This window comes from Glycine soja, chromosome 4 (assembly GCF_004193775.1).
Source record: "Glycine soja cultivar W05 chromosome 4, ASM419377v2, whole genome shotgun sequence".
NCBI classification, from domain to species: domain Eukaryota; kingdom Viridiplantae; phylum Streptophyta; class Magnoliopsida; order Fabales; family Fabaceae; genus Glycine; species Glycine soja.
In genome coordinates, this window is record NC_041005.1 from 47,599,637 (window position 1) to 47,704,639 (window position 105,003).

The following is a 105,003-nucleotide window of genomic DNA, read 5'->3' on the forward strand; positions in this document are numbered from 1 at the left end:
TCAGACAACTTAACCTCAAAATCATCAAGCGAAAGAGCCTCCTGCTCTTTAAATTCAGATATGAAGGAGGGGTCATCAACAATGGAATGTGCATTGTTCTCAAGATGCCATGCACATAGCCGGGGTCACGATTGTGGCAACACATGCTTTATAGCTTTACTCAGAGCTTTATGACCATCAGTCACAACAGATTTGGGCATGCAGGGTACATGAAGCAATGTTTGAAAAAACCACGAGTATGCATCAACAGTCTCATCATGAAGTAAAGCACATTCAAATACATGTTTGATGATGATGATTGAGGCCAGCCAATATGACAAAGTGCATCTTATATGAATTCATCGTACAAACTGCCATCGTATCTCCAAAGCATGCATAATCCAACTGAGCTGTAGAGTCTGCTACGAAAAGAGATGCTAAACGACCCTCAACAATTTTTGTTTCATAGAATAAGTTAGGGTCTGAATCCTTCTGAGTACATAAATAAGCAAGGGCAGTTTCCATCTCACTAACTGTAATCTTAGCACTACAATGGACAGCACCAGAAGTTTGCACAACATGTGAAAACACATTGCTATTGTCCTGATTGTTGTTTCGGATGAAGCTGCTGTCACTACAAGTATTTCCGTATATTTTTCTCTCTTTGATCATATTTGCTGTTATAATTAAGACTGCAAGAAAAGAGAGTCACAAAACTAAGGAATGTTGAGTGGATGTTTGATAATCTTTTCTATTTTCAATTAGTATATATAACGGCACATTCTATTTTGGGAATGGAACAGTGAAAACAAAAACAAAAATCTAGTTTTGTTTCTCATTCACTCCCCCACCCTCATCTTAGCCATCCTACAGATTGAATATCTTGTTTCTAAACTAGGTATGTGGACAGTGGAGACACTTTCAGATATTATACCCTCTCTCTCTCAAAAATAAAAAACAAAAACAAAAAATTAGAATTTTTTTTTAAAAAAAACTACGAGAGTAGTGGGTAGTTATTAGGGGAGAAGTAATAAAAATTGATAAAGGATAAAATAGTTTAATGAAATGTGTACTGAGGGTATTCCCTTTATTATTAGGATATATTACTTATCATACTTACACTTCTCTCTTTTCCTTTTTCTAAACAATGCACATTCTATTTTGGGAAGAAAACGATGAAAAAAAAAATCAACTTTTGTTTTCCTTTCACTCCTTCACCCGGCAAGTAGAGTATGATTCCTTGCAAAATGAACATTTCACAGTGGAAGAGAAGAACATGGAAGAAACCATCCACCCCCTCTCCCTCCTCCTTGATCAAGTTCGCATCTTTATGAGTTTTGGAGGGACCCAAATACAAATAAAGCACGTGTCTTGTAACCCCCCACCCAAAAAAGAGAAAGTCATGACTATCTGCTTGATTTTACTTTTCTTTTTTAATTTACTTTTCGCGCAAGAAAATTATAGAACGGAGCACATTCACATGTATTGTTCCAAAGTACAATAAACAAGAATGTTTTTTCATTAAGTGAAAACCGTTACATAAATCAACGACGATGTTATAAATCATTTTTAGGGAGAAATTTCCAAAGACATGAACAATGAAAAGCAGTATGCAATGCAACAAAAAGCAAGAAGAAGGTACATTAGAGGGTTACCTCAGTGATAATGCAGTAACCCCAACCGTCTTTATCTTCTTTCCTTTTCAATGTTTTTCTTCTTTGCCTTTTGTTTTCCTGCTTTCAGGATTTTATTCTCTGTCATGATTTTCAGGTTCTTGATTTTCACTTTTCTGCAGCGTGCCTGAATACTGAATTTGAAATTTCTCGTGGAAAAGTGAAAAAAAAATAATACTAGTAATTAAAAGTTGGGGATCCTGGTGATATATGATTTCAATTCAATAAGTTGAAAAAATGGATCAATTTTTTTAGGTGAAGTAAAAAAAATCTAAAATAAAAAAATTACATAAATTAAAATTCCAAAAAACTGAAAATAAAAAATCTTTATTAAATTGGATTAGATTTATTTCTAATTTGATTTTTAAAAACCAATCTAACCCTTCCAAATCAAACTTTTAAATATAGATAGAGGGTAGTATGATACGAGTATAACCTTTTTATGGAAGAAAAAGAATCTCTAATCTCGCAGTGAAAAGAAAAGAATGTTTAATCTCTAAATTAAAATGAAAAATTAAAATTAAAATTCACAAAATTTAAATTAAGACTTTATGTACATCACTCTCTAAAATATTTATTAAACAAAAATATTAATTTGGGGTATCATAAAATAAAATAAAAGAGCAATACTTAATCACGAGAAGAAGAATATGTAAAGACTATTTATTTTCAAGAAATAAGTTCTCAAATTAATAGTATAAAATAGTTTTTAAAAGAAATAAGTTTACTTTTTTATAATAAAGATTATAAAGTGTTTGTAAAGCAAGTTCCATAACAACTCAGAATGATCATCTCTTTTTTAATTTCTCTTTCTTTAGTAAGTAATTCTTATTCATTTGTGTCGAATTTGTCTTTAATTTATTAAAATAATGTAAATTTTAAAATAATTTATAAAAAATATAAATGAATAACAATTTATCAGTTCGACAAGTCAATCAACATCAGGTAGCCTAACAAATAAAAAAAAAAAGTTTGTTTCACTGAATCTTCTTATATTCTTAGACATAAAAATATCATTCTCATGTTTGGTTACATTTCAATTTTAATATTCTTGAGAATAATTTTTGTTATTGTTGTTGTTCATTAAATTCTAAAACTGATAATAGAACCACAATATCTGGACGCAAAAGTCGTAAGTGATGAAAGTTATTGATAAATATATTATATATGGAATTACAAGTAACTTAATTGAGAAGAACATGGTGACACTTCAGTTTTGCATGCCACGACTATATCTTTGGTTCTAATTACATCAGTGACCCAAAAAGAAAAAGATAATCAAAAACAGGTGATTAGAGAAACTCCACATCATCCACCTATTTTTGGAATTCATAGTGTAAGATTATAGCATGTTTTGTTTTCAAGGTGGTAAACATATTACTGTCTAGAGCGCTTTAAGTACACCAATACACTAATGCTCGTTAGAACAACAACACCTGCAAAAATACCAGAACGGAGAGACAATGTACTGGTTTTCTGTATAGTGGCTGTACCAGGTTGCAGTTTTGTTGGTTTGGTTGAATTGGGAAACTCCAAATCCAACTTTAAAGCCTGAAATACAAAGACACTTAGTTCAGTGCATGCATCAAAGACATAAGAACAAATCCATGAAGGCCATGTCGTCAAATGAAAAGACTAATAAAAGAGGACAACTTCACCTTCAGTCCTGCAGACCTAGCATAACTGACGGCAGCCACAAGATCGTTATCAGTCGCAATAATAATTTTATCGCCATCATCGTCCTTATACTAGAAGAGAAGTAAAAAGCCAGTATCTTAATATATCATATAGTAGGACCAAAAGGTAGACAAAACTAAAGTAGAATAAAACATACCAGCATTGTAGGGTGTTCTCCATCATTAACATCACCAATTCTTTGCATGACAGCAGATAGAAGTTCTTCTTGATGTTCAGCACCTACAAAAAAGACATCAGAAAATACTTGCAAGTTCTTCTAAAACTAATTAATCCAGGTTTATATATAGGATGTCCACGGCAACAGAAATATGTAGATCAGTAGATTTAAATTCTTGCAAAGCTTTCCCCAAGATGACACTCACCACAGTAGAATCGATGAACATGGCCATTGTGATCGTCAAATTTAAAAGCAAATGAATTTCCAAAACCTACAGATTGATATGTAGACTTTGTGGTATCTGCCCCATCCAAAGTCAGCTGTCCAGAGGCTTCACTGCAATCAGACATACAAGCTTATTTATCGAACAAAACAACATATATCGAAAACAGAATAGAAATCACCAAGGTACCTATGGGTGTCAAAATCTTCAGGCGGCTCTAGAGCAAAAGCCGAGTCCCAAAATTTTTGCATAACTGTGTTTGCCGCATCATTGGATGCTCCAGGACTACTTTCAACCTACAAAGTAGACAAATTAGTAACAGGACACTAGTATCCGTATAATAGTACCAAATGTTAATTCTTAATTCATAATATTCAAGATTATACTTTCATTTACCAGAGAAATTGCAGCATGAGTTATCTGCAAAACATCCAAACAAGCAGTAACATTTCCATCTGCAAGTGCAAAACAAATATATTCAGCATAAATATGTAAAGTACATAGGCAGGCAATTAGGTAAGAAAGCAAAGCTAACCTCTGTCCACCACAGGAAGATGTAAGAACTTCCCATTATGCATCATATGCAGTGCATCAAGAATTGTTGTCTCTAGAGATGCACATTGTGGGTTTGGAGTCATCACCTAACAAAAAATAAGTGAAGGGAAGAATAAAGAAGAAAGTCAAATTAATTCTGAATACCTAGAAAAAATAAGCACAAGCCGGAAGGAGAAAAGACATCACAGAATAAACCAATTTCCTGTATGGTTACTTCACAAAATAAAATCATAACCACCTTTTCCAGAAGAGCCGACTCTGGGGAAAGATTTTGAGCCACCACGCGCATAAGGATGTCCTTTGAACTGCATAACATATTCACAGGACAATATATTGTGCATAAAATTAAAATTGTCCAATGTCCATTTCATATATATCATTCCAGAAGATTGCTTATCTGAAAAACATTGTTATTTGCTATCACATATTTCTAAGGCAAGAGAATACAGCCGCAGGAAAAGGATTTTACGTAAGTATCCCCTGAATCTTGTTTTCCATCACAATCACAGCTGAATTTACATGCAACTCCCGCATCTTTTTTGCAGCCACGTAGACAGGATCTGATGCTAATGCAATAGCAACCCTAGAAACACATAAAGCTATAAAATATTGTAAAACTATTATATCTGATTATAAAACAGTCACTTGGCAACACATAAAAACACAAGAAAATATAATGTGAAATTACTTTGTATTTTCATCGACTATAGTTGACAGGGAAGGTTTGAACACGCGCTCTCTCAATGTTTCAATGAAAGTATTTGGAGCTGACAAAAATATTGACAATTGAAACAGAAAATTAGCAATCATTACAATATAAAGAGAAAATATGGCAATATTCAACACATCCAAATATTATTGTGGGAAGCCAGAGATTTTAGGCAGCAGAACTTGCATCTGGTCCTCCATTTACCTACGCTCCTTAAACTTCACAGAGAAGACCTTACAAATTAACCTCTAAAGTATGTCCTTGAAGTATATATGCATAAACAAATCCTAGACTTGGTCCATAAAACTATATGAAAAATTTTAAATACAGTAGAGGAATTTGTGGAAAAAATAGTTTGTTAGGTGAAAATTATATTATACTTTCATTCTAGTAACAAATAACCACACAAGTAGTTAATAGATTATTCACATTGACCACTCTTTGAACATTTTTAAAAAACAAAATCTAATTTATTGTAAAAAGGGAGAGTAAAGTCAGGAGGGGATGAAGGAGAGTAATATAACCTAATAAAAAGAAAACAGCAAGGCAAAGCAATCGTTTGATAATTTTTGGAAACTTTTTTGTATCGCCAATTCCTTTGTGCATTATTTTCTGCCACAAAGATAATAAAGCTTTAAATATTGTTTATCAGCCAAGTCAGTTTAAGAGTAAGCCAAAAGGATTGATTCCATATTTAAAAAAATACGTCCACCCCATTTTGGAGCGGATTGTGGTGGAGGGAGGAGAGAAAAAGAAAAAGTAGAGAGCGAAAATGATAGGTATGATATATGATGTGATGAAAAAGATATTGAGAGAGAGATAGGGAGAAAAATAGGGTGGAAGTGAGTTGTAAGAGATTGGGATGTGAGTATCATTACTCAATAAAATTTATGAATTTAACCGTGGCAGTCATAAATATTAAACAGATGTACGACATGCATGTAGAAACAATTCGTGAGTTCATGTACAAGCAGGAAGCATCATTAAAAAAAATGTATGGAAAAAGAAAACCGTTAACCATTACTAGTTTGCTGAAGTTCCACTCCCTCAACCGCTGCAGCAACGGCACTCCCCTGTTGAGTAGCGCTCTCCATCCTAGATATGGCATCATAAAGGCATTTGGTAATATCCAGCATGGCAATGACTTCACCATTTTCCACGACAGGGAGGTGTCTGAATTTACCTATCAGTTAAAAAGTCAAATTATATCTCTCACTTAATGAATTAGTTTCCAGTCCGACTATGACTCTATTAAACAAGATGTATAAACAGAGAATCTAATAAAATCATTTACCCAGTTCTACATATTCAACTAGTTAAAGAGGAAGAAAACATGAAGTGCAAAAAACAAAAACGAAAAAAGAAACGAAAACATAGACAAGAGAGAACCTTATAATAGACCAGAAACAAACGGTGGCTACCATGATAATAGGACCCAGAAAACCCCCAAAAAAGAGAAATAATAATAAAATTGTGCCTGTAAGTACTAGATCAGGTGACAGGTAAAGGTTTTGTCCCCAACCACACATCATTTTTTTTTTGGTTCAGATGAATTGCTGTAGGAAGGTAACAGAGGAGAAAGCAGATTACAGTTAAAAATGAAAAAAATCTCATGTTTTTCAAGATGGTGCATCTAGTAAAGTCAACAACCACAACACACAGTGAGAGGAAGGATATATTAACAGAAAACAAACAATTAATCACTTTCTAAATCCACATAGCAAAATAGTCGTTAGTACAAGGCAACACGGTTATGACCCAACTCTAAGGCTTGAAGACACACCACTGTGATGCATTATAGTGTGTATTTTTTAATTACTATTTTTATATATTTGAAAAATGCTTTCCTCCAAACAGAAATAACTTAGAATGCACTATACATGATTTTTTAGACACAGGGCCCCACAAGATGCGAGAATGTAACATAATAAACACACTAAAAATGGACGTGCATCGTAAAATTTATGTGCAAAATGCATCAAATTATTTAATATTTATCTATTCAGTTAGAAATATGGGATTGGCAAAGAAGATTACGAAGCTAACCCTGAATCATCTTCTGAAGCGCATCGATGGCGAGCGTATCCGACGTGACAAAGATGGGATTCCGCGTCATTACTTTCGACACCGTCGTCTCCTCCGGCTTCAGCCCCTCTGTGACGACTCTAGTAGCCACATCCTGAAAAAAAAAACGACACAGAAAACCGTAAACGACACGAAACATTTCATGCAAAAAAAAAAAACAAAAAACACAAAAACGCACGAACACGCTTTATATCGTAACCTTGTCAGTGAGAATTCCGGCAAGCAGAGCGTTGGAATCAGTTAGCAAAACGGCGTCGATGCGGCGAGCAGCCATGCGCCTGCAGGCCTCGGAGACGGTGGTTCCGTCGGGGATGGTGAGCGCCTTAGACAACCGAAGCTTCTTAACGGTTCTTTCTCCGCCATCATCCCTAACGGAAGAAAAAAGGTTGGATTTAAAAAGAAAAAGGAAAAATAGAGGGAAAGAGGAAGGTGGTTTACATACGGAGGGTTGATTCCGTTACGGGCGGGGAGGGAGAGGGACTTCTTTTGATGGCGTTTGGTCTTTTTGTTGATGGAGGAAGCTTCAGTGCTGCTCATTCTTCTTCTTCTCTCTGTGTTTCGATGAATGAATGTTAATCAGATTTCGCGCTTAATTTTTTTCTGTGTGAATGTGCCAAATTTTTATGATCCTCTTTCTCTCTCTCTCTTCTTCATGTCAAATCACGACACAGAGGAGGTTAGGGTTCTGCGGGGCCCTCTCTCTTCCGTCAGCTAGAAATTAAGATATATATATATATATATATATATATATATATATATATATATATATATATATATTTTATTTTTTTTATTTTCCTTTCTTTTGTTTTTTCCTACCACTGAGAGGTTCATATTGTTTTCGGTTACTAGATAGACAAGAATTATTTAATCGATCAATAAATGCTGTGGTCGCTTTATTTATTTTAATAAAAATCAATTTAATCAACTGTTTGTCCTTAATATTTTAGAGTTTGATATCTATATATTGTGGGTCACAAATCACTTTTTTTAAATTTTCAAAATAATTATTTTAAAAATTGGTAAATTTATCATATCTATAATAAATTATAAATGAATAATCGTATCTTTTTTTAATATTTTTTATAAAAAAATTAATAATTAAAAATTTAAGTAAATTAGATCCCAAAACTTATCAAGAATAAAACAAACATTAAAACTCAAAAAAATACTTATAAATTACCTACAAATAACGTATAAATAACAAAAAGCAAATTCACTTCTTTTAAGGTATAAATTGGTTCTTTACCGACTCGAGGTTGATTCTCATCTTTTTATACTTGTTTATACTTTGTATTTGTAGTTTAGTTTATATATCTAAAAGTATTACGTTTTATGCTTTGTTTGGAAGAAAGAAAACAATAAAAAAAATTGTTTTAATGACATTAGGGAATTAATTCTAAATTCTCTAAAATTGTCACAGAATTTGTATAAAATTGCTAAAAGTATAAAATTTAGCAGTTTTGCACTATCAATTTTAATTTTGCTGCAGTTTTTATTAATCTAAGATTAATAAAATTACTTGGCAATTAATGGTAATAACTATAAAAAAAATAATTGATTATATAGAAATTAAGACATAATTTTTTTAAACATAGAGATTAAAACTAATCCGTGAACAAAATCAAATGATTAATTAAATCTTTTTTTTTATCAAAATTTCTTTCATATTTATATGAGACAGATTTATTCTCCGCTTCTAAAAAAATATGATTAAAGCACAAAAGACCCCTCTTAGCTATATTTTTTTACCTAAAAAAACTACTACACGTACGTTAATATACAAAAACTAGTTAATTTAATTAATAATAATAAATTTATTCTAAAATTACATTTTTTCTAAAAATGTCATTGTAATTAATGTTTAGTTTCTTTTCTAAATTTCTAAATGTATGTTAATATAATATTTTTCTTATTTAATTAAAAACATTTTTAGTTTAAAAATAATTAATACATAAAATAATATGAACTAATTTTATACAAACAAACAGGTTTAAAAAGTTAGATGTTATAAGTAGCAACAAATATTTTTTTTTCTACCGGGTTTGGTATAGCATGAGGAATTTGAATTAAACGGTTCAGATGAGAGGATGACCATATACGATGCCGTTAAAAATGCCAAAATTATTTCAGAAATACTAGTAACACATTTTTTATATTTCTTTCTGACATTATACAAAAAATATATATTTCTTTCTGACACAGCCATCCTCTATATCTCATGTCTCTTTGTATTTCTATCATTTATTTCATCTTTTTTCTGTTATCCATCCTCTCATTTTTACTTCTTTTTTTTCCACTATAGAGTCAAAAAGAATAGGAGATAATTAAAATTAAATTATTCTTTATTAAATAAAGTTTATGTAAACTTTATTAAATATATAGACTTGATTCACAAATTAATAAAATCCGCATAAATTAAATAAGAGTATGTTAATAACACCCCTCAATTGCTTTTAATTAATAAAACTTAAATTGGTCTCGTTAGTGTGTTTTATATTCATAGTATTCAATATCTTTATTTAAAATTAAGATTGCGTAGTGTGGGATGTACTTTCTTTTCCACACACACATATATATATATATATATATATATATATATATATATATATATATATATATATATATATATATATATATATATATATATATATAAACGTTGTTGGTTAAAATAATAATTCATACTAAAAAATATAAAATCTTAAAATTATACTAATATCAATGTACTCATTCACACGCAAAGCCACTACTCACTAGTTAATTAACATATATATTTTCTCTCCATCAGTATCCTACCGTTCAAAAATCAACTTCCCTAAAGATGTAAAATTAAAGAATTAATAATAACTCAATTTTAAACTGAATATTAAAAATACACACATACACCTTTATCTAAATATTAAGAGACCCAGTATATACAACTAATGCATGTCATCATTTAGGGAGATAGAAAAAAAAAAGTGAAAGTTAACTTCAATTTCTCCAATTTGCCAATTTTTTAAATGAGAAAGCTACACACACCTCTTCATTTCTACACGAGGAATAACATAGTCTGATTCTTGATAGTCTGATTCCTACTTCAGGAATAACAAAGTTCACGTGCAGAGAAATTCAGTGTCGTGGCGAAGATAAAAAAAAATGTATCGAGAACATAACACTGGTGTGATTTAACCATAATAGTTATATTATTGAAGTTGCAAAATATCTCTTTCACAAATTACACCATGAAGTTTAAAAAAAACTTGTTTTACTTATTTGTTGAAGTAATAAATTTGTGCTTTTTGTTATTCTTTTTTCCTTTACTAATTATGTCAAAAGATTTTTTTTTTCTCTCAATTCTTGAACTAGCAACCTACTAATATCAAGAAAAAATCATTTATGTGTATAATTATAAGAGAATCAATTGTCTATCCTTATACAAAAAATGTAATTTAAAGTTTGTTTAACGGATGTTTCTTTATCTATTATTTAATTTCTATTATTTTTTAATTATAATTATCTTTAATCAATTTAATATATTATTATACTAATATTTTTTTCAAAATAACAACCTAATATTTAAAAAAAAACAATCTATGTTTTCTTTTGCTAAAAGATATATTTAGATATTTTTATCTAAATACTTATTGAATTATTTGTGAGTGTAATTTTATACAATAATTTAAAAAATTTAATGTACTGGTATTGTAAAATATTTTATTTTATCATCTACTCACAAGTCATTGTTAGTAAGATTTTTAAATAATTGTGATAAAAATCAATAATTTTATTAGTATATAATTATTTATTTATAATTATATCACAGTGCAAAATTATTTTACAATATATTAGTGCAAAACTTATTTCTCTCCAATTTTAAATGTGTGTACCATCACCATTGCAACAAGACACCTCTTTTAATGAAAATAAATGTCTATTACATGCTCTTTGAAATTACATGGAGGCGTTTGAGATAGAAGCTTCTTTTGCCTTGAAGGAAGAGGCAGGAAAACATATATAATTTCTTACACAATTCAGTCAACCATATTTTAGGAGTATGAAATATTAAGTGCGTGTATTAATTTCTAAATTGTACTGTGCCACTGTATGGATATATAGATATTAACATCACACAACAATAAAAAAATATTAAAATCTATTAAATTCTAAATTAAAGAATAAATATTTCATTACATATAGATGAAAACTCTATGAGAAAGAACATCAATATTAAAATTATAAGGATAGTTATTTGTATTATTGAAAAATTGCATAAAAATATATTAATATTTATACTAAATATTAGAAGTAAATGTTTGTATTCATATAAAAATAATTAAAATTAATATATTGTTAGTTTAAATGATACTAAATTTAAATGTGTTAAGTATGATTTTATGATAGAAGTTAATCATTAACAAAATCGATAAATACTTTACTATAATAACATAACATGATAATCGGTGATGAAATTAGAAATGGAGACAAAAATTTAACAAATGCTAGTGATACTAAAAAAATTACTAATTTTTACTATTAACACGGTAAGTTTCATGGGTACTAAATTACATGTCTCACAATAAAAATATATATGACACAAATATATAGGTTATTCTTTAGTGTTAGATTTTGATTCGTGTTCTTTCGAGTTTCTATTATTGTGTACTAAATTACATGATTGTTAATTAATGAATAATGATATATTGTTAAAAAATTTGTTATGCGGATCAAATAAAACATGATTTGCTCAAATTAATGAAGAATGATATATTGTACTAAATATAGAAACACACGTCTCAACATTTTGAAGCAACACGTCTCAATAACATGTTTCACACTAAAAATGAAAACAACCTATGACACTCGTCGAAGTTGCAAGGTCTTAGAAATTAGAAATTACAGGAACATCTCATAACATGCATGTCTTGCAATATAAATAAAAACAACCTATGATAATGACACCAAAATATTTCAGGACATTCTCTCTTTCCCCTTGCTCTGGTCACCTCCTTGAGCAGTACTAAAGGAGCGACACAATATAGGTTGGAACTTCAGAATCTCAGGGTATCGACCAAAAAGGTACAAGAGATTCTTGTGATTGTTGTGATCACTACCGACTGAAATCGGTAAAAAAAAAACTTTCATGACTAGAGAAGGGTCATCACAATGAAAAGATAATTAAATTTAGAAAAATATAAACATCACATAACTAATTACTTTGTTAGAAGAAGAATAAAAATAAAAAATGCTAATTATGCCCTAAGAGGTTCTCTAGGGCCTCTTCTAATATGAAAACCAAGATTGTTAACATAGGTGCCCAGGAGTGTGGTAAAATCACATAATTGGCGGACAAAATAGTAAACATTAAGGCTCCTAACTTTTAAGGTGGAGATCAACAAGGGAAAGTATAGATAAAAGAACCTTAAGCTTGTTAAGGTTCGACAAAGCTTCCGAGGAGTCTCATATGTAATTTCCCTACGTAGCAACTGGCTAATGTAACTAGCAAAATATTCTAAAGCAGAAAAAAAAGTGTGTTGGGGAACAAATATGGGCAAGCACAGGCCCCAGATGTATATCACAGTGGCTGGGCAGAGATAAAGAAGGAATTAAAGTACGTAGAACTATAAGTTATCTTCAGTAAAGGAATTAATTGATGTCAATAAGACCGCCCCACGCACTGACCACTGACGTTTAATAATTCGGTGATAACCTTAGGAAGTCAGCGTCATCATCAAATACATAAGCAGCTTTGTGCGATGTGAGTGAGTCAAAGTGGTGCATGGTAGTGGTAGCTGCCTCTCCCATATTCTATATTTGAGCACTATAGCTAGCACGAAATAAATTTGCACAATTAATACACAAATTGAAATTGTGGATTTGGCCCTAATCAAAGGTTTCCCCTGTATTTGTGGACATACATAGTTACTCTCTAGTCTCTTCTCTTATTCCAAAAAGATCATGCACCACACATCACAAGACATTCCTCCCTCCTTCCCAAAATAAAGGTTATCCTAGGTTGTTTTAAATAAATCAAGAAAATTAATAAATAGATATAAAATAATAGTATTAATAATAGGGTCTTGTTAACTAGTGTTCTTAGGACATTGGTTAAAAAAATTAAAAATATTTATTATAAAGATTATAAGAGAAAAAAAAATCATCAGTAATATAATTTTATATTTCAATAAAAATATTTCCTTTTTTAGTTTCTTAATTAATGACCTAAGAATATTGGTTAGCATTTGTCTTAATATTAAATTTAAAAACTAAAGTAAAATTAAAATTTATTAGGGATATCGGTAAAAAAGAACTATTAATATTACCTTAAAAAGTCAAATATGATATTTTGGTACAACTTTTTCCTCTAAATCCAATACTTTATTTGGGACCGTGTGAGTATTTTTTTTAATATATTTTTATATATCATATTTTGAAAGTCGTATCACTACAAGTGCAAGCTAAAAAGAATTCCTTCTTTAATAACTTCTTACAATAGTAAAATCGATTTCAAATGTTAATATTACTTTTAACTAATATTTATTTTGTCTAAAATTTAAAATTACAAATCTAATTTATCTGTTCACACAAATAGGATATTGTTCTCTTAGCTTTTGCGGATGATGTTATTCTCTTTGCGAAGGCTACTCTTGACCAGGTCCATTTGGTTAAGAATATTTTAGATTTGTTTTGCAGGAGTTCGGGGCAGACAATAAATCTCCAATAATATTGGAAGACACTTGCGACAACAACTTAGTGATGAGAAGGAGATACCGTGGGAAGCTAAATCTCTATTTTTGCAGGAAGAGTGACTCCGACTAAATCGGTCCTCAAAGCATTGCCAACGTATGTCATGCAAACTACACTCCTACCCAAATCCATTCGTGATGATGTTGATAAAGTCTACAGGAATTTCATTTGGGGTCATAGCTCAATGGACAAAAGATGCATCTAGTGTCATGAGACAATGAGATATGATGAGAGCCAATTGGAGATTCTCCTGTTTGGGGTCCTTTTATCAGGAGCAAGTATCGTTGTGGCTCTAGTATTCTGCCAATGGTCAATAAGCAAAGACAAAGAAGCAACTTTTGGGGGTATTTGTTCTATTTGGGACACATTCTGTCAGAATATCATTCGGAGGGTGGGTGATGGTAACTTGATAAAATTTTGGAACGATGCTTGGATTCCAAGCTGTGGCAGATTGGTGGAGGTAGCTGCTAGTAACACTCCCCATTATGAGCTTCAAAAATCTGTGGCTGAGTATATTGATGCGAATGGTTGTTGGCAAATTGATACAATTAAGGATTATCTTTCCCCTAATGTTGTGAAGATGGTAACAGATATGGAAGGTAGTTACAATACTGACCGAGCAGATAGTATAGCATGGAGAGAAAGTCTAGTGATGGAGTGTGCTTTATGAAATCTGTGTATGAGGTGAATGGTGTAGCAACTCAGAAGACAACTCAGAAGAATCATGCTCTCTTCATGGAGGTGAGCAAGTGGAAGGGTCCTGAATATGTAAAGGGCTTTCTTTGAAAGATCAGCCAAGAATGCATTCTCACTAATTTTATAGGAGAATGCTTTTTGGTTTAAGCCCTTCAAATTTGTGTCCTATTTGTGATGATTATGAGGAATCATTCAGAGAAAAAATATATCAAAAGAAAAAAAATTATTTTATTATGAATTCAACTTAAGATAAAACAAAAATTTATTATGAAATAAAAGAAAAATTAAATATTTATTAAAAATAAGATTAAATTATTCATTTGTCTTTATAGTTTCACGATTCATATATTTTAGTTCATATAATTTGAAATTGATTTTTTTAGTCCTATAGTTTACATTTTAATTTTCTTTTAATCCTTATAGTTTAAAAACGATTTTTTTAATCTCTATAATATATATTTTAATTATCTTTTATCCTTTCTACAAATAAATATATAAAAATAAACTAAAAAAATTAAAATATAAAATATAATGACTAAAAAGACAATTTTATTATAAGAACTAAAAAACCAATTTCAAAATACAGAAACTAAAAAAAATTAAAATATAAATTATAGAGATTAAAAAAGTATTAAAATATAAATTATATAAACTAAAAAAATCACTATACAAACTAAAAAAATACCATCATAAAAATATAAGAATCAAATAAATAATTAAGCCTAAAAATAAAAATATATTGAAGTCTTTGAACTGCAGTATTATTCCCGTTATTCTGGAGCAACAGAACTTCATCCAAGTTTTTTTCCATTGAATTCTGCGTGCGAATGGGGGCCGATACAACAGGAAGTAAGACAGGGCACGGTAGCTACAAGCCGCAATTTGCATTGCAATAAAGGACAAAGGCAGGATCAAGCAGCGCAGTAACAACAGTGAGCAGAAATAATAACACGAAGAACAAGACGAAAACAAAGGACAAAGAATAACAATTTTTAACGGCTGTAGTGAATCGCAGGAGCAATAAGCGGGAAACAAGGCAGTGTTTGTTTGACTAGAACCCCGACAAAGTTACCTTACCTTAACTTCACATATGATCTAGAGATTAGATGGAGATATTTTAAAGCGATTATATACTTTTTTAAGTTTAAATAAACTACAGCACTAGCAGTGGACCTTTTGAGACCCCGTTCACACTTCACAGAAACGCTCTTATCCTGTTTTTCTGTCTGTCACAACCCTCTTCAACTTCTCTGTCACTTTTTTCCAATATCTCTTTCTCTTCCCACATCACAAACAACTAACTCATTGAATAATCTTCACTCTTTGGATTCAGCACATGAATTGAATTGCATTGACACAGTAGATAGACATAGACGATAGACCCTTCTCGTGGCGTGAAATTGGGGAGTCATGGTAGGTGCCTAACCCTCAGACTCTTGAGTTGTGTGTGTAAAGGAATAGCATAATAGATAGCCATAGGATATGCTTTATAAAATAGTACTTTTTTTTCTTTTTTTGTTTCCCATATTTTCTATCTTTTACCAGTGATCCTTTTTCTATGTGTAAATGTTAAAATCGAGGTAGATGGTGGTGGAAAGTGAATTCTAAGCAAAGCTCTCTGTAACTACTTATCTGTCTTTCTTTGCAAGTTACTTCTTAAGATTAAACACCTGGCTCTCAAATTCTTCATTTTTATTTCTGGGTTTTGCTTAAAGAACAATTTGCCACCCCTCCCTTCTTCCTCTTATTCATTCCACAGATAGCCCCAGATCCAGTTCTATTTAGACTAAAGGGTTTTGGGCAGTAGTAGTGTTCATGTTGTTGTGTGAAGAAGTAAGGAGGTGTTGCTTTGCCTAAATTGTGGATGGACATGGACAGGAGGAGTTGGCTATGGCGCAGGAAGTCGTCTGAGAAAAACCCGGGTGAAATTGAGAGTTCAGGCTCAATGTCGTCTCATTCTGAAAGATTTTCCGATGATCTGGTGCCATCTTTTTAGCTGCATACATTGTTAATTTCAGTTTTGCATGCTATCATGGTTTAATTATATTTGTTTCCATTATTTTGCATTACTGAACAAGGGGGAGTGGGGGAGAGAATACCCTAGAACTTAGATAGCTCTGTGTATTTGTGGTTTGGGTGAGTTTTTAAGGTAGTAGCTATTTTTGAAGTGACTGTTGTAATCTTTATTGAAGTTGGTAAAGAAGATAGATAAGTTAAAATGACATGGCTTTAACACTACAAAATTGAGAAATTCTGAACCAAGAATGTGGCCTTATCCATTCCAAGCTATAACTATAAGTGATAGGGAGGGAAAATAAGAAGAGAAAACCTGTTGAGTCAAGAATACAATAGACTAGAATGCTGCTTGCTTCCTAGTGGGAGAGGACTGTTGTTGTTTTACTAGTCTATTGCTTGAGATGATTTGAAGTTTCTAGGAAGGTTGAAGACATTGTTTATTGTTTGGTCTGCTATTTTACTTGAATATAAGTTCCTAAAGCTTTTAGACCATTGATTCTGTCCTCCTTTTAGTTTGAGATCTCTGATTGTTCAAATTAATGTAAATTGGGGGGAATTTGATGAATGATGTTTTTTTACCATGATTTAAAGGTATATCCCACCCAAACTACTCCGTCTCCAGAAGGCACGTGTGAGGCTGCACCAAATGATGAAGTTAATGATGTGAAGACTCTGACAGAAAGATTATCTGCTGCTCTTTTAAACTCTAGTGCCAAAGAAGATTTGGCAAAGCAGCATGCTAAAGTTGCGGAAGAAGCTGTCTCAGGTATCTGTTGTTTGGCTGGCCATCTTGCATCTCAATAACTTCACCTTGATTTGACAAACAAGTTTATCTAAATGAGAAATCTGTTGAGGCATTGAGCAGTTGCAATTGAGTGTTTTTTTGGTCTGATAGTTGTGTTTGTTCAAGTGTTGATCTTGCTATGGTTTATGAAAAACGAATATCTAAAATTATCCAAACATGCTCTAGGGGTTATACTAAAATGTGCTTCATCTGCTTGTCCATGATTCATTTCTCCTGCCTAGGGTAGCCATGACTATATCATAAACTTTTGCTCTAGGGGGATTATTAGGAAGTTTAATCCAAATTCTTTGAAAGGCATTTGTATTGTTTTGTTTTCTTTTTTCGGGTTAAAAGACTTACATTAACTAATGAACTGAAGACCTTTATATGGCTTTGATTAGGCTGGGAGAAGGCTGAAAATGAATTATTGATTCTTAAACAACAACTCGACACTGCAAAACAGAAAAACTCAGTTCTTGAAGACCAAGTTAGTCATCTTAATGAGGCACTCAAGGAGTGTATGAGGGATCTTCAACAAGCTAAAGAAGAACAAGAGCAAAAGATTCATGAGGCTCTAACAAATAACTCTTACGGCTTGGAATCCAAAAAACCCGATCATGAGTGGAAAGTTGTTGATGCTGCTAAAGCAGATGATGCTGCTTCATCAGTTCATTTGGAACTTCAGCAGAGGCTTGGGGATAAGGAGAAAGAGAATTCAAGTCTTAAAATAGAGCTACAGTCTCAACTTGAGGAATTAAAGTTCAGGACCATAGAAAGGGATTTGAGTACTCAGGCTGCTGAAGCAGCAAGCAAGCAACATTTGGAGAGTATAAAGAAGGTGGCTAAGCTAGAAGCTGAGTGCCGTAGACTGAAAGCTATGGCTCGCAAAACATTATCTGCTAATGATCACAGGTCTGTAGCTGCCTCTTCAGTTTATGTAGAGTCTTTTACTGACAGCATGTCAGATATTGGAGAGAGGCAATTGGTAGTTGAAAGTGATATGCAAAAATTAGGAGGTTGGGATGTGAGTGAAGGTGAGCCAAACCACCATGATTCATGGCCATCAGCTTTAATCAAGGAACTTGATCAATTTAACAATGAAAACACCGCTGGAAAAAATAGTATGGTCTTTTCAACCGAGATCAATCTGATGGATGATTTCCTTGAGATGGAAAGGCTTGTTGCACTGCCAGATACTGAAAGTGTAAGCAGTTTTCCTGTGGAACGTACTGCATCTGACCAACTCAATGTTGGCTGTGGAACAAAGAATGCTGAAGTGGAAGCTATCGTTCAAAAGAATGCTGCACTGGAGAAGAAACTAGAGAAAATGGAGGCAGAGAAACTTGAGCTAGAGATGGATCTAACCGAGTGCCAAAAGCAGCTTGAAGCATCACTGAGTAGGATAAAGGAAGTGGAGCTGGAGGTAGTAGAGCTCCAAACTAAGTTGGCTCTTGCAAACAAATCAAACGAAGAAGCATACGAGAAACTAAAAGCAACTCAAGAAAAGAAAGAGATAGATGAGTCAAAACTCAGAGTTGCTCACACTGAAGCAGAAGAATTGGTTTCAAAAATTTGTTCATTAGAGGAAGAGATTGAGAAAGAGCGAGCTTTGTCCACTGAGAATTTGGCCAAGTGTGGAAAGTTGGAGGATGAGCTCTTGAGGATAAAGAATGAAGCTCAACTCCAAAAGGACACTGAGATTCTTTATGGAGAAGGTGCTAATAGTGAGTTAAAGCAGGTCAGTTTGGTAACACACAATGGGAACTCCACAATTTAAGCCTTCTTTAATGTATATTATATATTTGTTTAAACAGACTGGCTAATAATCTCTATCGTTTTCAATGTGAATATTGCCAAGTGCATGATGCTTAAAGGCTTAAAGCTAAGTTTTAGTTCAAATATTAACTCGTGATGCTAGTCTCAAATTACAAAAGATTTGTTGGAATTGCATTTGATTACTAAGTAGATAAATACAAGTGATGACTGTTGTCCAACTCTAAATATTTTGCATTAACAATATTTCACATAAGTATTTTCATATAAAGAGCTTAGCATCTTTCAATGCAGGAGAAGGAACTAGCATTGGCTACAAGTAAATTTGCTGAATGCCGAAAAACCATCGAATCTCTTGGACTGCAGTTGAAGTCCCTTGCAACATTGGAAGACTTTTTACTTGATTCAGAGAGCCCTATGGAGTTAGCTTGTGAAGTTACACCAGGTTCCCAAAATGGTGGTGAGCAGTTGAAGAAGTTACATAAAGGTGATTTGAGTTTGTCCAAAAGAGATTCTGAGCCATTAGTTTCACTAAACCCATCTATTACTCATGAAAAAACCCGTTATAGTTTTGGTAGGTTCAACCAAAGAAGCAAGAGTGTAAGCAAAACAAGAAGTCACTGAAAAATAAGGTGAAGAAAAAAATGAAGTTGTAAATACGATCTATAATTATTCAACGTGTCTAAATCCAAAGTTACTTGTTTATATATATAAATTGCACCTCTTGCAGAACAAAAAATTTTCACACATAAATTAGAATTACATAGTGGGCTGTGTTCATCGATGTCATATTGTTAATACATAAATTGCACCTCTTGTAAAGCAAAGGTGTATCTTCACGATTGAACGAGGTGGCGATTTAAATTGAAGAAATTATTAATACATAAATTCCAATATATATAAGGTGAAGAAAAGGGTTTTCATACGTTTCTTTGCTACCTTTTTATTCCTCTGTACCAAAAAAATACGTTTCTTTAGTTGTTTACCTGTGCTTCTTTACTCGGTTCATTCAACAATAAGATTATTGTTATCTTGTATTATTAAGTAGCTAATGTTTTAAAGTACTAATTAAGAAAGGGTCTTGCACTAGATAAAAAATTAAAAAAATAAAGTATTCATTATGAAAATTATAGAAGTGCATTAAAAAAATTATGAATAATGTAATTTTATGTATTCTAATAAAAATATTTTTCTTATTAATTTCTTAGGACTGGTTAACATTTGTGATTAAGAAATTAAACTTTTATTAGAAAAATATTATTAGTGCACTTGATCGTAATTTTTAATAAATGTCTAACGTGATTTTAATCAAAAAAAGTTTTAATATTAATTTCTTAACTAATGCCTTATTAAAAATACTGGTTAATAAAATAATAAAAAGTACCGGTTAATAAGAACCTATTATTACTAGGAAAATCATTACCGATCAATTTTCATCATAAGTTAGAATTGAGGTGTCAAAAACTTTAAGAAATTGCTAGTGTCCGGACATCATATTGTGTATTCAATTAAATCCAAATTGAACCGGAGAGGAATATATAAAATGACAAATAATTAAACAACGTACTTTTATATATAATTGTAAAAATACTTTACAATAATGTTATGTTGAAAAACCAGTTTACAACTAAATAGAATTACTTTTGATAACAGCCATGCAGCCAACACGTTTGACAATTATAGAGCAAAATTAATTCTGCGTCAAAATCATAAGTTTGTTGCTCAATCAAACAAACAATTTGCAGTGGATAAAAGAAAAAACTCTATTGAATGCTTATTGACAGAAATATTTCCACAATTGATTTCAATAATATTTGTACATCCTTATTAATAATTTTGACTATTTTTTTTATCAATCGATATCAAAACATTTATTAAAATTATTTTGCAGACACAAACTTTGGAAAATGAATAACTATTAATAAAATTACTTTTGTAAGTAATTTTTTTTAGAATTGGCATATAGGGAAAAAGGAAAAAGGAAAACTGAAAGATACATTTGTTAGCAAATATTAGGCAGTAAAAACTTATCTCAAAGCTGATGGGATTGAATAATAAAGGCACAAACTGAAACTTGCCATCAAACAAATGCATAAAAAGTTTAATAGTAATAATAATACAAATCCACAAACAGAAATGAAAAGAAAAAGAAACCTAATTGGTGAGACAAGACTATTTAGCGTCAAACGACATGCCATTGCTACTATTCTTCCTTCTCAGCAGATCATAGTAAAGCTCGGGCTTTCTGTACTCTGACATGCAGATAGCCTGATATCAAAACAATACCACATTTTTTAATCAGATACAATAGTTATAAACTTTGAAAATTTACTAATTATATTGCAATTTTTCTTAGGCTCTCCCGAAATAACCTTTATAAAATTTAATCAATTTATATTTGATATTACATTAGTTAGGATTGATTTATTCAATAAAAAAACCCAAACTATCATTATCATCACAAGCTAAACCCATTGGCATGAAAAGAACCCAAAACACACATGTTGATGCTTTAGAGATGACTTAAACCAAGGCATTTCCTCATTTTCTTCTTCTTTCTCAATACTTTTTTCCACCCACACACATCTATATTTATAGTCTCTGTTTCGTTTGATTTTATTTTTTTCATTTTTTTTTTCGTTTTTACTTTAATTAAAAAAAGAGTTTAATGGTCATATACTATTTTGATTGTCTTCCAATTATAATTCGTCGTTAATATGACTTTTAAAGTAATTATCATAAAAGCAAGTAAACTTATCATATATGATGGATTGTGATTGAATGAGTGTAAAACTTTCTGTACTACCATTTTATAATTTTTTTCTCTTAAAAAATACTATCTTGTTTTTATTTTGTTTCTTATTTTCAAAAATTTATATGGGGAACACGGAAAAATAAAATTTTATTTTTTCAGTTTTACTGTTTCCTATACACAATTTTAAAAATAGAAAAAAATATAAAAGCAAAGTAATAATTTTTTGATTAAATATAATATAAAATAGAAAAATATTCTTTACAGAAAGGAATTTTACCTGCATTGCAAATGCCAAATGGATTAGTGTGGCCTCAGACCAAGGCCTTCCAATAAACTGAAGCCCAATAGGCAAACCCAATCTATCGAATCCAACCTGAGAGGTGCCAAACACACATTAGCATACAATTGTAGCATCTAAAAGTCTCATAAAATAACATAACATATGATGTAACAAAGCAAAGAGAATATAAGCCTACCGGAACAGTGACAGCAGGAAGTCCAAGAAAGTTTCCTGCTATGGAATAACGAACAAGTGCAGCTGAAAATGGTGGCAGAACAATCAGATTTTACTAGCCACTTTGGTGCTTGTTATTATTAATGCTACCAACTATTTCAAAATAACATGCAGAGCTTAATGCCATTAATCATATGAATTTCATCTATACTATACCTCCATTCACGTAGTCAAGTTCACCGGTCTGAAGGGCATCATCTTGAATTTGATATGCAGTCACACTGTTACAAATAAATGTGTTACCAAAGTGCAAAACTGCTTTTCATCAATAGAAGCCATTTTGTGAAAGTTTGAGAAACAAGACAAACCCCGTTGTTGGTGAGACAATGACATCTGCCTCAGCAAATATTTTCTTGTGAAATTGCAATTGGCGATTCCTGTTCATATTTTTAACAAGCCTCCATTAAAAAAATACCATAGGAAAGAAAAATCCAAAAATTCCTGATATGACCAAATTCAGTTCTATGGACTTTTTTAAAGCAACACACTCACTGTTGGTTACATTTTATTGGAAACTACAAAATCATGAGGGAAGCTCATTAAATAAGAAGTGAGACTCACAAAATTTTGTGATTTCTAATTTTCAATTTTTTCAGTCAATAATAGTGTGTTCAAAAGAATGTATATGTTGCAAGCATTTCTCTTTTTTCAATTAGTAAATTTTCTCAGAACTCTCTCCTAGATGCCACCCCAAGTGACCAAGTAGTAGTAGAAGTAGTGTCAACTGTGTGAATTCATGATGCACATGCTAAAGATAAAATTTCGATTGCATAATCAACATCGAATGCAGAGAGGAATGCATTCTACAATTAAAAAGATGTCGTGTTTGCAGTGTATATTGTGGCTATAGTTCATTAAGTTAACTTTTATTACCATAATTTATTGGCTTCATTTTTTCATATCTTACCTCATTTTCTGAGCTTTAAGATACTCCAAGCCGCTGAAAGCACCATAAATGCTTTGTGCTACCCTTACATCCCATCCTAATTCTGCAAAATTCCTTTGGTAGTAATTTGGTGATGTCAGCAACCATACTCCTCAATCTAGAGGGCAATAAGGAGGGGAAATCAAAGAGTTTATAAGATGGCATACTTTTCTTTAAAAGAATCAAGTGCAGTGGAACACTCAGATCCGATTGTAATATAATGTGCCAGGCGCATTGCTTCTATCTCTGGTATGGTCACATCTATGATCTTGTACGTTTGAAAAAAAAAAAAGTTAGCAGGTTAGCAAGTAATGGCTGTGTTGTGCTGTTTTTCAATGATGGTTTCAGTTAATTGTATTAGAAGTGCTTTGGGAATTTTTTGTTTTTAAAAGATGGCTTCTTCCAAATTCACATCAAATAGTCAAATCACACAAGATTTGTTGTAGTAGGGAAAGTAGCAACCATGATAATCTAGTAAGTAGTCACCATTTGTTAGCATTTTTATATTTTGAAGTACCTTCCAACTGTAATGATCCTGAAGCATGTGCAAAGTTTTGGTGCAGCATATTCTGACATCATCACTGCAATCATCAAACCACTAATTGATGGAAGCAGTGGTTAAACAACATGATGATGTTAGAACAATGTATTTTTCAATATTGAGTTTTATATTGTATATATTTATAGCCGGCAACAGGTATCTAACCTTCCCGTATTTTGCTAACTTGATGTCAGATATGGACTTTGTCAAGCTCAGCCGTGGAAGATTTATCTTGGTCTGAAGTATTACACAACGAGTTTGGAAGTTCACAGATATTAGAAAAAGATTAAATTTAGACTCAGTCTGTTGAACTTCAGAGTGTAAATTTGATCAGAATCACATGTGATATTTGAAACATAGGAAGTCTAAGCAATTATCAGAATCATTAATTTGAAAATCAGGGTCTTACCGATACACTGAAGGTTTTATGATATGGAATCTCACCACTGATAGCTGCATAACTATAAACAGTGAAACAATAGATGCTGTAAAATCAATCTTAAAATTTCTGTGAAGAAAAAATATCATAGAAAGGAGTACTAACACAATCAATGCGTCCTCAACAGTGCCTGCTAGTATTCCAACCATCCCAACAGTCCAGTTTAGGGGAAGAACTCTGAATGTAGCAGGAGATCCTTCTCCCAAGTCATTAAACCCTCCAAATATTTAAACATGATGAAACAAAAAATGAATACCTACCCTTCATTAGGTATACGTTCAAAAGTTGGTTTTAGACCAACAACACCACAAAGAGCAGCTGGCATCCTTACAGATCCTGAACAGACGAGAAAACATCATAGTGATTCACAACTTTTCTATTATATGTATTCTTAATATTCATGAACTACTGAAATAGATTTACCTAGAAAATTCATATATATGTTCAATGCTACTAAGCAAAAATGAATGCTGATTTCTCTGGTCTTTCATGTACAGATATAAATCAAATACCTCCCCCATCAACACCAAGGGCAACAGGACACAGTCCAGCAGACACGAGAGAAGCAGATCCACTAGAAGAACCTCCTGCAATCTTATTGGTATCATATGGGTTTCTAGCAGGCCTACAAAGTAAATAAACAGACATACTCTCATCACCAAATAGTTCAATGTACATTCCTTGATACTTAGTTTAGAAGACAAGTCCACCAAAGGTCATGTAACATAATGTGAATATGAGTATGACACAAGGTGCTCTCACCCATAATGTGGATTTATCCCACTGGTTCCAGACCCTAGTTCATGCATATTGGTTTTCCCAACAAGTATGGCGCCACATAATCTTAGACGCTTAACGCAGCAGGCATCATCGCTACAAGGCCTTTCTTTGTGCAGCCATGTCGTACCTCCTTGAGGACACCATTTTTAGAGGATTAAGTGAATCATGAAATCAGCAGCATAATCATTTGAACAGAGGTCACCCTAAAGAAAACAATAAACACATTACACTACCTGTTGTGGGATATGGCAAACAATCTATCTCATCCTTGATAGCAACAGGAACTCCGTCTAGCAGGGAGATAGGTTCCCCTGCACAAATAGTATTGCTTCAAATGAGTATCTGATCATTCTTGAGTACACATAGTATATGAACATAAATGAGGATAAAGCCTGAAGAAGAACAGGCAATCAGTGCCGCAGTTATTACTTTTAAAGTATTAATAGTCTGCAAATGATGACACATAAGTCATGACTCTGTAATTTCTGTACTATTTCAGTTGTTAAATTATTATTTTCTAGCCTTCAATATTAGAATGTGATATAAGTGCCAGCAACACATTCTCTAACACACTTTTTATTATTGACTGAAATTTATTAGAAATCGCAAAATTTTATGGGTCCTACTTATTTAATGAGCTCCACTCCTGGTTTCATAATTTTCAATAAATTTTAACTTAGAAGAAGTGTGTTAGAGAATGGATTATTATAGCACTCCTTTTATAATATAATATTCATGAGACTTGTACCATTAGCATAGATCACGTGTTAGTAGAAAGTGGGGTAGGGGAAAGGTAAGTAGCATACATCTTACTTCTAGATGCAGAAAACACATGTATTCATAATTGTGAGTTTTAATACAACAACCCTTTCAGATGGGATCATTTAAAGGTTGACAAAAGTCTTCTTATTTTGAATTGATACTTGAGTTGCTGTGAAGTACTACCTCTCTGATATCGAAGAGTTGATTCAGTTGCTTGTTTTAATATATCATCAGCACTATAGTGAATAAAGAACCCCATTTGGAGTGGGGGTTTTGTGGATTCATCAATAGCAGCAATAAATCGTTCTGCAACCTGCAAAAATGAAAGTAGAAAGAAATAGTACATCAAAATTCTGAAGTCAGAACCAGTAGAAATGTGAAGGATTTGTGGATGTAATCATCACAGAGATACCATATATTAAATGACCTTGTAGTTTTTTATGTGTAAAGCAATACAACTTCATGCATGCTTAAGTGTGTTGATTGAGTGAACACAGTAATGACATGATGACAACATGTCAAAAGAAAAATTAAAAGATGAAAATACCAAGCTTGGTGTTATGTCCCCAGAGCGGTAAGCTTTGGCATAATCCATTATTGTCCAGCGACAGAATGAAGAATTTGTTCCATCTAGTGTTTTTTCTGAAGATTTAGGCAAGCAATCTAGAGCAAGTTGAACTTTCTCTGGTGGAGATAAAGAAGAATCTAAGCATTTGACTTCTTTTTCTTTTAAGCCTGCAAGAATAAACAGAAACCATGATCAACTTTCTCTTAAAGCAACCTAAGGTCAAAATTTCACAATCAAATATGCTCATGACCATATTCTTTCTCAAACCTTCAAAATCATGTAGGGGAACAAAGAGAGGCGATTCTTTGAACTCTGCATTTGTGATGAGCTGTGGAAATAAAATAAAAACACTTGCTTACAGATTTTCTATAGAATATATATATATATATATATATATATATATATATTAATCAGACTGAAGTTTAAAAAGAGGGTACTGAATTCAATCATTACTTGAACAGAACTTCAAGAAATGAAATACAACTATACAAGTGGTCATGGAGACATGGAACAGGAGCATACCCGGTGAATAAGATTGTTTCCTTTCAGTATGAACAGTAGCAAGGTTCCAAGTATTGGACACTCCAACAAATGAGTGAAAATCTTGACCAAAAGTCCAGTCATGCGGGGAGCTGTCATGTAAAAGATCATTAGAATTTTCACTATTTTGTGGGTGTGCATGACTATCATCCATCAATGATCAAGACTTTTCAAGCTAACATTCTGATCCAAATATCGAATTCTCAACTTAAGTAACCAATGATATTAAAAGCAACTATAATTTCTCGAAACTGGAACATTTATCGTTGTTAAAACTTAAAACACAGCACATGCAGACCCTTCCATAAACCTGATACAGTGATACATACTCCTCTGCTCCAAACAAGAGCCAAGAGTAGTAAATGTTATAATTCAGAAGGCGAATCATTAAGAAGTTTTCAATGGAAAACCATACCAGAAGAACAAGAATTCAAGGTGCCAAGATGGTGGAAAAGAAAGAATGAGAAAGAAAGAAAGAAAAAAAACATTGCATGGTGAACCTTTGACATTGGCTTGGAGGTAGAACTCGGTGCTATAGGGGCCTAAGTCCACATCCTTCACGGGCGTGTAAACCACACCCTTACCATTCAAGAATTCCATTAGCCAAGAAAGAGTGTTGAAGGAAGATTTTCAGAAGGGTAGATAAAGATAACTAATTATAGCAAGATTTGGCGGAGATCGCTAGAGGAATGAGGTAGAAGTCCGATGTGCTTTTAACCATGCATTCTTAACTGACACATGTTGATGGATAGAATCTGGTATGAAAACTAGTAACCAAAGTGGTTTGCGTGAAAAGGGTAGAATTTACACTGATAAATATAGTAAAACAAAACCTCAAAGACAATTTTGGCATCTCTTTGTGAATTGGTGGGAAAAAACTCAACTACTTTTGCACGAACAACACACTTCAGAAATTTTCAACCCGAATTATAAGGGAATACCGGTCTAACCCGTTTTTCTTATCCCCACCTTACAAATTCAGACTGACTTTCACTGCCTGAATTTTTATGGCAATTAATGTTTTTACGTTTTGTCTATATATTTTTCTTGTCGAATTTGATTGTCTTACTATTTGAATTGTATAAGTTTAGTGCATCTCTTAACTTAAAGCTCAATATTTAATAAAAATATTGATATGGCACTATAATAAAGTTATTACATCAATATAGTAGAGTGACATGTTAGTCATCATCAACAAACAAATTCGTGAATATAAAAATTCAAAAGTAAAGTCAAAAAATACAATTAAGTCATTTTTTTATTGTTATTATCATTCGATGGTGCTAAGGTAAAATATTATAAATATGATTTACTACAGGAATTAATGAGGTACTACTTCCTCTTGTTTTTACTAATTTAAAGCATGGTACTACTTCATCTTGTTTTTACTAATTTAAAACAGTATATTATAACCAACAAGTTCATTTGAGGAATTTTGATCTCTGATAGTTTTAAATTTGAATATTGTAGATGAAATATAAGTGATTGAAAGAAAAATCTTATTAAAGATGTTGTTCAGATCCTCAACAAAAATTAATTATCATTCAAAGTGATGAATACTCCCACCAATATTTACCTCTAGGAAACAGATTCTCTCATGTCATAATTTTGGTTACCATATAGTAGTATTTTTCTTCTAGGGGCTCGGTGGAGTGTGCAGGTTGAAAATGTTGCTAATTCGGTGAGGCCTGCTTCTGGCACTCCATTCTGTATGACTACGAGGTTCCTTCTGTTACTACACTTTTTATTTTATTATTTTTTGTCGTAACACGCACCACCAAAGTTAATGCCAATTTACTATCTGAGTTGTTTCAACATTTATAGTGGTCCACCGCATAAAGTTGCCTCACATGAGCTTGTTATTTTTTTTCTTCTTCTTATTACTGCAAAGAGGCTGGAAAAGGAAAGGAAGCTTTGATTTGATTCGGTAGATAAGTTACTTGCATGAGAAACCCGGTAAGTTTTGAAGGACATGAAAAAATAAAAATCAATATAAGAGCACATGACTTTAAAACAACTTTCATGATTGTGACATGTCAAGTTTCCGTGCGGGTGAGTAGTTGTTATAACTTAAAACTATATTCTTATTTTTATATAAAAAAAAAGTTTAGATGAATTAGATCATAAAAATATATTAAGATCAAGTTATATCTATATATTAATTAAGATCAAGTTATATTGTAAGATTTACTGAACACTCTTAGAAATACTTACTAATTGTTTACCAATAAAGTTCTAATATGGATAGTAGGATTCGATTTCATATATATACTTGTAGGATATAAGTATGATTTTTATTAACTATTTTAATTTTTTTTAAAAACTTAAAGTATATTATGATCTATTAAGCATTGATACGGACACTGGACACGATACGAATACGGACACGTGGACATTTGTAATGTCTAAAATATAGAATATAATACGAGTGTCGTATTGGTGTCAGACACTAATACGGACGCGTGTTGGACATCAGATTTAACAAGAGACTGGGGTGCTCTTACTTCATAGATGATGATAGAACTACTACTAGCTGGTAGCTAATAATATACGTGTATAAGACAAGAAAAACAATATGGGTTGGGTTGTTAATGGAAGTGTCTTGTGGCGTACAGGCCGCAGAGTGATAGAAATACTAGGGCCATGTACATGTGCGGCGTCTCCATAAAAATACTTCAATGTTCGAGTGGGTACAAGTGGTAGAGGTAGGTTGAGATAAGTGAGTTTCAAGCATATTACTGGGATAAAACTTTAATATAGTTTCGTAGGTGATTTTAGTACTATTATTCTTTTATGATTGAAGTTTTATCTTGATAAATTTACTTTAATCTTTGATGTAAATCATTACTATAAAAGATTATTGAATCAACATGATGCAACATAACTCATTGATTATTAGGTTTTTTAAACATATTCATAAAAGTTTATTTCGTGATTGTACGTATATGAAAAAAAAAACTTTATTATTAGAGAAGAACCTCAAATTCAATTTATATCACTGTGATGTGACATGACCGTTAAAAATTGGGTTTTTTAATTAGAGAAATATTTATGTGATATTATAATATTGCAATTTATTATATGTCTTTTACTAGGCTATTTTTTTTACTATTATTGTTACAAAATATTTATTGATGATGAATATATATGAGATCAATGATAAAATTTATTTCTTGTAATAACATTTTTTTTATCTATAAAACTCAAATAGAATTATTAAAGAAGATCAAGTTCAGTGTAACTTATTTATCGGTGTCTTAAGATATTGAATAACGAATTAAATGAGTTAGTATTTGTTTAAAAAAGTTAATTTTTTTCTATTACAAATTAGTTTAATTTTTAATCTATTCAGTTTTCGGTTTTTTTATTATAATAGATAGGTTTATGAATCCTCTACTTTTTATATATAATTAAAAATGTTAAATAGCAATATTTTGTATTGATTCAATAACTGCAACATGTGAAAGCTAAGGTGTACAAAAGAAAGATGTAATAAAAGTGGATGAAATGATGAGAGTTCTTTCCACTTAAATTGTCATGCGTTAAAAGTAGTTAGAATATAATTGCACATAATTATATATACAGCTAAAATTGCCTGGAGGACCGGGCATATATAATTATAGTGTGTACAACTAGAATTGTCTAGTCAACAAGGCATGTCTGATTATAGTTATAGAGTACACATGGAATAGATTGATCACGTTAAAGGTTTTTTTTTGTTAAGTTAAATATATTAAAAAACTTAAAAATATCGAGGAAAGCAAATTAATTAACATCAATAAAGATCCACCTTTATAACATTATAAATAAAAAAGATTAAATATAGTTTTGATCTTTTTAATATTGATTTTAATAGTCTTCTAAAAAGTTTCATTCTATTTAGTTTTTGAATTTTTTAAAATTTTCTTTTATGTCTTTTATTTAATTTAGTTTTTTTTTTTTTCTGTTGAATAATGTAAGCTATCTTCATCTATTATAGATAATGATCATAGATAACGTACGTAGTTGAGTTCGACTCAAACTGTGCGTTGCACTCAATGCACCTAATGATGTTTTCCTAAAATTAGGTTCCCTTAATAATAAAGGTAGTATATAAGTTTAATAACAGAGCTATTTGTCAAAAACAAAATAGAGTTATTTGGAAATAATAGACGTTGTACATACTTTTTTTCTGGAATAATGGAATTGTAATGTGATTTATTATTATAATTATTATTAGGCACACTAAATGTCAATGCTGAAAATTAAAAAGGTTGATGTTGGAATAACTATTGTTATAAACTTTTAATATAAAATAAAATTAGGAGCCAGTATTTGGTAGATTAATACCAATTATGACGGACCAAAATCATATTTAATCTTAAATAAAATTAGGAATTTAATAAATAAATAAAAACATGATACTTATGAACAAGATATCTTTCCCATCCTAGAAGTTTTCTCACCCTTGAAGCAGTCTTCTTTCTATTCCTTGCCTCTTGACTTTGAATACCCATACTCTTTTGTACACTAACGTTTGCTAGGACAAAGTATATATAATCCTTAATGGTTTTGATTTATAAAAAAAAAAGCTTAAATGTTGGTCTATTAAATTTGATAGTTATATTTTTTTGGTAAGCTAAATTTTAAATGTTTCATCATGATATTTTAAGTTTTTAAAGTGTGGGATCATTTTTTTCAATTTTCTATGGAAACATTAGGATTCTGTTAACTTAAAAATTTTGAATAGTGAATTTAAAAGAATGCTAACGTTTCTAATAAAATGAAAGAAATGATCATAATGAAACACTTTAAAAACTTATAAGTATCTAAATGAAATTTTTAAAATTTAATATACCAAAAATGAAATAATTGAAACCATTGAACTAAAATGGGCATTAAGCTTAAAAAAAGTTTTTAAAACCAAAGATAAGACGAAAGTATTTTTAGTATGAAAGAGTGAAAGACTAAAGTAATTGTCTTAATTAGACGATAGGCTTAACTTAATGTTTCATTGATGTACAGTATAATCTTAACGAATAGTCCGAACAAGAGATCTTCTCTTTTCTTCCACCACCACTTTATTAAAATTTTCTCTCCCATCGTTTAAATTAAATATAGTACAATAAAGTTGTCATCTTATGTTCCAACAATTTCTGCCAATAAATTAAAAGCTAGAGTAGGATTTAAAGTACTTTGCCAAAGTAGAAAATAATTATTTGAAAAGTCCCATTGTAATTACTCTCACATATCACCTAATAATTTTGGTACGAATTGAATATAATATTTGTTAGTATGATTAATAGTTTTTTTAAAAGATAATTAAAAAAAATTAACGTAGATTAAAATAGTATAAGAAGCGGGTAAATTTTATTTTATGTACAAAAGTTACTCTACATCCTAAATCAAGTAAAGTGCAGGTAAAACAATTAAATCATTGATAGCTTCATTGGAATACGTCAATTTCAAGTCAGAGGCGGAAAGAAAATTGTTTTTTACGTTAACTTGTAACTATGCAACTTTTTAAACATGTTCGAAGTTTATTTTATGGTGAATAAAATGAGTTTTAACAAGCCTACTAGGATTGATTTAGTGGTGAGGGATTTAGGTCACATGCATGAGGTTGTATGTTCTAACCTTGTAGTGTGACTATTATACACAAAAAAAGAAATTTTAACAGAAGTTTAAATTTTGAAGTTGATATTAATTTGTTTTTGGATGTTGAGCTCACAATATATATATATAAAAAATTTCTTAGTTTACTTTTTTTCACCAATTTAAGGGGACGAATTAATATTCATTGTGTGTGAAAAGAATATCGACAAGAATTTTTATGAAGTTCTCCTAGTCTTGTTTAGGTATATATGATCTCTTGTGTAAGAAATCTAACCCTAAAGTTAGTATAAGAAGCAGTCTTAAGAGGTAAATATAGAATTAGAATGAAATGCGTATCGTGCTCCCCTTTTAATATATTGTTGATTTGTTGGTGTGAGAGTAGTGTCATTGTGCATGGCTAATGCCTTCTACCTGTTCATGTGAGTGATTTCGAGTGTTTGTTCGAATATTTGCCAATAGGTTGCTGTAATCGGCCTAGAACATATTTCAAACATTACTTTTAACCAAATCGATTTTTTAATATCTGTTTTTTAAAACAAATAAACGTGATCCTAATTAAAATCTTGTACGTGCGGACATACCATGAATTAGTTTGACTAGTCCTTGTAGGGGGCCGTGAGTATTAGCAATTTTGATTCTTGTGGAGTTGTGGTGTGTAATGGCTTTGTCCCGGGTCACAGTTGCTTATGTAGAGTACATGCCTTTAACTTGTCTTGCGGATTATTTATTATTGTTTCTTCTCTCAAAGTCTCCTCATATTTAGTTTTTGTTCATTATTTTAGGTTTGGCTCATGTCCACTTAATTTAACAGAAAGATGTCGTTGTTAATTTAGGGTTTAGCATTTCCTTATTACTTAATATGCTATAGATTGCAATTTTAGGGTGTGTTTTTCACATTGAACTGAAAAATTTTGTAACTATAAAGTTTCGTTGAACCTGTATTGAAAAGTAAAAATGTTTTAAAAACAAACGCTTAATTATTATCTTTTTTGGTGTTAACCATTAGGCTGAAAATCAAAAATTAATTTCTGAGGTACTGAAATTTATTTAATAAATTAATATTTTTCTAATATATATTTTTTCATACACCCAGGATCAATTTTATGATTTATATACTTAAGTAATAAGATTATACATCAATTATATTAGATCATATTAGTAAATGATAAGAATATTTTACCAAGGCAAGACTCCTGGTTAGGGAAGAATTTACTCCAGCTCAAGATTGATTTGATTAAGTTTTTGCCTCCTTTCTTGGAGTAGCTAGGTGCATCAAACCGGTCATTAGGAACGAACATGTATTAGGTCAATTGCATGTAAGAGATGATTAATTGACGCCAATATTGTTAAGTAAATTATACTAATTAATTTTTGTGTAAATTCTACTATTTGGAGTTTTGGACGTGAAAATTTGTTGATAAATGTGTTGCAATTTGCAATCAGACACGCACTTCATAGAGGGATTTTTCTTTCATGTCTCTTAAGCTGATGGCACGCAGACGCAGTACTGCCAGGCCTACAGGGGCGGATCTATGTATATGAGTGTGGCAGCAATTGTTCTCTTAAGATTTTATTTTTTGTTTATGTAAAGTAATAAAAGAAAAAAATTTCTCAAAAAAATAATTATTGTTCTCGTAAGATATTTTTTCTTAAAATGAATACAAAATAAATATAAGAAATAAAAAAGAATAAATTATTGCTAATTTTACTATTTAGTATTTTTTATTTATCTTTTCTTTTTGGTATTTGGATTTTTTTTATCATAATATTATGTATTTTTTAAAAATATGTAATATTTTTATTTTGTGAAAATATCATATATATGATCATTTTAGTCTCTAAATATATAAAATAATAATAATTTAATCTCTTAAAAGAAAAAAAAAGTTTGATTTATTTTATAAATAAGTAAAATGATGATAAATATATTTTATTTTAATGTTAAATTAATCATCAAAAAATATAATTTAATATCAAGATAGTGTTTGAACATTATATTTTAACGATAAAATGATTTCACAAAATTTAACGACGAGATATAGTTATCACACTTTTTTACATTTAAGAACTATATTAAAATTTTTAATTTTTAGGATTAAATTATTATCGATTTATTAACCCATAAAAAAATTATTATCAATTTATATATTTAAGGACCACAATAATAATTTATCAAAAAAAATGTTACAAATTATGTCTTACCCAGTTAAGAAAATTTTCGGGATCCACCATAGAGTCTACTGCATCATGAGCGAGGAATAGTGGTCCACAGGTAATTGAACAATTTGGTTAACCTAATTTGAGAAGACTTCTCTAATTTGATCAAAGCGAGGTTTTCATTTTTAATTTCTGGGTTAGCTTGCTACTTTGCCATTTCAAGTTCTGGTTTGCATTGGTTGGAGAAACCTTAGAACATCCAACATGAGCCAACATATTTCATGAGCCTTTTTATTGATTTATCGAATGTCAAGGATGTATAAGGTTAAAGGAGAGGGCATTTCAGGAAACAAAATTTATTAACAGTCATGTGACCCTTCTGCTAAAACATTTAACGGAGTTAATTGATGAGAGAATTCCACTGTAACTTTTGGGGGGATCTGTGTACGTGTTAAAAAGGAAGAGGAGGTTTTGGTAATTTCATGAAATCTAATTTACTTTAGATATTAAGGTTGTTGATAATGATAACAGCAGGTGCTACCTTGTCATAATGATGAGTGACACACCGACACTGCGTATTAGTTTCCCAAGTTAGAAAATAAATCCAACAAAACTTATGGGTCTCTATTGTAAACCTTTTTGTTTCGGTTTAAAAAATTACAAAAATTCTAATTAAATATTATTCAAATAGAAAATGGCATTGGAAATAATAACAAGCAAGGTATCGGTTTCCTTGTAATTTTCTTTCTTTAATGTCCATATTTTGTTTTAAGAAGTCAAATATATTATTATGTATATTCTTTTCTAATTACTTTTATAACACTTTCTGAGTTATGTTTAGTTTAGAAAAGAGAAATAGATTAAAGAAATAGAAGAGAGATAATTTAAAAAGGAAAAATAAAGTAAAAATGAAGTGATATAATTTTTTGTCTAATTTAAGAGAAGTAGAGTAAAAATAATATTTTTTCCCAAAGAAAACCGATTTTTTATGACTAAAATTCTTATATATTTATACTTAGTATATAATAATTCTAGTGATTAGAGCTATATATATATAATTTCTTCTACCTATAGAATCGATTTTGTTGCCTAAAAATCAATTTGACTGCAATTGAGAAGACAGAAATTTTAACTCTTGACCTACAATAGTTTGTTAATTCTCTTATAATTAACTGAATAGACTTTGCAACCGAATACAGCCCTAGTACAGAAAGTTTCCACGTGAAGTAGTTTTATGTAGAGACCCACTTTTTTTTTCTTTTTTTTTTCTGTGGATGCTACGACTTTACCTTAGGGGCACCACTTCATAATACTATATATCTTTTCCCGCAATTATTGCCTTCTTTTGGCTTACTATGTTGGCATCTTTGTTCCCAAATCTTAGTTAGAGGAACTCTATTATTTTATGTTTGTCATTTAGCATCCCATTTACCATACGAAGGAACAAAATTGCAGTTTCTGGCCTGTTTCCTATGTTGGCAGCTGGAATTCAATTTATGTTTTGTTTTAGTACCATACATTGTTTTATAATGATTTATCATTCTTTGAATTGTTTTATATGGAAGTAGACAAAACAGATAAATAAAACAACAAAAGTTTATTTATTACTTGAAATGCCTTGAAAATAATAATAAAAAAGAAATAGAAATTTGGACTATAGAAGCAAGTTGAAACAACTTTTCCTTCACTCCTTCCTTGTGCTAACCTGACAGTCAGGTTGCGTGACAAAATGAATGAGTTCAGTTTGCTCCGTGTATTCACAATATTAAGAATACAATTCATGGTCATTTAACCACAAATACAATGATAATTATGTTAACTTTTATAATTTATAATAAAAGTTAAGGGATAAATAGTAGTTTTTGACCCCGATAAATAGTGGTTTTTGATTTTGGTATCTAAAATTTTTTTGGTACTGACAAATTTTTATTTTTTGAAATAATTACATGTCGTGAAATCTCGGTTAACGGATGCATTTCAATTAATAAACAAACTTTTGTTGTTTTATTTATCTGATTCCATATAAAAAATAAAAATTGTTGACAAATAAAAATATATGATAATCATGTCAGCTTTTATAATTTAATAGACTTAAATGACGTTACCCTATCATAAAATAAGAGTGTTTTGATTTTTTTATTTAATTTTTTATCTGAAATTTTTTATTTTTTTGGAATAGTTATTTGTTGTTAATGAATCTCCATTAACTAATGATATGGCTAATGACATGCATTTATTTTAAAAATAATAATTTGTCAGGTATCAAAATAATATAAAAAAATAAAGCTTAAGGTAACAAAATCAAAATACCTCCATTTTGTTGGTACTAGAAAGTTATTTAAGTTTGATAAAAAAAAAAAAAGAAGTTATTTAAGCCTTTATAATGACTTTTAATGCATACCTATTAAACTTTTGGTTTATTGGGTAAGCCGTATTCCAAAGTTTCCTAAATGTCCCTAAATTAATGTTTTTCAATCTATATATCTTCGAATCTTCTGCACTTATTTTTTCAACAACATTCTCATCTACATTGTAGGACTTCTTTATTGGAGTAAAGTCAAGAGAAACCAAGTCAAGTTAAGAATGTCTAAAAAATTCCCTATTAAATTCTACCCACCAACAAAAATGAAGCAAATAAATAAAGGAAAAACATCAATTCAATTCAAGAATGATAACATTATATAATAGACAAACAAATGAATTATTTGAACAATAACATCGTCTTGAACAATTCATTCAAGGATTAATCGTAACCACAATCATCACCCTAGTCAAAGAATTTCAAAGTATAGATATATTTTTTGTATGCTTCAGAAAAAGTATAGATAATATGACATCAAAGAAGCTAATAGTTACATGAATAGTGTTGCGTTATATACAGAGTTAACATAATCATCATTTAATTAACATTTATAATTTAGATGTAACTTTTGAAGGAGACTACTCTTAAGGTTTTTGAACAATATGTGGATTAAAGCACACTTTCTTAGCATGATATGATTGATCTAATCTGGAGTTAAGTGTGTTATTTACTTAAGTTCATCTGAGATTAGAAAAAAAAAATCAACTAAATGTGAAAATCACTTTTTGAATAAAGAATGATTTGGAGATTTATGGTTCTTAAAAAAGTTGTTTAAAAAGAGATATATGTCAATAAATAAATGATAAAATTACTAAAAAAACAATACAAAGATCAATTCACGTTGAGACTCAATTAGAGAAATTACAAAGAGATAGCAAGACTCTCAACCCCCCAAGGCATTACTAGGATGTTTGGGGCACCGTTGAAAATTTTCAACCTACATTTTGCCACAACAAGACCTTTATAACTTCTCTGTTCAAATGCATTGAAATTCATGCTACCAATGTTTAAACGACAAAGCAAACATACATGTATAACTCAAGTCACCTAGTTTGCAAAACTCAAGTTTGTGAAGGATATTAATTAAAGAATTTTTGAAACTCAAGTCACCTACTTTGCAAATCAACATATACAATTAAGGAGAGTTATCATTTTTTCTTTGAACATTGAACAGTGAACTATACTTTTTATGCAAAAGTTGAAGGTTTAATTTCATGGAATGAAAGATATATACTCATATAAGTTTTCTCTTAAAATAATCTTGAATTATAATATTATGTATAGATAAATGTATGAGGCAAATGGAACATTAGCTTATAGTAGCCACCACCATTTATTTTTATCTTTCTCTATTCTATCCAATAAAAAGTAAAATATTGAGTAAATTTCTCTTATAAAAATTATGAATAATTATCTTTTACTTCTTTTATACATATTATTAATTATTAATGCAGGCTAATTTTCAACAATTGCATTATAAGATTATTATTAGAGCTTACTTAACACTAGTTTTTACTTTTTATTGAATTCTTAAGCACAAAAACAAATTGTTATTTTTATGTTCACCTTTGGAGGATATTAAATTTAAAGTGATGGTGAAAGAATAATTCTTAATTTCTTATATGAGAATCAATTCTTAGAATAATTTTTCTTAGCACAAAGTATAAAGATATAGGATATTATGTTTTTTATTACTAGACCATAATTATATTTCATATGAAAAAAATTTGATCGAGTGAGATAAAAAAATATTATGACGTAAAAGTTTTCAACAAATTTTTAGTAATTATATATTGAGATCAAAATGGAAATCCCTTTTTTTTGGTTTGATAACATAAGTGTTTTTTAATTCACTAATTAGATGTTTTTTTTAGTGTAAAAATATCATTAATCTAAAAGAATTTTGTACATAAAAAAATCAAATAATAATTTTTTTAAAATAGATCGTTATCCAAATCAGAAAAATCTTACACTGATCCTACCATGTGGATTTGAAACTACTAGTTTAATTATAATAATGTTGTGCTATTTTTATTCTAGGAAGTTGTGCTAATTGATGCTAAATGTGAGAAACATTTTCAATTCTTGTGAAATTCTTAAAACACAACATAACAATAATAATAATAATTAAAAAAAAATCGAAAAAAGTACTTTACTTGCGCCGCACTTTGACTTATTAAAAAGTCGCGTCCAAACAGGCCCTTAAGGTTGAAGTGAGGTGGTGATTGAAACGAAACGCACAGGGCCATCGGCGATGGGAGACGACAGTGGCAGCAACCGGTCAAAGCCGGAGTGGCTGCAGCAGTATGATCTAATAGGGAAGATTGGAGAAGGCACCTACGGTCTCGTCTTCCTCGCTCGCATCAAGTCTTCCACCAATCGCGGAAAATCCATCGCCATAAAAAAATTCAAGCAATCCAAGGATGGCGATGGTGTCTCTCCCACCGCCATACGTGAAATCATGGTATTCCTTTCTCTGCTTGCTTAATTACACCTAGGGAAGTTGTAATTTCTGAAATTCGGAAGCGAATTCGCTTAGATTGTTTTTAATTTCGAGTTTCTGAAGAAATTGCCATTTTTTTTCATTTATCTATTTTCCTTTTCTTTTGTTAGTTCTCTGTAGTTTCTAGTATTTGGAAACCTTGAAGAGGCTTGAGCCAGAGGAGGCTTTTTTTTTTAAAAAAAAAAAATTATTTAATGGTTTGGCGGTTTGGATTGGTTTTGAGTGAATTTCATTTGATGCTGCAGTTACTCAGGGAGATAACGCACGAGAATGTTGTGAAGCTTGTGAATGTTCACATTAATCATATGGACATGTCTCTCTATCTGGCTTTTGATTATGCAGAACACGACCTTTTTGTGAGTATATATAATCGTGAAACTGTTGACATGGCACTCTACTTAGGCACTAGAGTTCAAGTTGAAATTAAAGTTGTTTGCTTTCGTAGTTCATCAAAATGTTTCCCGAGATAATGTGTACTTTCTGATATCTGAATTTCCAAGGTGTTTTTAGTTTAATGTTGCCTTTTGACATTCCTAGCTAGTGAGATAAGGCTTGGTTGTTGCATCTTGTATTAGACACATTATGGTCTTTGCAATGGACTTTATGCTATTGTATAAGTTTTGCTTCCGTGTCTTATAAAATGTTGGTGAATTTTCTCTAGGAAGAGATATACGTAGGTAGCAAGGAATTGCTTGTTCTGATTAATTGAGTGTAAAGATTGCAATTTTGAATGGCAGGAAATAATAAGACATCATAGGGACAAAGTCAATCAATCCATTAACCAGTATACTGTTAAATCGTTACTCTGGCAGTTGCTCAATGGACTAAACTATCTACACAGGTGAGTCTTTTTGTTTTTGAAATTGATGATGGTTCCTTTTCTTTTCTTTTTCTGTTTATATGCTAACTCTTATTATATTATATTTTTTCTGTAGTAATTGGATAATACATCGGGACTTAAAGCCATCAAATATATTGGTGGGATTTTTGGCTACCTTATCACTATATGATTAGTTATTTTACTGCTATAATTGGATTCAAATTTATTTGTTCACTTTTGATTAGTGCACTTGTTTCTTTAACAAACTTTAGGTTATGGGTGAAGGGGAGGAACATGGAGTTGTTAAAATTGCTGACTTTGGACTTGCAAGGATATATCAAGCACCTTTGAAGCCATTATCTGAAAATGGGGTATGAGCATCTTTGTCTTTGTCATCCACCTGTGTTGTGTCTATCGTCTGTGTATTTGAGAAATCGTCAATTTTATTCTTATAAATATTTAATTCTGAATATCTAAGCAGCCAAAATCTGGGTAAGCATATAATACTGGCAGAAGGAGTGCATTAAAGGCTTGTACTATCTCAGCTTTGTGATATAAGTTTAGTGCATTGAACTGTCAAGTCTGCTGGCAACCTCATTGTTTTGATTCCGCACATGTTGGGTGCTTAAACGTGCATTGCCTGTTATCATCTTTAACCTTCAGTTGGCTGTGCACTTGTATTACATTTTAGCTCTCCATATGTTTGATGGTTCAAATTCCTTAATTTATAATATAATAACATGCAGGTTGTTGTTACTATTTGGTATCGTGCTCCTGAGTTGCTTCTTGGAGCAAAACATTATACCAGTGCTGTTGGTATCCTTTAATTTAAGTTTTTATTTATTATTTTTGTAATATTTTCCAGTCAAATAATTGCACCTGTGTGCCAGTGAAAAGAATTATGGTTAACTTAAAGGTTGTACATGCGAAGTTATTAATATCTCAGATATTTTTTGAGTCTTTTAACCTATATACTATTTTTGTTACAATATTCTTGGTGCTTTTGCTGCTATTGTTAATTTGACTTGAGGTTGCTTCTTGCATAAGTTATGACTTTCAGTGAATCTGAGATGTCAATGTATCAAGGATCTACACGAAAGTTTGACTTGTGTTACTGGATTTTGAAATTTTGAATCAATCTACGTGGATGTTGGAGTATGGTACACTGGTACACATAATCCAAAGATAGACTAATCAGCCATGTATGATAAATAAATGTGCGTGTAATGTATGGTCTGATTCTAAAATCGGTCTAGTTATATTTCCTTAAATCGACATTTAGATATGTGGGCTGTGGGATGCATTTTTGCTGAGTTGTTGACTTTAAAGCCGCTATTCCAAGGTGCAGAAGTCAAAGCTACACCAAATCCCTTTCAGGTACTTGATACAATAACTTACTGCATTATGATTCAATATTTAAATATTGTTATGGATGTAGCTTCTATATTATTACCTTGTCAATTTTGGATCTTAAAAATATTCTTGTTCCACTTGCAGCTTGACCAACTTGACAAGATATTCAAGGTTTTAGGTAATTTATTTTCTTACAATTTTTCTTTCTCCCTATTGGGGGTTCTTCATTCTCTTGATGATATTCCAGACCTACATCAGTGGACATTGTTACTGTGCCAGGCCATCCCACATTAGAAAAGTGGCCTTCCTTAGCAAATCTTCCCCATTGGCAACAAGATTCACAACATATACAAGGACACAAATAGTAAGATCATTATTAATGTGTTTATAAAAATATATGCAGGATAAACCTATTTCCATTGCGTGCAAGTCCTTTGTTTTCTCCTTTCTTTACCTGTTCTTCTTTGAAACTAATACTTTTCTTTTCATTAAATTAATGAATCTGTTTTGCTTCTGTTTGCAAACAGTGACAATGCTAGCCTCTGTAGTGTTTTACAACTATCTCCAAAAAGTCCTGCATATGACCTCTTGTCAAAGATGCTTGAGTAAGTTTATCCTTCTAAACATCTGAGAGAGATTTTGCTATGCCTATACAAAAGGAAACTGAATCTTTTTTTCATATTTAAATGATTTTAAGCTGAACATAGGATGGAGTGGTACCCCCTTGTATACTTGTGATTTGTGGTGATACCCCCTCCCTAATATTGTAATGGGTGGTTAAATAAATCACAATATTTTGTTTCCTAGTCCAGATGGTAATGTGAATGATGGGTTTGTGATTTTTGTTACTATTTCTTACTTCATTGTCATTACCTATTGTCGTTGCTCTTGTTGCTCCTATAGTTAAATGTGTACAAGTTCATCAGCCTTAATCTAGCTCTACCTTTTTCCATGTTGTTAAGTTGTTTGAATTTGTTTTAAGTTCATGTAGTAACTATAAGTTATAATCAGTCTCCTGAACTAATCTACATGGCAGCCTTCCCACCTATTTGATAAATATTGTGGCATAGCTGCTTTACTCGTAAATTGTTCACCATCTGAGCCACAAGAGTATTTTGGACATTAAGTCCTGGGAATTTGTTGATATTGAAGATGATTTCAAGGACTATCTCTACTATTAGATAAGTAGAAGGATGTCAAGAACTACATGATAAATTCTTATTCTTCTAAGTTCAGGATTGTCATAAACTATCATAGAGTCACTGAAAACAATTACCAGTCGACTTTATTATGAGCTATCTAAGAAGTCCAATTTCCCCTTTTTACTGTCATCAATAACTTATGTTATGCTTAGCAAATTGGAAAGATGGTAGGAATGGGAATATGCTCAAAGTATGTCTATAGTTACTAAGGATCCATTTCCGTCAATAATTAATTGAATTGCCGTCTATACCTTTGCTACTAAAAAGTAACACTATACCTTTAGTTGTTTTTGCTGATTAAAAAAAAAAAACCTTTTAGTTGTTTTGGAATGTAAAAATCCTCACCTCACTCCATACCACCATGACCACTGTCATTGCCATTGCCACTATTGTTGGTCACCTGTGCTGCCACCACCAAGGAAAATATTGCCACTGAGCATTTTTTTTTTATGCTATTCCTGCCTGATTGGCATACCATGTAGGGATAGAGTGGAGTAGTTCTTCAATTTTTTGATGTCAAACATGTGAATTGAACATTTATTCTATTATAAAATTTCTCATTACAGTCATTCTATTCTAGCAAACCCAGTGTAACCTTGTTTCTGTTTTGTTGCATATGGCTTTCAACTTGTATATACTTTATCTAGTATTTGTGGATATGAGTGTGATGCATGAATTTCCGGTTTTAATGAAAATTCTCTCTCTTTTCCTTACCTTTTCTTGTTTTGCAATAACATGACTTGCGTATTTATGGGCAGATATGATCCACGAAAGCGCATAACAGCAGCCCAAGCTTTGGAGCATGAGTAAGACTCCTTCAATTTTCCTTTTTTCTTGCATGAAATCTGCATACCTAATTTAACATTTCTTTGGTTAATGGTTGTTGTTTTGTCTATTGAAATCTTGACAAGATTCCACACTTTTTCCATGTTTGTTTTATTTTCTTCATATGTCATGCTTATGAAGGTTTACTAAATGATGTGGTTGCCAACTTTCCATCTTATTGTTGTATTCAATATATTTGAATCAGAAGTTGCTAAAGTTATTGAGGATGGACAAGCAGATTGTTGCAGTCTTTATCGGAACATGTCCAGAAGCTTTTCTTAAACTAATTTACATACTAAAAAAAAGCAGTTACGTTGTCTAGATGCTCCTGAGTTAGCAAATTTTGTGTGAATTTATTGTTTTTATTCACTTAGGTTTCAGTCAATCATCATATGTGTCTGACTTCTGTTTGACACCTGTGTGTGTATATGTTCATTTTTATAATACAATGCTGCAACTGTTTATGACTCAGTGAGTATAGCATTAGCTGATCAACCAATTATAGACCTTTATCATAATTTTCCTGGGGTAGAGGGCTGGTTGTCTGTCTCTTCAGTCAAATCCTCTCAGAGCACCATTGGTCATGTTAGATATTCCATATTTCCATGTCATGTGTTCATAGAGGTACTCTGCTGATTGTTTCATAATAGCTAGTGACATTGACTTGCCTTCTTCTTCATTTTGTCATATATACTAAGTTGTTAGATCTTGCAAAACATTGCTGGATCTTTGATTTTGATGGCAATGGTGTTGATGCACTTTTACTTCATCATTATGACTTGGATGTATTGTAGAGAAAACTTAAAATTGGTTGTTGCCTTCAATGAAAAGATTCTTTGTTTATGTTGGGGATGTACACTGTGACTTCTGATGGAAAGACACCTTAATTGTTACAATATGTATGCGTGATTCTCTATCCTTTATATAATTAGTTCCTTTGTATCTTTCAGTTGTGTTATCTCTTAGGTATCCTTATGCTTTGTTTGCCAGGTATTTCAAAATTGAACCACTACCTGGGCGGAAGTAAGGCCTTTTTCTTCCTTCTTCCTTTTTACTATTTTGGTTTGGTTTTTTTCCTGAAGCTTTGGTTGGATAAAACCTTCTCCTTGTACTATTGGTTATTTTTCACTGCTTTAAAAAATTTGCTTGGAAAGGTTCATACATAAACAATTTTCATATAGTTCTTTTCAGGTTCTATATATAAAAAAAGTAGTGGTTTTAATTAAGCATATTTTCGACAGTCATTTGTTTTATTTAATTAGATATGTCTGTGAAATCAATGCTCAGTGCACTTGTACCCTGCCAACCTGGAGACACATTTGTGAATTATCCCACACGTCCAGTGGATACAACAACAGATTTTGAAGGGACAGCCAACATGCAACCTTCACAGCCGGTATGCAAAGATACCTAAAAATTCTATAGAAAAAACTATATCATTCTAAGCTGAAATCATTTTGACTTAATTTATCATTAGCCCCTCTTAAAATTGTAAAGTCTAGTAGATTTAAAATTTTCATTGAGTAGAGCATATCAGAACTAAAGGATATGATTCAACTTTGTCATTGACCATCCTTTTTGTGGAAAATATTTATATGTTCTACAGGTAATACTCTTAGAGTCTTAGTAGTTTAGCAATTGTCCAGATTTAATTTAATATAATTTTATTTTTAATCCAATGGTATTGTACTCCTAAACTTCATAAAGAATATCTCCTTTTCGTTGAGTCATATTGGTATAAAATTGGGGAGAGGATATAGTTGTATTATTTGTGGAGAGGATAGAACAGATTACTTTGGCTAACCCATATCTTTTGACCATTTTATATAACTTCAAAGTGATTTTTTCTCAGAAAATGTAGGTAACTCCCTCTGGTCCTATTTATAAGAAGCAAGTTAGAAATGGTGCTTGGTCCTTTTTATAAGACCCAATCCATTATGTCCCTTGCATTAATTACTTTTAGACTAAAATACCCCTAATTAAATAAGAGAGGTTGTAATAACAAACAATTAGAAGAGGGAGAAAGCATTAATTGCAATGGTAGTTTTGGAAAAAAAATATAAATTTAAGACATTTATTGTTATCAACTAAATTAACTACTTTCCTTAATCCAGATGAATTAGGTAATTGAGTTTTATAAATAAGATTGAAGGGAGTAATTGTTAATAATTTAACTACATTGTTATGAACATTTTCAATGATTTTGTTATGTTATAGGACTTAGTTAACTGTGTTATACTGATTACTTTCTCTTAATGGATATTCTGATTACTTTCTGAAATTTTAGTTGCTCCCCCCCACAAAAAAAAAAAAAAAGCCTGTTTGTAGTCATTGGCAAATTTTGGTTTTGTATTTACATACTTGCATATGCACAAGGATATACATTTTCCACTTCATGATTTCAAATGTATATATTTCTTAATTTTGAGTTAGGTTTCGTCTGGAGCTGCAGTTTCTGGCAACATGCCTGGTGGTCATGTTTCGAATAGATCTGTCCCTCGGCCAATGAATGTTGGTGGCATGCAGAGAATACCTCATCAGGCAATGCAGGGTTATAATCTCTCATCTCAGGCAGGGATGGGTGCTGGAATGAATCCTGGTGGCATCCCAATGCAACGAGGTGTTCCACAGCAACAGGTGTAGTAGTATTAATTGGGAAAAAGAGGCAGGGGATTAACTTTTTGTCCTTTCTCTCAAGGTAGATGTGATAGTCTTGTTTTCTTTTTGAACAGTTGAGAAGAAAAGATCAAATGGGTATGCCAGGATACCCTCCACAGCAGAAGTCAAGACGTATATAAGGTAAATACTGTTGTTCCACCACATATTAGTGGCATTTGTGGTGGCTATCATAGAGACAAACTTGGCTGTTCAAAAAACCGGGAGAATTCTGTTGATATGGGCTATCAGGAGTGTCACTAATTTTTCTCATGTTGTGTGTGAGCAATTAGAATTCGTGAGAGTGGTATGTGATGTTTTGAATTTAACATGGCATTAATTATATTCTTGTACTATGATTCTTCCAAAGTATTTTAGAAACTACAAATTGAGTATCACCTGATTCACCTCTTTGATAGTCACTTGTGATATGTGGGTTGTGGTAGATATCAAATCGGTATATTTTTTTACAGCAAATTTATCACGTATTGTTTCCAGTCAACATTGTTCAATCTTCTGGCATACTTGAACTAATAGTTGGATGACTCTTTGATATTTGCAATAAAAGCTGAAATACCATGTCTCATGGTTAGGTTGTGCTGGTAGAGATCAAGTGAAGATAAATTTGAGGTCAACTCTAGGGAACTTGAGCTCATTCAGGACAATTCATGACCCCCCAAGTTCAGATAGTTTGCTTCCGTTCTTGCGGACCTCACTATTTTATTGCAGTCAAAGGTTTCTTTCATTTAGTAAAAAAAAAAAAAAAAGGAAACTGGATGCTATTATTATGAAGGATACTGCTGGAACAGCAATTGAGCCCTTGGAAGGGAATGGGTGAGCTATTGGAGCCTGGAGGCACATGTATATAATGCTTTAGTTGTACAAATTTCTTGTATTTACGCAGCTGTTAGCCAAGTTAAAAGGTTAGATACCTTAGGGGTGTTCGCCAAAATTGAACTTCTAGTGAGTAGTGACTAAACTAGTATCAGTATGTAACTATGTTGTACTCATTGTAGAATAGTGCCTTAAATAATTGAAGGAAGTTAAACACCACTAGCATGAAGTATATCATAATATTTTTTCATTTAGATTATGTTGTGGTGAATTTCGTTTCTCCGGGACACGTCATTACTTTCTAATTTTTCTTCTTCTTGTGTCTCGTATTCTTTAGGGTTTGGCTTTTGTGACAACCTACGAAGTATTTGGAACTTACTTGTGAGTATGCTAGTTATTAAACCGTGGAACAGCAATCCATGACCATAGTCCATAGCTTAATACTTATTTTAAAAAATTTAATACATTTTCACTAAATGTGTTAGTTACTACTTCAAATTCATCTTTATTATTATAACTACTGTAGACTCTTTTATATTCATTTAATATTAAATGCATGTTTAGAAGCAAAAATATAAAAGTTGAATCACCCATCAAATGCAAACAACTTTTAATTAAATTGAATAATTCTTGTTTATCATAATCAAATTATGGAAGCTCCTAAGAACAATTGAGGGAGATATATTTTTTTGTTGGTACCTATTTATTATAAATAGGTGTTTCTCACTTTCTCCATTTCAGATTACTTTATGGTGCGTTTGGTATGATGGAAGGAAAATAAGAAAGAAAAAATTTAAAATTTGAATTGGAAAGAAAATGAAAGGAAGAGAAAATTAAAATTTTTGTATCTACGAAACAATCTTTTTATTTTATTTTTCTTTCATTTTCTCTCCGATCAAATAGAAAAAAATATTTCATTAATCTTGTTTTCTTTGTCTCTATTTTTTTTCTTCCACTTTTTTTCCTACCAAATGAATCACATTAGGTTTTCGGTCCAACTCAAATTATTCAGGCTTTAAATTTTAAAACTCTAGTGCAATTGATGGTGTTTTGGAATTTTCCGAAAGAAACTTGGCAAACCAACAACCTATTTTCTGGAACATACAAGATTGTCCCTTTGGTTTGATTTAAATACCTCGTACGTTCCTTCGCTTCAGACAGCAACAAACAAACAAGAAAATCAACATTTGCTGCTATCCATTCACAAAAAACAGAGAGTTCAAAACACCTAACCAAGTCAAGAAGAGAAGATGTCACTGATTCCAAGTTTCTTCGGTGGTCGAAGGAGCAATGTTTTCGACCCTTTCGCGCTCGACGTATGGGGCCCCTTCAAGGATTTGTCTTTCCCTTCTTCGCTTTCTGCTGAAAATTCTGCGTTCGTGAACACCCGATTGGATTGGAAGGAGACCCCAGAAGCCCACGTGTTCAAGGTTGATATTCCGGGGCTGAAGAAGGAACAAGTGAAGGTGGAGATTGAAGATGACAAGGTTCTTCGGATAAGCGGAGAGAGGAGCGTGGAGCGCAGTAGTGCTAAGTTCTTGAGGAAGTTCAGATTGCCAGAAAACACTAAATTTGATCAAGTTAAGGCTTCTATGGAAAATGGGGTTCTCACTGTCACTCTTCCAAAGGAAGAGGTCAAGAAGCCTGATGTTAAGGCTGTGCAAATTTCTGGTTGAAGTCCAATATATAGAAAATATTGTTTTTTGCTGGGTTGTGAGAAGTATCTTGTGTTATTTGCTGTGAATTATAAGGAAGATCTTACAATGTAAAATATTTTAGCTGTTGAAATAAGCGTTGTGAGAGTTACATTCATGTGTGTTGAAGTGTCTTAATTAAATGTGATGTAGACACAAAAAAATTATAAATAATGTAATGTGAATTATAATTGGTTACTGCATCTATTCTTGTTTAGATACATTTCCGTGAATTAACTCCAGCTATATATTATTCTATTCAACACTAAAGCGAAAAAGAAAATATAATTTTAAAATTTAAATATTAAGATTATAGGTTTGATCTATAATAACGAATTTGCAAAAAAATTGCATTGATATAAAGAAACATGGCAAAAAATCAATAAAATAATCAGAACTATAGTATTTTATCAATGGGACAATCCTCATGATGATGGGATCATAGACAAACTACAGTAGTGACTGATAAATAAACATTCATATTTGATGGTCTTCCTGTTCAGTTCTCTTGAAACCAACAGTTCTCAAGTGATTTAAGAGCTATGGAACGAAAGTTATTGGATAAAAATATACCGTGCACGCCTCTATAAAACAAATGGAACTCTAAGTGATCGTAGACCTCTTACAGGTAAAGGCTATCAATAAAGGGGATAACTACTATTGCAAAGATGGAATCAGCCAATTCAGTAACAGCATATGCTTTTGTTGAGATAAATGGTTGGAATCTCATATCAACTTATTCAACTCAACAGAAGATTTGGTTTTATTAACTTATTTAGTCACTTTAGTTATTGAAATATGCTATACATCTTTTTTGGTTAAAGGAAGCATTGATAGATATGACTAATTGTGAAGCTGAGTATAAGTGACTGCAATCATATTAAAGTATGTAAACAAACAAGAAAAGGGAGTTGCAGGTCTTAAGGTAGCATTCTCTAAGCAACTGCCACAACCTTTAATCCACTGTAACTGCATTCATACGTGACCACACAGAAGGTGGCACCAGCACCATCTTCCAGTTCTGCATGGGTGTGGTGTGGATGAGGATATCCCATCTTCTTCCATTAGTCATTAGCCTCAAATCTAAAGGACACCGAATAAACCCAATTTATTTACAGAAAACAAAGGAATCCATCATATCAAAACTCTATAATGTCACACACCCAGACACGAGTACTTTACATATTCTTGCCAACCAAAAGGTGATGTTTGGCAATGGTTGGCAAGAATTTCCAAAATACTCTTGTTTGGGTGTCACATTTTGTGGTGTTTTGATTCAATGAGGAAATGATGGCTCCACCAGAAGACCACATGCTAAATGCAGCCTGCTGTCAGGGAAATGGCATAGCTCTCCAAATCAACACTACACTCTTCAGCTTCCTTCACTTCCGCCAACCTTGAGAATCGAACTTGTAGTTTGCACAACAATGTGCGTTGGCTCGGACAGCGCGAACCTTCCATTCTAACAAGGTTGCCGCAGAAAAAGGTTTTGTCTTCTCAAAGACAAAACACAAAGTAAACTTGCAGCAACATTTTTGCCTCTCCATGGAAACCCTTTCAATCCCACTTCCTTCACCATCAACCTAAACTTAATCCAGAATCCACTTCATTCAAGAGATAAAAGATACACAGTTTGAATCATTTTGCCCCTTCCAACATTTCAAAACTCAACCTCTTTCATAGCTTTACAGAACATCACTTCCAACACCACACATTGCAAGACCAAAACCAAATGCCCCCAATTTGTTGTCCATCTCTTGTCATCATCTAACATCCCCCAAAAATCCAAAAGCAATCAACACAATACATGTTATTTTATTTTACCTTTCCAAAAAAATAGTTTAATTAGAATGTAGTAGTACTAATTACACTTGCAATCATCCAACCACGAAAATTGCCATGTATGATAGATGGCTGACTTTTATAATAATAACTACAAGAAACTCATAAAAATTAAAATCTAAAAAAATAAAATGCAGAAACTGATAAAACATTTTACCAATTTCATGCCAAACAGAAGATATCATCAGTCATCAACAAAATATACTGCAAAATCCTCAACGGAGCATTTCCAAAATCCAAGTGCGGCAACCTCAACTCCCTCACCCTACATGCCCCATCCTCCGGAGCTCCGACGCCACCGACCCGAACCCGGTTCACGTCCACCCTTCTGAAGAGGTAAAACGCGCCGCCGTGGCGCTGATCGGAAGATGGGGCTTTCTTGGTTTTGTAAAAGCTCCAACCTTTTCCGGCGAGAATCCGGCAAAACTCCTCCATGGTGTCAACCCGAACGCCGACGGCCCTAGAGTGGAGAGAGAAAGAGCCGCAGTCCCAGTTGTTGGCGTTGCCGGAGGTTCCGGAGGCGGCGTCGGGGTGGTGGTCGGAGTTGAAAAGGACGATCTTGAAGGCGCGTGGGGAGAGCGTGAGGAAGCAGCGGAGGTGGGCCAGTGGGGTTGCGGAGAGGGAAGGGAAGGGAATGGGAACGGCGTCGCTTTGGAGAGAGCAAGAAAAAGAGATGGAAAGTGATGAGGGTTTGGATGATGATGGGTTGGAGAAGATGATGTGAGAGAGTGATGGTGTAGGGTACAAGTCCAGACCTAAGTCTCTTGCAATGGTGGCAAGCCTGTATGTGTCTCTTATGATCTCTTTTGTTGGGAGGAATATCAGACCTGGGCTTTTGTACTTTCTTCTTCTTCTATGATGCTGGGGTTGTGATGTGCCATGGGCTTCATCATCATCATCATCATCACTGTTATGGTGGTGATTTTGGGTTAGGATGTGATGAGGATTGTGGTTGATGGTTTCACCTAAGACCAGAGAGCGAACCAGCTTTAGTGGGAGCATCTTTTTTTTTTCTTTCTTTCTTTCTTTGCATTGTGTGTAAGTAACCCTGTAAATTTAATTTAATTTTTGGATGTTTTTCTTTTCTTTATTTGATCTCGTTAAGGATTGAGTTGTCCCATTTTTGTTAACCATCCAACTTCTACATCCTCATTATGTTTTGTAAAGTGTTTCTAAACTCTTCTGTAATGTTACTTTTCTCTTGGAATGACTCAATACTCAAACAGTTGTATATGAAAATATTTGTCTTGAATTAAGTGGCTTTCATTGAATTACTACCACCATTATTTTTTCATACATCAGAAAAATAAAGGACAGAAGCTAGATTTTAATTCAAATAACAAATAACACCAATTACGTCCGCTAAAGACAATTGAATCGGATATTCATTCCTAAATACTTTAGCCAAATTTATACCACCATTATTTAATCACTATTTAGTAAAAGAGTTTAACTTTAATTAAATATTTAAAATTTTAAAAAATTTCTTATCAAATTGAAATTTAAAAGTTTAAGTACTTATTATAAAAATAAACAAATCTACTATCATGCATGATACTAATTTTCATATTTTAAAAAAATTTATCATATAAAATTCTTAATATATTATAATTATATCAATGTATTATTTTATTTCTATTTCAAAAAAATTATTCAAAACGGACAATATATTTAGTTTAGCTCGATTTTTTTATTTAAAAAAAGTTACTTATTTGAAAATTTAATCTTGAAAATTGAAAATAAAAAATACTATGATTATCAAGTATGTGAATGTAAATTGTTTTTGAATTTCAAGTCTTTTAATGTATAATTTTGTTAAATATAAAATTTTATTTTTTATAATAATCATATTCAACTCAAATAAGATTATCTATTTTTATGATACTTGTGATTCCTATTAAAAAAACAACTATTTCTCTAATTGTTTAATACAAGCTAAATTAAAAATTTATCCTAATTTTCTTGTGTTCCAAAACCAATCCTGTGTAGCATTCATCCAGCAAGCGTGCCGGTGCTGTTCTGCACGTGCAGTGCCCCGCCACATTGGTGTTTGGGTCTCGTATATTTGGGCTTATTGATGTCTTAGGTGATGTTTGGGCCTTGTTATTTCTATCTAGCGAATGACCCTAAAAATGGAGATTATTTTTTAGCCTTTAAGGCACCCGTATTGTTCTTCTTCAGGAATGTTATCCCATGGCATCAGAATGAAAATGTTGTTTGCATTAAAAGAGAGACGAAAAGAAATGAAATAAACAGCAAAATAAGATGAAATTTATATTTTTATACTTTAATTCAAAATTTCGTCTCAATTTATTTTTATTTCATATCTTTTCACTCCACCTAAGGAACTCATAATTAATTTTATACACTTAAAGCTATTTGAAATGTTCCTTCAACAAACAAAAAACTATTTGAAATGTGTCTAAAATAATCTCAACTACAGATTTTACGTTAGAGCATATACTACGAGTCTACTATAAGAAAAATGCATTCTAACTTAACCACACAAGCACTTAGTGTGTGTTTGGAAACGATTCTAAACTCAAATTGACGTGAATTTTTAGAAGTCACAATAACATTCCATTTTGACGTGAAAATCATGGGATAAGTGCATTTAAAACCTCTGCCCATACACTCTGTTAATTAGTCTTTTTTACTCCTCAAGCTTGATTGTAACAATTATTTTTATTTGAACATTGCTGTGTAGCATTCTTTCTCTTTAATTTGAATTAGAGTAATTTGTTTAATGAGTGTATATAATAGTCCTACCCAGCCTCTCACAGAGGCAGTCATGCAAGGTACGTAGGGAAGTGCCCAACTCAATCACGTGTTCATATTTTTAACAGAATTAAAGAAAAATGTCAAAAACTCATATTTTTTTTAAAAAAGGACTGTAAAAATTCCATTAACTTGTATCGTTTACTGCTTAACTAGATTTTAAACATGGATGCACGGATTAAATTATATATATATAGTTTTTATAAAAAAATATATCTATATTAATAAAATTAATTTTAAAAAATATTAAATATAATTATATTAAAATTGAGGAAAATAATTATTTATATTTTTAATTAAGGAGATATTGTTTTAAAAAATATTAAGCTTATTTAAACTTATTTTGATTGTTCTTTCTTCAACTAATAATAATAACGTAATACTTATCTGAAATATATAATAAATATATATTGATAATTATTTAAATTTGAGTTTTTGTTATTATAAATGCAATATTTGCATGCACTTAAATTTTTTGTGGTGAATCTAGAGGTTTTGGACCTAGGGGTAAAGAATCGTGGTGGTGGAATGAAAATGTTCAGAGCAAAGTTAGAGTAAAAAAAGAGTGTTTCAAGGAGTGGTCTAGGTGTAGAAATTCTGAAACTTGGGATAAGTATAAGATAGCTAGAAATGAAATCAAAAAGGCGGTGAGTGAGGCAAGAGTCCAAGCTTTTGACGGACTATACCAAGCTCTAGGAACCAGGGACGAAGAAATATCTATATATAGGCTTGCTAAGGGTAGAGAGAGGAAGACTAGAGATTTGGATCAAGTAAAGTGTGTTAAGGATGAAGAAGGCAAAGTCTTAGTGCATGAAAAAGATATCAAGGAAAGGTGGAAGGCGTATTTCCACAACTTATTTAATGATGGATATGGATATGACTCTAGCAGTCTAGACACAAGAGAAGAGGACCGGAACTATAAGTACTATCGTCGGATTCAGAAACAGGAAGTAAAGGAAGCGTTGAAAAGAATGAGTAATGGTAAGGCGGTGGGGCCAGACAACATACCTATTGAAGTGTGGAAAACTCTTGGAGATAGAGGTCTTGAGTGGCTCACCGAACTCTTTAACGAAATTATGAGGTCAAAACGCATGCCGGAGGAATGGAGGAGAAGCACGTTAGTGCCAATCTATAAGAACAAGGGGGATATACAAAATTGTGCAAATTATAGGGGAATCAAGCTCATGAGTCATACCATGAAATTATGGGAAAGAGTGATCGAACGGAGATTAAGAAAGGAGACTCAAGTTACTGAGAATCAATTTGGTTTCATGCGGGGAAAGTCGACCATGGAAGCGATTTATTTATTACGGCGGGTGATGGAGCAATATCGCATGGCCCAACAAGACTTGCACTTGATTTTTATTGACTTGGAGAAAGCGTATGATAGAGTGCCTAGAGAGATTTTGTGGAAAGTTCTAGAGAAGAAAGGGGTTAGGGTTGCATATATTCGAGCTATCCAAGATATGTATGATAGGGTATCGACTAGTGTTAGGACACAGGGTGGAGAGTCAGACGATTTTCCCATCACAATTGGTTTACATCAAGGGTCAACCTTTAGCCCCTACCTTTTTACCTTAATTCTGGATGTCCTCACGGAACAAATCCAAGAGATAGCGCCGAGATGCATGCTTTTTGCAGATGACATAGTCCTCCTTGGAGAGTCGAGGGAGGAGTTGAATGAGAGGTTGGAAACTTGGAGACGAGCTCTAGAAACACATGGCTTTCGCCTAAGCAGAAGCAAATCGGAGTATATGGAATGTAAGTTCAACAAAAGAACAAAGGGTTTCTAACTCAGAGGTGAAAATAGGAGACCATATTATCCCTCAAGTCACACAGTTTAAATATCTTGGGTCTGTAATACAGGATGATGGGGAAATTGAAGGGGATGTGAATCATCGCATTCAAGCAGGATGGATGAAATGGAGAAAAGCATCGGGGGTGTTATGTGATGCAAAGGTACCGATCAAGCTAAAGGGAAAGTTTTATCGGACTGCGGTAAGACCGGCAATTTTATACGGAACAGAATGTTGGGCGGTCAAGAGCCAACATGAGAATAAAGTAGGTGTAGCGGAGATGAGGATGTTGCGGTGGATGTGTGGTAAGACTCGACAGGATAAAATTAGAAACGAAGCTATTAGAGAGAGGGTTGGAGTAGCGCCTATTGTAGAGAAGATGGTGGAAAATAGACTTAGGTGGTTTGGGCATGTAGAGAGAAGACCGGTAGACTCTGTAGTGAGGAGAGTAGACCAGATGGAGAGAAGACAAACAATTCGAGGCAGAGGAAGACCCAAAAAGACTATAAGAGAGGTTATTAAAAAGGATCTCAAAATTAATGGTTTGGATAGAAGTATGGTACTTGATAGAACATTATGGCGGAAGTTGATCCATGTAGCCGACCCCACCTAGTAGGATAAGGCGTTGTTGTTGTTGTTGTCGTTGTTATAATTGCTACTTTTTAAATAAATTTATTGTAAAAATCAAAAAAATTATTTTAAATTAATATTTTAATCATTTTGAAGATATTATTTCAATTATGTGATATTAGTTTTTACTATTACTACTCCTTGTTCTTTTATATTAATTCCATTACTTGTTACTTTTTAAGGTCATTTAACTATAAGAATTTTTATATATTTGAGACTTTATATGTTTTAATTTAATTATTATTAGAATTATTTATCTATATAAGAATCATTATTTATCTATTAGACTTTGCATGTAGTCCTAATTTTTTTTTATATTATTACATGTTTCTTTTTATATGTTACTTTTTCTCATTCTTAATGAATTTGGAAAGATAATTTTATTTAATAATTGTAAATATTCTATTATTGAATACCTTACCATATTATAATAAATTTCTTAATAATAATAGTAAATATTTTTCATAATAATCAATTATAAGACATTAGGATTTTTTTCAAATAAATTTAGATATTAAAGAATAATAAATATTCGTTACGTATCATAAATATTAAAAGTAATGTTTATTTTATTATTATTTTATTTGTGTATTACTTATATGTTACATGTAATTAGTATCGTAAATTATGTACTATTTAACATACTTTTTCCATTAAAATACCAGTGAAGTTTTTGCGTCAATTTAATTGTCATTTTAATACATAGAGAAAATAATTTTGAAACACACTAAAGTAAACCTACTACCACTTCGGTGTACTACTCTAAATATCATCTATAACAAGGACTCTTCATGATAAAAAAAATTTATAAGTTGATGATATAAAATAAAAGTTAAATTAATTATTGATTTTTTTTTGCTAAAAATGTGCACACTATTTATTTATAATATAGCAGAAAAAAAATAAAAACATATACAAAATAGTTCAATGATGATAATGATCAAAACATAAATAAACATAATAGTAAAATAAGAAATGAAAAGAAAAAATGCATAAAGTTACATACGTGGAGAGAACACATAACAATAATATAAAAACATTTTAGATATTAAAATTAATTTATGTAATTTATATAATTTACGTATTAATTGATAGAATTATATTAATTTATACAATTATTGTAAAAAAATCTGTATATCAAAATCAATTTATAAAATATTTTATGTAAATAATTTATATATTAATTTATGAAATATAATTATAAATTGAAAAAATTAAAACAAAAATATGTAAGCTATTAAAAATAAAATATATAAAATAATATAAAATAAAATTTAAAAGATTTATATATTAAATATTTTTTCAATTTATAAATTTTTATAATTAAAAAAGCATACTAGTGATATATATAAAATAGTGTTTATAAAATTAACTAATCAAAGTAGGTATTTTAGTGATTTATTTCCTTATTTTTAAATAAATGATCATCAGTCATGCCAAAAGCAATATGAAAAATAAGAATAAGAAGATTAAATATTTTGGTTTAAAAATAGAAATTAAAATTGCAGATTTAAATTATAGGAAAAATAAAATTCCAGTTTAGACTTTAATTTATGCACATTATATATCTCAAAGTATAACAATCTGATGCTTATCGTGCAACGAATAAAAAGGCACATTATCGAGCTTAGGATTTGAGCAGAAGGAATGACCAATAGACACAAATCTTTAGTACTATATATACCGAAAATTCATGTATAATTTTTTGAAAAAAAAATATTTATCTTAACAAATTGAAATTTAAAAAAAAAACATCTTTTTTATTCCGAGGATCAACGTACAACTTTTTCATCAATTAACAATTTTTTTTTAAAAAATAAATCTACGATAGTGAAGCAAATATTTTCAAACAAGAAAAATAATAGCATATTTATTTTTGTTGATAAAATTACGTGAGTAGGGTTTTATGATCACCAAGTTAGAACATGTTTCAAGATTTACAAACTTTTATAGAAATGCTTAATTATACAATCGCCTAATACCAAGACTCTCACATTCGTATGAGATTCAAACAACATGCAATAATTCCTAAAAGAAAAATGCAATGCCATACTAATAAATAAGAAAAATAAAATGTACGTATATTGAAAAATATAAAAAGAAGATACTTTTAATATAAATGGAAAAAGAAAATTGAAAGGTATATTTATGGGAGGAGGGTTGATGCAACGAAGGAAAGAATAAGCAGCGGGACAAAAAATGCATTAGAAGAAATCCCAGTTTTAATGATTGAAGCAATGCTTTTATGGAGCGACACCATGATATAAAAATGTTTCATGCATTAATTTCCTCTAACACGCAACGTACCCTGCACTCTGCACATTATAGCCTTCTCTCGTCACCGTTACATGGTTGAACGAATTCAAAGATGAAGTCAGGGAAGTTGGGAATTTTGGTTCTGCTCGTCTTGTTCAGCTCTTCTACTTGTTCCGCTTGGTTTGGTAGTAAACACAAAAGTTCAAGTGGAAGGAGCTCCTTTCGTCCAGATGAAGCATCGTCATCGTCATCGTCGTCGTCGTCGTCGTCGTCACCATACATACTAAACCGTTTTCGTGCTGGCTCATCGGTCGTGTTCCCGGTTCACGGCAATGTTTACCCAGTTGGGTACGTAAAAGGACCTTCCTTTTTTCTTAATCTTCTTTTTGTTCTTCAGTTAATTCACTTTATGCCTTTCTTTCTCCTCTCCCCCGTTTTGTTCATCCCTTTTCTTGCTTGGGTTCTCTTTAAGTTCCCTTCTGATATATATATATATATATATATATATATATATATATATATATATATATATATATATATATATATATATATATATATATATATATATATTATTTAGTTTATTCTAGAAAACAACACTAATAATGACGAAGTACTGCACTCCATCCTGTTCCAAATATAGAAAAAATATATTTTTTTTCTTAAATATTATAAGAAAATTTCAACTATCTTCCTCTCATATAATATTACTATCTCCAAAACACTCTTCATTTAATTAAAATTTTATTAATTTTAATGATTTCTTTTTATTTCTTATATCAAGTCCAACAGAATAAGTTAGAAAAAAATATTTTAAATTGAGATTAATATAATTAAATATGATTAACTAATTTTTTTGTTGACATAAATCATTTTTTTCCTACACTTAAGGTCAGAGAGGATTATTGTATAACCAACTTGGTGTGACATGTTAAGCATATAATCAAGTCCCTTAATTATTTGGTCATATTTGATTTTCAATTCCTTAAATAAATCTTAAATATGTATGTATGAAAAAATATTTATTAAGAAATACAAGCATCTTAGATAGATCATATCTCACGAGATTAATTCAGTAGAAGGGTTAAAAAAACCAATAAATTGGAATAAATAAAACACCTTAATATATGGGTTTTCTTTCCATTTTCATTTTATGTATCCTAATTGCCTCTAGTAAGGAAATACATGGATTCATGGAATCAGTTAATCAAAATTGTTTGATGAAGATCGAATAATTCGTACATCATTTTGGTAAACTCGACTTAAAATATAAACCATCCAATTCTCATCCAACGGTGTAGACTCATGAATGCCTGAATTAGTAAATGCAGGGAAATGATGGAAACTATTTCCGTTTTAATTAGTTCCATTCATATATTATATGTAGGCAAGTTTTTTTTAAAATAAAATTGACACATCTTGAAATATGTATATGCATATGGCTCTAATATAAGTCACCGTTACATTCAACATTCACAGGTTTTATAATGTTACTCTCAACATCGGCCAACCACCCAGGCCATATTTTCTAGATATTGACACGGGTAGCGATCTCACCTGGCTTCAATGTGATGCCCCTTGTTCCCGTTGCTCTCAGGTGAATGAATATTCACTCACTACCAATGTTCAAAAATCACCTGCAAAAATTAATAAAGTTTTTTTTCCCTTGAAAACATGCCATATCAATTGGTTATGCTATTGTGGTGTACTTGTGCAATTGGTTAGCTAGAGAGCTATGACTTACGTTTTGATGTATTGAACCCTTTAAGCTCTTTATTATCATTCTGGTACATCTTGTACCAGTTTGAGGCTTTTAATAAATTTCATTTTGCCTCGTAACATGTCATATGAATTGAGATGAGATTGGAGGCTAGGCCCATCCTAGCAAATAAGATACATGTATGGTATTATTAATCTGTTTGATTACAATCTCCTACTAATATTAGTCTTAAATATTTGTTGCTTATTTTCAGACACCACATCCACTATACAGACCCAGCAATGACTTAGTGCCCTGCAGGCATGCCCTCTGTGCATCCTTGCACCTCAGTGATAACTACGACTGTGAAGTCCCACATCAATGTGACTACGAAGTTCAGTATGCAGATCATTACTCATCCCTTGGTGTACTTCTCCATGATGTCTACACTCTCAACTTTACAAATGGAGTCCAACTCAAAGTTCGTATGGCACTTGGGTTAGTATCATCATATCTCAAACCATTTTTTACTTTCTTACTTTTATGCTTTATATTTTCAGACTTCAGAAATATCATTTGATCATGACAACAACCTTGCATACTCATTATGAGTGTACCACATGTATTTTGTTGAGAAGTAAAAGTTCTTTAGTTTATCTTATTTCTTTTTTTAATTCCTTTTTGCAGGTGTGGATATGATCAGATTTTTCCAGATCCTTCTCACCACCCATTAGATGGAATGCTTGGCCTTGGCAGGGGAAAAACCAGCTTGACATCACAGCTGAATAGTCAGGGTTTGGTAAGAAATGTGATTGGGCACTGTTTGAGTGCACAAGGAGGAGGGTATATCTTCTTTGGAGATGTGTATGATTCTTTTAGACTAACTTGGACTCCAATGTCATCCAGAGATTAGTAAGTAGTCATTTTACATTTTCCATATGTATTGTCAATTCTTTCTCTTGACTGAGATCTCATTTTTGTTATCTGTCTCAGCAAACATTACTCAGTCGCAGGGGCAGCTGAACTCCTTTTTGGAGGGAAGAAAAGTGGGGTTGGAAATCTTCATGCTGTTTTTGACACTGGGAGTTCTTACACCTATTTTAACTCTTATGCTTACCAAGTACTAATTTCTTGGGTCAGTTGAAAACATTCACTAATAATCCCTAAATTTCAAGCATTTTACAACGCACGTGACATTACTAAGATGATATCATGTCAATTTTCATCATGCAAGATTTGAATTGCTCGAAGAAAGACAAAATAGAAATAAAGCATTTCTTCAATAGTACAAGAAAATATTGACATGTTACTTAACATGGATCTTTCCCTTTAATTTCCACATGTAGTTGAAGAAGGAATCAGGTGGAAAGCCCCTAAAAGAAGCACATGATGATCAAACTCTCCCTCTTTGTTGGCGTGGTAGAAGACCTTTCAGAAGCATATACGAAGTGAGAAAATACTTCAAGCCAATTGTGCTTAGTTTCACCAGCAACGGGAGAAGTAAAGCTCAATTTGAAATGCTTCCTGAAGCATATCTGATAGTATCAGTGAGTCCCACCTAATCAATTCCTTCTAGATTGACCTTTTTAGTGCAAGTAAAAGATACATTTTATGTGTGAAGGCTAATAAATTGTTCTGCCAGAACATGGGAAATGTTTGCTTGGGCATTCTAAACGGCTCTGAAGTAGGGATGGGGGATCTGAACCTAATCGGAGGTAGGAATGTTGTAACTATCTCTTTTTCTTCTGATGCTTGTTCTGGATAATGGATATTATCACTTGTAGTGTCACTGTTCTTAGATTGTTTAGCAGTTAATTAACCAAAACTCTAAATGAAAAACTGCATTATAAAATCTCTGGTCCTGTTTATGCAGACATATCCATGCTAAACAAAGTGATGGTATTTGACAACGACAAGCAGTTGATTGGTTGGGCACCAGCAGATTGTGACCAGGTTCCAAAATCCAGAGATGTCAGCATTTGATCACAAAATATAACTCCTCCGCTCAATTTACACCTATATGATCATCAAATAGTAGCTATTAGGGTGGCTGTATAATACGAGTGTTAATCTGCTTGATTAGATAGCCATATGCTGTGTTTAATAGTAGTATATTGGCACGTGGTATAGAGGTCTACCCTGATTATTGCTGTTTATAATCTATATATTGGACTGGTTACACTTACTAAGTAACCAGCCATAAAAAATCATCATAGTACATTAGTTTGATTCCACGGCTTTGAGGATTTGATTTGGAATGGCAAAGCGAGGAGTCAAAAAAGAGTAATGCAGGTTGATGCAAATATTAGATGCATCTCTTGATTCTATAATTAATTATAGACAATTTTATAAACCGGATAGTTCCATAAACATTATCAACTTATTATTTTAGTAAATGGGCAATTGATTTGTGTTTTGAATATTTTGATTATTTTACTGCAAGTTCTTTTCTTTTGGCATTGTTTCTGTTCTGTTCTGCCCATAACGACATTTACTTCAGAGATAAAGACAAAGTCGTATATGGTACGAAGTGTCAAACATGTACACTCGAGGCCAGGCTAGGCTGCACCATCATTTCCATCCTTGGAAAGCAAGATTTTTCATTCAGTTGTTTCCTTTGAATGGAAAAGTAGAAAGTTGTATATTACAAAATATATGAAAAAATCATATGCTGGAATAGCAATGGAACAAGAATTTTCCTAAGTGAGTCCTTACACCCACACATTAACCCTCCAATAACCTATCATCAATTTGCTCACTTACTTTTTACTTACTGCAGCACCTAATCTCCTTCTCTCATTTTTTCTTTACACCAAGAACCAATCCAAATAGCCCATTTCAGCCGAATTCAACATTCCCTCATCTCTCTAGAACAAAGAATAAGAATAGTTGCTAAGCTTGGCCTAGCCCACATCACATGTTAGGTGCAATGCAATTGCATACAAATGCTGACTTTTCCTTTTAAAAAAATAATAAAACAAAGATATTTGCGGGTCCCATGTTGCTCAAAACGTTTCGTTTTCAGTTTTCACATCTTCTGTAGGTACATGAACATGTCCTGCAAGGGCGAGAGCTGGCCCATTTGATACTGAACAGTGCCAAAAAGGTAATCATCCACGGAAAGGTTATTATCGTCCAAGTAATTAAACTGAAAATCAAACGCGTTTTCTAGCTTTAGGTCCAGATCATCGTTCCACTTGGGGTCGCTCTGCACCTCCCTCTCGCACGTGACATCGGGCGAAACCACGTGCTCCGAACTGCTCGAGTCCGTGTTCAACCTTGGCACCGAATCCGAAGTCTCCATGTACAATTGCTCATTTCCTAGCTTATGAATCTCTGGCTTCGTCTCGTTCTCGTGCTCAAAACTATGAACCATCTCAACATTCATCTTCGCTGCGCCTGTGTTGTATTTCTCAATCTTCCCTTTCTTGTTGTAGATTCGACACAACACCCAATCATCAAGCTGTGCACCATAACACAACAAAATCAGATCCTTCTTTATAAAAATTATAGAACAAGACTTATGCAATTCTAATTGTTTCCCAATCAAAATTAAAGTTTCATAATTTAGATATGTTATATAAGTGAAACTCTAATTTTGATTAAAAACGAAAACTTTTTATGCTAGACCCGCTTGGTTGATTAAAAAACACTTAAGCAAACTAATCTAGATTTTAGTGAAATTCCAATTTGGGACATACCCTCAAGTTGTTGTTTTTTTTCTTGGAGGCAGATCGGTCAACATTGGCGAGGCGATATTCGTGCATGATCCAATTGGTTTTCACACCTTTGGGGGCTTTTCCGGCGTAAAAAACCAGAGCTTTCTTGATCCCAAGCGCTTTCGGTTTTCCGATCGGTTTATCAGCGCCGGTGGCTTTCCAATAGCCGCTTCCGGCGGCGCGGTTCGGCCGTGAACCGTTCGGGTATTTCCGGTCCCGAGGAGAAAAGAAGTACCATTCTTTCTCGCCGTAAAAACCAATTTCTGCATTGACCAACTCATAATCAATCAATTGAACTAAACGATACAATTGGAATTGGTTTCACACAAAACGAAACCCATAAGAAACTAAACGAACCTGGAAGCTGCCATGGATCAAACTTGTACAAATCGACCTCTTTGATGACGGGAACCGCGATTGGTTGACCAGCGCACTTCCTACACAAGTAGTGATTCACCAATTCTTCATCAGTGGGGTGAAATCTGAACCCAGGTGGCAACTCTAATTCTCCCTTCATTCGCGCGCGTTTCTTCTTCTCTTTCTTCTTGTGTGTTCTTCTTCCCTTTTAACTGAAGATTCTTCTAATTTGCAAGCTTTTTGTTGTTGTTGATTATGTTGGTTTTCTTCTTCTTCTTCTTGGCTCTGCTTTGCTCTGCGACTGCGATTTGAAACGTATGAGAGAGGACACACTGGGTGGTTTTTATAGCGTGAAGGAACAAAACAAACAGAGTAATTTCGACACGTGCGTTATTGAGGTGGAGGCCAAATCCATTTGACAATTAATTTAATAAAAATAATAAACAAAATTATATTTTTAATCTCTAATCGTCTTCAATTCCAATATGAATGATAAAAATGTATTATAGTTGTGAATGTATATAATAAATTTTATTATATACAATCTTTCTTTAATTTATTAACCAATATCTTAAATAGATTAAGAAGCCTATGTTATTAGTGTGTGACAAGGTTTGACATTGATTAGGATGAGCGTAGCCGCCACGTAGCAGTGGTGGAGTGGGCGTGGCGCACGTGAGAGTGTTGGTGGCTTTGGATGTTCTGTCATGGCTTGCGTCACTTGTCGTGCCGTACCTTATATTTTCAAATGTCGGCTCCATAGTTATTAGCGATGGTTGACTACTATGCTGGATAGACGATAGTAATTATTGTGTCTATCTAGTCCACCCACCCAAGCGTGTCGTGTTCCTTACTCTACCCATTAACGTTGTGCCTCGTGTCAACGTATTGTGAATCTTTAGCGTGGCACCACCACATTCTCTTAAGAGAATTACTCATCATTTCTTTTTGGTCCCCTTTTTGCTCCTTTATTATTAGCTCCTTTTAAAGAATTGAAAATAAAAAAATATCAGAGAATATTTTTAGTTATATTCTATTATAAATTTAATATTTTATAATTCATTTCTTAATTAGGATACTTGTTGTTAGCAAAGTTGCAATGTGCATTTTGGTAAAAATTAATTAATACGAGGAACTAATGTGAAGTGACATAATTAATAAATAATATTATTTCTTAAATACATGATCAAAATATTTGATTATAAATTCATGCATATGAAGAAGAAAATATATATGTTGAGAATAAACTAATCTTTTAACTAGTTTTTAGTATATCAAAAGATTAATTTTTAATTTTAAATCGAAAGATACTCTAATTAAATAAAATAATGAGGGATAATAGATAATATAGAAATTTGGTTTTTTTTAACACACATATGGAATTTGTTCAACATAAATAGTTATTAATTTTTATGAAAACTAGAATATTAATTAAATTTCTGATTTCTTATTTTACAAGTTTGTACATAGATCGAGAAAACGAAATGGAGAGAGTAAAAGTTCATAATTTTTTTATATTACGAATTTCTTAAGCACGCTTGATGGAAATAAAACAAAATATAGCTCATTTTATTAGAACACACATATGTATTTTGTTCAACATAAATGGTTGATATTGAAAAGACTACAAGTTATTAAGAATTAAAAAGTTGAGTTGAATACTGAAAGATAAGTTGATTTATTGAATTAAAAATATTTATTAAATTCAACTAATAATTAGCTAATAAATATAAAGAGAAACAAAATATTCATGTGTATAATAATTTAAATTTTAAGTAAAAAAATAGTGGTGGTAAAATTACAATTATTAAAATAACATTTTAGCTTTGAAAATTTATATTAGATCCTGAAATTTAATGTAATATGTCAGATGGTGACAAATTTTGTAATATTAAGACAAATATTTTACATCAATTGCTTTATAACTGATTTAAAAATACTTTCTAAATAGGTTATACTAAGAATTAATAAAGAAAGTATTTTATTTCTCAATCACTTACATACAAATTTACACTTAAAGAAGACTTAAATATATTAAAGATTGATAAAATAAAAGAGAGAAGAAGCTAAAGAAATTGGCATCCCTATTGTATCAAATGAAAACAAAAAGAAAGAGCGGTTAAATTTCTCAATTCGGCCCATATAACAAAAAAAGAGAAAAATCACCATCACTTCGTAATAAGAAAATTATAAGTTTTTTTTTTTTATCGTTCATAGAATTGATTAGAAAGCATTGAATTTCTATATGATTGTATATTGTCTGATGAAATCGATTTAAAATGTAGAAAACAATCAATATTAATTTTTTTTTATACCAGTGAATTTTTTTTATAGAAATTAATAAGGAAATATGAAATTTTAAAAAAATGCATTTCCCAACTTGCAAGTCATGCACTATTTGTACTAACTTATTAAATTAATATTTTTTTTTTAAAGAAAACATCTTCAACCAAACTTCTCTAAAATGATCTAGTTGGCTACTTTATAAATTGTTAGCTATCTCATTATCTTGCCGAAATTACTATAATTGATTATACAATTTGTTGATGACCGCTATAATGGAAATAATTAAAATAAATATAATTTTTTTTTATTAAAATCCACAACGAGATCGAGTGTGTTAGTAATATTAAATGTTATATTCTTTTATATAATAATTTAATATTATTTTTATTTTTAGTATGATGATGCAATAAAGTAAATATTAACATTGTTGAAGACACCCATTTAGTTGAAGAGTATTTAACTTTGGCTTAATTTTTTTTTATCTCACGTTTGATTAAGATTGTTTTTAATTCTTCAAATTTAAAATTGATCATTTTAATTTCTATAATTTCAGAAAAAGATTGTTTTAGTTTCTTTGCCTAAAAACCTACTCCAGTCAAACACTATCAGAATGAATATTTTGAAGAAGAAAAAAATACATGTTGTAACTTGTAAGGTATTTGATAATAAAATTGCAAAATCAAAGTACATATTGCTATGTAAGTAACTTGCAATTTGTTATTCACGTAAGTGTGTTTGTCTTTCAATGTTGACATTTTTTTTTTCTTTTTTTACGATAGAAACAGAGACAAAAACGTCGTATTACCAGGGGCGAGACGAAAGTAAGCGGAAACTTTGGTTGCAGAGGATCTTAACCCCGATTCAACGGCGAGTTTAAATATTACGTCAAGTTCTTTGGCACCCACGTACCCAAACCAGCGTCATCAGCTAGCTGTGTTCTTGGTGTTTTGTTAATTCATCTGCAACCCATGAAGCATGGATACTTCAATCTCTTGTCGTGTTCGTTGTCCGATATGTATCTGTGTCAATGTTCGACATTGACACGACATTCATACTACATTTTATATTTTGAAAGGTATCCACATATTTATATCGTGTTCGATATACATGTTGGTATCGATGCTTCATAATCTGTAACACTTTCCCATTTTTTGTTTCTTCTCGTGCAAGAAATCGGACGCCAACGAGGAGAATAGTCTACACACGTTTTTTCTTTTTTAATTTGTTGTATTATCTTATGTGAGTACTATAAGGGGGATTTAATTAATTTGCCATGTCACATTAATTAATGAATATTGAGTATTTGAGTGTTCAGTTCATGAATCATGACATTTCTCATGAGTTCTCTATCTGTGGCCATGGTTTGTTATGCGAAAAATCAACATCGTGCCCTTTTCAGAAATTAATTATATTGCATTGATTTCCACACCTTCCCATCATCATGTCTCATCTAGTATTTTCATTTCTCTAATTACGTTCACTACATGACAACTTGAATTAGTCGATGCTTAATTAATTTATTTTTTGTGAAGAGTTGATGCTTATTTTTTTTAAAGAAAAAATTGATTTTATTTATAAATTATTTTTAAAGAAAAAATTGATTTACCGCAGTACCAAAGGACAGAAAATAAAAACTGGAGTGAATAATATAGGGGGAAAAAAAATACTAACTATGACTTATTGCCATATGGCAAGGTGCTTCTTATTGATCCATGACCCTTTTAATGTGTTGCTCGATCAATTCAATACGTTTTTTCTTGGGAGAATTCAAAAACACATGAACTTACTAGTAATGCATCATAAAAGTATAAAACAGTGAATTCTTTTAGCAACAACAACTTTTCGTGCGTCAAAACAAGTAAACAAAAATACGGCGCCGCACACAAATTAAGGCATACTAGTAGTATAAAACTGGATTTTAGGGTCTCCTGCTTTTTAGCCAGACCAATATTAATTGAAATACTACGTACTGTGGCACTATTACACCAAAAAGCATAGGGCATGCATGTAGTAAAAAACATTAGACAAATTTCTCAAACTAGATTGCCCCTTTTAAAATAAATTGCATGGACTGGCCATTTGTTTATAGTTTTCTTCACGGCTACTTTTTTCCTGTACGCACTTTGTTTATTTATGGGTATAAGGGGATGAATTAGAGTGGCTTTTTGACCCAAGTTCACTTGACATTAAAATAAAATGGAAATATTGAAAAAACAGAAGGGTATAAAGCGAGAATATTCTTATGATGTCATCTATTACAGGAGTTAGAAAGTGGATTAAAAAATAGGATGTGGAATCTAGCTAGTTCAAGAGACGTAAGGAGTGACTTATGCCCAAGCTGTGTGGAAGATACCTGGATGTTTCCTTCCAAAATATATATCTGGGGCAGTAGGCCAGGGATTAAGCTAATTTGGTAAGATATTCCATGGATCAGGATAGAATAGCACTCTTTTTCAATTCCTCCAGTCAAATCATTGCCTTTTCCTTTCAATTAGGCCAAGTTGTATCACATATACCCTTTGAAAATCCTTTGACTTTTACTTTTTTTTCCCTTTTTCTTCACAGCTTGAATAGTAAATTTTGATTAAAAGTATAAATAATCTGAGTATACAATTTTTTTTCCTGGGGCTTTGAAAATGAATGGTTGAGAATAATCAAATCCCCATGCTAGTTCATCTAATGAATGGTCGTATACTTGGGCAATAAGTATGCTGATGTTCATAAAGCATGTCCATGCCAGGAAAGTAGTCTAATCAATTATAAACTAATTGATTATGATTAAAATTAATATAAAAATGAAAAAAAAAATAAAGAGGCAAGGAACATCTCTATCACTGGTGAATCTATCTAGGATCGGTGTAGCGACTGAAACAGCCAAGTGAAATGAACATTCTGATCTTAATTAATTATTAAATGTGGCACATGTTCTGGGAAGCTTCTTCATCCTTCATGCTAGCTGCCAACCTTGACTTCTGCTTCATATCTCCCTAATGTACCTATGGAACCGACCAACTTGCGCATTTATCGCTTTCATATATCTGTGGTGGCCCATGTCCTCAGTTGGACTCTATATATAAGCCTTCAACTTGGACTTAAGTACATCACAATGACTAAATTAAAAAAAAAAAAAAAACTATCCTTATCAGACATTCATAATAATTTTATCTAACTGATTAAAAATGTTTTTAGTAAAAATAAATATATATGATCTAAAAAAAAAGAGTAATATGAATCAAATATCCTTACTGTCACTTTTTTTGTCTTGATTTTTGTTTTTGCTTTGAAAATAATTCAACCATTATATTTAATATCATTATCTTATTAATTTGGTGTATAACTCTAGAATGCGAGGAAGTGATTTCTTCCTCTGAGAATCTGCAAGAAAATATGGATTGATATTTAATATATATATATATAAATCTGATGATTGACACCAAAATCTGTTGTTCAACTGTTGCATTATGTTATGTTTTGGGCTTTAGCGGGTGGTCACGGGTATCAAGCACCAGAAAATTAGACTTCTTATGTATTATATGATTGTTGGGTGAGGCTTGCAACTCCAAGGACGCCAACATAACATAACGTTGAAAACAATCGGGTTGCTGGCACAGCTCACCTAACAAAAGTTGCAACACAAGGGACAACACCAAAAAAACCTCTTCCCATGAAGAAAAAAGTAAGTAAAACAACCTACGTGCCCTTTGTTCCTCCTTCAAGGAGTGCATTCAGTCCCTTTCCCTTACATTCACTTTTTTCATCCAATGGTATAAACAAAAAATAGAAAGTTTAAAAATAAAAGGATGATCTAAAAAAATAAACTATACTCCTTTTATTTAGATCATCGGCTTTAACTGAATTTTAGACCATTTAGATTGAGATATATCCTTCACTAATTGAGATTTAAAGTGTTAGAAGGATGGTAGTACACTTTGATGCGACTGAGATGCCGGATAAATGTACTATGATGCTTTAGTTAGTAACAATTTTACCAAAGTGATAATATAATAAACACCTACTTAACATTATTGACGTTGATTGTATTTATAAGAATATGATATGGACTTGATTCCTTAACATTACAATGGTGGATCCAGGAGCTTGAGTGAGTGGAGACAATTTATTTTTAAAATATTTTTTATATACTTATAAAATTAAAGTAAAAACATGAAAATTGGAATCAAGTATAATGAGCCTAAAAAATTGAAATGCCAGCTTAATAAATCGTAAAATACTTAGTAAGCTGAAAGGGGAGCAAAACTTAAGAAAAGAGGTGCAAAGAGATAATAATAATAATAATAGATATATTTGTATTTTCTCAAAAGTAATGGGTCCGTCCTGAACATGCATACGAGGCTCAAGATCAATAATGAAAAAATACTACCATCTTTTAGTGAAGCGACAAGATAACTTTACTCCAAACTAAAGTGTACTTTCTTGTTGCAAGGTTTATTGTAGTGTTCTTGCACTAGGGTAATCACGTTAACTGTGATCATTATTGCTTACTAAATTAGGTTGGCTCTGATTTGGGCTGGTGCCTTGTGGATTGGAGCTCAGTTTAGAACACTATCTTTTATTCAAAAATGTTTCCTTTTCGTAAGTTAGTGATATAAACTTAATAATTATTCATATAACCTTATTTAAAAATTAAATATTAATAAATTACACAATAAAAGTTTACAAGTTATACAGAGAGAGGGGGGTTAGTTTTCATGTACAATTCGTATATTTTCTTTTTACATTGTTAACCAATTAAAAATCACTCTAAAAATGAATTTTAAATTAATTATTACAAGAGTAAATAGTACATGAAAATAGACACAAATCAAATGTTAAGAAATTTAATTAGTTAATAATTAAATAAATACTAAAATTAAAATAAAAAACAGTCAAATTGAATCATGCTTGTTGCTCACATATTGTCCTCTTTCTATTGTGTTCACGAGACCGCAAAACTAGAGCATATGTCTGCAGAAATATGGTAGAAGCAATTAGAAAATGTTAAATTGGGGTGGCGGATAAGTATAGGGAAGAGAGAGAAAAACAAAGAAAATGATGAAATAAAGGTATTGTTTATACAACATTATTGGCATGCAGTTCTTCCAAGGAATTGTTCAATTGTTCCTCGTGGGTTCTCTTTGTTGCCAATATTATATTACTATATTAGTAACTGCTTCTTAGTTTTCTTTCTTTTCGTAACTTAGTTGCTTTTTAATCTTTGTATCTTCTTTGGGTATCTCTTATACCCTTTTAATATTATCTCTTCTTAGGCTGATAAAAAAAATCTTCAAGTAGGCTAATTGACATATTGGAACATTTTTAGAAATTTTATTATTAATTTTGAAATATATTTAAAATTAAAGCTTTTCATTAAAAATAAAACAAAATAAACTATTCCATCACTAGGCTTGCAAGGTTTGAATAATTTACATGAGGTCTTATGTTCAAATTCTATTATTGTTTTTTTTAACTGAAAAAAGATATTATTAATCAATATAAGAGACCAAAGATTAGCACAAGATGTGATTAATTGAGTTAATTCACTAATTTGATTGACGAGGGGAGTTAATTAATTTTATTATACTAGTTGAATTCGACAAAACTATGATAATTGACGAGTGGAGTTAATTAATTTTATTATACTAGTTGAATTCGACAAAACTATGATAAGAATAAAGTTGTATATTCTTAAAATAAAAAAGATAAGATAAAATCATATATTTTTATATTTATATTATCTTACAATAAAAATTAATTTCAATCCAAGATACACATTTTTATCTTTTTAAGTGTCAGAATACATGTCTTTATACACTTATTGTCAGAGTTTCAGATACACATTTTTATCTTTTTAAGTGTCAGAATACATGTCTTTATACACTTATTGTCAGAGTTTCTTTGCATCATGGAGTAACCATGAGGAGATTTCATCAAATATGATAAGAACAATTATAATTTGATAACATATTTTTAAATATATAGTGTAATTTTAATTATTAATTTCCAAAAGTGTCTTTTGGTCACTCACTTCAATTGTGACTCTCACAAAGTTTTTCCCTCTGGCTTGCTCCGCTTAATTTGTTTTTTTTTTTTTTCATTTTTTGGGCAATAATAATAACTCCCTCAAAAGACTATATATTCAAACTTGCTGCATATTTGTTATATATACACACATATTCGGTGCCTCTCAGAGAGGGAGATAACCAGAGCTCAAACTCAGAAAAATGGAGAAGTGGGTGGCTTTGGTGTTGCTGTTGGTGTTTTGGAAAATAAGGGAAGGTTTTGGCGTTAAAGCTGAGGAGGTGACATACGATGGAAGGTCTCTCATTATTGATGGCCAAAGAAAAATTCTGTTCTCCGGTTCAATTCATTATCCTCGCAGCACTCCTCAGGTGATTAAATCAAACACTAGTTTTCTTTTTGTGTTTCTTATTTCCGATAAATATTAGTTTGTTAGAATGTTAGTTTTTATCAGGAATCCCTGACCTTTTTCATCTTCCTTTATCCCATAACCATCCAATGCAACTTACATTATATTTCCAACACTAGCTTTCTGTGTGTGCCATTCATATTATTCATGTCTCACACTGAGTCCAGTTTTATCTATTCATTCTTTTCTGCATTCATGTGTCTCTTCTTGGGGATGAATTGGATTTCTTCTTTTCTTTTATGAGTACATTACATTTCATTGTGGCATGATATCTGATAACATTTGGCCTCAATAAAAGTAGCTGGTGCCGGGTATCACGGACATGTGTATGATGAAGCCACATTTTTGGATTCTTGTGTCTTGTTTTTGGTACATTGTGAATACAGTGTTTGAAAGATTGGTTCTTGTGTCTGAACAATGCATAAACTAATTGATTAATGTATGATCAATTTATTAATTGGCATTAGCAGCAGGTATATAGTCCAATTATGAAAACAGGAGCTCATACTTCTTTTGCATTTTTGGGTAGGTAAGGTGCAGCTGTAGACTTGTGAGCTATAATTTCACCTTCATGTTGTTTTGAACGTTGAAAGAAAATGATAGAAAACAATTAAGAAAAAAATGAGAAATAAAAAGAAGAGACGTACTAAAGGATCAAATAGTAATTTTATTTAAATTCCTTTTCCAAATTTTGTATTTTAAGACATTTCATTACTTCACTATCTCCCAAAATCCTTGTATTTATTAAGCTCCTAATATAATGTTTATTTTGAAAAATTGTCTTATCTCCATCTTAATATGAGATTTAATTTTCTTCCAAACGAGTGACAAGCAGAAAATTCGCATTCTGTGTCTCTGCTAATAATGCATATATACTACTAGTAGTACCAAAAGATTACAGCATTTAATTAAAAATGCCTTTTTGTTCAACTAACCCAACTGCATGTCCTGTAGATAGCAATATAGCATGCAATCTCTTTTGAACCGCAGAACCAAACCGCTAACAGTTGCAAATTCACTGTTGCATCACGGGTATGAATGTGCATATATGATAAAGCAGGTTCTTCCTCAAACTTTTTGGTTGGTTTGTCAAGTTTAATTGGTTGGGCTCACAAGTGCAATCATTTGTGCCCACGAGACCAACATTTGTTATATGCATACAGACTACAGTATATTCAATTAGAAGTGATCAAATATAGTTTGAATTTTGTACTGTTGTTGGTAATATTTATGTTCGGTACGTCATTTTTGTTAATTTTTTAGTGTTTTTTTAAATTATAGTTGAAGTAGTATTTTTCTAAATGTTAGTTTTTAATTTTTAGTTTTTTTATATTTTTTTATTCTTAATATATTTATCAAAAAAATTTATTATATTTTTTAAAATAAATCATGATTTTATTACTTTTTTATTATATTACACTTTTTAACTATTTTGACAACTAATTTGACTAGACACTTATAATTTATCAAGTTAATTTTTTAGTTATTAACTAATTTTTTAATTTTAGACTAATTTTTCAGTTAGTTTTATCAAAAATAACCAATGATTATTTAGTATCTTGAGTTATATTGTTCATAGAATTCATTTTTTTTTATTCCTCAGAGAATGGTCAATGATTGTTAGCAAAGTTAAAATGGTTTAACTTTTACCATCTCTAATTTTAGAAAGTGATAGATAAGAGGAGAGGGTGCATTAGGGAATAAGCAAATAGGGAAAAGAAATCATAGGAGAACATACAAAAAGTTATATATCAAGAAATCATAAGCAATTAGGGAATATCAATCAAGTTTGTCACGGTTACATGTGAATTGCTTAAAGGGAAAAGAAATTAAATATCAAGAAAAGGACACGAGGAGGTAAGGATTTTTGAGTTTTGACAAATTAAAGGATTGTTGCAGATGTGGCCAGATTTGATAGCGAAAGCAAAACAAGGAGGACTGGATGTGATTCAGACCTATGTGTTTTGGAATTTACACGAGCCCCAACCCGGAATGGTACTTCTACTTTCATTTTATATGTTTCTCTATATTCTTAAACAAATTATTTCTTTTACAGCATTTTTATAACTATAAGAAAAATAAAAGAAGTGATGTAATAAAAGGGGTATAAAGAAAAAATTATAAGACTTTATTTTTATATATTGTTAATATAAAAAAATTATACTATTAATTAATACAAAAACATGCGTAATCTCATTTACAAGGTGGTTATTATAAAACTTAATAAATTTACTATACATTGTTGTTAAAAATTTTTTACTATACACAATAATTAATAATTTATGATTAGATGTTCTTATAAAAACCTTTTGCATTATTAATCATAAATTTACTCATATTATAATAAATATTGTAAATTTGGTTATATGAATAGCAAACATGTGGACATGTGTTTTATCTCCTTTAAAACAAAATACACAGTTAATACAGTTGTTTTTCTTCATTTAACAAAGAAAAATAACTGAAAAGAAACAAACACTGCAAGAATATGGAAAATTTGCTTGATGAATAGGTAAAATTTAATTTCTTATACGTGATGAATATCAAACCACCCTCCAAATATACACAAACTCAATATGAACGGTAGTTAATTCAGGTAAATATATTTAATTTTTCTTAAATAAGATATCAAGTTTAAATATTATGTCTAGAATTTTTTTTACCTTCCACGGTAGTGTTGTTTTGAAAGAAAAAAAAAATACAAACCCATTGTGTTACACACACCTGTATATAAACGTTCGAATACTCGCATTTTAAAATAAGTAATGTTTTCAAGAATGAGTCCCTAATTTGGAATATGTACTGGAACTTGTTAAGTTTAGATGTTGGGTGTGATTCTCAAATAGAGTGAAGAGTTGTTGTTTTTTGGTTAAATGTAATTTTGGTGTTATCCGTGGTGTTGGTTTCTTCATTTTATAACGAAAATATTTGGTATTTTTATTTTAAAAAATCTATAATTTCGATCCACTCGTTTCAAAATATAAATAGTTGGTTTTTACATTTTAGAAAATTCACAATTCATCCTCTAATTTAAAAAATTCACAATTTTAATTTAACCTTTAATTTTGTTTATTTTTATTTCTTTTATTCTTATTTTATAATTAATTAAAATATTTATTAATAATATCTTAAATGAATATGGTAGATTTAAGGTTAATTAGATCAAAAGAAAATGAATAAATATAGACAAAATTAAGAATTTGATAAAAATTATGAATTTTTTAAAATAGAAAGATTAAATATTTATATTTTGAAATATAAAAATTAAAATTGTATTTTTTAAATAAATGATTAAATTTCTCAATTTTAAAATATTGAAAACTTTAAGTATTCTTTTTTAATGCATGAGTAGTCTATGCAGTATGTAAACATTGAAATGCTTGAAGAGGCTGTAATGCCATTATAGATATAGAATGGGGGCTGTAGGTTGGCTCAGTATTTTGTGCCTACACTGTTTGAGGGGTGGCAGCAGGTTCAATGAGTAGAAACTCTAGACTCTAATTAATGGATCTCTATTTGCATTATGTATTAGGGTTGCAGTACCTCTTCTATCTCTTTTTAAATATATTTTCATTTTGGTTGTCAAAAAACCCTGAAGTTTTAAGTTCTTAATGAAATATTTAATATAAACTATATTTTTTTCAATTTCATGCGTAATAAATAATTAAATTAATAGAATCAAAATATAATAAAGATAATTTTATTAAATTATCTTAACATTGCTTTTTTTTATTATTTTCATGAATTTTTTTAACATAAGCTTATTTTTAAATAGAGAGATTAATTAATTACGGTGTAAATGCATATGACAGTATGATTTCAGAGGTAGATATGACTTGGTGGGATTCATAAAAGAAATCCAAGCTCAAGGGCTGTATATTTGCCTCAGGATTGGACCTTTCATTCAGAGTGAATGGAAATACGGGTACTTTCCCTTCTTTAAACGTCATTTCTACATTTTTTTGGAGTAAAATATCATGTTAACTTATCATTTTATAAAATTATTATTTTTAACCCGAGTTTAATTTTTTTTCAGTATAATTTATTTTATCGCGTTAAATAACAAAAAATCATGATAAGTATGATTTTTAAGATAATTACAATAAAAAAATTTAATCCTTACAAAATTAATTGTATAATATATCATTTATTTTAGTCTCTTTAATTTTTGTGTGTAAAATGAAAATAACAAAAAGTGAGAATGAATCAAATAATTATAAAAAAAATAAAATGAAATTATTGTGAAATTAAGAATCAAAGTAATCAATTTACTAATGAACTCAGATCGTGGTAAAAAATTTAAACCTTACTTTTTTGTATAAGGAGAAAACACAGTTAGGAAGGAATAAGTTACCTTTGAGTAGCTTCACATCTTTAAAGGAGATTAGTCTAAATAAACTACTAGAAATATTTCCTACAATGAAAATCTAAAAAAAATATTAATCCATTATTTTTTTTCTCGAATTCGGTCGAGCTGCTTTTTATTACAATGCTTACGCCATATAAGGAAATCTTTCCAATGGTTCTTGAGGTCATATATTTTGGATCAGCATAATCATCAACTTAATAAAACACAACCTTATAGAAATGTAATTTGTTCTCACCCCTTTTTTTGTGTGGAAAAAATTGATTTTTTTAAAATTCTCTAAACAAAGTGATAAAAAAATATTATTATTTTTAAATAAGTTAAAACAAAAAAATATTATTAATCTATTAACTGACAGCTCTAAGGTATGAAGCACCAATATTGACACGGATATCGGACATGACACGGACATGACACGAACATGGATACGTGGACACCTGTAATGTCCAAAATATAGAACGTAATACGAGTGTCGTGTCGGTATCGGACACTGACACAGACGGATGTCGGACACCGAACACGACAAGGGACTAGAGTGTCCATGTTTCATAGCCTGTAAGTCAAACTTATAATGCTGATCTTGCAGGGGATTTCCTTTCTGGTTGCATGATGTCCCTGGCATTGTCTACCGGACGGATAATGAATCATTCAAGGTACATTGAACTATAGCAAACTCTTTGTCACACTTATAATGTGTATAAAACTGTTTCTTTATGTCACCCTCTTCCATTTATGTATCCCAATGTTTAGTTCTACATGCAAAATTTTACGACAAAAATTGTGAACATGATGAAAGAAGAGGGCTTATATGCTTCCCAGGGAGGCCCAATTATATTGTCACAGGTAAATATGATTTCTGTCAATTTCAAATAACTTGTTATTTAGTTCAGTTTAATGTATTTTATTTTCTCCTTGAGTGCTAATTATTTATTGAATAATACAAGATTGAAAATGAATACCAAAACATCCAAAAGGCATTTGGCACAGCAGGATCACAGTATGTTCAATGGGCTGCAAAAATGGCGGTGGGCCTTAACACAGGCGTTCCATGGGTTATGTGCAAGCAAACTGATGCTCCTGATCCTGTGGTGGGTTCTACTCAGCCCAATTCACTTGCTTTTAAATTTTAATTTTAGACTAATGAATAAACACGTGTTTGTTAGTTTTTTTTTATTAAAAAATACTTACTTTTAAATGTTGTCTAATTAAATAGTTTTTTTTTTTACATATGCATTGTCATATTTATTTTAGTTCAATTTATTAATTATATATGATTATAACATGATGGATTTACATCTAATTATCCTGCTGGATTGTAATATATCAAACATCTCTTAATAATAGTACAATTGTACATCATTTCAGATGAAACAAATTCTAACAAGTTGCCATGGAAAAAAGAGAGAGCAAGATTAACAAGTCTGAATTATAGTAAATACTTTTAAAAAAAACATAGACGATAAAAAAAATTAAGCCATATACTATCCATGCGCAATTGGCTTGGAAGGTTTTACAATAATAGTAGTTTACCTTTTCTTAATTTCTTTGAGTTTTTCTATGATGCAGATCAACACATGCAACGGCATGAGATGCGGAGAAACTTTTACTGGACCAAATTCCCCCAATAAACCTGCCTTGTGGACTGAGAACTGGACATCTTTGTAAGTTGCTCCGTTTCCTACGTCCAATTTTCTAGTCAAATCATGGAAGGTCAAATGAGTTTGTTTAAATTTATTTCTTAAAAAAATATTTTAATAAAACAAGTTTTATTTTTTATTTTATTTTTTAAGTGGGTTTGTTTAAATTCTTTTTTCTTAAAAAAATTATTTTCTGCTAATTTTGAGAAACAAATTTTAGCTTTTTATTAATTTAAAGAAACACTTATTTCAAATTTTTTTAAAAATTTAAATAAACTAATTCATTATTTATCTAAATAGCTAGAGCTGCGAATCGTGCTCAGAACGGTATAGTAAACCAATTGAACTTTGGCATTGAGAAAGAAAAAAAAAAGTAAAGAATGACGAGGAAAAAATGTATTGATATCTGTCCATCTGTCCAAAGATTATAACTATAATATAGATAATACATATTATACACACATTACTGATATTTTCATATTTACACAATTTTTTCATTTAATTATACTTAATTTCTCTTCATTTTTACCCAATTATGCTAATCCCGCTACATACTTTCAAATGTGAAACAAGTGAAAGATGTATGATGCATGAGAACATACAACATTTTTATGTTAACGTGATTGAAAAATTTTCTTCAGCTTCTTTATTTTTTGATGAATTTCTCAATAACTTTATATTACCATGAAAATAATAGATAAACATTTTTAATTATTAACTTTTTTTTTTTCTGTGGCTGGAAGCTATCAAGTGTATGGTGGACTGCCATACATAAGGTCTGCTGAAGATATTGCATTTCATGTCACCCTATTCATTGCACGAAATGGAAGCTATGTCAACTATTACATGGTATTGTTACTTTGAAACTCTCTTTCGATTTGATAGGGTCCTTCTCTGTCTTCTGTTGCTAGAACTAAACAAATTACTTAAGCTTTATCTTTTTGCATATACATGTACCAATTGAATCATAGCTAAGATTTTCACTAGACATTGTGTGCCATCCAGGGAAACCTTTTCAAATTTAAACCATCTTAAATAATCTGAATTACAGTATATGCATCTAATTGACGTTGTTTGCTTGCAAACTAACTTAGTACCATGGAGGAACCAACTTTGGGAGAACAGCCTCTGCTTATGTTATAACAGGCTATTATGATCAAGCCCCACTTGATGAATATGGCAAGTGCACAAAATTATTATTTTAACACCTCATCTCATTTGATGTTTATAAATGTTGCAAATTTTCTTATTAGGTTTGCTTAGGCAACCCAAGTGGGGACATCTCAAGCAGTTACATGAAGTAATCAAGTCTTGCTCTACCACATTATTACAAGGAGTGCAGAGGAACTTCTCTTTAGGTCAACTACAGGAAGTGAGTGCTCTCACATTTTCTTTCTCCATCATGTTTATTTGCACTAACCATATTTAAATATTCTTTAAGTTTTTCCTCCTTTTGACCAGGGTTATGTCTTTGAAGAAGAAAAAGGAGAATGTGTTGCATTCCTTAAAAACAATGATAGAGATAATAAGGTTACTGTACAATTTCGCAACAGATCATACGAATTACTCCCCAGGTCAATAAGTATCTTACCAGATTGTCAAAATGTAGCTTTCAACACAGCAAATGTAAATTATTACTTCGTGAAAATTAGTTATATATACTCCAAATCTGGTCAATTTTGTTTCATTTAGTATTTTATATTATATTTATGCTTATAGGTAAATACAACAAGCAACAGAAGGATCATAAGTCCTAAACAAAACTTCAGCTCATTGGATGATTGGAAGCAATTCCAAGATGTCATTCCATACTTTGATAACACCTCACTAAGATCAGATTCATTACTTGAGCAAATGAATACAACCAAAGACAAATCGGATTACCTTTGGTATACTCTTAGGTTAGTTTTCTAGCTTCATTTCTTCCAAAAAAATCTATCAAATATATATCTTCCATTCATTACTATGTATATATTTCATATTTATATCACATTGGTATTGCTCATAAACTTTGAACTGAAAACTGAAGCAGTTGATTTTTATGAACAGGTTTGAATATAATTTATCTTGCAGAAAACCAACACTTAGTGTTCAGTCTGCCGCTCATGTTGCCCATGCTTTTATAAACAACACATACATAGGTACATAAATGTGCACATACTAAATCAAAGTTTCTAAAGAAGTTAACTTGAGTGGTTAATTTACTACTTTGTTCTAATTAAATATTTTAGGAGGGGAACATGGAAATCATGATGTGAAATCATTCACCTTAGAGCTCCCGGTTACAGTAAATCAAGGGACAAACAACCTTTCTATACTCAGCGCTATGGTTGGGCTTCCGGTAAATGTTTATAAGGAGCTGATTAATTATTGTATAAAGCACACACACACACACACACACACACACATATATATATATATATATATATATATATATATATATTTCCTTTGACTTTGTAATATTTAACACTGAGATTGATTCTATTAAAAGGATTCAGGGGCATTTCTTGAAAGAAGGTTCGCTGGTTTAATCAGTGTGGAACTTCAGTGCAGCGAACAAGAGTCTCTTAATTTGACCAATTCCACGTGGGGATATCAGGTTTTCTCTTAATTTCACCAATTGCTCTAGGTTGCCTATTATTCTTGTTATATTTAATTAATAGTAAAAAAATTCTAATCTAAATTTTACATAATACTACACGTTACTAATGTATGTGCGTGAATTTTTTTTCACACATTTCGTGCATTATAGGTTGGATTACTGGGGGAGCAATTACAAGTATATAAAAAACAAAATAACAGTGATATTGGATGGAGTCAACTGGGGAATATTATGGAACAATTGCTCATTTGGTATAAGGTAAAATGACCCAGATGACCTTAATGGTATACTACCATTTTCCTTTTTTCTGAATTACAATAACTAGCACAAAGTTTCAGCAATAATTTTTTTTAGTTGTATGTAAACTTATTATAGAAGCTTTTTTTAATGATTAATGACAATTTGAATTGTTAGACCACATTTGATACACCAGAGGGAGATGACCCTGTTGTTTTGGACCTTAGCTCAATGGGAAAAGGTGAGGCCTGGGTAAATGAACAAAGCATCGGTCGCTATTGGATCTTGTTTCATGATTCCAAAGGCAACCCTTCACAATCACTGTAAGTAACAACCTACCTAAGCATAATGTTATTAACTTATGATATTATTTAGGATCTCATTAACAAGTGCTCTTGGGGTTGATTAATGAACTAAAATGAAAAAACATTTATTACAGAAGAAATCATAGGAGAACATACAAAAAGTTATATATAACACAATTTTATGCGTTCTAATAAAAATCTTTCACTTTTTAGTTTCTTGACCTATGTCACTATTTAGCATTTGTCTATTTTTTTTCTTTTTACTTTTTATATGATATTATATAAAGAACAAACAAATGAAAAGATGAGAGAGACGATTTAACTAGAACTAGAATCACGATGGACTAATTAATGCCGTGTATTATGTTGGCACAGGTATCACGTGCCTCGGTCTTTCCTTAAAGATACTGGAAACGTTTTGGTTTTGGTGGAGGAAGGTGGTGGGAACCCTCTTGGTATCTCTTTGGACACTGTTTCAGTCATAGATTTACAACAAAACTTTTCTAAATTAACATTACCCTCTTCTTCTTAGATTAATATTAGAAGGAAGAAAAAAAAAAACACGTACAGCACACACACAGAGAGAATCTGTTTCCTTTCTGGGCATGGGAAGTGGAACATTTATAACTTGGCTTGTAGTACTCATGATAATATATTATTTATATATATTCTTGAAACCTCTGCAGATCAAGATTGATTCTTTGTGATCTAGATACTCGTTGGATCTATCTACGTGACAAGAGATAGTTATTTATTGGGAAAAAAAATTTGGTTTTGACCTTCTTCTGAATAGAAATGGGAAAAAGAATATTCTGAATGTATTTTATTTGAAAGCTAGTTTAAGACTAAATTAAACACAATATCTATGATACTCTTTTGATATATTCTAGAAATCTATTGAAAATTATATTTTCATATTTAATGATTCTCACTTATACTTTTATAGTTATAAATTTTAATAATTTTTAATTAATTATAGAAACTACATTAAAAGACTAATAAAAATGTGTTATTGATACCCATCTAGAACACATTGATACACATTAAGTTTGCACGAACATGAATAAAAAAGATAATGTTAGGATATTAGTAAGTATAAAAGAGGAACGTGGGTGGTGTGAGTTGCGAAAACATTGGTCAGGCTGTTGAGCAACAGAGATATGCTGGATCCGTGTTAAATTAACGCTGTCATGACCCCAATGTTTGCGCAGACACTAGTCAATCTAATTAATCAAGGACAGGTTTCACTCCCAATCAATTTGAGTCTCCTAATTACCTCTAATTGGAGTTAGAGTTTAATGATCATGTTAAATCATAATTTATTGGTAATATAACTTTTAAAATAATTTTCATAAAATAAATTTATGATACATGATTGAATTATAATATGGGTGAGTTATGATTGAATAATAATTTTCAATGTATAATCTTTTTTTCTTGAAATGATTATTGATAATTTATGACTCTAGTTTAATCTATCTGTGGCGTTATTTCCCTTATCTGAACCATTTTGGATATTGCTAATAAGTTGGATATTTAATTTAGTTATACATGGGTATTATTTGGATACATGTTAAGCTGCAAACTTTTTTTAACATTTTATTTGGATATAACAATTTCATGAAAAATTTAGTTTTTATACATATTTTTGTATTCTCTTAAGAAATAATAAGAGTTATAATAGGATGAGCATGTGGGATATTATTAGACAATTTATAGACTGGGCTTTTTTGGCCTCCAGTAAAGAAAAAAAAAGTAGACCATACATAGACTGAGGTCTACTTGAAGAGACTGATATTCATGAAATTGTTATTTTTCTCTGTATTAATCAAATTTTGGAAACAATTCTTTTTATTGATAGACAAGAAAATGATGGAATCAACACTACTATTAAAAATGTTACATTATAGTCATACTTACAACATTAATTTCAATGTGTTATATTTTTTTTTATTGTGAGATAATTTTTTGTTATATTGAAGAATCTAATCTTTGTTTAAATTAATTTTTTTATAAATGTAAAATTTTTAAAAATTTATATTAACGGGCCCTAGATTTTTTTATACCTGGCATCATATCCGTATCCAAGGAAAGGAGATCGTGTTGATAGCTTGAGGCGTGACCAAGCCTGCACTGTCTTTTTGTATTAAAACATTTTCCTAAAACAAAATTAACAATGTCGGTGAGTGATTCTTTTGTGTCAAAAGTTCAAAGTTTAGGCATGGACTTGAATCAACTGTAAAAAACTGTTGTATATCTGCTCTGAACAAATCCATAAATTTTTTCTCGTGGGCTATAATCTTGACATTCAATGTAGGTCAGTTTGAGGAGACCTTTCAGGATGATACAAATTAAAATTACAAAGTCTAGGTTTATATTATGGAAAGGCATAATGGCACTAAAATTCTGAGCATGTTTCTTCTACTAGAGGAAGAAAATGCCATTTTTTAATTATAAGAAACAAAAATGGTAGCATATTTTATGCGTTTAGCGGTAATTTTCGATACTTATTTTAAGGAAAAGAGATTTAGAATTATTGTACTGTAGTTGCTTACTAGCTGGCAGTGCGTGTGTGTCTGTGTCGGAATCGGTGATCGTGTTTGGGTGACCTTAAATAGAAAGAAATCACGTATCTATGACTATGATTAATTAACACATGCTCTGTCTCTCACTCCAAAATCTATAGCAACACCTTTCTCCGTTTATTTATTAAAACCCCAACACAAACACACTCATCTTAAGCTCAAGTTCAGAGTGTGAGCAAAATGAAACTGTGTTTACTTTTGGTGTTGTTGTTGGTCACATTCACAGTGGCCTTATCTGGGAATGTCAGCTACGACGGTCGCTCGCTTCTCATTGATGGCCAACGCAAGCTTCTTATCTCTGCTTCCATTCATTACCCACGCAGCGTTCCCGCGGTCACACTCCACTGTTGCCATTTTCTTTTATTTGTCTGATGTGGGACTTTGTAGTTCTCTAACAAATAATGTGTTGTTTTTTTGTGGCAGATGTGGCCTGGTCTCGTTCAAACAGCCAAGGAAGGAGGGGTGGATGTGATTGAAACCTATGTTTTTTGGAATGGCCATGAGCTTTCTCCAGGCAACGTGAGTAATTTAGAAGCAATATCCATGCTTGGATAAACTTCTCGCTATGCACTCATGGGAGAAGAAATAAAAATGTTACCTTTTATAGAAGCTCTTTAATTTACTGGCTTCTCCAAAAGCTGAAATACATAAGTTGATTTTAACTTATGCGTAAAGTTCAATCCTTTTTGCCTCTTTATTTTCTTTTCCGCTTATGGGGAAGTTTATTAGTTGTAAGATAGATAGATAGATAGATAGATAGATAGATAGATAGATAGATAGATAGATAGATAGATAGATACTCTTAGAGCTTATAGTGTGATGTAAAATTTGTAAGACCTCTCACTTCAAATTGTGAACTTGTTTTATAGTATTACTTTGGTGGAAGGTTTGATCTAGTCAAGTTTGCGAAGACTGTTCAGCAGGCTGGGATGTACTTGATTCTTCGAATAGGCCCATTTGTTGCTGCAGAATGGAATTTTGGGTGAGTCATCATCATCTTTGCTATGACTTTTTTTTGGCAACAATAGGAGAGGTGGTATGTAAGTAAGAACTAAACATAGCTGTAAGTTTCAGTAGTGTATGTTGGAGGAATTAATTCATATCAACTACTTTTACTAAGTTGAGCCCGATTTCATAATTCTTAACTGTAGCTGTATGTTACAGTGGTGTACCGGTATGGCTGCATTATGTTCCAGGCACGGTATTCCGGACTTACAATCAGCCTTTTATGGTATGTATTTTGACTTTGAATTATGAATTGCAACTCGTACAAAAGTATAAATGCCATTTTTATATATTTATTTGTTGTAAAATAGCTTTGATCACTCTAACTGTATTGGCTCTTTCTTGGGATTCAGTATCATATGCAGAAGTTTACAACATACATAGTGAACCTTATGAAACAAGAGAAGCTTTTTGCTTCACAAGGGGGTCCCATAATCTTATCTCAGGCAAGTATAACCTTAAACATTTCAATTTGTTATTCGTGCCTTTGTGTGTATCTTGAGGTAGTCACTATGGATATGTATATGAAGAACTATTTTTTGGTACATTACTTCATTGTGCTTGTCTACTTTATCCTTGAAACATATCCAATCTAATGACTTTATTTAGCTTCTTCACAATTTTGCAGATAGAAAATGAATATGGGTACTATGAAAATTTTTATAAGGAGGATGGTAAGAAATATGCCTTGTGGGCTGCAAAGATGGCTGTTTCTCAAAATACAGGTGTCCCTTGGATAATGTGCCAACAATGGGATGCTCCAGATCCTGTGGTAAGATTATAATTTTTTATAGATGTTATTACATTGTGAACTCTAGTTAAATTTAGATTCGTAGTGCTTGTTGCAAGAAGATAATTAAAACTTCCAATCATAAGTGGGAAATGTCATAATATACATTTTGCCCGTGCTTCAAAATTCTCAAATTTTTTACTATTTATATAAATAAAGTTTTTTTTTTCTCTCTTCTTTTAAATATCTATGTAGCTGGTCACATTTACATGAAAACCTGACTATTCCTGATTCTTTTGCAGATTGATACATGCAATTCATTCTACTGTGACCAATTTACACCTACTTCTCCAAACAGGCCCAAAATTTGGACTGAGAACTGGCCTGGATGGTATGCTGGATCACTTTAAACCTTTGCTCCCTGTAGTCCATTATTCATATTTTACATAAAAATGTCCATTTTACCATGTGATAATGTATTTGTCATGGGAATACTTTGTGGTGAGTGTCTGCTAATAGTTATCTTATTTGTTGAGCATAATTCAGAAATTATCTTTATCCTTTTTGCATTGACTATTCTGTATCAAGTAAAACTGAAAATTATTTTATTGCAAAATGTTTGGGGGTGTTTGTCTATCTCCTAAATTTTAGGAAACTAATTATCTGAACTAAGTTTGATATAAAAACTAGTTTTCAAAAAGTCCAATCCAATTTGTTTCAATCTCTCTTCCTTTTAATTCTCCATTTTTCTCTCCTCTAGCTAGATACAAATTATCATTGGATAAGATATACTTGAAAGTTGAAAGGATGGCTCGTTCAAGCAATGGTCAATAAGCATGCTGAGTTTTTGAATTTAAATAGTCACAATCTCTTACATTTAATATATAAATTCAATATTAGGATTAGTTTTGGACCAACTTAAACACAGTTTTCAACTGTTTTGTTTCTATACAGACCTGTGTAACTGGTTCCATCTTAATAACATTTTAAACAAGTTTTAGAAATTGCCAAATTTGAATGTGTTACCATTGAAAATATAGTTCATGGATTTTAAAAACTGTTTGTGCAAAAGGCTAGAAGATAGACTAAGCGAATCTGCTAGAATTAGAACTAGGCAAATGATAAAAGTATGCAAAATTTGAAAATTTAGCCTTTTCAGCTTATTTAGAACCTTAACTGTGGATGCTTTTCTTTTCCCTTCTATTTTCCTCAAGTTAGAGGAGTTAAAAGAGTGCAAAAGTTAATGTTTGCTTTTGATCTTGTAATAGGGAATGTATCTCACATTTTATGATTTTCTACTATTTTAAGGTTTAAAACTTTTGGGGGAAGAGATCCTCACAGGCCAGCAGAAGATGTTGCATTTTCTGTTGCTCGTTTCTTCCAGAAAGGTGGAAGTGTACATAATTACTACATGGTACAGTTTTTTAATTTATTATGATTGTAGTAAATACCATTAAAAAAAACTTATCCGAATGATTTGCCATATCTAGTTTATTTTTCTCTTATGTTGATCTCTTTGTATTATGTGGGTTAGTATCATGGAGGAACAAATTTTGGGCGTACAGCAGGTGGTCCATTCATTACTACAAGTTATGACTATGATGCCCCAGTAGATGAGTATGGTAAGACATCTTAATAAAGTTCTTGACTTCTTATTTTGTAATATAATTTAGGCACAGGTTTCTTTACTGTATTTTGAAAAGGGTTGTTCTTAGTTCTTACATTCAATGCTAAAGTTTACTGATTAATAAATTTATCATATAATAACAGGGTTACCTAGACTTCCAAAATGGGGACATCTTAAGGAACTTCACAGAGCTATCAAGTTATGTGAGCACGTATTGCTTAATGGTAAATCAGTTAATATCTCCCTTGGTCCTTCTGTGGAGGTATTTTCCTTCCTTTAAACATTTGACTTTCACTGCTAGTACAAATATATTGTCTTTTGTTTAGTTATAAACCCTCCCACACCTTGAAATCATAATAAGCAAATTCTAATTGCTCTTTTATTTTGTTTCAAACATTTTATGGAATTGAATTGTTTCATGCTCAATATTCTAGTCCTTGTCTTGCTGCTAGAATCCTTCGAAACTGCACTATCACAATTAAGTTTATAAATATTATTATGTCACTTCGTCTGTTTCAAAAGAGCAGCACATTTTATTTCTGTTATTACCTATTACTCAACCATGTTATTACTACAACCAAGTTATTCTTTTATTTTTTAAAATACTAACGAAACTTTCTGTAAGAGGGTATAATAGTTTCTTTTATAGGTAATTTCCTCCTTTACAGCTAGAATGATTATAAGCTATACTTGACAAAAGAAATTTCTAGTGGACATCCATGTTGTTTCATCTTTGTCAGAATTTTCATGACTGGCTGTTTGCAGTTCAGTTCAAGGAAGTAAATTTTAGCTTTGTAATAGTGTCAACTGTTGGAGACATAAAACTCTTCTTGAGCCTCCTCTTAATAATTTAAGCTTGTAGAGAGTTGGCCCTTGAGATAGCATTGAGCTTTTGTGACCAATTTATTTATAACACCAAATTAATCGAGGTCCACCCTTGCATCCACCCCTGTACTTAATCTATTCATCTGGAATTATAAGCCATAAGTGGTTACCACTGTATTGCAGGCTGATGTCTATACTGACTCATCAGGAGCATGTGCGGCCTTTATTTCTAATGTTGATGATAAAAATGATAAGACAGTGGAATTTCGAAATGCATCATATCACTTGCCAGCTTGGTCAGTTAGCATTCTTCCTGATTGCAAGAATGTAGTATTCAACACAGCTAAGGTATGTTATTGCTGTTCCTGCATTCTGCTGACATCTTTTCTTAATAATGTAAATCTTGTCTAATGATGACATAAAAGCCATCATCAGGGGGCTTAGATTAAATTTCAACATTGCTCTAAATTTTAGTGATGTCAAATATTACATAGGAACTCTGGTCTGAGGTCTCTTTAAAATTAATGAAAAATTTGCAGGTCATGGATAAAAACAGAATTTCGCATACACCTAGACAAAATCATATCAATCCCATGATTATCATTGTTAAAATTTTGATGTTTAGATGTATGTGAGCAGACACCCATGAAACTGAAATTGATACTTGCAGCATGGCCAAGATCACTGTCATAATGAGAACTTTCTCTACAGTAGAAGTTATCATGTTAATTAATTTTGCCTTTTTCTGTTCACTGTAATCATAATAAATAAGTTCTTAATAAATGTAACAAAGTATTCTTGTATATATCTGTTTATATACTTCTTTTTCTGGTCATTGCATTTAGTCATGAAATATGAAATCCTTGACAGGTTACTTCCCAGACAAATGTAGTTGCAATGATTCCCGAGAGTTTGCAGCAATCAGATAAAGGTGTAAATTCTCTTAAATGGGACATAGTGAAGGAGAAACCAGGAATCTGGGGGAAGGCAGACTTTGTCAAAAATGGTTTTGTTGATCTCATCAATACTACCAAAGATACCACTGACTACCTGTGGCATACAACAAGGTATGTCTTAGGATAAAAATATTTAAGGCACATATTGATCAATTACAAGGACAAAAGATTGAAACATGTGTCCATGCATAATATTGCACTGGTATCATATATATATATATATATATATATATATATATATATATATATATATATATATATACACACACACACACACACTTTGATAAGTAATTGCTATAAAAATGTAGATGTTGATAGAGTTCTGCATAATTTATCTAGTATAGTTATACCTGCATCATTGATCAAGAAAAGATCAATGGACATTTGATGTGGTCAAAACATAGTGTTTATTTTAAAATTCTGTGATGTTTTAGATTATTTTCTCTTTTTTGTATGCTTTCTGTGGCAATATTGGAGTATTTTCTCTTTAAATATGTTTGTGTATCTTTAGGATTCTCATGTTGAAGAACGAGAGAATGTAAATTACGTTCAATACTGAAAATCACTCCATAAATCGTTGATAATAATCCCGTTTTCTTTTGTGATTGATATATTTCTTTCTTATTTTTGGTGGGTTGGGTGAATGATAATGCATGGCAGCTTCCAATTGAAAAAACCCTGGATAGTTCACAGCATACAACTTGGAATACTATTATCAAATAGTTAGCAATCTAAGAGATTCAAACAGAGGTAGCCCTCAATAAGCAGTTAAAGTCAAAAGCTGTGACTTCCCCATTCTCTCTTGTTTTCAATCTACTAGTTGCCAGAATTGCTGAAGGCAAAAAGTAATTCTGGATGTCAATGACTTTCTTGTATAAAAATTTCTTTTTATGCTCCTATTCTTCCTAGTTACCACTGTATACTTTCACAAACATGCTTAATATCTTCTCTCTACTTGGTCATTCAGTGTGCTATATGTTACAGGATTCTAACCTATTTTATGGACCTGAATTGGTGTTCTTCAAAAGGCCTAGGAGGGTTGCCATGCTTATATTAGGACTTAGGAAGTGTGCTATATTATGAATGCTGCTTCTTTTAATAATCAATTACAAATTCATTTGTAAACAGTGTAATATACATTTATTTATATAATAAATTAAAGTGTATCTTAAAGTATATATGTTGTGATTAAAGCTCAATTTTCTAATGATGGCAGTATATTTGTAAGTGAGAATGAAGAGTTCTTAAAGAAGGGAAGCAAACCAGTCCTTCTAATTGAATCCACAGGTCATGCTCTCCATGCTTTTGTGAACCAAGAATATCAAGGTTATCCTCTTACATATAATAAATTCATTACTTTATATTTTATCAATCAATTATCATTGTGTGATCATATGAGAATTGTTGATCATTATGAATTTCAGCATATGCCACTTGTTCCCTTGTCTTCTCTTGGTAATTGTATTGTCCTTCCCTTGCAAAGGGTTCAGGATAATATGGAACGGGGGGAGTGTTTAGTTAATTACAAACACATCCCGAGAAGAAAAATGAAATTAAAGGGGTTTCTTTTTTATTTTGAGAATTATATAAAATCTGTTATTCTGAGTTTAACATCAGTGGAATGTGTTTAGTTTAAAATTAGGAAATTATATTGAATTGTTTTTATACGAAAGTGAAACCATAATATTTTCATTTATGAAAGTAATTAAGAAATTAAAGCCTTTGCTTCACATTTATATTAAGTGGACCAATATTCATTATTAAAAAAAATGGAAGGTAGAAAAGGAAATAAAATAAAACAAAGGAAAAGAAATAAATTTTCACTTGCCTTCCGCATGTTGCTCCTGCTTCTTCGATACCAGGAAGATCAAACTAAATAATCCACATAAAAATTGTATTCGTGTATTCTTTTCCTATAATCCAACCAATCACTTCAAAGTCCGAATATCTGTGGCTTGCTGTGATTGGTAGGAACAATTTTGTTACATACATTCATTTTTGTTTGATAGTGAAACCTGTATTATGCTTTTGGAAACTATTGAATTGCGACACTTTAGATTAGTAGATGAGTAAAGTCCTGAACTAAGATAAACACAAGCTCTTACAAATGATTTTTTTCTCCTATTATTTCGTAATTTTAACATTTTGTATTTTAGGTACTGGTACTGGAAATGGTACACATTCACCATTCTCTTTTAAGAATCCCATCTCCCTGAGGGCAGGGAAAAATGAAATTGCTTTGTTGTGCTTGACCGTTGGCTTACAGGTGAATTCCTCTGTTTACACTTAGAGCATGCATTTTCTTGAGTTCTTTTAGTATTTTTTTATGCTGAATGGGGCTTACCCTAAACAAATAAGATTAGATTAGAATCCATCCTAGTTACATGTGACATCCTTTATCCCGACATACGTATAAACAAGAAAAACATATAAAAATATGAAATTTAATTAAATCAAATTTATTCAAATCACGTAAACAAATTCAAAGGGTCACATTCGCTTCACTGGTATCCAATAAAATTTATTAAAAACATCTCTGACTCAAAACAAAGTCATCCAAGTTTACAAAAAAACTCAAGTTAAGTAGCAAAATAAAATAACATGTCCAGAACATCATGCAATTGAATCAGAAACCCATGCCTCAATGTCACATCCTATTAGAGCATTGTGTCCCAACATCCTCTAGAACAAGATTCTTTAAAGGCTACTCTCACGAACATAAGGTTCGAGATCATCACGGATCTAAACACAAACAACACACAAGGAGTAAATTATCATATTCTTAAATAGGTAGAGATAAACGAAAACACGTATATATAATATAAGTATAACAAGCTCAACTTAGCACAATTTGCATCATTTTATCACTCATTGTATAACATCACTTGTCCTAAGGATTTAATCACAAAATCACATTCTACACCATCACATTAATCAGTGTTCAAAACAACACATCTCAAGTACAATACAACATCTTACACTTACACAATTCATTATCCACCATCGTAAGTCACAATGATCATTACACAGGTGTTATGCAACAAATACAATAAGACTCAATCCTATGTGTAATGTGGTATCATGCCAGTGAAAAATCTCGTTAGACGTCTAGGAGTACATGACAAGACCGACCACACACTAGTAAGTCAGGTCACTCTCACTAGGTAAAATCATAGGGAGACCAGTCAGGATCACACTATTTTGCAATAATGCTTTGACCAAGTGGGATCGGCATAGACTTAAAGGAGCACTCAAACCAGGTGTATTTACTCTTAAGGCCTAGACTCTGAAGAGTCCGTCGGGGACTCTCTCTCCTGATTTAGGTCCAACCCTGAAAATATTTTAACACACAAACTCTATCTTTGAACTATATAAAACACATGACTCCTCAATTGTTCTCAAGATAATTTTAACTTGTCGCGTCTCAAAATGATTCAACTCGTCGATTTCTCACAGTCTCATCACAATACTCAGCGCGTATTAACTCGTCGTCCTTAAAGGGTCTTACAGTCGTGTGATTGTATAGTTTATAGCTCACAACTCAATGCCATCATTTTACACTTCACAATAACATGTGTAATCACATTAAGGAACGTATTAATCTCACACTTGTTCACAACACATGTCTCATCGTACACATTATCATATCATAAGGAACAAAACCCCTTAATCAATTTCAAGAAAACATACAAGAATCAAGAATTCCCAAATTTTTTAATTTCTAACATTTAAAGTCAAACACTCAATTAAACCATCCAATTTGCATCAGAGCATCAATTAACCCGCCAAACATGAGAAATTTGTAGTTATCATTGTACAGACAAAATTAAAACGCATAAAACACCCTAAAATTAACCCTAATTTGGTCATCTAAGGATCTCTACACATGTTCATTCTAACTTCAATTGCGATAAACTCATCCTTTATCTCTAAGAGGGTTCACGTGTGCAGTCCGGTAGTGATAGTAGCGTCTTTAGTGGTTCCTTAAGATTCCTCAAGCGTTTCCTCTAATTGTTAGGATTTCAAGCGTTAAAGAGAAGGAGAAGGGATTGGAGCCTCAATTTCACTGTCTTCGTGTGAGGGACATTTCTCTCTCTACAGACATTATTTCACAAATCTCAACAGTGAGAATGTGTGAAAATGAGTTCCGAGGGTAACGTTCAAATTTTAGGACTATTCAACCGTTAACAAGTCTGGGATTATAGTTTTACTAGGACAGACTTTGGTATATGAAAAAAGAGAGGATGTTGAAGTATGTCTCTATTTAATATTTAGGGTGAGCCTATTGTTATTCTATTTTCCTTTATTTTATTATTTTATAAAAAGGAACTCTATTTTATTCTTTTACTAAATAAATAACCAATTAAAACATCACTATATTTTTATAAAACATCATTTTATTCTATTTATTTTTTAATATTATGCAATCCTTGATTTAATTAACAAAAAATCATTTCTCTCATTTATTTAATTTCTAAAAACTCTATTAATGTCTAGTCTACATGAAATTTCAATCCAATATCTCACCCCAAAACATGCACTTAATTCAATTAATTATAAAAACTCAAAATACATACTTAATAAATATCATATATATATATATATATATATATACACCGAAAACCGGGGTGTTACATTATACACCAGTAGCAATTTTTCTTATGAAATTAAGCACTTGTTATAATTTATTGTCTAGGTATATGGTGCCATCTAGCCCCATATCTTCAACTTTGAATGATTTCATTTCATAATATTAAATCCCATATATCCCGTGTATGAAATAATAAAATTGTTATGATGTTTTCTGTCGCAAGTCACTACCCTTAACAGTGTGCATGCATTTCATCATCTGAGGTCCAGATTATAGGCTTATAGTTGACTTCTGATATTTGAAACTAAACGGAATTCTGTTAACCCAATACTGAATGCATGAAACCTCAATGATATGATACTTTAAAATATCTAAAACTGATATTGTCCCTCGTTTTTAAAATGTTCTGAGCTAATTATGACTAATGATGGGCAATTTGAAAAATAAACTTAAAGCTGCTGAAAGTTTTCATCATTTAGATTTTTTTTGGTGAAAATTTCATCATTTAGATTGATTGGTAGTTTTTATTTAATACCTATCAAAAGTGAAGTTAAGTGAAAAATGCTGAAAACATTCAGCACATGAAGGTTATTCAATGCATTCAACAGAAAACAGTTTTGCACGATCTAGATTGTCTAAAATCAGTACTTAAACAAACAAACAGTTCTTTAAATGTACAAATTCAGTGTGTATTTCTTGTTACCGAAAAATTCCGTACTAAGTTTTCAATTTTATCAAACACACATTAAGACAAAGAGCATAATAATCTTTTCAAAATTGTATTTTTTTTTTCCTAAGCTCTGAGTCAATTATATTTTTCCCCTTGTACATGTAATATTTTAAAATGATCATAGAAATTCAAGGAATTTAATTGAGACTAAAACTTAATATAAAATTATTTTTCATGATTTTAAAAGTTTTCAGAAGATGAATACAGATTCCCTCACTGGCTTGAGATATTAGTTGTTAAACCAGAGATTTGAGAATGATTTGATGTAAGGCGTTGTCTGTTTTTCTCATTCCCCTCTCATACTATTTTTTTTCATTATGTTTAGACAGCAGGACCATTTTATGACTTCATAGGGGCAGGACTAACTAGTGTGAAGATCAAGGGACTGAAAAATGGGACAATAGACTTGTCTTCTTATGCCTGGACTTACAAGGTACTTTTTCTCCTGCATTACCATCCTAAAATGGATACCCCCACTATCTTTGAAATGCTGCTCAATATTTTATAGACCCTTGATGGTGGTATTAAGCATGGAAATTTAAATTATCGTGCTTTCTCAGATTGGAGTGCAAGGAGAATATCTAAGGTTATACCAGGGAAATGGGTTGAATAACGTGAACTGGACATCTACTTCAGAACCACAAAAAATGCAGCCATTGACATGGTACAAGGTAATGAATGACCTTTCTTGTTTTCCCCATCATTTATGGAAATTATCCATACGTCTTCTATTTTTTTTTTAAAGAAATACATATTTCATTTAGTTTGTGTTTTATGGTGAAGTATCTTATAAAATTCTTGGCCTTGCAGGCTATTGTGGATGCTCCGCCTGGGGATGAACCAGTTGGATTGGATATGTTACATATGGGAAAGGGTCTAGCCTGGTTAAATGGAGAAGAAATAGGAAGATATTGGCCTAGGAAAAGTGAATTCAAGAGTGAAGACTGTGTGAAAGAATGCGATTACAGAGGCAAATTTAATCCTGACAAATGTGACACTGGTTGTGGAGAACCTACACAGAGATGGTAAAACTAAGGACAATAATGATTTCCATGGAATTGATGAATTGAAATGCAGTCTTTTCCTTTTTTACATATGCAGAAAAAATTTACCTTCGATATGTCAACTAGTATAAAAGTGGTTGATAGAGTTTTGTGCCTAATGCCAACCCTCAACCAGCAGAAATAGGTGAAGTAAAATACTAAAATAAGATTGTGTACAAATTCATGCAGTTGATGGTGCAGGATTGATCCCTGGCAGATTCTTTATTTTACAAAATAATTGGCGAGGATTGGTCATATTATCAGAAAGGGTATATTTGATGGCCTAGTAGGTTCTGTATGTTTTGCTTCATATGAGGCTGTCCTCAGTTTCTATAATGAATTAGAACACAGTACATTTTTACAATTATGAGAGATTTACTTTATTTTGTAGTTCCTTATACATCATTTGCAAATCTGACAAGTTGACTAGAGTAGAAACTAGAAAGCATTCATGATTCATCATAATTGTAAAGAACTAAGTTTATTTGATAGGTCTTAGAGTTGTGTATTGTTCTTGTTGTCAATTAAACATTCTGTGTTTCCTATGTATCAGGTACCATGTTCCACGATCTTGGTTCAAGCCATCTGGAAATATTCTTGTTCTTTTTGAGGAGAAAGGTGGAGATCCAGAAAAGATTAAGTTTGTGAGACGGAAAGTATCTGGAGCTTGTGCCCTTGTTGCTGAGGATTACCCCTCTGTTGGACTCCTTTCCCAGGGTGAAGATAAAATACAGAATAACAAAAACGTTCCTTTTGCCCATTTGACATGCCCCAGCAACACTCGTATATCTGCTGTGAAGTTTGCTAGCTTTGGAACCCCCTCTGGGTCATGTGGATCTTACCTCAAGGGAGATTGCCATGATCCCAATTCTAGCACAATTGTTGAGAAGGTATGTCTTTTTGCAACTTTTTTGTATTGCATATGGGTTATTCTCTCCTAAGAATCTATTAATATTTTCATTTTGAAAATTAATCACACAATTAAGGGATGTCTTGATGCTTATGGGTTTGCATTAACTGTTCAAGCAATCCTATTAGCTTTGCTGTGTGTGCATTATAAACAATTCCTAAAGGAACTTATCACAATTAATATAACACTAACTCTTAGCTGGTAATTGTCTTTCATTCCTCCTCATCTGCTATGTTTTCATTGGGAAGAGGTTGAACCATGAACCTCATTCATATCAAAGTGTCATCATGAATCCCAGCATTTCAAATACTTGTTACATGTCAAGTTAACTTTTATCGACATGATCATCCCTTGTTTGTTTCTTTGATATTTAAAGAGAAAATTTAGCATATTCAGGTCACCCTCAGGCATCCGTCTAATTGTTTGTTCATGCCTAATTGTTTGTTCTTGTTTCGAAGGATTATAATACTGATGGATCTTTATAAACTCCGTTGTTGTTGCAGGCATGCCTAAACAAAAACGACTGTGTCATAAAATTAACTGAAGAGAATTTCAAAACCAACTTGTGTCCTGGTTTATCAAGGAAACTTGCAGTGGAAGCAGTCTGTAGTTGATTAATAAACTAACATACTCCGGTGCCAGAGACTCGTCACTTTGTGACTGTAGTTGATTAATTTTACTGTCGATTCAGGAGGAACGTTGCATCTCACCATTTATTTTACCAGCTTGGCTACATCAAAAAAGCATATGAAAATTTTGCATGTATTAATTAATATGAATATTGTCAGCAAGGTCTCTAATGTATAATTTATGGCAGAGAATTCTGCTGCAAATGCGTTATCTATTAATCAATTTGGCTTTCACATGGGGGTGTTAGCCATTGAGTATCAATGCATTTTATTCACACTAGGCTCTGCAACAGAACTTTTGTGGTAACATTTTGATCATGTGAGAAGTTAACGTTCATTTTAGATTTTGTCTACACGTTTTGTGCGAAAGTCTAAATAAGCTGGTGAAACACGAATACAAGTGATATTTTCCATACCCGTTTGCATTTGATTGGATTTAATAAAATGGGTGGTGAGTTAAAATAAGCATCAACTAAAATCCGTTACGTTCTGTATGAACCTCAAACTACGACAACAACACCTTAACGAAAAAAGTTGATTATAAAATTCTTATTATCTATTTTCTTGTAATTTATTTTATTTATGTATTTTATAATACATAAATAGTTATGGTCACTACTATTATATTGCCTTCCCAAATGTTTGGAGATGAATATATTTAATCCGTTGACTTTTTGATACCATCTATCGGTCTGAATTATATTATCCAACTATTCAGATAAGATTTGCAATAGGACATAAAAAATATATAGATCATATATTTTTAATGTAAACAGGAGTACGCAAACTAGTAGGGTTCAAATTATGAATTAAAATGAGTTTGATAACTAAATCTAACTTAAAATAACCGTCGCTAGCGATGTGTGTTTGTGTTCATATAGTTGTGTTTTCAAATTGAAATTTAAGTTATACGGAGTGAATTCTTTGAGAAAAGTGAATCATCCAACAGTGCCACTATCCTATTCATGACAGCCACTAATTCGTTTACTATTCCGTCGCAGCCATACGCCGCTATAGCATGCTACTCAAAACCCTGTATGTAAGGAGACTATGATTTTGACAAGCACAACCTTTGAAAAACCTAGTGGTGTCCTCCCAGACATCAGTCCAAAATTTTAAATTTTGTGGAAGAACCAAGCAACTAATCCCAATCTATAGGATTAAACCTATCAAGTAGCAGAAAAGGAAGAAGGATTCTTAATGATGTTGAAACCCTGAAGGCTGTTAAATTAATGAGTGGCAGAAAGTGAGAAGAGAAAGCTAGTTTTTATCAAGCTATATCAAAATAACAAAAGTCTTCACATTGAAGATAAAGAAAGCCTAAAACACCAAGCAATATTTGATGTAATGTCGTATCCCAAAAAAAATAAAGCTCTTTACGAAGTCAATGCCCCAGAAAATTGAAAAAACCAAAAAGATTTTCTTTTCAAGAGATCATATTACTTGAAGCTGACGTCACAGTATTTGAAAGCAGTCCAAATCAATAGATCTAAATCAAAATGCAGTATTTCACATCCTGCACAATAGGCATTTGCCTTTGGCAAAACCTTAGCAAATACAACAAAATGGCATCCCAAAGAAATCAATCTAACAAACTCCTATAAAGGATTGAATAAGATACGCTATAAACATAATAAAAGGAGAAATCTAATAAATGAGGGGAAGGTTGTAATATTGATGCTATACTTCCTCAATCATAAAACATCAGCTTCCAGGCAGGAATCGGGATAATAGAGGCAAACTGAAGGCAATATAATATGTTAAACTGCTCAACTAAGAATTCATCTAGTGTATTAAAAATTCACAGATTCATGCATGATAATATTTCTCTCACAACATATTCAAGATTTCAACAAGAGAAACAGTAATTAAACTGGAAAAGGAAAGATATTTTTTTCTCTCCTGTTGGATAGGAACAGTGTTTACAACTGTGCCAGCGTTGTTCATCATTTCCCCCTGGAATTTCGAAAAGAAAACTTGTAAGAGAATTATTTCACTTATTCTTTTCAAAAAAGAAAAAGAAAATCATGAGAAAGATAAAAGTACAATTATGATTTCATTTAAGTCTTCATCATGAGAAATGTAAAAGTACTTTCACTTACGTGTTCATCATCAAGGTTATGTTGTCTCCTTTAAGAAGGATCCTCCCTAATCAAAAAATAAATCCTTCAGAAAATGCACAAGTTGCAAAAGGCAAATAGAACAATATTTGAGAAACTGTAGCATACCTAATGTCTTTCTGCTTTTCTTCTTGACGTTCACTTCTTCAGCATCATCAAGAACCAAATTCATGTATTCATCAAAACCCTGTTTGGAAAACAATAAAATCACATTATCCTTAACTATCAGCTCAAATGATCAATATTTTTAACAAGGGTACGCTGTCTACAATAATTACCACCATTCATTCACATTCCCCTACCCAAGAACAAAAAAGTTCACAAAAAATCCAAGAGTCAACAAATTTTAGATCACACTGTTTTAGATATCAGCTTATATCACAGAGTGCATGAGGAAAATCCACGCTTTTTGGACATATGGAATAAATTCCGTAGGTTAATTTTAAGTGTATGACTATAAAATTTTGTAAGATTTTAAAAAAACAAAACACCACCATTAAACTAAATTCCCTCACAATCCAATCAACTGATGATCACGGCGCTCATATAAAGTCACAGACGAATTATAAATAAAAAAATCACATGTTAAAGTCGACAAAACACAATTTTGATGATGAGCACCGATGTAACAAAGAAGCATACAAAACAAGACTCACAATGATTCGGCCTTCAATCCTCAAATCCTTTTGCTCAAAGAGCCAAATCTGGATGCGCGCTTTCTGCATAAATTACAATTAGAGAAAGAAAACAAAGTCAGAAAAAAATTAGGGGAAATGCAGAAGGAATTATCAACGAGAATGAGAGTAGGTGAAGACTTACGCTCTGAAGAAACCTGAAAATCAAGTTCTGAAAAAATCAAGAAAAGGAATGAGGGTAGGTTAGGGTTAGAATTAACAAAATCGAGAGTGAAAGAGTGTGTGAGAATCATACAATAGGTTGGGTCATAACCCTCTGAACTTTGGTACTCGCCATGGCTGCTAAAATCTATGAGATTGCAAGAGATGGGCGGGAAGACACTAAAGCTAGGGTTTTGCCCTCTTACTCTGTTGCAGACAACTAACAATAAGTGGGCATTAGCTAGGACTTTTATAGTTTGGGTTTTATTAAAAAAAATTAGAAAAAATAAACAAAATAAAAAATAGTACCAATTTATAATTTATAAATTTATAATAAAAAATTAAATATATTATAGTAGTTGTTTAGTTTTAATTATCTTAAAAAATGTTTATTTTTAGTTCACGAAAATTACAAAAACCTTATATATTTTAACCTTAAATAAAAAAAATTGCATCACTTTTATTAAATATAATAATTAAAAACAAATTCAATTTTTATAATAACTAAAAGAGTATAATTTCATAAAATAAAAATCATATTTAAAATTATATTGTATTTTATATATGAAAATGAAAGAAATTTTGTCCTCTTAGATTATATATTTATATCACTTAAAAATACCTCAATTATTCAATAACTTTAATTAAACGAAACATATTTTAAAAATAATATCATTGAATATGAGAAAATGCTAAGAACATTTTCAATGGATGCAATTCAAACAATTCATTTTGAGCTCTTAATAGTATGTTGATTGACTCATATAATGTTATACCATATTTAAACAATTCAAGGGGTTAAGACATAAGATTGATTTAATGTTGGGAAAAGGTAGTAAAGAGAGAAGGAAGGAAAAAAAGTTGTAGGTTCAAATTTTCCAACGAACATCTCTAACAAAACTAATCATTGTCAATAACAAACATGGAAGTTATAAAGTTGGTTTGATGGTTGAAGGGAGAAGAAAAAGAAAGATGTTGTGGGTTTGAATCTTTCTTATTAACAAATTAACAACTAATATTGGCCTTTCAAAAAAGTGTTAAGCAACTCATACACATTTCAAGCAACTTTTAAATAATCATGCTTAAATGGTATTTAAATGGTAAGAAAATATTTTTTTACTCATAAGCAACCATAAATTATATAAATCGAGTTTTTTTATCTCAAAAATACAAAAAAAAAAAAACAAATAATACTAGTGCAAAATTATTTACGTAAATGATAAAAAAAACACTATTGGGATTAGGGGTGGCAAAATGTGTTGGATCTATCGGATCAATCTGTTTTCAACTTGTCAACTGGCCAGTTAGGTTGAGATTTTCAACTTGTCAACTCACTTTAACTCGCCTTGTTTTGGTCCGTCAAAAAATAAGTTGAGAGAAACGAGACGATTCATTCCACTAACCTATCTTTTATTAAAAGAAATAAAATTTATTTTGATATTTTATACATATATTATTAGTTTTTAATTAGTTTATATTTTGTCTAATTAAATTGTTATTAAAAAGTTTGAGGCAATACATTCAATCTTTTTAGAAGTATTTATTATTTAATATTTATAAAAAATAAAATTAATTAAAATCAATTATAATATATTTATTACTTATTTTTTTGTTAATATTTTAGTCTTGACAAACCAATTCAACTAAAAACGAGATAAACTGTCACTTCTGACTCATAACAAATGTGGAAAGGAATGGATTAACCCATTTTTAGCGGGTTGGTGGCATAATAGGATGGGATAACCCATTTTGTCACCCCTACTTGGGTGAGAAATTGGTTTCCCATACCCTGATTTGCAAAGTGGAGCTTAAAAAATTTAAATTTATGTTCTCCAAAGTTGGATCAGTGGCCTATGCATTGATTTCTCAACATATTTTTTTTCATTTCATTTTTATAACCTTATTTTTTTTGCATTTTAATTTATTATTTTTTTAATTGTACACTTTAATTTGAATTTATTATTGGTACATGTGAAATCTTTAATAATTTAAAAGAAAATGTGAAAATAATATTATTTTCATTTGAAAAATAAATTTAAAAAGTAAAATTAACATACATCTTACAAATTCTATTTTGTGATGAGAAACAATTGAATGACATCATCGACATGGATGATAATAAATTAATAATTTTCATTTAAGGAAAAAGGACTAATAAAGCCAATAAAATATCCAAATCTTATTTTTGAAGATAATTATTTCCATTTATAAAAAAAGAATAATTAATCCAATTTGATTTTTTATAACTTGCCTATACAACTTTAAGAGCATAAAGTATTACCTGATAAGTTCATTTAAAAATTAAATGCATCTAATATTTGTCATAATATCTACTTTTATAGTAGTTCACTAGTCTCATATTAATTTTAATTGAGATTTTTTTTGAGTTTATGCGTAATTCACTAACAAAGGCAAAACCTAAGACATGACCACAAGCCAAAATCTAAATTCCAAACTTTGGGTAACCAAAATCAATATAAACAAAAGTAGTAATTGTTGGTAGTTTCCAATATTTTAGGAAACAAATATTTTTTTGTTTTAATTTAAAGTGAGTAGAAATGATTATATGAAATGTGTTATTGTATGTGATTTATTTTTCAACCTATATTCAAACTCATATTAATGTTAACATTCAGAATTAGATCGTGTGTGGATTTTATGATTCTCACATATATCCCCATGTTTTGAACTCCATGATAGAAAGAGTTCTATACAAGACATATTATTTATTATTTTAGATCACTAAGTTGACTGCTCCTTCAGAAACGAAACATCATCGTGTTGAGTTAGTGAACATTTAGAAAAGTCGAAACTGAATGGGGTTGCGTACGTGCGAGCTTTGCATTGGTTGGAGATTAGTTTTCGATATGATATCGCTTATGCTTTTAGTTTGATTTGAATGTGTTTATTTGATTTTTAACATGTTTGGATTACATTTAGTGTTTCATTTGGTATCAGAGCCTTCTATATGCCTCTGCCTTCCTTAATTTGATATTTTTAGAATATGAGCTTTATGTTTTTGAGTATTTTAATTCAAACTAAAGTCAAAAATTAAATGGAAATCATTTTTCTAACCTTTACGTGTTTTAAAGCGTTATTTTTGGTGTGAAAAAATGCTAATAAACCATTGGGTTTTTAAGTTAGAATGACCTGGATGTTGAAGATCGAACGCATTACAGTGACTAAGGTGTTTTTCCTTTATGTTCTTGACATGAGTTTGATTCTCACTGACTCTTTTTTAGCATTTTCCTTTTAGTTAATAATTTAAAAAAAAAGTTCAGTTTTGGTCCAAAGATGATTCAAACCAATGTAGTTGTATATTCTTAAAGAAGAAATAACCACTAAATTGTACCAACTCTTTTATAATTATTGTGTTTTTTAAACTTTTATTTGAAAAAATATAAAATTGTTGGTTTTTGTGAACTATGCGATGGTCTTTACTCTATTAATTTACAAAATGTTGTTGCTTATAATTCTATGCATATTTTTGCTAGGTTAAAATGATGTATTCTAAATGATGATTCTTCTATGTTATGACACCGGAGATTGAGACACATCTCCATTGAGTGAATTAGGCTATTAGTAAATAGTGAGATACTTAGTACTTTAGATTTTATTGATTTTGAGACTTGTGTGAATTACATTAAGGGTAAACCAACTAACAAGTCTTAAACTGATGCAAAGAGGAATTTAAACCTATTGGAGATCATTCATACATATATTTGTTTTCCAAACATGGACACAAGTAGTTTGAGATACTTCATCATATATATATATATATATATATATATATATATATATATATATATATATATATATATCTTCATTCTAAAATAGCTTGGACGCCTTTAAAGTTTTTTAAGACTGAAGTATACGTTCCTTGATAAACATAACGGAATCATTTGTGAAACAGAACTGTAAATACAAAACCTCACAGTCATTTCTTTGACTGAACCTCAGCTTGTTATTCCAAAATTTTGGAGCAGAGAAAAGGTTGTAGTATAATCCACAGAGTTTGGCATGACGATCAGATCATCAGTAATGAGAAAAGACGCAACAGCGTCGACAAATCCATTACCGAAATGTTTCAAAAAAAACTGTACGGGTCAAAGGATTCCCACATCTACAATTTGCTTTAGTTGTGCATAGTGATGACTGTAGTGGATGTTATCAAACTTGGTACATACGAAGTACTTTTTGGGATCAGTGTCATCAATGTTAAGCTTAAGATTGTTACAATAATCTTCTGATGAATTCCTTGGTTGCAATAACATTTCTTTGCATGTCTGTTCCCAAAGACACTCGTCGAGTTGCAATGGTTCCTAAAGGCAGTGTTAAGAAGTTAAATAACACGTCCACGAAGTCCTTCCCCTGCTTGAGCAAACAAGACTTTGTGAGTCTCTTTGTTCACCACAAGTTTCAATGACACATGCACATCTGTTTGAGTACCAGCCATGGTAGCAACTTGTAAAGAAACTTCAAACAAATTTGTACTACGACAAGTTGAGTGGCGTTAATTGGCTCTGTTTTCACAGCATACGACCTTTACATTTACGAGTAACATGACCTAGAAATTGATTAGCAATT

General features: G+C 31.4%; 11 protein-coding genes across 17 annotated transcripts; 6 read left to right on the top strand and 5 right to left on the bottom strand.

Moving 5' to 3' along the window:
* Positions 1 to 2,785: 2,785 nt before the first annotated feature.
* LOC114410045 (CBS domain-containing protein CBSCBSPB3-like) lies at positions 2,786 to 7,786 on the bottom strand. Of its 2 annotated transcripts, none has more exons than XM_028373787.1 (14): positions 7,522 to 7,786; positions 7,279 to 7,447; positions 7,041 to 7,173; positions 6,019 to 6,177; positions 4,974 to 5,052; positions 4,755 to 4,868; positions 4,524 to 4,590; positions 4,266 to 4,371; positions 4,127 to 4,185; positions 3,920 to 4,026; positions 3,713 to 3,843; positions 3,487 to 3,569; positions 3,311 to 3,400; positions 2,786 to 3,203 (listed from the first exon to the last, which is right to left on the bottom strand). In XM_028373787.1, the coding sequence occupies exons 1-14, from the start codon at positions 7,614 to 7,616 to the stop codon at positions 3,030 to 3,032; spliced, it is 1,566 nt and encodes a 521-aa protein (XP_028229588.1). In that variant the 5' UTR covers positions 7,617 to 7,786; the 3' UTR covers positions 2,786 to 3,029. The 2 variants fall into 2 exon arrangements, with proteins under 2 accessions (XP_028229588.1, XP_028229587.1); XM_028373786.1 differs by having other exon boundaries at positions 6,013 to 6,177.
* A 7,877-nt stretch (positions 7,787 to 15,663) lies between these two features.
* On the top strand, positions 15,664 to 19,782 carry LOC114410047 (filament-like plant protein 3). Of its 3 annotated transcripts, none has more exons than XM_028373788.1 (5): positions 15,664 to 15,911; positions 16,258 to 16,479; positions 17,106 to 17,280; positions 17,700 to 19,036; positions 19,366 to 19,782. In XM_028373788.1, the coding sequence occupies exons 2-5, from the start codon at positions 16,363 to 16,365 to the stop codon at positions 19,693 to 19,695; spliced, it is 1,959 nt and encodes a 652-aa protein (XP_028229589.1). In that variant the 5' UTR covers positions 15,664 to 15,911; positions 16,258 to 16,362; the 3' UTR covers positions 19,696 to 19,782. The 3 variants fall into 3 exon arrangements, with proteins under 3 accessions (XP_028229589.1, XP_028229590.1, XP_028229591.1); XM_028373789.1 differs by having other exon boundaries at positions 15,665 to 15,911; positions 16,377 to 16,479; XM_028373790.1 differs by lacking the exon at positions 16,258 to 16,479 and having other exon boundaries at positions 15,665 to 15,911.
* Positions 19,783 to 21,098: 1,316 nt separating this feature from the next.
* LOC114410048 (fatty acid amide hydrolase-like) lies at positions 21,099 to 27,775 on the bottom strand. The gene is made up of 20 exons (XM_028373791.1): positions 27,396 to 27,775; positions 26,878 to 26,987; positions 26,623 to 26,683; positions 26,335 to 26,522; positions 25,971 to 26,100; positions 25,259 to 25,336; positions 25,008 to 25,155; positions 24,758 to 24,870; positions 24,506 to 24,581; positions 24,351 to 24,422; positions 24,216 to 24,267; positions 23,972 to 24,043; positions 23,783 to 23,863; positions 23,433 to 23,533; positions 23,248 to 23,340; positions 22,649 to 22,717; positions 22,497 to 22,561; positions 22,303 to 22,364; positions 22,104 to 22,199; positions 21,099 to 21,339 (listed from the first exon to the last, which is right to left on the bottom strand). The coding sequence occupies exons 1-20, from the start codon at positions 27,493 to 27,495 to the stop codon at positions 21,244 to 21,246; spliced, it is 1,863 nt and encodes a 620-aa protein (XP_028229592.1). The 5' UTR covers positions 27,496 to 27,775; the 3' UTR covers positions 21,099 to 21,243.
* Positions 27,776 to 39,186: 11,411 nt separating this feature from the next.
* LOC114410049 (cyclin-dependent kinase E-1-like) lies at positions 39,187 to 47,455 on the top strand. Of its 4 annotated transcripts, none has more exons than XM_028373793.1 (16): positions 39,190 to 39,473; positions 39,758 to 39,868; positions 40,250 to 40,353; positions 40,448 to 40,490; positions 40,605 to 40,703; positions 41,079 to 41,148; positions 41,615 to 41,709; positions 41,830 to 41,863; positions 41,944 to 42,049; positions 42,213 to 42,290; positions 43,646 to 43,693; positions 44,703 to 44,735; positions 45,000 to 45,108; positions 46,146 to 46,349; positions 46,445 to 46,511; positions 46,961 to 47,455. In XM_028373793.1, the coding sequence occupies exons 1-15, from the start codon at positions 39,264 to 39,266 to the stop codon at positions 46,508 to 46,510; spliced, it is 1,410 nt and encodes a 469-aa protein (XP_028229594.1). In that variant the 5' UTR covers positions 39,190 to 39,263; the 3' UTR covers position 46,511; positions 46,961 to 47,455. The 4 variants fall into 4 exon arrangements, with proteins under 4 accessions (XP_028229597.1, XP_028229594.1, XP_028229596.1 ...); XM_028373794.1 differs by having other exon boundaries at positions 39,191 to 39,473; positions 41,965 to 42,049; XM_028373795.1 differs by lacking the exon at positions 44,703 to 44,735.
* A 720-nt stretch (positions 47,456 to 48,175) lies between these two features.
* LOC114410050 (17.5 kDa class I heat shock protein-like) lies at positions 48,176 to 49,100 on the top strand. The gene has a single exon (XM_028373797.1). It carries the CDS (start codon positions 48,452 to 48,454, stop codon positions 48,875 to 48,877), a length of 426 nt encoding a protein of 141 aa, XP_028229598.1. The 5' UTR covers positions 48,176 to 48,451; the 3' UTR covers positions 48,878 to 49,100.
* Positions 49,101 to 49,564: 464 nt separating this feature from the next.
* Positions 49,565 to 51,882, bottom strand: LOC114410051. Its single transcript, XM_028373798.1, has 2 exons — positions 50,895 to 51,882; positions 49,565 to 50,662 (listed from the first exon to the last, which is right to left on the bottom strand). Exon 1 carries the CDS (start codon positions 51,737 to 51,739, stop codon positions 50,900 to 50,902), a length of 840 nt encoding a protein of 279 aa, XP_028229599.1. The 5' UTR covers positions 51,740 to 51,882; the 3' UTR covers positions 49,565 to 50,662; positions 50,895 to 50,899.
* A 6,344-nt stretch (positions 51,883 to 58,226) lies between these two features.
* Positions 58,227 to 62,315, top strand: LOC114410052 (aspartic proteinase Asp1-like). The gene is made up of 8 exons (XM_028373799.1): positions 58,227 to 58,545; positions 59,674 to 59,791; positions 60,168 to 60,391; positions 60,581 to 60,805; positions 60,887 to 61,028; positions 61,240 to 61,440; positions 61,536 to 61,608; positions 61,767 to 62,315. Exons 1-8 carry the CDS (start codon positions 58,310 to 58,312, stop codon positions 61,874 to 61,876), a joined length of 1,329 nt encoding a protein of 442 aa, XP_028229600.1. The 5' UTR covers positions 58,227 to 58,309; the 3' UTR covers positions 61,877 to 62,315.
* Positions 62,316 to 62,467: 152 nt separating this feature from the next.
* Positions 62,468 to 64,302, bottom strand: LOC114410053 (NAC domain-containing protein 2-like). Its single transcript, XM_028373800.1, has 3 exons — positions 63,970 to 64,302; positions 63,595 to 63,875; positions 62,468 to 63,356 (listed from the first exon to the last, which is right to left on the bottom strand). Exons 1-3 carry the CDS (start codon positions 64,127 to 64,129, stop codon positions 62,922 to 62,924), a joined length of 876 nt encoding a protein of 291 aa, XP_028229601.1. The 5' UTR covers positions 64,130 to 64,302; the 3' UTR covers positions 62,468 to 62,921.
* An 8,035-nt stretch (positions 64,303 to 72,337) lies between these two features.
* LOC114410056 (beta-galactosidase 6-like) lies at positions 72,338 to 82,495 on the top strand. Its single transcript, XM_028373802.1, has 18 exons — positions 72,338 to 72,644; positions 74,582 to 74,677; positions 76,495 to 76,607; positions 77,635 to 77,701; positions 77,799 to 77,891; positions 77,993 to 78,136; positions 78,615 to 78,709; positions 79,429 to 79,534; positions 79,780 to 79,864; positions 79,939 to 80,057; positions 80,147 to 80,311; positions 80,405 to 80,586; positions 80,735 to 80,826; positions 80,917 to 81,026; positions 81,177 to 81,284; positions 81,438 to 81,545; positions 81,702 to 81,847; positions 82,205 to 82,495. The coding sequence occupies exons 1-18, from the start codon at positions 72,477 to 72,479 to the stop codon at positions 82,359 to 82,361; spliced, it is 2,154 nt and encodes a 717-aa protein (XP_028229603.1). The 5' UTR covers positions 72,338 to 72,476; the 3' UTR covers positions 82,362 to 82,495.
* Positions 82,496 to 84,322: 1,827 nt separating this feature from the next.
* LOC114410055 (beta-galactosidase 10-like) lies at positions 84,323 to 97,735 on the top strand. Its single transcript, XM_028373801.1, has 19 exons — positions 84,323 to 84,747; positions 84,838 to 84,933; positions 85,284 to 85,396; positions 85,579 to 85,645; positions 85,773 to 85,865; positions 86,048 to 86,191; positions 86,452 to 86,540; positions 87,458 to 87,563; positions 87,684 to 87,771; positions 87,920 to 88,038; positions 88,785 to 88,949; positions 89,472 to 89,668; positions 90,774 to 90,883; positions 91,714 to 91,823; positions 95,204 to 95,311; positions 95,439 to 95,549; positions 95,689 to 95,903; positions 96,475 to 96,811; positions 97,335 to 97,735. The coding sequence occupies exons 1-19, from the start codon at positions 84,595 to 84,597 to the stop codon at positions 97,443 to 97,445; spliced, it is 2,532 nt and encodes an 843-aa protein (XP_028229602.1). The 5' UTR covers positions 84,323 to 84,594; the 3' UTR covers positions 97,446 to 97,735.
* Positions 97,736 to 99,111: 1,376 nt separating this feature from the next.
* On the bottom strand, positions 99,112 to 100,641 carry LOC114410057 (small nuclear ribonucleoprotein E-like). Its single transcript, XM_028373803.1, has 6 exons — positions 100,511 to 100,641; positions 100,400 to 100,426; positions 100,237 to 100,299; positions 99,689 to 99,767; positions 99,563 to 99,608; positions 99,112 to 99,416 (listed from the first exon to the last, which is right to left on the bottom strand). The coding sequence occupies exons 1-6, from the start codon at positions 100,550 to 100,552 to the stop codon at positions 99,407 to 99,409; spliced, it is 267 nt and encodes an 88-aa protein (XP_028229604.1). The 5' UTR covers positions 100,553 to 100,641; the 3' UTR covers positions 99,112 to 99,406.
* Between the last annotated feature and the right edge of the window lie 4,362 nt (positions 100,642 to 105,003).

Bases quoted from the DNA above. Each gene is read 5' to 3' on its own strand.
- LOC114410045 (XM_028373786.1), bottom strand. From the start codon at position 7,616: ATGAGCAGCACTGAAGCTTCCTCCATCAACAAAAAGACCAAACGCCAT. The intron at 4,372-4,523 runs GTGGTTATGATT...ATTTTTTGTTAG, and splicing joins AGTCGGCTCTTCTGGAAAAG to GTGATGACTCCAAACCCACA. The intron at 3,844-3,919 runs GTACCTTGGTGA...GTCTGATTGCAG, and splicing joins GAAGATTTTGACACCCATAG to TGAAGCCTCTGGACAGCTGA.
- LOC114410047 (XM_028373788.1), top strand. From the start codon at position 16,363: ATGGACATGGACAGGAGGAGTTGGCTATGGCGCAGGAAGTCGTCTGAG. The intron at 16,480-17,105 runs GTGCCATCTTTT...CATGATTTAAAG, and splicing joins AAAGATTTTCCGATGATCTG to GTATATCCCACCCAAACTAC. The intron at 17,281-17,699 runs GTATCTGTTGTT...GGCTTTGATTAG, and splicing joins TGCGGAAGAAGCTGTCTCAG to GCTGGGAGAAGGCTGAAAAT.
- LOC114410048 (XM_028373791.1), bottom strand. From the start codon at position 27,495: ATGGAATTCTTGAATGGTAAGGGTGTGGTTTACACGCCCGTGAAGGAT. The intron at 24,871-25,007 runs GTGAGAGCACCT...TTTACTTTGTAG, and splicing joins GGGATAAATCCACATTATGG to GCCTGCTAGAAACCCATATG. The intron at 21,340-22,103 runs GTAAAATTCCTT...TTTTGATATCAG, and splicing joins ATTTGGCATTTGCAATGCAG to GCTATCTGCATGTCAGAGTA.
- LOC114410049 (XM_028373793.1), top strand. From the start codon at position 39,264: ATGGGAGACGACAGTGGCAGCAACCGGTCAAAGCCGGAGTGGCTGCAG. The intron at 40,704-41,078 runs GTATGAGCATCT...AATAACATGCAG, and splicing joins AGCCATTATCTGAAAATGGG to GTTGTTGTTACTATTTGGTA. The intron at 42,291-43,645 runs GTAAGTTTATCC...ATTTATGGGCAG, and splicing joins CTCTTGTCAAAGATGCTTGA to ATATGATCCACGAAAGCGCA.
- LOC114410050 (XM_028373797.1), top strand. From the start codon at position 48,452: ATGTCACTGATTCCAAGTTTCTTCGGTGGTCGAAGGAGCAATGTTTTC.
- LOC114410051 (XM_028373798.1), bottom strand. From the start codon at position 51,739: ATGCTCCCACTAAAGCTGGTTCGCTCTCTGGTCTTAGGTGAAACCATC.
- LOC114410052 (XM_028373799.1), top strand. From the start codon at position 58,310: ATGAAGTCAGGGAAGTTGGGAATTTTGGTTCTGCTCGTCTTGTTCAGC. The intron at 59,792-60,167 runs GTGAATGAATAT...GCTTATTTTCAG, and splicing joins CTTGTTCCCGTTGCTCTCAG to ACACCACATCCACTATACAG. The intron at 61,029-61,239 runs GTCAGTTGAAAA...TTCCACATGTAG, and splicing joins ACCAAGTACTAATTTCTTGG to TTGAAGAAGGAATCAGGTGG.
- LOC114410053 (XM_028373800.1), bottom strand. From the start codon at position 64,129: ATGAAGGGAGAATTAGAGTTGCCACCTGGGTTCAGATTTCACCCCACT. The intron at 63,876-63,969 runs GTTCGTTTAGTT...TGGTCAATGCAG, and splicing joins TGATCCATGGCAGCTTCCAG to AAATTGGTTTTTACGGCGAG. The intron at 63,357-63,594 runs GTATGTCCCAAA...TATGGTGCACAG, and splicing joins AAAAAAACAACAACTTGAGG to CTTGATGATTGGGTGTTGTG.
- LOC114410056 (XM_028373802.1), top strand. From the start codon at position 72,477: ATGGAGAAGTGGGTGGCTTTGGTGTTGCTGTTGGTGTTTTGGAAAATA. The intron at 72,645-74,581 runs GTGATTAAATCA...GGATTGTTGCAG, and splicing joins ATCCTCGCAGCACTCCTCAG to ATGTGGCCAGATTTGATAGC. The intron at 81,027-81,176 runs GTAAATGTTTAT...TTCTATTAAAAG, and splicing joins GCGCTATGGTTGGGCTTCCG to GATTCAGGGGCATTTCTTGA.
- LOC114410055 (XM_028373801.1), top strand. From the start codon at position 84,595: ATGAAACTGTGTTTACTTTTGGTGTTGTTGTTGGTCACATTCACAGTG. The intron at 84,748-84,837 runs GTCACACTCCAC...TTTTTGTGGCAG, and splicing joins ACCCACGCAGCGTTCCCGCG to ATGTGGCCTGGTCTCGTTCA. The intron at 95,312-95,438 runs GTACTTTTTCTC...GTGCTTTCTCAG, and splicing joins CTTATGCCTGGACTTACAAG to ATTGGAGTGCAAGGAGAATA.
- LOC114410057 (XM_028373803.1), bottom strand. From the start codon at position 100,552: ATGGCGAGTACCAAAGTTCAGAGGGTTATGACCCAACCTATT. The intron at 100,300-100,399 runs GTAAGTCTTCAC...TAATTTATGCAG, and splicing joins TTTTCAGGTTTCTTCAGAGC to AAAGCGCGCATCCAGATTTG. The intron at 99,768-100,236 runs GTGAGTCTTGTT...TTTTCCAAACAG, and splicing joins GGATTGAAGGCCGAATCATT to GGTTTTGATGAATACATGAA.